At 36.1% G+C, this 144,179-nt stretch overlaps 6 protein-coding genes and 1 long non-coding RNA gene across 7 annotated transcripts; 4 read left to right on the top strand and 3 right to left on the bottom strand.

The window, feature by feature from the left end:
* Positions 1–657: 657 nt before the first annotated feature.
* On the bottom strand, positions 658–2,912 carry LOC148788627 (zinc finger BED domain-containing protein RICESLEEPER 2-like). The gene is made up of 2 exons (XM_088878064.1): positions 1,703–2,912; positions 658–908 (listed from the first exon to the last, which is right to left on the bottom strand). The coding sequence occupies exons 1-2, from the start codon at positions 2,910–2,912 to the stop codon at positions 658–660; spliced, it is 1,461 nt and encodes a 486-aa protein (XP_088734190.1).
* Positions 2,913–7,974: 5,062 nt separating this feature from the next.
* On the top strand, positions 7,975–12,326 carry LOC105157383 (alpha-galactosidase). Its single transcript, XM_011073794.3, has 15 exons — positions 7,975–8,537; positions 8,752–8,810; positions 8,904–8,960; positions 9,049–9,083; positions 9,558–9,661; positions 9,822–9,897; positions 9,979–10,037; positions 10,160–10,225; positions 10,546–10,629; positions 11,154–11,218; positions 11,443–11,525; positions 11,600–11,690; positions 11,769–11,818; positions 11,902–12,042; positions 12,152–12,326. Exons 1-15 carry the CDS (start codon positions 8,362–8,364, stop codon positions 12,236–12,238), a joined length of 1,233 nt encoding a protein of 410 aa, XP_011072096.1. The 5' UTR covers positions 7,975–8,361; the 3' UTR covers positions 12,239–12,326.
* Positions 12,327–16,451: 4,125 nt separating this feature from the next.
* LOC105157385 (uncharacterized) lies at positions 16,452–30,382 on the bottom strand. The gene is made up of 8 exons (XM_011073796.3): positions 30,206–30,382; positions 29,879–30,123; positions 26,319–26,554; positions 24,398–25,082; positions 22,801–23,158; positions 21,257–21,351; positions 19,583–19,777; positions 16,452–17,314 (listed from the first exon to the last, which is right to left on the bottom strand). The coding sequence occupies exons 2-8, from the start codon at positions 30,062–30,064 to the stop codon at positions 16,688–16,690; spliced, it is 2,382 nt and encodes a 793-aa protein (XP_011072098.1). The 5' UTR covers positions 30,065–30,123; positions 30,206–30,382; the 3' UTR covers positions 16,452–16,687.
* A 5,285-nt stretch (positions 30,383–35,667) lies between these two features.
* LOC105157500 (uncharacterized) lies at positions 35,668–38,851 on the top strand. The gene is made up of 5 exons (XM_011073905.2): positions 35,668–35,918; positions 36,790–37,185; positions 37,320–37,408; positions 37,553–37,644; positions 38,502–38,851. The coding sequence occupies exons 1-5, from the start codon at positions 35,790–35,792 to the stop codon at positions 38,777–38,779; spliced, it is 984 nt and encodes a 327-aa protein (XP_011072207.1). The 5' UTR covers positions 35,668–35,789; the 3' UTR covers positions 38,780–38,851.
* Positions 38,852–54,260: 15,409 nt separating this feature from the next.
* Positions 54,261–59,924, top strand: ABCG11 (white-brown complex-like protein). Its single transcript, XM_011073797.3, has 10 exons — positions 54,261–55,266; positions 55,881–56,170; positions 57,038–57,209; positions 57,309–57,431; positions 57,779–57,907; positions 57,999–58,193; positions 58,534–58,620; positions 58,721–58,993; positions 59,117–59,224; positions 59,338–59,924. Exons 1-10 carry the CDS (start codon positions 54,868–54,870, stop codon positions 59,689–59,691), a joined length of 2,130 nt encoding a protein of 709 aa, XP_011072099.1. The 5' UTR covers positions 54,261–54,867; the 3' UTR covers positions 59,692–59,924.
* A 17,845-nt stretch (positions 59,925–77,769) lies between these two features.
* Positions 77,770–81,003, top strand: LOC148788628 (uncharacterized). Its single transcript, XM_088878065.1, has 4 exons — positions 77,770–78,544; positions 78,704–78,834; positions 79,460–79,754; positions 80,438–81,003. Exons 1-4 carry the CDS (start codon positions 77,770–77,772, stop codon positions 81,001–81,003), a joined length of 1,767 nt encoding a protein of 588 aa, XP_088734191.1.
* A 5,269-nt stretch (positions 81,004–86,272) lies between these two features.
* LOC148788629 (uncharacterized) lies at positions 86,273–95,069 on the bottom strand. Its single transcript, XR_016064526.1, has 4 exons — positions 95,016–95,069; positions 91,547–92,969; positions 87,440–87,504; positions 86,273–86,552 (listed from the first exon to the last, which is right to left on the bottom strand). It is a non-coding gene; the product is annotated as an uncharacterized LOC148788629 (long non-coding RNA).
* Positions 95,070–144,179: the final 49,110 nt, after the last annotated feature.

Below are 144,179 nucleotides of genomic sequence, written 5' to 3' on the forward strand. Positions count from 1 at the left end.
TCCACTGCCGAAGCTGAATACCGCAGCCTCGCGACCACTGTTTGTGAGCTTCGCTGGTTGTCTTATATCCTTGCTGAATTTGACATTCCCTTGTCTCTTCCCATTGATTTGTTTTGTGACAATAAGGCGGCGCTGCACATTCTTGCCAATCCCGTGTTCCACAAACGTACTAAACATATCGAGTTGGATTGCCACTTGGTTCGTGATGCATACAAGCAGGGGTTTATTTCTCCTTCCTTTGTTTCCAACTCGCTTCAACTTGCCGACATCTTCACGAAGTCTCTGCCGTTGAAGTCTTTTGCTCTGATTCGGTCCAAGTTGGGTCTGGTTCTCTTCGACCCTAGTCCCACTTGTGGGGGGGATGATGGAATACCTGAACAGCAGCAACATCAACAGCAGCTGCAGCACTCAGAGTTTGAAGAAGATGGTGATCAGAATGAAGGCGAGATTGGCTTCATAGACGCAGGATAAATCGTTGTTTGCTTAACATGTTTTCTTCAGTTTTAAGTCTTGTATTTTAGCTGTACGCTGACTCATTTATTCGCCATTATATTGGGCCACGTCAGTGCCTAGTTAGCTGCCTAGTCAGTTATTCTGTTAAGTGGTAGTTACTTGGAAGTATCTGTATATATATCACGTCGTCATTCAACTCCTTCTTCAACACCTCTCATGTTTGAATCCTCTTTCAGTTAGCACTGGCGTCATCAGACAATCAAGAATGTCACCACAGCTTGGCGTCCTCGATGTACAAGAAACTTTTTCAACATTCGGCACTCCAGCAGCCAAAATATAGGTTTTCATGTCCCACAAGAAGCTGTTAAATTCCTTGGCACTTCGCTCCTTACCAAAGGGTTTGGGATACGGTACTCGAACTTTCGATGTAATCGCACTCCAGTCAGTGCCACTGCCTACAACAGCACGTTTTACCCCCAGTTCATGTCAACAACATCTGTAAGGCAACTCAGATCCTCCACCACCGACAGTATCCTTTTAGGGTTTCTTGGATTTGGGGGAATCTACTGACAATTAGAGAGAGAGAAGTTTACTGTTGAGTTTTTTACTTGGGGAATTTTCACCCGCCTTGCCACGTGAACATTTTACGCCACATCATCAGCCACGCAAGCTGCTAGGTGTTTAAATTGTGCTCACATGTAGGGGTGGGCGTCGGGTCGGGTTCCTCGGGTTCGGGTTCCTCGGGTCGGGTACCCGACTTGTCGGGTAGTGTATTTCACTACCCGACCCCGAACCCGAGTAGGGCGGGTACCCGGCTAGTCGGGTACCCGACGGGTTCGGGTACCCAACAGTCGGGTTCGGGTAGTTTTGCCCAAGTTTTTTTTTTTTTATTATTATAAAGTAATGAAATTTTATTCATACAATAAATTGCAATGGCAAAGAGTCACAAGAGACATTCAATTTTTGCAAATATCAACATGAACAAAATAATCCATCAAGTCATTACATTCTAATAATCAATTTACAATTAAATGTGAATTGTGAAGTACCACATCCAAAATATTCCAAAGTCCAAACTCCAAACTCCAAACTCCAAACTAGTCCAAGTCAAATATCAATTATGGTTGAATCGACTCCCAATTTTGTCAGCTCTACAAGAAAACAAAAAAAAAAAAAGAATTGATATTAATATAAATAAAAATATATAGAATTTAATATAAAACAAAGCAAAAAAAAAAATAAAAAGTACCTTGCTCAAACATTTCAATTTCACTTAAATCTTCTTCTATGCTTATTGGCTTGGAATCTTTACGGATCCAATCTTGAGCACAAATAATAGCTTGAACAATTTTAGGAGATAGTGAGCTCCTAAATGCATCAAGAACATGACCACCAGTGCTAAATGCAGCCTCTGAAGCAACAGTCGAGACAGGAACTGCCAATATATCTCGAGCCATCTTTGAGAGAATCGGAAACCTCTGAGTGTTCACTTTCCACCATTTTAATATATCAAACTTTTCCCTATACTCTTCAACATCCTCACCGAAATACTTCTCTAACTCTGATTTCACATGATCTTTTCCTCCTGTCATGTACATCATGTACTCTTGTTGTAAAGAAAACCTGCGAGTCTCGCTCTCTTCATCATGCATAAATATTTCTTTTGATGAGGAAGAAGATGAAGAAACACGACTAGACGATGAACCCGGGCTTTCTAAAGTTCCTTGAAGAGCGTGTCCATATCTTAACTTGTAATCATTGAACAACTCATGAAGACCATCTCGTACTCTCTCTTTCATTACATCACTTTGTCCAATACCACCATATAATTTATCAAAGGAAAATTCTACAAACCCCAATTTGTGACGTGGATCAAGTATCACACCATAATACAAAACCATATTCATCTTTTCAATTGATCCCCAATACTTGTCAAATTTTTCTTTCATTTTTCTTGCCATATCACTTAATTCAATATCATCACTATGCAACCATCTTCGGAGAAGCAAATCAACTTCACATATTTCATGAAACACAATATTAGATGTGACATATGAAGAACCGGAAATGCACAATGTGAGATTGTAAAAATGCTTCAAAAACTTCAATAGCATCTTTGCCCTATCCCAATCAGATTCAATAGGAACCCCATCAAATGGTTTCTTTGAAAGATCATTCTTATAAGCAAGATCAATATCTTCATAAGCATCAAATGCCCTTTTAAGACATGTCGCAGCTTCTAACATCAAATAGGTGGAGTTCCATCTGGTAGGTACATCAAGAGACAATAACTTCTTTGTTTCCATAAATTCAGCGCATTCTTGAAATTTTTTGTACCTAGCCGGAGAATTTCTCACATACCTAACTACCCCTCTAATACGAGATATTGCCTCATGCTCATCCTTCCCTTTCAAACCATCCTGAACTACAAGGTTGATTATATGTGCTATACACCTCATATGCACATATTTTCCACCTAAAATATTTTTACCCCAGTTTTCAAGTTTCTTTTTCAAGTAAACCATAGCTCCATCATTAGAAGATTCATTATCAACCGTAATCGTAAAAATCCTATCAATTCCCCATTCAAGCAAACATTTCTCAACACCTCTACTAACTTCTTCACTTTTGTGTCCGATAATTGGACAAAAATTCAAAATTCTCTTATGTAAAGTCCAATCATCATCAATAAAATGAGCAGTGAGACACATGTAATTGACTTTCTGAATAGATGTCCAAGTGTCTGTTGTAATGCAAACCCTTTGAGCATGATTTTTAATAAATGACTTCAATTTTGCTCTTTCATTGACATACATATGGAAAATGTCTTTTGTTATCGTCCTTCTGGATGGAATAGCAAACATTGGACAAGCCACCGACATGAAATGTCTAAATCCAGAATTCTCAACAGTTTTAAACGGGAGCTCATCTACAACCAACATATAAGACAAAGCCTCTCTAATTTTCTCTTGATCAAATCTCCAATTGACAAGAGGGGCCTCTTTTTCGCCTAAACGAATTGATTGAAAAGACAATCTCGTCTGATTGGTGGAAACATCATGAGGTTTATTTTTGCAAGATTCAAAGTGGGTCTTTAGAGGCCTAGTTCCATGTACTTTTGGATCGGCTTTGATTTCCCTACTATAATATTTGCATCTAGCTTTTTGGACTTTATCTTTTTCACAGTAAAATTTATGAAAATGATCCCACCAAGGTGATCTAGAAATCACTACCCTCTTTTTTCTTTTCTTAGAATCAAGTGGAATATCGTCCTCATCCTCTGACATATCCATACTCTTATCAAAATCAAAGTCAACACGATCACTACTGACCTGATTCTGAATCATGTTCATATTTATGCCTTGATCTTGAGCCTCTGATAAGTCTACAGTAGGTGAAGATTGAGATTGAGAATTTGACATCTGCAAGATTAAAACAAAAAGAAATTGGAATCTCACACCAAAAGAAATTACAACAAAGTAACAATTTTAAGTTGCAACAAAGGAAGTCCTTGCTTAATACAAATCACAAAGGAACTCCCCTCGTACAATGCCAAGGGGACAACAGAGTCCGGGGACATTCCCCATCTTATGCATTCCCACTATAAATATCAAATAACCAATAACACGATACAATAAAAGAAAATAATGCACACTAACAAGTGGATATAATGTGCTTCTAGGATAAAAATTAAACTCCAATTTCCACTTAATTATAGTAAATGCATGTGGCTCATAATTATACACAACTGCCCTTGTAGAGTTAAGGGCGCCAGAAATTTTGGTTCATTCGATTTAATAGAATCACAATAGTCCATCTTTGCATTAAGATTTATCAATGAACATTCAAATACAAGTTCAAACCTAAAGATGCTTCTTTCTGTACAGCTGGCCACAAACAACAGTAAACAAAATTCGAAGGCAAAGGCAAAGGGAGTGATTAAGATTAATATATAAAGTTTTATAGAGATAAAATTTATAGAAATTTCACCGGATGAAAAGCTCTTTCAACAATCTATTAAAGAATTTAAAGTTTTAGAAATAAAAAATATACCTACATTAGGTATATATAGAAATTAGAATAAAAAGTCCAAAAAAATTTCACAAAATATCTAGATAAACTCTTCAATAAAGCTCAAGAAATGTAAAAGAGAAAACATGTCCACAACCACAATCATTCAGAATTTTTTCATCAAAACTGATGAGACAGATAAACGGATTTAACAGTGAAAACTTAGAATTTAATACTAACTCATCAAGTATCAAATCAAAGACAAAACATATCCATTTTTCCATATAAAACCAGCAGCATTTCACCATAAAGATAATAACTTTATCACAAGAAATACATAACCAGCAGCAAGCACTTGAAAATCCATGAATCATGGGAATGATCCATCATCCACAATTCAAATATGCACAATTCAAGCACAAAACCAGATACAATAACACAACAATGGACGCGACCGCGATGGATATCATTCCCGCATTTGTTTACTGCAGCCTCACAACAGAAATTGGAATAATGACCTTTTTGAACCAAGTCAACAAATTCACTCAAAATGTTGAACAGACTTTACATACATATATATATACATATCAACTAAAAAGTACTCAACACAAATGAAGTAAGATACTAAACTCCAGCCAAATTTGAGACAATTCAAGCAAGGTACAAACTTTATTGCACATTGTACCACATGGTGAAAAACATAAACAGAAAAACTTACGGTTTGTGTTTCAAGTTTCAAGTTTCAAGGAAGCCCCAGTTCAGGCTGGAAGAAGTGTGCGACGGCGATGGGCGGCGAGTGGCGGAGATGACGCACAGTGAAAGAGAGGAGATGGGTTCAGAACTTCAGATTTCAGAAGTTTAGAGAAGAGAGGAGAGGAGAGCGACGGCGACTCGCGAGTGGTGAGTGGTGAGTCCGGTGAGCGGTGATTGAGAAAGGTACAGCGACGGCGACACTGAGAACTGAGAAGTGAGAAATCGGACGAAGGAAGAAGGAAGAAAACTGTGTGAGAGAAAGGGAAGAACGAGTTTTATTAAAACCCTCTCAATTTTGCCCCTTTTAATTCGGGTACCCGATCGGGTAAATCGGGTTGGTTTTTACAACCCGAACCCGATCCGATTAAAAATAGGCGGGTTTCGATTTATCCGAACCCGCCATAAAAACCCGACCAACCCGACCCGTTTTACCCGAACCCGATCGGGTCAGGTCGGGACCCGATCTACCCGAACCGACCGCCCACCCCTACTCACATGGATGCCGGAACCCTAAGCCCCAAATTCTCCACCATATTTTTGGACAATTTTGGTTAGAAGGACAACAATTGCCACAAAATCAATATTTATAGGATTAAAATTGACAATTCCGTAGTTATGGTCCTAATTTTGCCAACCCCTATAGTTATGGGATCAATTTTATAATTTTGCCTTTTTTTTTACCCACTCACACATACTTTCAATAAATTTTAAACCCAACATTCCTAAAATAAAATGTTGAGTCTCAAATTATTAGAGTGTCCCTTAAGGGACAAGTGACATATATTTGTTTCGACCATCAATATCTCTCTCCTAGTTCTTCCAACGAAGTCATTATATATATATATATATATATATATATATATATATATAAATAGATGATATGGGCAAAATCATGTAGTGGGAACGTGGGAGTTTCAGCTTTTTCCATTATTGGAGTTGTATTAAATTTGCAGCCGTGCGTGGGGATTAATTAATCTAATATTGGGAGACCCCAACCCCAAATAGCTCCTAAGTAAATCCGTGAACCCAACCCAACTGATGATTAATAGAATTAAGACGTACGTCCAGTGCATATAATCTTATTTTATTATCTAACACAATAATAATTTAGTAATTAATCAATAATGATAATTATTATTAAAATTTAATAATAATTTAAAAACTCCGATATCAACTTTAAATATAAAATTTTAAAAATAAATTGAAAGAGTAAAGTTGAATTAAAATTATTATAATAAAGGTAAAGTAATAAAAAATAAAGTTGAATTTATTTACAAAAAAGTCAAAGCAGCTAAAATCACTTCCAAGGTGCTTCTAGCTTTCGACTTAAATGCGTTTTTTTTAGCCGTTTCAGAAGTTGGTATACAAACACTTTAAAAGTATTTTTTTGGAACCAGAAATTGAAAATCGCTTTTGTGAAGCGCGCACAAACACTCCCTAAAAGATTTAAGGAATTGAAACTATTATCCTAAAGAATTTCCTTCAACAAGGAGAGTTTTCAACTGGCCGTACATCGCCTGATCAATCACAAATCCTTCCATAAATCACATTTTGGACCTTCCTTTTTCTATCACTTTCCGCAGATTTAAGCGTGGGCAACTAGTCATTCCAATCTGTCACAATGTTGATTGTGACTTCTTTCTTCTTTTTTCATTCCACCAATCTCTTATAAGCTAATTATGCAATATAGCACTTGATTAAGATATTTTAGTCTCAAAAGATATATAACAAGATATCACTAAAATTATAATATTAGCACTTGATTAAGAGTATTTTAGTCTCAAAAGATATATAGCAGAATATCACTAAAATTATAATAAAAATGCACTTCTCTCAGTATTTCAAAATTATAAATAAGTTTTATTTATGTGTTGCTTAACAATGAGGGATGGTGGTTCCAAAACATAAAATGTGCAAAAATTGAGATATGTACAAATTTGAGAGATTTTTTTAATAAATTTATCAAAAATATTAAAATTACTATTATAATTAAATTTTATTAAAATGATAGATGAATTAAAAGGGTAAATTTGATATGATAAATAAAGTTTTTTTTTTTTTTTGTAATAGTATATATTGTTCCTTAAACCATATATGGCCGTGTCGCATACACACTCATAAACAATAAAACATCATAATAATTGGGTTTTAACGTGGACAATAACATGGTCAATGACTCAAACACATTTTTGCTCTGTAATGGGCATTTCACAATTTCATTATCATATTTGTCAGCACAATACGTTTAACGGCGGCAAGGGCCATACTGACATGCTTGCATGATAAGAAATACATAGGTTTACAGTTGAGTGAAAAAACAGCAAGTTTGATGCAGACGATGAGAAAACAATGTTTAGCAGTGTCTTTATGGCAAACGGTGGTTGTATGTGAGTGGGATGAGCACAGAAAATATGGGGAAAGGGCGGCAGTTAAGAAGAAGATATGATGAATATGGAATAAGAGTCAGTAGCAGTGACGTACGTTGGGGGACCTGAAAATGAATTAATATACAATTGTCAATGCGGTGATGTTGGGGGGTTTGAAAAGGAAAGCAAGATTCATTCATTAAGAGAAAGAGAGAGAGAGAGAGAGATTGGGGGAGAAGTGAGGAGATCGAGGCGGAAGTGAAATCACGTGTGAGGTGTCGCAGTCAGCAATCATTCATGATTCATTTTGTATTATTAATTAGTCTTACTTGAGGAAGTGAAGAAGACAAAGATGGTGTGCGTAAGAGGGAAGACTTTGCAGTCCCAGTTCTAGTTGCAGTTGCACCCCACATCACAATACAATATACATCCCCCTCACCCTCACCCTCACCCTCACCCCTACCATTTCTTCATCTTTCTTCTCTATAACATCATCATCATTATCAACCCCACTCGACTGGACTGGACTAGAGGGGTTTATGATCATCATCATCATCATCATCATCATACATCACTCATTATCACTACGTTTATATCATCATACTCCTTTACCTAGTACTCTCTCTCTCTCTCTCTATATATATGTATTATTATATGCGTACAACCCCATCCATGTTTATTATTTCAAGTATAAGCAGTTTGCTTTGGTTAGGTATGCACATGCTCCAATAAATCCTTCATTCCTTTCGTCTCTCTCTCTCTCTCTTTCTCTCACAATATGGCTTCTGCAAATGCAAATAACAAATATTCCCTTAGCCGCCTCCTACTGATTTTAGCATTCTGCTGCTGCTGCTGCATCTGTTTCAATGCCATTCCCATCTCTGCTGCTCGACACATGAAACCCATCAAGAAGAAACTCTCCGCAAATGGGCTTGCTCTAACTCCTCAGATGGGGTAACATTACTACTGCTTGCCTTTTCATTTGTTCCCTCTAATCAGATCCCAAATATTAGTTTTCATTTATTAGTAATCAGATTTCAATACCAATACTACAAGTTAACTAACTCTTCTGCCAATCACATTATTTAATTCATTGGCAAACAAACACAGCCTAAAGCTATCGTTTTTCTTCAATTAAATGATAGTCTTTGCTGTCTGCACTATTCAGATGGAACAGCTGGAATCATTTCCAATGTAACATTGAAGAGAAATTGATTAGAGAAACAGGTGAGGAACATCCAATACTTGCAGACATTTTCAAGCATCGTCTATCTCTATTAGGATGTCCATATGATTGATCATTGTCTTCTGTGATGATAGCTGACGCAATGGTATCAACTGGGCTTGCTGCGCTTGGATATGAATATATAAATCTTGGTACCATCATCAACTCTGTATCCTCGGTTTCTGATATATACATATGCCTTTACTGTTCTAAGTATTTTCTTTTATTTGGCTTTCTCAGATGACTGTTGGGCAGAACTAAACAGAGACTCTCAGGTACCACACGAGTGCCCTTTCAGTTTCTTTCACGGTTTAATGGTAGGTTACTTCAACTTTAATTGCCTTGTGCATGTGTAAGAATCTAGAGGAGGTAAAGGAAAGATTAGACAGAGTAGGTTCATGATACAAATTTACTTTCTCATCTTTTTTTAAAGGTACACCTCTGGGTGGACAGCTGCTACTCTTTTCCTTTCATCAGAAGCTTGTTATACTCTTTTGGTCAAGTTCTATTTTACAATTTTTGTTTTTTCTAAAAATTTTCGGAGCACCCTTTTCTTTTTGTAGATGGTTACTGGCAAAGATTTATGTCATCAATGCAAAAAGCCTTTGAAGAGAACATAGTATTTAGTATCAGAATTATAAATAATATCGGATCATGTGATCGGAGGAGCAAAAAAAGGCACATCCAATCAACCGCCTATACCATGCACTACAGATTCTCTTACACGTTATGCTTGCTCTCTACTGCAGGGGAATCTTGTCCCAAAAGCCTCTACATTTCCTTCCGGAATCAAAGCGCTTGCGGATTATGTTCATGGAAAAGGATTAAAACTTGGAATTTACTCTGATGCTGGGTAACCACATCGACTTCAATTTACTTAGACTGTTGTATAATCCATATGGAAAAAGAAAGGAAAATGTATGCACATCAAGTGGTAATAGGTCATAAATGGGAGACATGTTCTAGTTTCATAAATGATTTTGATTGTTGTAAGTTCTATTGTTAATTTGCAGAACTCAGACATGTAGTAAGCAGATGCCTGGATCACTAGGATATGAAGAACAAGATGCAAAAACTTTTGCTTCCTGGGTACATTTTGATGATCCTGAAGCTTCTAGCTTTCACGTTTCAACAAATCTGCTCATGATTGGTTTTATTTTTACAAAACAGGGGATTGACTATTTGAAGTATGATAACTGTAACAACAATGGTATCAGCGCTAAGGAAAGGTATACCCTTTTGGCACTTTTGCATGTTTGTTAATTTATATTTTTAGTTTTTCTTAGAATGTCAAAGCGGGCAATCCTTTTGAATTGTATTGTTATAGTGATTTGTTTGGTTGATGAACAAGGTACCCTGTAATGGCAAAGGCTTTACTGAATTCTGGCCGGTCCATCTTTTTCTCAATGTGTGAATGGTGAGTTAATTCTTTAAGAGCAATCGAGGACAAGTATTCCTAGGGCATGCAGAATAATAATACTATGCCACAGCTAACACTATATCTTAGGAATCGAAACATTCTATCCTGTATTGATCAAGAGAAAAAACGAAAAAGAAAAAAGATACATTCTATCTTGTACTTATAAACGGCGAGTTGCATGTCTGAACTAATGCAAACATTTCAAAATGTTTTTTGGTCGAAGAGGCACGCTCTATTTGTTTTGCTACTCGTTACTTTCATAAAAATAGTGCTACAGATAATAAGAGTGCAATGTTCCTGTTCCAAAAATTTTACAGGGGCCAAGAAGATCCTGCAACTTGGGCCAAGTCTGTTGGGAACAGTTGGCGAACAACTGGAGACATTAGTGACAGCTGGGACAGGTGAAATCAAAAGGCTTCAAACTCTTTCAGAAATATTTCTTTTGTGGAACTTAATAATACAATTTTCCAAATGTTTATTTCATTAAAGTCCTGAACTTAGTATTCAGAAGCTGCGGTTTCATAGACATCCTTCCTTTGACATGATAGAAGGCCATGGCAAATAAAATGAAAAAGTTAGGTTCTGTATATGAATGAGAGAAGATTTATTTCCAGTCCTTTATAACAACTTTGATGTAGCTTTTGATATTATTCTGTATCGGGGAGTTATCTTAAACTGAAGCCTATGCCAGCATGTCCTTTGTTTGATGCTGTGAAATTTTAGTTCGAAGCAAACAAATTTCATTGCTAAATTAGTACTACTACAACTACTAAGCATATATTGCTTATTTACAAGACTGTTGTTGATTTAATCACCTGCCCTATGCGTAATTAATTATATGCGAAGGAAGTGCTTATATACTCATAAAACGATATTGTTCATGTACTCTGCATTTGATTTCTCTGACTTAATTCTACTTTGCTAGCATGACTTCTCGGGCAGATCTGAATGACAAATGGGCATCCTATGCTGGGCCAGGTGGATGGAATGGTAGGACTGTAGTAGATGACTATATTATGAGGCATAAGCTTTTCATCTTTATATTGTTTCATTCGAATGTGTCTATGGTCATGCACTGAAGTCAGCCTAAGGTTGTCCTTCATTTCTTGCCAACTTCAATTTTTAATTCCATAATGAATTTTTCTGCTGTTGTTCTCCATGAGTATCATAGCTCCACTTATGATCTCTTCGATTTACCCCCGAGTTTTTGGTAGATCCCGACATGTTGGAAGTTGGAAATGGTGGGATGAATGGCAATGAATATCGATCACATTTCAGCATATGGGCATTAGTGAAAGTAAGTGAGAATGTTTGTCAAGTAGAATATCAGGGACACTAGCTTAACATGCATGCATTGTGTTTGTGGGATAGGCGCCTCTGCTGATTGGGTGTGATATTCGGTCAGTGGACAAAGAAACACTCGGACTGCTGAGCAACAAGGAGGTTATTGCCATCAACCAGGGTGAGTGATCACTCACTGCTTTCTGCCACGAAAAAAAGGAGATTAGCTTTTCTGCCTAACATTTGCTTTTGAGAACAGATAAACTTGGGATTCAAGGGAAAAAGATTAAGAAAGATGGAGATTTAGAGGTAAGATTCTGTTTATGGGTTTGGCAGAAAATGAAATATATAAGAAACTCCATCTGCATTACTTATTATATATGTGGATACAGGTGTGGGGAGGACCCCTGAGTGGAAATAGAGTTGCTATCCTTTTGTTGAACAGAGGAGCTTCACAGGCTACAATTACTGCTTACTGGTCAGATTTAGGGCTTAATTCAACAACAGTAGTGGATGTCCGAGATGTATGGGCGGTAAGATGAAGAATAAGATTGATTGATGCATAATAATGTTGTAGTGATGATAATTTTTGATCCTTATGATATTTACTCAGCAACACTTATATTCTTCAATCCTCTGCAGCATTCAACCCAAACCTCAGTTGAAGGACAAATCTCGGCTGCTGTAGCTTCCCATGACTGCAAAATGTATGTTCTGTCTCCTAAGTGAGATTGTAACTGGCGGATGTCATGTCATGTCATAATGCTGCAATTATCATGACAACTTTATCAATTATATCATAATCCTTTCTCGTCAATTCCCCTATGAGTTTTAGTGTCTGCAATGCACTTCCCATTCTGGAGTTCACCTGTCGCTTCATTCATTCATTCATCGCACCCACATGCATACAAAAAGTATTTAAAAATAAGTAAATATCTTTTACTAAAATTTTTGTTGCATGTGTTTATTTGATTGAATTTTCCATAGGTGAAGAAAACTGAATTTGAAATAGAGAGAGAAAACAAACTAGTAATATAAAGAGGATTGATATAAAATAAAATCATTTTGAAAGGAAAAATGTGAAGGGAAATAGAGAATGAAAATAATTATTTTAAAAAGTAATTTTGCCACTTGAAGCTATTTATACCTTTAAGTTTTTATATTATTTAATATGTTGTTAATCAAATTAATATATCTTTAAAATAATAATTATTTTTTAAAAAAATTAAATTATTTTTTTTGAATGGTAAAATTTTTAAATTAACTTCTTTTAACAAAATAAATTTGTTGTTGCACATATATTTAAGTGTGTCATATATACTCATGTGAATAAAGGTGGAAGTTAGATCAAATACACAGAAAAAGTATCGACTAGTTTATACCTTTATACTATATTCAAGGTTAAGTAATTTTTATGTTTCCTTTTTCTGCTTGTCTTTTTTAAATATTTAATTTATTATTTTTATTTTTTCATCTAACTTTTCACGTCCTTGTTATCTTTTGATAATTTTTTTCATTTTTTCTTTTTATGCATCTTTTCTTGTCACTATTTTCTTTTTTTGGGTAAATGTAAGTTTCATTAATAAAACAAGATCGTACAGTATAACAGTGCTCAACTGGTGGTTTCTCTCTCGACAGGCCAAGGGATACGGCATAATCTATATAACGCACATGAACTAACAGAACGAAATAAATTAACACTGATAATCCTCTGTCTAATATATTCCATAATAATGGCGGCTATTATATTCGGTGGTTGTTCTGTATGCTCAAAGCGTCTCAAATTTCGTTCCCTCCAAATGTGGTAAATGTAAGCAGCCAGGAGTGCACAATGAGCCTAGTTAATCATATGTTTTTATCTCCATTTTCTTGCAGCCCACTCAACGTCCCGTGACCACTCTCTATTAGGCCATTCAAACCGAACAATCCGCCGAATCGCTGTCAGGCAGCTTCTGGCATAACGGCATCGAAAGAATAGATGAGTATGTGTCTCCATTGCACGCTCATCACATAATATACAGGCGCCAGGTATGATAGCCATGGTTTATCAGCTGTGGATAGTTTTCCTAAAATCGCAAGCCATAAGATGAAATTATGCCTGGGGATCTTCAGAGAATCTGAGAGTAGTGAAGATCAACCTACCTTAGGTCCCGGTGGGTCCAATAGCCTGTAAAGAGATGCAACTGTAGGTCGTCCCATCTCAAATCGCCAAATAATGCGATCTGTCTCGCCATGAATTATTGACAATGCATGCAAAATCTCCAAGCACTCAATGTCCATAACGAGAGGTCAATGTCATTGCCCCTCTATAATAACACTGTTGAGCTTGTCCGTCATCCGAAGCCCAATCATGCATGGACCTTGTAGGAATCTCTCAATAAGGGGACCAAGGTAATGCCATGGATCATGCCACAAATAAAATGAATTTCCATCACCAATCTGATAGTCTACCATCGATCGAAGCAAGGGGCATAGAGGAAGGAGTTTCCTCCAGCCCCACGAACCACCATTGTCAGTGACCGTCCATACAGATTTATCACGTAGTCGCTCGTTATATAACCATTCTACCCAGATTGATGTTCTATTACATTGAATAACATCACACAGATTCTTGCTCATTAAGGCACGGTTTAAAGTAGCGATGTCCGGTAGGCCCTGGCCCCCTTCCGACGCCGGCCTACAGACATCCCTCCATGCTATTTTGGCATATCCACTGGTTCCTGTGCCCTTCCACAGAAAAGCTCTCAAACGCTTCTCAGTCTCCCTTATAACACCTTTAGATAGGATGAATACAGAAACCCAATATATACTTAACGCCATAAGGACAGATTTAATAATCTGTACCTTCCCAGCATACGATAATCTCATTCCTTCTCAACCTTTAATGCGTCGATCAATTTTCAATAATAAAGGATGGCAGTCTGTTAACGATAATCTAGAGAAAAGTAGAGGAAGTCCCAAGTACCTCATCGGAAGATGCCCTTCCTGGAAGCCGAGCAATTCTAACAGCTGCTCCTATATCTCTTATGCAGATCGAGAGATGATAAGATGACTCTTATGCACATTAAGCCGGAGATCTGACCAGGAGGCGAATAGGTCCAACCCCTGCTTAAAAACCTCTATAGAGTCCATATCAGCTTTGCAGAGCAGCAACAGATCATCTGCAAATCCAAGCTGAAATAATCGAGAAGGCTCACATTTCCAATGAAAAGAAAAACGCATGTCCTAATCAATCATCTGCAGAAGAATCAAATGCAGAACCTCCATTACGAGAACGAACAGATATAGCGATAAAGGGTTCCCCTGTCGTAGCCCTTTCGATCCAGTAAAGAAACCATGAGGTTTTTCATTCAGCCCAACGAAAAATGAGGGTGTCGTGACACTCCTCTATCCACCTAATGAACGTAGTCGGGACAAGTGTAACACTGCAAGTAGAAAATTCCATTCAACCGTATCATAAGCTTTTCGGATATCCACTTTCAGTGCACATCTAAGAGGTAGGCGCGCCTGATTGTAGCCCGTAAATAGTTCTTGTGCTAACAGTATATTGTCTCCAATACTACGACCAGGAATAAAGGTAGCCTGACAAGGGCTTATCAACTTACCAACATCCTACTCAACTTTTGCACAATAAGTTTAGCAATAATCTTATATAAAACATTACAACACGAAATAGGGCGAAAATCTGTGACCATCATAAGGGCATATACCTTAGGGATAAGTGCCAGAAGTGTGGTGTTGATTTGCTTGAGCAGTTTTCCCGTGGTAAAGAACTCCAAGATTGCCTTCGTAACCTCCGGACCCACGATTGGCCAGGCAGCTTTATAAACCCCGATGAGAACCCATCCGGTCCAGGTGCTTTATCTTCAGCAATGTTAAACACTGCCTGTTTGACGTCAACTGCAGTGACGGGTGTAAGGAGCTGAAGTCGTTCCTCCTCATTGAGGACATGTCTAGCCCATGGCCTCAGATACCGGATATCTGTCACCTGCCTCCGTTTTTCTCCGCCTAACAGAGCCTGATAGAAGACAAGCTCATGAATAACCGCTCCTGGCTATGAGTAGGTGGTCCCATGTTCATCATTTATTTGCAAGATTCTCCGAGTGGCACGTCGCTGAGCTATCTTGCAAAAGAAGACTCGTGAGCATTGATCCCCATCCTTCATCCATTACATCTTTGCTCGCTGCTGTAACATGATTCGTTCCATTTTTACCGCCTTGGCGTATACCAAACGACGACAGTGTTCTAGGAGTAGAAAGATGTCATTTTGTCTATCCGAGCTAACCAAGATCTGTGCTTCCTCAAGGAACCCTTTAGCCAGTCGTACATTTTCCGAAAGATCTCCTTTATTGCAACTTTGCTGTCGGAATACTGGCTTTAAAGCTTTTAGTTTCCGCGTAATCACGTACATAGGCACTCCAATAATGTCGTGTTCCCATACTTCTGCACACTAGGAATAAAATCTGGTGAAAGAGTAAGGTAATTATCAAATCTGAACATACCTCCTAGTTGTTGTTGTCGATCCCCACAAAGCACCAGTGGTGAATGATCCGAGGTGCGTGGGGTAAGGCTTAAATAGTATGAGTCACTATTTTCTTATAAATGTAATATTAACTTATCATTTATTAAATAAATATTTTTTAAAATAATATTTATAGAATTGGTACACACTGGATGTTCCTTAAATTACTTGTGAAAATAACAGATTTTCCGCACACGAATCTGAATATTTTCTTCGAAATAAACACAGTTGCCATCAAAACATTACCCTCTGCAAAGTGAATGTAGCTTGATCCTTGGTTGCCATCCACGAGGCATCGTACTCCAACAATTGTTTCAGCTTGTTATTGACATGATTCACCATTTCTTTAAGTCCCTGCACCAAATTTCAATCATCCAAAGCTGGGAAAACCACAATTCTCACCAAAGACTGATATCTGTATGTACCAAATTTTTTAGTGTTATTTCTTTTCTGATGTTCACTATTTACGTTGATTTAATTTGTACAACTGGATCTCCCCTCGACCCAAAACGAATTCCCTATCCTAACATGCAAGAATAGATTCCTCAAAACAAATAATGCTGAGTTTTGTAGACACTTTACAGGGGAATTAAGGCCACTATAAGGATGGCAATGATGGTATTTACTGCAAATAAGTTCAGTCTTAAAATACATGCTCAGGGGCCCCTGATCCTCTCGACAAAACTTCTTCCCTTCTCTTCAAAGTGGCGCCTCTTCACCTCAAGCTTTTCTCCCATTTTCTTTCCCAATCCACGCATTCGTTCTCTCGTACCTATTCTCTTTGTTCTTATATCATCATCTTCTACATTCTGAATTTGTCCATCTCCAAAAAGCCGTGATGGAGACTGCAGGCGGGTATCTGCTTTCTCCTCTATGCTCCTTGAGCCAAAATCTTGCATTTTGTCCTTTTTTATTGAAGGGGCTCTAAGTTCTTGGGAAGAACTGTCATTCAATGTTGACTCACCCATGGAACTTGGTGAAGATGCACAGCGATCCAAGGACTCACATGTTACTTGTGGGACACTACCAACTTTTTTTAATTTCTCATGGTCGACCTCCAACCTTGGTGGATTACCATGACGCGGTTCAACCACATGTGTTACATCCCCTGGTTGGAAGCACGATCCTTCTTGTTTTATGGTACTACTAGCAGAGTCTTGATTATGTTTATACCACATAAAAGGAGCAATATTCCTAGGGACCCAGTCATCTTTCTCTGCTAACATCCAAGAAATTCCAACACTCTCACTATTTGGGAGCACCAAAGTTTCACGGATTGCCGCCTGTAAGAAATATCGAGTCAGTTCCAAACTTCTAAAAATGATGAACTAACAGCCTCATCCACAGCAAGTGAATCCCATGAAAGCAGAGATGTCAGCCTCATTTATTAACAAAGAAAGTTGAAAGTGCAGAAAAATGCCAAATTAATAGGAAAACAGGAGAGAGATGCTCCAAGTAATTGAAATTCATGAAAGTAGACATTCATAAACACAAATACTTCAGATAAATTTTCCTATAAATGGAACATTCCCTTTAACACTTTCGTTACAAGAAACAAGAGCAGCAGCAGCCAGTTAGCTGTTGTTATTAAAGTAATGGTATATGGAACATACTAGACAGCCAGAGAAAATGGACTTGAAAAGAAACATTGATGAGAATGTGTATACTAGCTCGAGGATCTGCACAATGGAATTTGGTGCATGAAAGAAAAAGCTTGTCAATATCAGTTACAGGTACCAGAGTCTCAAGGTCTTTATGATACAAAACAAACAATTCAATGGTATGGAGTATCATAACTCAGGTTCAATCCCTTCTCAACAGGTTATAATGATATCAGGGTTCCAATTGTTGCAGCATCAGATTATAATTCTAAGACTATACTTTCATTTCCTAATTCTTTCACATTGTTCTTATAAGGAAACTAACTAGTCTTAAGGGATTGGAAGACCTAAGTAACTGGTGACCAACTATTAGAAGAATGGCACACTTCATACACAACTAAAAGTATTATCTGTGATTGCTTGTGATTCATCCCTTGTTATCTCATCCCAGTGAGAAAAATTTGAGATAGAATGAGTTTAGTTGACATGAACTTTTTTTTGAAACATGTGATTGGATGTGACATAAAAGTGTAATGATTATAATGATTATAGTTGATGTGATGTGTGAAACGTGTTAACTAAGAAAGAAAATGTAATGATTATATGTGATTTGATATATTTTACTTGAAAGTAGTTAACTGTGTTTGAAATATTATTTTCCAATGAGAAAAATATTCGTACAACCAAACACCATGACTTCATCAGATGACGTGAGATGGAATACATCTCACAAGCAAGCACAAACACCGTGTCTCACTATATTCTTGGTTACACCATAAATTTTTGTTCTTCTCTATGTTTCTTCTAATGATCTTAAATCAGTGTTTTAAGATAATATAAATATATAATCTATCTCATTTATTTAGTCATTATCACATTGTAATTCAAGAATACACGGCTCATTATATCTCAAAATCAAGTTGTTCACCTGTTTTTCTAGTAAAGAAGTTCCCCAGGAATGTACAAACCATCAAGTCTTGTCCACTTATCATAAGACTACAGAGCAACCATGAATCTGATTTTCGAGAATTCAGATGCATATCAAGAAGCTAGACAACACAGGTCGACGGAGGATCAAATCAAATTAATGTGCTTGGGAATATTGAAGGATGGGGAAGGAAGGGGATCATTGGATCCTGAAAGAAATAGACACCAGCTGTATTTGTATTTGCACCCAGTATATATAAGACTTTAGCTCATAGGAAAACAGAGTTGCAGCTGCATGTACAGATAACTAGTGATTGCTTTTCACCCATATATTTTTCTCTCTTGCTGCAACTCCAATTTTCATATTCTGAACATTTCACCATGGCATTTAAAGCAATTAGGCTACAGTAGGCGTACTTTAGTACCATCAGGACTCTCTCCACCCTTTAGTACTGCTACTGCACAAACTAATCAACAAATTCACTGGATAGGTGTTCGAATTCAGGACCACAACTCTAGGGTTACCCCTTTCTTGTCTTTTCTTTCTTCCATTTCATCCTGTATTTTCTTTGATAAGATATGAATAACACAGAAGAAAAAACATGATTCTGACCTCTTTTAATTAACAGATCTCGTTTAGGTTCCCTACACAACAATAAAAAAGATTTAATTTCAAAATTAAACAAATCTTTGGCACACACAACTCCAGCCAAGAGACTTCTTTTCAACATTCATGTTCTTTTCCCCGCAAAACAAAATTTTTGAAAATCGATTAGAGACAGTCAATTACCATCTTAAACTGTAAATATGTTTTATAGTGTCAAACTTTCACTATGACTAAATTGCAAAATGTAATTAAGTAGTGTTAATTACATTCTGTTATATTTTAATCTATCTTTCAGCACTTTATATCCATATCAAACGTGACCGAATTGAAATAGTTTATACATTCAATGCAAGCATACTTTCAAGTAGCTATATATATGTGCAAATGAGTGCCTGTGATATAGGTAAGGATCTCACCTTGAATCGACTGATCAGGAACAAAGCAAGATGACCATTTGTAACTTTGTGGTCCCCAACGAAAGATTCCAAGTTAAATTGAATATCAGGCATAGAAGTAAATCCAAACCATATTTGATCTGAAGGTGGAGGCTTCATGCACAACCTTATTGTTCCACAAAGGGAAGAGACTTTTATACCCAATGAGAGAGGAACCTTCAATAAATGAATAACAATTAGGTCAGAAAGACAGGCTTTCTCCACATTTCTTTGCACTTCATATATGCTTTGAATATGAACTGCTATACAAGTTGGTGCACAATGCTTCAGTAAAACTATCAACTACTTTCACAAAGTGACGACGAACAAGATATTGCAAACAAAGCCCACAGCACCTGGTCTCGCTCAAGGACCCGCCCCATGGCATGGGCTCATCGTGACATCTATGTCCCTACTATCTAAATTTATTACAAGTAAATACAGACTGGACCACACATCACATACAAATTGCAACACCACTCTTCAAGCAGTATCCATCAAGTCCGTAGATTTCAGAACAAGACTAGTTATTCTGTGTATTAAACTGGCCTAGACTGGAAGAGATGGCATGGGGAAATAAGAAACACAAAACATAGAGCATATTTTTCCCTCCTACATTTTATGTTCAATGGAGTAGGGAAGAGGGGACGCGGGAACTTCATCTCTACACTGTGTAGGAGGAAGCTCCTTACAAGAGTGTGCTCAGATGGCTTTGAGAATACTGATCAACTAGAGAAATGCCTTAAGGTGAAATGTCAAAGAAAACTTGCTCTATCATATAGCATATGGATAAAGCAACAGGGCATACAATCTTGATTTGCCCTTCCCTATTTGTTGTTTTACACATAAGGTCCTCTGGATGGAACTTACAAAATACGTTGCTAATGTTGAACAATGATGCTAACACCATTGGAATAGTCACAATGTAATTAGGAAAAACAACCTAACAGTAAGCAAATAAAAAAAAAAAGGCAATCATGCGATGTTGCTATGTTATGATGTCCATTTTCAGTTAGTTTCATTGTTGTGACCTTTTATTTAAAAGCTTCAGAATGAATTTTCAACACTCACAATGGAAAACATGTCTGTTATGTTGTTTATTTGGTCATACAAGTTCTAAATACTTGAGTCACGTAATATTCATTTATAACCTTGTCAACCTTAAAATCTAAAACCTTATGAACTTGAGATGTTTTATCCATCTACTTGTAAACCATACTGGTGAAACTCAAGAACCAAAGAGGGGAAGTTTCTAACAGAATAACATCATTCAAGACTTCACAAGAGACTTTAGACGTTGATGATCTTCTTCCAGATTAAACTAGAAGAAATACTTGGCGTTCATTTCATAGAAGAAAGATATAAAAAGTCGCACAATGCTGGCAATGACTGAACAAAAGAGTGAATTTAGCAATATTGTTGAATAAAGCACCAGCTCTGTCGGCCACTTAACTGGTGCCTTTTGTGGCCTTCATTTGACTGGACAGTCTCCAAACCAATATATTATAAAAATCCTTTTGAAACAACATATAACCCACTTCAAGAGAAATTTGACAATCAGAAAACAAGCACAAGAGAAGAACCACCTCATGGAAACTACTTTACTGCAAACTTATGGGAGCAGTTGACTTAATACACTAGAAAGGCAGAACAAACCTGTGACACCTGTTTGGTGATAGAATGTAATATAGATTTCCATCTAGACCCTTGAGAGGATGCATGTGCAGTGCTTCGGGAGTTTTCAGTCTCATCTGCAATAGAATAAAGTTGGAATAAAGGGGAAAAGGATTCAGACAGTTTGATATACCTCTCCTGGTGAAAAGAAATATCTTAATATATGCAAATATCACTATAAAAAGTTGCACCACTAAAATAGTAAAGGTCAAAGATATGCATTAAATCCTGTCTCCCGCAAGGAAAGACATAGCATTCCCTAAACAAAGTCAAGACCAGAAAGCAAAAGGAGTAAATGGACAACCTTGGTGTAAATTGTTCATGTTTCTATTGAGACGCATGTCCTTCATACTTTCAACATGCTTTGACACATCTCAGAGCTGATATTCAGCCCAATTTCCTAATTTTGCTTCTTTTTTAATACAACAATACAATATTTATCACTTCCCAAAAGTACAAGGTTTTGCAAACACTCTCTTAATTTATAAAAAGTGTACAAACTGACAAGTTTCACTTTCGTTTTTGACAAATTCTTGGTTAGTAAGAAAGAAAAGGAAGTGCACAATATAAATGACATATTAGGAAGGAAATTGAAATTTACCACCCAATGGTTGCCGTTTAAACTAAACTTTTGAAACCTCACGAAAATATCATATTTAAAAAAATTAATTGAATTGCAGATTGCTGTATTAAAGATGCCAAATGCTATAGATACTCATAAATGGACTGCCCCAATACGTCCATGCATGATGGCGTAAAAATTATGATACTATGATGCTAGCGTGCACATTAACCTAGGAGACTAGAAAAACATAAAGATAAGTCATTTGATACAACAGCTAAGTCAACTCAGCAATAATTTCAGGTTCGTAAATTGCAGAAGAACCTAAACCAACAGATATCGTTTCAGAATCTCTGCTGCTGCCAAAACCACATTATTGTACTTCCAGCAGAAACTCAAACTACAGTACAGTTGTTAGCACTTAGCAATGGTGAATTGCAATCTAACATAAGTTTAACTTGATGCATGTCTATAACCTAAGCCACAAGCATCTATAAGAGATCTATGATATCTCTAAACCGGTTTCTAATCAAAATCATATACAACCTATACCTAGAGTCCATCGCATTTTTCAGAAACCTGTAAACTTGATCCAGAAATAACTTTTTTCAGATGGCTGAAAATTCTCTATTCCACAATCCATTGTCCAACTCCAAATCAACAATGTCATTGATAGAGGATAAGGCATATAACCATTCCATTAATGCCATCTATCTCATATAACTAACATTTGATGCAAAACCTTGAAATTGTCAGGCACCTAAAAATTTGTCTATCTCATTTCAGAGATCAACTAACCCACAGATCAAACTCCCAATAAAGACATTGTTAATTTTTTCAAAGTTTTAGAGAAACCAAGGACTCGAGCAAAATCAAGTGTCAAGTATGTATTCGGTAAACTACACATTTACTAGTACATTCAATAAAATAAGATGAGGAATTAAGTAATAGTTCAGTTCCATACCTTTGTCATGATATCCTTCATCTTTTTGTTTCATTTCATGAATAGTGCCTTCTGGAAGCTTCAATTGTTTCCCAAGATACTCAAAACCATCCAGCAGATCAGAGGTTACCTCACCAGCAGTGTTAGTGCCGAAGCGTGTTTCTTCTTCAGATTCTAATTCTCGAATTTCAAGCCTTGTCTCAATGTCCAGAACCGCACCACCTAGATATTCAACATCAATTTCCAGGGCCCACATCTCATTCATATCTGAGGGAAGGACCCTCATTGCGAGGATGTGAGGCGGCAAAGTACCAGGATCCACAGAGGTACAAGTGACTTCACCAATGTAACTTGGGATTCGCATATTTGATAATGCTCTCTAATGCATTATGAACGTACAGATTAGTTGATATGAACGAAAACATTATCCACACATCACATAGAATATCTCCATATAAACTGCATTTCAACATCATTTCAGATAGCCTGATGGAGACATATTTTCGGTACCATCTTTTAAGACTTCTGGTAAGGAAAAACAAAATAACAACTTATCAAATATAGGGTTGTACTGAGTCGAGACAGAAACATTACTCTTCAAACTTGTTTGAAACTTTTATCGAGCTTCAAAAATTGTATTTAACTAGATTGTCCGAATCAAGCTTGAAACTTTCAATCAAGCTGAACAGTAGGAAAACTTGAGTGGCTTGACTTTATCACAAATATTTTACCATTTTTTTAGTTCAGGTTGAAGCTTCAAGACTCATCGAGCAAAAGGTTATAGCTTGCTTTTTATGTTTAATGAACCAAGCTCAAAACAAGATTTTCGTGAGATCTTGAGTGGGCAAGTATTTTAGTTTGTTGGTCAGTTGTGCTGCTGACAAACGTTTTACTTCAGGCTATTGCAAATATGTCGGAAGGTATCTCGTTACATAGCGAAGTGGAAAGCTGAATGTTGTGGCTCGAAGTAGTGCTAAGGTTGAGTTCAGATCTCCTGCTCATGGAATTAGTGATTTATCTTCTTGTATAGTCATATACCTAGATAGAAGAAGATTAACATAATATTTCATACTATACATGTTCAGACTTGGTTTAGGAGAAAACAAGTGAGTCATCAAACAACAGCAATGGTTATTTCTTTCACTGAACAATACTTCATTTCTTGCTAGACAAGAGATAAAGTTTAGAATTCCAGAAAAGAAAGGGAGACAAAGGCTGGATAACTTAGATCTGCAGTGACCCTTAGATAACACATCATGCACTCACACATTTCATACAATGACCAAATAGGTACCCACGCATAGTTTCATCCCCATAAGTTGGTTATAATGTTTTCCAGATGAAACATAGGAACTCCCTTCATCTTTCATCTCTCTCACTATGTTTTATTACTAGGAACTATCATTTCTCAAGGTTTTTCTAATTCTCGAGTCCTACTAGATTACTTGAGGGAAATTTGCAACACGGATTTGCAAACAAAACTCAGGAGATATCAGCTGCAATTTTACATTCTAAAAACACAATTATTTCATTTTTGATTAGTAGAAAGTAACTAATGGCATATTATGCAACATCTAAATAAGTATATGGAAATGATAAACAAGTACATATCACAAACCTGAACCCGGTTTTGTATGGAACTCCTAATCTGAAGATTATTCTTGGCATCAAAGAAAAGCCGTGAAATTAAGACATTCAAGCACAATGTTCCTTCATCAAAATACTTGCAGCTAGAGTCTGCATCAGATATTCTAGATAAATCACTTCTAGCTCCTGGCTCAGAAGAGGTTGAAATTGATGACCCAAAGCTACTGTCATCATAAGAAATTTTAGGAGGTTTTCCTGTTGTGTCCATCTTCATTAAGCTATTGTCCAGGGTTAAGTCTTGGAATGAACGAGATTTTATACTCATTTTTCTTTCTTCATGGCGTGAAACAGAAGCCCCATTAGCTTTATAGTCTTGCGCACTTTTAGAAGCCTTTTTCGTAAGCTTCTTTAGGAATTGACGAACCTTCGACGAAGAATTGTCGATCTTAACTGACTTATCTACTAATTCAGCATTGGGACCTGCAGAGGGCTTCATAAATGAAGGATATCCTGCATTCAGTGATGCCAGGTAATAGTGGAACTCCATACTCAACTTGGAAACCCACGCAATTTTTTCATCATCACAGGAAGCAAGACGAAGTGCTTTGCACCAGGATTCCTTCTCCCAAGATGTCTCGAGATATATGTAAATGGTTTTGCATCCCTTATATATGGCTGAATCCCTGCTCTCCACTTTGATTGGGTACCTTTTGGCCCTGATATCAGGGAAAGAAAAATCATATTATGTCCAACCTTTCTATAATTGCACGATAACACATGTAAAGCAATCAAGTCCAGTAGTGCCAGGAAACTAACATTCGGCAATTGATTGAAAGTATTATGGATAAGAACAACCTGAAATGATTTTCTATATGGTCAGACCACCAAAAGTGGTATGTGCTTATTTGACTTGGATTTTGGTACATGGGACAACCTTATCAAAACCTGGTTGGGGTGGATGCTGGTGGTTGGGCCAGTTAAGGCAAAAAGAAGAAGAAAAAGGAAAAAGGAGCGAATAAAGAAAATGAGAAATATAAAGAAAAATTAGATGCTTCATCTTTTTTCCTTTTACTCTCTTTATTTCATTATTTTTATATTAAAAAAGGGCAAAATATGTTTAGTCCTCATTAATCATTAATTATCTTATAAATTGAAATACAATTTATATTAATTAAAAGTATTCGAAGCACCAAAAGATTAAGATAAAATGGATTGAGTATGATAATTACTAAACTGGGAAACAGAATAATTTTAGTAATCAATCTATTTTGCATGTAAGAAAATTAACATGGAAATTTTTACGTATAGAAAATTATTTACATTTGATCAGAAAATGAGACCAAGCATTTCATCTCTGTCACATTGGAGCAATCAAACTTCTCATGATTTGAAATTTGGATCATTTCACAAAACACTACCATGAAAAGAAATCAAATATAGACAACAAAAAATATCTTGAACAACTGTTAGCAAACACAAAATTCTAATTTACTAAGAAAAATAAGTATGGATTTTCAATTTCAGAGAATTAGAAAATATTAAAATCCCTCTCACATTGAAGAGTATTTTAATCAAACAATTGGACAAGCTAATAGAGTTTAGGATTAATATTAGAGTTAACTGTTCATCAGCTTTCTCCAGAACAAAATTTGCAAAGAGAGGAAATGAAATACTAACATGATAAATATGATGGATCAGTGGAATTATGCAAATAGTGGGGGGTCCTTTTAGTAACTTACAATACTTGATGAGGTGTCATGCAATTATCACTTATTTAAACTTAAACGAATAAAAGGATTCTGAAACCCGTTATGACTTCATTAATTCTTAACAAGGAATGAAAATGACATCAAGCACACCATCAACTAGCAAATGGTACATTAAGATACTTGATTCCAAGTCTTCTAAAAATTGAAATACCACAAACAGTGTCTAGGAAAAACTTAAATTACCATTTCTTGGACGCCAAGCTTGTGCCAGAAACAGTGACAATTGTGCAGCCATTGAGTAAGATTTGTACACAAGAGCCATCTGATTCTAACAGGATAAGATAATGATCCCTGATTCTTGCATATTTTCGGACAGGCGTAACCTCCAATATTTCTTTTCTCCTCCTCTGCTCGGTTGGCACTTTGTCCTCAAGCCCAGATTTTGGAACTTTATCTGGTTCTAGAACCCATAGAGCCCCCTGAACACAAAAATGGTACTCAAAATTAGATAGACTAAAGCTGGTTAAGAAATTATAGAAGTTTACATGATTAAATGTCTACCGAAAATGCAGACATGAAAGTACAAAAACCTGATAAACTTGGTGTGCTAGGAAAAAAACATTCCCACTTCCCAGCTGGCCACTTCCCCCATCACTAAAAACACAAAATGTAAAAGGACGAAGGGAAGCAGCAGAAGAAAAATGAAGAACAAAGAGAAGCAAAATAAGAAAATTAAAAAACTCTTACGTGATGGAAGTACTATTACGCCTCACTAGAAACATTAAAAGCAAAAACAATAGCGAAAAAGAGGAAGAGGAAGAAGAAGCAAGCAAACAAGGGCATACCATGGTTAGACAACCATGCCAACCAATGATGCATATTGTGACTCCTTGATTTTGACTAAGTTCAAAATACTTACTTCAACATAGAATCATAATATGGGCCATTTGCTTCTGTTACCTGTTGCCTTAAATTTTGCAATTCAATGTTTCAAATGTGTGATAACTAAGGAATCTTAAGAATGTTGAAGAGGAAAGTATTAGTTGCATAGTTTGACAAAAGAATCCAAAACATCGAAGCAATAACAGGGGAAATAGGGAAGAAAGCAGCTGCTATATATTTAAATATATAAACACAAGAACCAGAATGCTCAATTTAACATACTGTGAAGTTATACTTTTGTTAATTATACTCTGGTAAAATAGGCAGCCATATACTTAAGACGAAATTGGCAAACAGTGCAAGAAACTTGATACTACAGTGCTGTAGTATGAAAAGCATACTAGACTGCTGAGCGATCATAAAAGTCATGTCCATGCATAAAAATGAGAGTATAATGTCTTCGATATATAAAAGCTTATTAGAAAAAGGTTTAGTTAAATTCATCTGTGTTGTAATCATTACGAAATAATGAAGTGCATGCATCAAAAATAACAATAACTAGAAACGGGTTGCGGATAAGTATCATAGAGGTAAATGTAGTGAAACTTATTGAAGCGTTCTCTTCTATTAACACTTCCCCGGGGTTGCCAAAACACGCATTTCCTTGTTTTTTCCTTTCAAGCGTATGGAGTTTTAGTGGGCAACACCTACTCTAGAGAAGAAAAGGCCTATAGTGCTGAAAAGTTATGTACCAGCGTAACATAGACCTCTCATAAAGAAAGCTATCACTCCGTTCCTCGTATGGAGGTTTGGTGAGCAAAGTTAATCTAAAGAAGAAAACAGCCTATAGTGATGAAAAGTTCTAATATTAAAATGAAAAAAATAAATTCAAAAAGATCAAGTCAACAACAAGAGAAAATTCTGTGCCAGAATAAATTATCCCTAGATTTATCAAGGAAATGCCCATTCGATCTAACAAAGACAGTTATTGTCAAAACCCATACTCAATTACGTACTAGCACAACATAGAACTCTCATAAAGAAAGCTATCACTCCTTTCCTCCATAAAAAATAACTGATGGTTATTTATTTTCAAATCCTCTCAACAGTGCACATTGGAATTCCATAAATGTGTATGCTGTAGCCCCTAAAGCTTCATCAGAAGATAAAATTAACATCTTGTCTTTGAATTTCAGATATGTGACAGTATCAATTGTATAGAAGTTGAATTTTCAAAAACCTGCTCTTTATCCGCTCCAACATTTTTGCTTCTCAGTCATTAGTTTGTGCCTAACTTCACATTATGTCATTCACGGACAAACTTGAATGCGCTCTACATAAAGCACATCAGAAAATATCTTATACAATCTTCTTCAGCGAAACATAAAGCACACTGCAATTTGCTGAAAAATGCTATTATTTTTGGTACTTTTAAAAATGTTAGAAGGGTCTTTTTCTGCATTGTTTAGATTCTGTATTCTCAGTTTAGCACAGTACAAAAGAATAACAATTGAAATACCTGAAATTATTTAATTTCATCCAGCTATAGTAGTCCTAAATTCAAAAATTATGTGTTAAACACCATAACATGGCACGGAAGATAATTCCCCAAAAATCAGAAGCAATCTAAAGCCTCCTAAAGGATAAAAGCGCAAGGGAAAGAGGGGCATGCTTTGTTGGTATACAGAGATAAACCAAAAAATCTAAATGATATTGCACTTAAAGGATCTTCACATGAAAGGAAAGAAAAACCAGACCACAAGGGGTGAACGAATATTCAGCAGAACTGCGCAAGGAGGAAAAGGGGGAAAAGGCAATTCGGGTGGCTGATTAAGCCACTGTTCCTATACTTGAAGTCAGGGCAAGAGGCTAGTGTACGGGAAAGAGAAACTAAATTTTGTCTTACAAAACATGAAATTCTCATGGAGAGTTACATATACAATTCAACGTAAAATGAAGGGCGCAACAGTTTAACTTACATGTTTAAGTAGTCTAAACATAAACAACTTCTTCTGCCCTGAAGATGAGAAGGCTAGCTTCTCGCACAGTGTAATTTAGATAAAATAATCTCTTTCTTAGTTATATACCTAATTACATGTTTTACAAGTTCAAATTAAATGAAAGACTTTACTATTCAGATATCTTCTGCTTAATCTTGTCTCCTCTCAAATTACAACTACCTCACAGGTCAACTGGACAGCAAACAAAGCTTAGAAACAAACTGAGGAAAACCCACAGATCCTTTTAATTACTGCTTAACTCAATCCTCTCTGAACAATTTAAGTCATTTTAAGAGAGTGTAAAACGAACAAACTCACAGCACTATTAATAGAGCATAGAAAGTTCCCAAACCTCTTAATAAAGTTGAACTGTCACAAGAATGTTAATAGACAAGGGATTATCCTCCAGAAGTTTGTCTTATAGATTGACAGCACAATGAGACACAATAACATAACATTTTTGTGTTTCTCTTCTGTTGTGGGGCTTCACAGCCTGTATCCCAGTAATTATGCTAAATCTTGTGTGTTTAAGCCAATATGAATTAAAGGCATTACCAGATTTTCCCAGAATTACTAACCATCAAAAGTCACAGGAGTATTTATTTGATCCATGTCATTTTAAGATTGGCAATGATACTTATTCAACAGTTCAAGACTCATACATTTTTAGTCCGTCTACACTCAATTCCCAATTTCGTTCATTAAGTTTAATAAGTAGTTTGCAATGCACATTTCAACAAATGATTAAATTTTTCAGATATTGGAACCAAATAATAAAATCACGGCGTCATCACGAAAACACAGGCATAGATAGAAAAATAAGAATCTTATGAAAAGATAAGACAAGAGAGGAACTTTCCGATAATTCAAACACGATCAAGAAATTACATAAGCTGAAGGTAAAAACATAAAATGAATCACCTGCTTTTCGTATAAAGAGGAGTTGGGCTCGCCAGGAGAAGAGAATGACGTCGCGGCCTTGGATTTGATTTCTTCTCTCTCCACTTTTCGGGTTAGATGGCGAATCAAAATCCAAAGTCCCACCGCCTCCATAATAACAATAGTTAGCGCCCCAGTAATGAAGGCTGACACCAGAAGCAGGGCCATAGTCGCATCAACCGTCGCGGATTCGCTCCCTAGACTAGAACCCGTTACCCATTATTGATCTATCAAAGAAGAAAGTAAAAGTGTGAGTTTATTTCGTACTGAGTCAGACCAAGAAGAATAAAAAGAATAAACCCCCGCAACTGCAAGCAATGAAGTTGAGTGAATCAAATGACGATTAGAATTTTCCACCGCTGCAATTGATACGGAATTCCATTCAGAGACAAAGCGCGTCTCAGTTTTCATTCAGGTTGGAACGTTCTAGCTGTCAATTTGATGAGTATGTTAAATTTTGGTGGGTCTCCGTTTTCTTTTATTAAGCAATCAATAAAGATGAAAAATAAAAACTGCGGTTTTTGTGTGTTCTTTTTCTCCCTCTCATTTGTTTGCATCATTTTTTAATGAAAAATATTTATAACCAACATATACAAACTAAATGCTAAATATCCAAGTCAAGATCTATTACTAAAAAACTAAAATTCATTTAAGCTGCATCAACCATCAAACATAACTTGATAATAGTTTTTACTTCATAAGCATTTGAGGTTTAATTGAACAATTAAAAAAGAATTAAAACACGTGCAAAATTCTAAATTATTTGGACTAACTCATATTTGATGGCTTGGAAAATAATAATTCATAATTCATATATTATCTTATTAATAAATCTCGCATATATTAAATGATTATGTGCATACAGATGTTACTCATATGGATACATAATTGTGGATCGAATTAACCTTAAATAGTGGATCAGCCTCGTCTACAAGCCCCTGCTTATGGATCATGAACACATTGTCTTTCTTGTTGATTCGAGGTCACCCCATGAAAATCTTCAAGTCTACCCCACATTGAATCTTGCTCCAAATCTTGTGCACACTACGAATGTACCTTAATGGTTTTGGTGGATCATTACTAGAATAAACCACTCACTTATACATCTCAAATTCAAGGAGTCTATGTTGATGCTCCAAGGAAGAATGCAGAGAGAAAAAGGGGGAGAGAGAGAGAGAGGTAGAATTGGAAAGAGTATTATGATCAATTCATTTTGTATCACATTCGTATTTCTATGTTGTCATTTGATCACAACCATGTGCCCTATTTATAGGTGTACATAACTCTGTCCCTAAAATGAGTCCATATATTAATATATAATTGAAAGACTACAAACTCTATCCTAGATAAGATTTATACAATAGGAGCCCTTATTCCAACATGTATTTGGGAGACTCAAATATAGATGCATATTGGGTCACGGATCCACTAACCCGATCCAATATCCAACATCTCCCACTCATACGTATTTGACTCAATATCCATGATACTCATCATCTCAGCTTCTCAATCTCACGTTTATCCCTTCATACAGAAAATGAAGCGTGCGACCAAGAAATAAGGAATAATAAGGAGAGTTATATTAAGTCATCACTGAACTAACATAACCCTACAATTCAATAACTTGTTGTGTATCCCAAACTATATGGTCGCACTTAATCAAGCATCTCTAGATCCCTCAATAAATAGAGTATGCTTAACTCACTCAAATATGTATCTATTTTAATGATTGGTCGGACATTTTCCAATACAGTCGCTCGGGCTATGAACAATATAACACAAGTGTGTGTACAACTTAGTTCTTCCTCGGGCTCCCATACCAATCAGCTTGGTTTTGACAGCTTTCCTATACATGCTCCGACAAATTCCATTGGATATCATGCTAAAGTAGCGTCATCAAGCTTATACCTCATGACATGGTCCAAAGTACTAAAGGGTATAAGAAATAATATGGGCTCACATAGTGACGAAACAGGGACCATTCAGTCACTTTCTAAAGGAGGTCATCTTAAAACACATGTAGTATGAACACATATTATGATGGAGCTCCCACTTAATTTAGGCATGTTACTGCTCTTAACATCATATGAACCTAAGTCCAGTGGCTATCCAAGTGCTTAACTTGCGCACTATCAGACAGTCACTCTCTTACTGCCTTCTAGTAGTTTGCATGTTCAGCTCAATATTAGGCCTTTTATGAAGTGAAGGCATGCTTCATAATTCCTCAAATATATGATCTCATCTTAGCTCCTCTAGCTAAGCCGACTATTCATCATCTAATCCTTCCCCACTTCTCAGGTGCGAAGGTGATCAATTGCATGACTCATTTATACGAAAATCTTTTAAGTCTCATCCCACTAACTATCACAACTCCAGGGCCATTGCCCGTATCAGAGGCCAATCAGGGCCTAGTGATATTTCATGATTCAGTACCACTCACATATTCTCACAAGCCACAAGAATCAAGTTCTACATGATCCTTTACTACTAACATCCCTTCACACATAACAAGGCTAAGTGTAAGGAATAAGCGATCATAACTCTTCTAGAACATGTTGGAGAACAACTTAATTGTGCGCATGTCTCATAAAAAATATTTGGTATTTCTATACTAGGTCCTCCAACAATATTTGGCGCCTAAAGCATACATCGTCTCATATATGTGCATCACAATATGCATCATGACCAGATGATCTTCAGTTGATCCTAGATTTCATTCTCGGTATTTTGAAAATCGATAACATCCAGGTTAAGTATAGCGCCGTATGGATGCAAGGGTTGGAGCATGGTTCTCGCCTAAGGTGTATTTTCAAGCACTCTTCTTAATTTCTTCCTGAATTTTCTTTTAGTCTGGTTCCCACGAACGTTGGGTGGGCGTTGGTGCTCAAATCTGTATTGTCTCTCATTGGATGATCTTGTGAAGGATCATTGGAACATGTACTTTCCTCCGACGGTGGTAGTGCTGGAGTGATTTCATTAGTTTGGATGTTGACTAAATCCACAATCCCGAGTTGGGAAAAGGATTATGTCAATTCTTGGTAAATCTAAAAGATCTACTCTCATTATCTCAATTACTTTGTAGATCTAATGGATGTGATGATCAAGTCGTCTCTGGTCTTCGACTTTGGAATCTCCGTGGCCTTCCCCTTCTGATGTAGAAGAGGTATTGTTCCAAGAGCATCCCAAATTCACTCCTGTCTGGATTTTGATGTCTCAGAGCTCTCCCTTTGATTTCTTTAGATCTCCAGTTGTTGACTTCATATCTATAAGGTCCTTGTGTAGATCGAGAAGGATTTTAAGGATATCATCTACTTTACTTAAGGTTTCTATTTTCATAGGTATATGAATTAACATCTGTCTATAATCTTGAATTGTCGTTTGTATTTCTCTCAGATTTTGGGAGATCTTCGAGGTATTTGGCTCGAGTTCTTTTCAATCAGTTTCTTTAATCATAACTTTTAGAACTGTAACTACGTAGAAATTTACCCGTTATGCTCCTCTTGATTGGGATTTTACCATGGACTTCAATGGAGTGTAAACGTCTCATCGTGTTTCCTAGTAGTATCTGTTGAACTTGAAAACTCCTCAGTTATTCTTGTTCTTCTTCTACCTTGAGAAGTTTTGTGTCAATCCTCTTGGAACTTCTGTAACATATTTCAAGAAATTTCATAAGAAATTCCCTTCTTTGTATTTTCAAAATTTGAAAATATTCTTTGTTTTCATCGTAACTCGAACTTTCATTCGGTTCCATTTTCTCTCAAAAAGTCTCTTCCATTAGTGGATAAATAGTATCTAAATATAATATAAACAAATATTTCTTCAATAAACCTTGGCTCTGATACCATTTTAGGCGAGCATGTGCAAGATTATGCATTAGGATGCAAAATAATTGAAAATAGACTAAACTGCTCATTTTAAAGTTTGAAAAGGGTAAAATTGTTCAATATTCCATTTCGTGGACCAAATTTGAGCGTTTTGGAAGTTATTGGACTAAATTTGAAAATGCACCATCTTTATTGACTAAAATTAAATGTGGACAAACTTAATGGACCAAAAGGATATTTTTTCCGATTAAGTAATAACATTTTTAAAATAAAATTAGGTATTTTAATTTTAAAAACTTGTAATATATTTAATAATCTTAAAAATTTGATATTTTCATATTAAATTTTGTATAGTAATTCAATTTGATGAACTAATTTTTTTTATACATGAATACTGATGAATAATATTTTAAAGTATTTATCATACTTTTTCTCAATAAAATATAAAAAATATAAAGAATTAATTAAAAACAATGTTGATAGGGACTTTTGTCTATTCAAAGAGGATAATCGCTAAAAATGCATAAAAAAAATTATCCTATGTGAATGTTCAACGCGTATAGAGCACTCTCCATTTTTTCTGACGAATAGGGTTTTTTGGTTATTCTATTAATACATATAAATACTTAGCAATTTTTCTAAAACACAGGGAGTGATATGCAATTTTTCCAAAATATTTTGATAAAATAAAATTATAGAGTTTATAAAATATTATTAATAACAATTTTGTAACTAGTATAATTAAAATTGAACATTTTTTTTAAAAAAAAATTAAAAAAAGTTAAGAGTTCCTTCTTTTTAAAGGAACTTATCAACTCATATTATCTTTTTTTTAAAGCATATAAGCCCATTTCTATCAAACAATTTCTAACATTATAACAAGTTTTATAAGTATATATTAGCTCATCCAAACACCCATTTTCAATAAATACATATGTTTTTTTTCGCGGCTCAAAAGCTGTTAGCAAAATTACCCCTTTTCATTTACTTTTTGTTTGGTCAGTTTTCAGAATTCTATTCCACAGTGTTCCTACTTTTGCCGTTTCAATTCTCTTCTCTACGCACCAACCATTTGAGTTTCTAATTCCTAAAATTAAAAATACTGAAACCATTAATTGGTGATTTTGAAGGTGCCACTGCCAACATTAATATAACTGCAGTAAATAATAAAACTCTCATATTAAGGACATGAACTATTGAACGATGAAAGTTAATCGAGAGAAATGACTTATTTATCCCGGAAAAGTATTATTTTAGTCCGCTAAGCATGTCTAATTTTAATTTTAGTCCGATAACTATGTCCATTTTGTTTTAAATCTAATAATTTACGAAATTTCTTATTTTTAGTCCTTTCTCAGATTTTCGGACAATTTTACCCCTATGAGTGCATATGGACTAAAACTGTCTGCCTTTCAAAAGTTGCATAGGGATAAAATTGTTCAAAAAGCTGCCAGAGGACTAAAAGTAAGTAATTTCGTAAGTTACTGAATCTAAACAAAAATGAACATAGTTATTGGACTAAAATTAAAATTAGGCATACTTAGCGGACGAAAATAATACTTTTCCCTATTTCTCCCCTATATCTCTTTATTTATCTTTGTTCCTGTTTTCTTTTTTTTCTTTTTCTTTTTCTTTTCTTTATTCACTAAGTAGTCATATAGTTTTCAGTTTCCTTCTTGCTCATTGGGATAAAAAGTATTAAATCTGATTCCTTTAACGTAAGGATATAGTAGGTACTAGGATTACTATTATATGAGGAAATCTAAAATGTTGTTAGTGCAATATATTATATCAAATTTGACTTTTGAATTTTGAACAATCTTATTAACTATATATTCCTGTTCAATAAAAAGGATTATAGTAATAATATTAGTTTGGTAGGTAGGTCAGATTTTGAGAATTTGAGATAGTGATAATTATTATTGGCATGGGTGTGTGTACGTTACATAAAAGAAGGAGGGTAGTGTTGGGTTTGTAAGAATCATAAGAAGAAGAAGGAGGAGGAGGAAGAGGGTAGTGTTGGGTTTGGAAGAATCATTGATCATTAATCTTAATTGCATTTCATTAGAATGCCATCGTGGTCGGGGTGGGGGTCGTGGTCGTCATCAGCTTCCTCTTCTCCAGCGCCGGTTCAGTCAAATCTCGAAAGTTTTCTTCATTCTGTGACTCCCCTTGTCCCTACCAAACCACTTTCGCTGGTATGTACAACACTTAACTTCATATATATATATATATAAGAAATAATTAATAATCACAATCTTTTAATTTCTGTGCGCTCTCATCATGATCATGATGATGTCTATACGTGATAAATTAACATTAATCCACACACATATCTCAATTAATATGTATCATGTAGGCTTTTCTGTTTTCCGGGAAAGGTAAGTTGCATTAAGTAAAAAGAAAGAAAGAAAATTATAATAATTCGATCTTCCGGCGGTGTCTCCCTTGACAGGCCAAGGGATACGTCACAGTCTAAATAAAGCTCGTGTACCGATCGATCTAGACAAGGTGATGCTATGAATTCGCTTTCTAATATCCTTGATTATTACTAACGCCATGGTGGTGGGTGTTCGTTCCGTGTGTTTAATCATCTGAGATTGCTCTTCTTCCAAATGAGGTTAACACATGATGTAATGTCTGTATTCCAGTCTCCGGACTCGGTATATGACCCTGAGGTGTATCTTCTGCATCATCTAGCAATTGTAGAGTAGCTTTTCTGTTTTATGAAACATATATATATGCTTTTGTTTTATGCACGAGCGCCTACACCATTCTCTTAATTATATAATTTGATAAAACTGATGAAAATCCCCGTTTCAACTTTTATTTTTTATTTATCTATCAACAAATTAATTAATTAATCCAGTATGCATCCTACATATTAATTAATATATCTAATTAGGATTTAATTGGTAGCTTATGCATTAATTAATGTATTAGGAAATTATAAGTCGGATATATAAAAATATAAATTAGTATAATCTCAAGTTACAAAAACAAAAAAGTGAACCCAAGAAGTACAACAGAAACTAATCAATTTATTTGTTTGAAATGCGACGTCGTCAGAAATCATCAGAGGAAGCAAGTGGGAATGATGAGAGTAGTGTGGAATACTTTGTTCTTGAAGATGTTTGGCGATGTTACGATGAGTGGAGCGCATATGGTGCAGGAACTCCTGTGCTACTTAACAATAACAGGAGTACTACTAGTAGTGATGGAGGTAAGAGTACTACCCGGGTTGTCCAATACTACGCTCCATTTCTATCTGCTATCCAGCTCTACACGAACGTCAGCTGTCATGAGACCACACCAATAGATTCTTCAAGTAATAATATGGATGACGTTGACGTCCACCTCCACGAACCAGCTGCAGCGGCAAGGGAACGGAATCCTGTCGCCTACCCTTACTTCCAGTACTGCGAGACTATTTCTCCTTACTGGAGACTTCCTCTGGTGGATAAGGTATATATATCTATATCTATATACATCATCATCAGTTAAGTAACATTCTCATCAACTCTACGGATCAATGTCTATATATATATATATATATTTACTTTGTAATTAATATTATATTATTATATAACTTATAATAGATTGCTGAATTGGCTGCTGACGGCTTTCCGGGACTTATTTCACTGAAAAGCATTGATTTATCTCCAGCAAGTTGGATGTCTGTTGCATGGTAATTAAGAATTAATTAGTTATTTATTTTTGTATCGAATATTTATAAATGTTATTTGGAATCATTAATGGTGTTGGTTTTAATTATTAAATAATAATGTGTAGTTTACTACTAATTTCGGGAATTTAATTAATTAATTGGTAGGTGTCCTATATATCACATTCCTTTTAAAGGGAAGGTGGAAGACTTGTCAACATATTTCCTTACATTTCACACATTATCCTCCAGTTTTCACGGTACGTATCCATTTCATGATTTTTCCCTTTATTCTAATTATTGGATTGTTTCCACATAATATATATGGTTTTGTTCTCCTTCTTTTGAATGAAATGAATTCACCCTTAACTATGGAGGTAGTATTACAAACACCTTTTCCATTATTAAAATCTTCAAACATATATAAAAAAAAAAAAAAGTAAATGTATTTTAATTACCCTTCTTATAATATGTATATCATGTTTCCCCTTTCAAGTCAAAATATCAAATAAATATGAAACCAAATTCTTTTCATCAACAATTTTAGTCACGATGTCATGTTTGGGAAAAGTATTATTTTAGTCTAGCTAAGTATGCCTAATTTTAATTTTAGTCCGATAACTATGTCCATTTTTGTTTAGGTCCAGTAACTTACGAAATTGCTTACTTTTAGTCCTCTGAGAGATTTTCGGATAAGTTTACGCCTATGCAACTTTGAAAGGCAGTTTTAGTCCATATGCACTCATAGGGGTAAAATTGTTCGAAAATCTGTTAGAGGACTAAAAGTAAGCAATTTCGTAAGTTACTGGACCTAAACAAAAATAGACATAGTTATCGGACTAAAAATTAAAATTAAGCGTACTTAACGGACTAAAATAATACTTTTCCCGTCATGTCATGCAAGTGTTTTTTCACTTTTTTCCCTCTATATTATATCATTATTTTTATAGTCATTTTTTTATAAATCTAATATGAACTTATTATTATCTATACTTTATTAAATAATAAAAGAAATTATAAATATTATATTTTTAAATAATATTAAAAAATTATGCACACATATAAAAATGTGCCAAGCATATATGATTAATTTTATTGTTCTTATCTAATTATGTAGATTATACTCAAGGAAATTACAATCATGTTTCTTTTCCATTTGTGGTGGAAGAAGCAGTACATGCCAAATCTGAAAATAAAATTTCACTCCCTCCTTTTGGACTATCTACTTTGAGGATGCAAGGAGATATTTGGATCAATCACGTTGCAGGTGATTATGAAAAGCTCATCAATCTTTATTGTGCAGCTGACTCTTGGTTGAAGCAACTGAAATTTCACCATCGCGATTTTGATTATTACCAGAAAATCAATCATGAGGTGGCTAGTATATATAATTAAGTGATTGTGATAAATACTACCGTTGCTTTTTTTTTTTTTTTTTTTTTTTTTATATGGTTAAACAACTAATTACATGCTTTTCTGTATACATGAACTTGATGAATCTTCTTTTGCAACTTTATAAATAGTGAACATAGGGTTGTCACTATTTGCTATAGAATTTTGCTAATAATGATAGTTGTAGTTAGCACCTAAGTGTTTTCTTCTTTTTCTTTCTTTCTTTTTTTTTTTTTTTACTCACACGAGCTATACTTTTATACAAACTTAATTGTATTTGCTGTCATATATATATATAAAAAGAGCGATAAAATAAAGACCATAAAGATAGGGATGGCAAATCGTAACCCGAACCATCAAACGTTTTAAAAGTGATCAAAATTTGCTTATAATCTAGAAATTTTTAATTTTTTTTTTAAAAAAAACTAACTAGGCATGTTTTAAACCTGCCACATAAGCATAACATGGAAAAAAATTGTATGATAAAATTTTGACTTTATATTATGTAAAATAATAATTTTACTTCTTTATAATTTAATATTATCTATAAAATACTAATTCTATTTTTTATAATTTTATGTACTTTTTCTTGCGGTGATAATACATTTAAATTGATTTTCGTTTCAGTACTCTTTCTTTCTGTTTATGAAACTAATATTGGGTTATATATGTTATATTAATTTATAATATATTTTAAAGTGTATAAGATTATGTTGAAAAAATAATTGGTTTCAAGCAATCGAAATGACGTTTTGAAATATTACAATCGGATTTAAGAAATCAAAAGCAAATAAAGCCACGTTGGAACAAGTAATATAAAGCAATTAGAAACGCTATTTACGACAAGAAATTTAAATCGAAAACTTACAACGAGAATTGTATCGTAACAATTCTCAGTCCAATTTGAAGTCGTTAATTTTTAACCGAATCGCAGAATTACTGCTTGCCTTGAAGAAAATATACGCCCCGTATCAATAGTGCACCGGGTTCAACGTAATTTCTCCCAGGATAAGACGGTTACAGTTCTTTCGATTTTAACACTATACCGAAGAAAACCTCGAACAACACTCAGAAGCTTGTCGAAACAAGAGACTCAAATACCAAAATTTGAAAGAAATACGAATGCCAAGTGAAAAGGGCAATCGAGAGTGTTTAGGGAGAAGTGAGAATGTTGTATATATTCTCAAATGAAAGAATGCAAGCCTTTATATAGGCTTCCAAAAATCAGCAATTAAACACGACAATGAAGACAAATTGATGGCCATGAATTTCCATCCAAAAACCGAAATCTGATTTTGAACAAAATTGTTGTTTCATCTCATATTGAATTGCAAATTGAAAGCAGCAATTCAATTTCTTTTTCAAGCAGCAAAATGGGTTTTGCTGTTTTTTTTTTATCCTCAATCAAGCACATTCAATAGCAAATGAAATGAAGAAAATTGAAGGTGAATTCAATTGCTGCTGCTGTTACAAAACTGTGGGTTTTAGCTTTTGAAAATTCAAATTCAACAATCCCCCACAAACTCATAGATTTGAACTCAAGTTTCCATAACTTGCTTTCAACAATGGTACCTTCCGGTTTGAACCACTATCTAAGTGATCTAACGTCAGTTGTCACCAGGTTAAATAGAACTAAGCCTTGAATTTAAGCCTGTGAGTGTGACAACGTCTGTCAGTAACAACAAGCCACCAACTTTGTGTTGATCTTTAGGGTTGACACTTAGGCCATGTGTCCTGATCCTGTTCATGAATGCTTTCAGGAATATCCCAATTCCTTAGTTGCGGCCAAACAACTACATTCACTTAGTTGGGCGTCTCTAGGGATCCACTCCTAGCATCTCGTCTTATAAGACTTGACCCCATTCAGAGATAAACTCTTACTATACTTGCAGTAGCAGCACCTTCCAGAGTTTCAGGGGATAGACTCTAGATACAAAGTATCAGTCTATTTGGTGCTCCGACATACCCTTACGACTTGTTGATACCACATTGAACCTTCTTTGTGGGATCTTCACTCAAAGGTTGGGTTGCCGTCGTAGATATATCACTCATGGGTTTTCAGTCCCATCCCCAATCTGGACTTATGAACTTGCGACAGATTCAATCCTTTCGTCAAGGATCAGTCACATTGTCCTTTGTTCCCACAAAGTCAATGCCCATTAATCTGTCTGACACTAATGCCCTTATAGACTTCAGTCTAACTTGGATGTGTCGTTTAGTCTTTTGATTGTATTTACGACTCCTCACCTTTGCTATTGTGGTTTGGCTATCACAATGTACAGCAATTGGTGAAAGAGGCTGACTTACAACGGGAAGTTGTGATAACAACCCAAATAGCCATTCTGCCTCGGTACCAGTCGTATTTAACGCACATAACTCGGCTTCAAACATTGACCGGGTTATCAAAGTCTGTTTTGCAGACTTCCAGGAGACTGCACCCTCACCTAAGGTAAAAACATATCCTGAGCACCCATTACTCCCGGAGTTTTTGGCTATCCAGCTAGCATCACTATATCCCTCAAGAACAACAGGGAATATGCCATAATATATGGCTAGTGACACCGAGCCCTTTAAGTACCTTAGTACTCTATCCAAAGCACCCCAATGGGTTTTGTCAGGACAACTAGTGTATCTAGCCAGCTTAGAGACAGAAAAGGATATATTTGGTCTCGTGCCTTTTGCCAGATACTGTAAGCTCCCAATAATTTGGGAATACCTTAGCTGTGCAACCGAAACACCACTTTCATTTTTGAATAAAGCTACAGAAGGATCATATGGTGTTTTAGCAATTCTACTGTTTTGATAACCAAATTTCTCAATTATCTTCTCAACATAATGAGACTGAGAAATGGCTATTCTATCAGTTGACCGAGTCAACTTGATACCAAGAATCACATTAGCCTCACCCATATCCTTCATTTCAAACTTATTTTTCAAAAATAACTTGGTTTCGGTAATAATATCTAGACATGATCCTATTAACAGAATATCATCCACATACAGGCATAGAATTATCATTTTATCTCCTTTAACCTTGCAGTATATACACTTATCATTCTCATTTACAGTGAAGCCAAATGCAAGAATAGTTTTATCAAACTTTTCATGCCACTGTTTGGGTGCTTGTTTAAGTCCATATAGAGACTTAACAAGTTTACAAACTTTATGCTCGTTACCATGAGCTACAAACCCCTCAGGTTGATCCATGTAAATCTCTTCTTCGAGTTCACCATATAAGAAGACTGTTTTCACATCCATCTGATGAATCGGGAGATTATACACCAAAGTAAGTGCTATAAGCACCTGGATTGTAATCAATCGAGCTACCGGAGAATAGGTATTGAAATAGTTTATTCACTCCTTTTGTTTAAACCCTTTAGCCACCAATCTGACTTTAAACTTATCTATGGTCCCATCAGGTTTCAGTTCCTTTTAAAAATCCACTTACATCCAATAGTAGTACACCTCGGAGGGAGATCGACTAGCACCCATGTTCCATTGGAAACAATGGAGTCCATCTCACTTTTGACAGCTTCTTTCCACTGCTTGGCTTCTGAAGAAGCCATAGCATCTTTGAAAGTTATCGGATCATCCTCGATGTTGTAAGTGACAAAGTCACTTCCAAAATCCTGGACGATCCTAGCTCTCTTACTCTGTCTAGGCTCATCTGACTCCTCATAAGTCTGATTAGAACTACTAGGACCAACCCCCACATTTGACATCTTTTCCACATGTTCAGGAATAGATGTGGAGGCAAGTGAATCATCAAGCGAAAAATTAGAAGGTATTCCTGTTTTTAAAGGAAATACAGCTTCTAGGAATACAGCATCACGAAATTCGACTATTGTGTTGACCTCAATGCCTGGAATTTTTGATTTAATAACCAGAAATCTTAAGGCAAAACTTGTCTCCACATAGCCCAAGAACACAACATTGACAGTCTTAGGACCCAATTTCTTTCGTTTGTGGTCTGGGACTAGCACTTTTGCTAGGCACCCCCACACTCGAAAGTATTTCAGGCTTGGTTTCCTACCTTTCCACAACTCGAAAGGAGTACTCGTATTGTGTTTCAGAGGGACTCTATTCAGAATATGGCAAGCCGTATTCAAAGCTTCTCCCCGCAAATACTTTGGTAACCCGGAGGTTAGTAGGAGACTGTTAACATATCTTTGAATGTTCTATTCAGCCATTCCATTAGACGAAGGGGAATACGGGGGAGTCTCTTCATGAATAATGCCAAAAGTCTGACAATATTCATTGAACTTACTCGACTCATACTCTCCTCCTCTATCGGACCTTAGTCTTTTAAGTTTCTTACCAGTTTGGGTTTCTGCTTCATTTTTAAACAAAATAAATTTATCTAAGGCTTCATCCTTATTTTTCATGAGAAACACATAACAGTATCTACTGCAATCATCTATAAAGGTTATAAAATATCGTTTGTGGTCCCTGGTAAAAAATCCATTGAACTCACAAATATCAGTGTGAACTAAATCAAGTATTTCCGAATCCCTTTCAATTGACTGATAGGGTTTCCTAACTTGTTTCGCTTCTATACAAACTTGGCATTTGTGATTTCGTTCAATATTTTGACTAGGAATTAAATTCAAATTCATCATTCGTTTGATCGAATTGAAATTTAAATGACCTAACCTACTATGCCACAAAGTAGAAGATTCAACATTCAATATAATAGAATCAGAAACATCAATTTTATTATTATCAACTCGAACTTTGAACAAACCATCGTCTAAGTAGCCTTTACCAACAAAAATACCAAATTGTTGAATTAAAACTTTATTAAATTTGAAAATCAATTCATATCCTTCCCTAACTATTACAAAACCACTAATGATGTTTCTTCTGACAGTGGGTACATGATGAACTCTTTTAAGGACAGAATGCGCCCTGAAGGAAACTTCAAGTCCACGCTTCCTATCCCAAGTACATCAGCTGTGCTGGAGTTCCCCATACTTACTGTCCTTCCACTGATGGCCTGATAAGACACAAAGAGAGATTTATCAGCACAAATATGCACATTCGCTCCAGTGTCAATCAACCAATCATACGGTTCGTAAATAGTCAAGAGTTCGGGTTGTACAAATACATACCCATCAGTTGCTCCTGAGGTGCTAGCACTACTAGAACCTCCCACAACCATGTTGACAACTGCCTGCCCAGTCTTGGCCTTTTTATTAGGACAAAGCTTGGCCCAGTGTCCAACCTGCCCACAGTTCCAGCATGGTTTGTTTGCTTTTGGTTTCTTATTTTTGGAGGCCTTGCTCTTATTGATGGTTTCGAATTCGAGTTGATCTTATTCACTTTCTGTTTGCCCACTATAAGATTGGCCCTTGGTTGATGTTCAACAGGCATCTTGTGCGTTTGATTTATATGTTCTTCCTCAATGCTGATAGCAATTATAAGATCATCCAGAGACAATCTCCCTTTCTGATGCTTGAGTGTCATGCCAAAATTTTCCCAAGATTTGGGAAATTTGTCCACTATGGACATGACCAGAAACTTCTCAGGAAGCTTCATCTCAGCATCAGTTAGAGCATGCTCAAGATTGATAATCTCATGAGTCTGTTCAGCTACAGACCGGTCCTCAACCATTTGATACCTCATGAACTTAGAAACAGAATACTTTTCGAGCCCTTGCTCTTCAGTATTATATTTCCGGTTCAACTCATCCCATAGAGACTTAGCAGTGTAAGAATCGGAACAATAGACATCGAAGAGCGTATTTGACAAGGCTGACAAAATCGCTCCTCTGCCTGATCCCTTTCTGTCCACTGCGCTATCTCAGCAGTTTTGGGATCGGTATCAGTAGGTTTAGGTCTGATCACCTGAATCACTGACAAAAGTCCTTTCATCGTCAACCAAATTTTCATTCGCTGTTGCCAGCGTTTAAAAAATTGGCCCAAAAACTTGTCCGGTAAACCGGTCAAGTCGACCTTTTGTGTGATTGGAATTGCAATAGAAATCGGCTCGGCCATCTTTAGTATTTTAGGAAACTAAAGTAACGTTTCAAATAAAGAGTTTGAAAATAGCGTTTTCCAAAACAGTTCCAACGACAAAATCCGTTTTTTTTCAAAACTGTATATTTTCGTCAAGATTGTTGGAAAAATAATTGGTTTCAAGCAATCGAAACGACGTTTTGAAATATTACAATCGGATTTAAGAAATCAAAAGCAAATAAAGCCACGTTGGAACAAGTAATATAAAGCAATTAGAAATGCTATTTACGACAAGAAATTTAAATCGAAAACTTACAACGAGAATTGTATCGTAACAATTCTCAGTCCAATTTGAAGTCGTTAATTTTTAACCGAAACGCAGAATTACTGCTTGCCTTGAAGAAAATATACGCCCCGTATCAGTAGTGCACCGAGTTCAACGTAATTTCTCCCAGGATAAGACGGCTACAGTTCTTTCAGTTTTAGCACTATACCGAAGAAAACCTCGAACAACACTCAGAAGCTTGTCGAAACAAGAGACTCAAATACCAAAATTTAAAAACAATATGAATGCCAAGTGAAAAGGGCAATCGAGAGTGTTTAGGGAGAAGTGAGAATGTTGTATATATTCTCAAATGAAAGAATGCAAGCCTTTATATAAGCTTCCAAAAATCAGCAATTAAACACGACAATGAAGACAAATTGATGGCCATGAATTCCCATCCAAAAACCGAAATCTGATTTTGAACAAAATTGTTGTTTCATCTCATATTAAATTGCAAATTGAAAGCAGCAATTCAATTTCTTTTTCAAGCAGCAAAATGGGTTTTGCTGTTTTTTTTTATCCTCAATCAAGCACATTCAATAGCTGTTAAAATTATGGCCCAAATATCTTACAGCCCAAATCACCCGGAGGCCTACCACCCGGATCCAATCCACTACCCGAACCCGACCTGGTTGTTGACTACTACTTAACTCACTTTCTAAACCCTAATCGGTCATTCCTCTCTTTCACTCCCTCTCTCATTCGCCGCGTCCCCTCTCTCTCTCTCTGTTCCTCTCATGGTTTTCTCACTGCCATACCTCTTCATATTTCCGACGGTTTCCCGAGCTAATCCGATGGCTTTAGGGAAACCGCCTAACGGCCTAACCACTTGACGGTTTTAGGACTCTTATAAAGGAACCCTTCTCCTCCTCTCTCGGGTACGGATGAAAACCTGTTCTTCTATCTTCTCTCTTCTCTGATAAGTCGTTCTCTGTGAACTAGAGTGTTGTGAGTTACTGTTGACCGGTCAGTTTATGAGATCTTCGTGATCTGTGGTCTGTCGGGTGAAGAAGTGGTGGTGTAACCGTGATTTGTGGTTGTGGTGTTCGGGTCCGGTATTTGTGTGACCGCGTCCCTAATCGATTGGATCTGGCTTTATACCCTAAGCCATTTTCAAACAGAGGTTTTTCATTCTTTTCGGTTTTTGTTATTTTCGTATTCTGTACTGTAATTTTCTGTATATCTTGGCCTGTAATCTTAAGGAGTTTTGTACTCCAAGTTTTGTTGTAATAGTTGAGTAGGTCTGTTATTGAAGAGATACCACTGAGGGGACACTCCCTACAGTGGTATCAGAGCTTGCGTTCTGATTCGTGCTGATCCTGGTGGCGGTAATCTCTGATAAACCCCTCCTTTTCCTTTATCGCTTTATCTTTCCTTTCTGTTGAATATTTCTGTTATATCCCCGTACCCCTGTTATTTCTGTTTGCCGTGGTAAACCCTCTAATATCCCCCTTGGCCGGACCCGTGAGGTCGTCGGGTATCTAGGCGGGACTTAGGCTGGTAAGCCCCGGTCTCGGCTACAACTGTTATATTTTGTGATTTCTTGTTTCTGTTATCGAGTATATTTGTGTTCTCTTTGTAGTTCTGTTATTGGCTATACCTGTTTGTGTTTTCTTGTTATTTCTGCAAATCGACTATATCGACTATATCTCTTGTGATTTTCTGCTATACTCTGCTATCTGCATTATCATCTGTAATTTCCGTGTTACTTCTACAATCCCCTGCTATCTACGTGTATCTGTTCTTAGTGCTTGTCTGTTGGAATATAGTTCTCTTGGTACATTGACGTGTTGACTGTTTTTTATAATTACCCTATTTTTTGCAACTTTAAACACCAAGTTTTTTTTTTAAAACCTGTGTTTCTGAAACTTGTCACCTGTTTTATAAAAACCGTACTATCCCCTTAAATTTTATTTTTTAATGGCCGGTTACAGCCTTCAACCTTTCGATGGTAAAAGTAATTTTGCTATTTGGCAACAAAAAATGAAAGGTGTTCTCATTCAACAAAAGGTTTTCAAAGCCATTGATGACAATTATGTTGAAACTATTTCGGAAGAAAAGAAACAAGAAAATGATGAATTTGCTTACTCCTCTATCATTTTAAACCTATCTAACACTGTTTTGAGAAAAGTTGGTAAACAAGAATCTTCAAAGGCTTTGTGGTATAAACTAGAGGAAATTTACACTGAAACTTCTTTGCCAAATAAGTTGTTTTTATTAGAAAAGTTTTTTAGATATAAACTCGGTTTGTCAAAAAATATTGATGAGAACCTTGATGATTTTACTAAACTGATCCAGGATATTAAACTTACAGGAGATAAAAATATTGATGAATATTCTCCAATTGTACTTTTGAATGCCATTCCTGAATCTTATTCTAATGTAAAGGCTGCCATTAAATACGGTAGGGATAGTGTTAATATAGAAACTGTTGTTAATGGCCTGAAGAGTAAAGAATTAGATATTAAAACCAATAAACCTAGTCAGAACCAACATGAAGTCAACCTTGTTAGGGGTAGAATGAAGACTAGGAATTTTAACTCTAGATATAACAGTAGAAGCAGAAGCCGAAACAAAAACAGTAGAAGCAAATCCAGGACTAGAGAAAACAACTTTAGAAATGATAAAATAAAAGATAGACGCTGTTACAATTGTGGGATAAAAGGTCACTACATAAAGGACTGTAGAAAACCTAGACGAGAACATAGAGATAAAAGCTATGATGAGAAAGAAATTGTTAACAATGTGTCTATTGAATCAAATGGTGAAGTCTTTGTTGTGTACGAAGCTAATTCTGTGAATCCTTTTGACATGCATGAATGGCTAATTGACTCTGGCTGCACATTTTATATGAGTCCTTTCAAAGACATTTTTTCTAACTTGAAGTATGAGCATATTGGTTTTGTGTCCATGGCAAATGAGAAAAAATGTGATATTAAGGGTCTAGGTGATATTTCATTATGTTTTGAAGGAGGTCATAAAATGATTTTGAAAAATGTTAGATACGTACTTGATTTAAGTCATAACCTAATATCATGTGTTGCATTAGAGGAAGATGGGCTAGAAGGTAGATGGGGAAAAGGGATTATGAAAATTATGAAAAGATCTTTGGTTGTTTTTAAAGCTGAACGAAAACGGAACCTTTATATTTGCATTGCTACTTATGAAAACACTACTGCATCTGTTTTTGAAAACAATAAGACCACTCTTTGGCATAAAAGACTTGGGCACATTAGCATGAAAGGACTTGAATTCTTAAAGAAAGATGGTATTTTGAATGATAAGAATGACAAATTAGATTTCTGTGATGAATGTGTCATGGGAAAGCATCATAGAGTTCATTTTCCTGCATCCCCCTCCCCAAATCCATCTATGTCCACTTGCATTTTAGATTATGTTCATGCCGATGTTTGGGGTCCTTCTAATGTGACTACTCATGGTGGTAATAGATATTTCTTGTCTATCATTGATAACTATTCTCGTAAAGTGTTTGTTTTCTTAATGAAGCATAAATCAGAAGTCTTTGACAAATTTGAAAAATGGAAAATTTTTCTTGAAAACCAAACTAGTAAGAAGCTGAAATCCCTTAGAACTGATAATGGCTTAGAATTTTGTAACCAACAGTTTTCTGAAATGTGTGACAAATTTGGTATAAGAAGGCATAAGACTAATCCTTATCCTCCTCAACAAAATGGAGTAGCTGAACACATGAATCGAACATTACTTGATAAAGTGAGATGTCTATTGATCAGTTCTGGTTTGCCTAAAACGTTTTGGGGAGAAGCTGTTTTAACTGCTGCACATCTAATAAATATGTCTCCCTCTGTGCCATTATCTGGAAAAACCCCAAAATTTATGTGGAATGGAAAAGTGCCTGATCTATCCTGCTTACGTGTGTTTGGATGTTCTGCTTTTGTTCATCAAAGTGTCGATAAACTTGAACCTAGATCTCTCAAATGCATTTTTATTGGTTATCCTGAAGGGGTAAAAGGGTATAGATTATGGGTTAGGAGTCAACCTGGCTATAAAGTCCTAATTAGTAGAGACGTTACTTTTAATGAAAATGAGATGCCATGCTTAGAAAAGACTCAACCCATAGAAAAGGAAACCACTTTCAATAAAGTAGATATCGAGGATAACCAAGAAGGGGAGGGATTAGGGCATAGTGAAGAACAAAATGCAGAAAATTTTGAGGAAACACAAACCCGGAAACCAATCCCCTAGACAACTACCAACTTGCTATAGATAGGGATAGGAGACAAACTAGGATACCCTCAAAACTTAGAGATTTTCATACGAGTCTTAATACTGAATTAGGAGAACCTTCTAGTGTTGAAGAAGCGTTAAAATCAGAAAAATGGCTTAGTGCTATGAAAGAAGAAATGAAATCACTGAAAGATAACAAAACTTGGATCCTTGTCCCTAAACCTAAAGATGCTTCTATTGTTGACTGTAAATGGTTATTCAAGATAAAACAAGAAAATCCCATAAAGTACAAAGCTAGACTAGTTGCTAAGGGATTCACACAAAAAGAAGGCATAGATTATAATGAAATCTTTTCTCCAGTTGTGAAATACACTACAGTTCGTATCATACTTGCTCTTACTGCACACTATAACTGGGAATTAAAATAAATGGATGTCAAAACTGCCTTCTTACATGGTGGCTTAGATGAAAAGATTTACATGTCTCAACCCTTTGGTTTTTCTGATACGTCTAAACCTGATTATGTATGTTTGTTGAAAAAATCTTTATATGGACCGAAACAATCCCCTCGTCAATGGAACAAAAAATTTGATGAATTCATGTTGTCTTTAAATTTCATTAGGAGTAACTATGATCATTGTCTTTACTTCAAATATGTGGATAATACTCCTATTTCTTAGTTCTATATGTGGATGACATGTTGATTGCTAGTCCTAGTTTACAACTCATTCATACTCTTCAAAAAGATTTATGTGAAGTTTTTGAAATAAAAGACCTTGGTAATGCAAAACAAATCCTTGGGATGAGCATTGTTAGGAACAGAAATTCATTTTCAATTCTTTTAAATCAAAAAACATATCTTTTGACTGTTCTCAAAAAGTTTTCCATGGAAAATGCAAAACCTACTGCTGTTCCTTTAGCCGCCCATTTTCAGTTAAGCAAGAACCAATGCCCCAAAACTGAAAGTGAAACACAGAAGATGAGTAAAATCCCCTATTCCAATGTGATTTGTTCAATTATGTTCTTAATGGTATGCACTAGACCTGATGTTGCTTATGCTATTAGCTGTTTGAGTAGATATATGTCAAACCCAGGTTCCCCTCATTGGGAAGCCTTGAAATGGTTACTCCGATATTTACGTGGATCTGAAAATATTGGTATCAAATTTTCTAAGTATACTGCACATGCACACCTTGTTGGATATGTAGATTCAAATTATGTTAATGATAGAGATAGTCGTAAATCCACCACTTCTTATATGTTTACTTTTTGCGGATCTTGTATTAGTTGGAAATCCCAGCTTCAACATATTGTTGCTTTATCTACTACTGAAGCTGAATACATTGCCACTACTGAAGCATTTAAAGAAGCATTATGGCTTAGTAGCCTTTGAAAAGAAATTGGGTTCTTAAAAGAAAAACCTGTGATATTTTCTGATAGCCAATCTTCTATTCAATTGTGTAAAAATCCTGTTTTTCATGATAGAACAAAACATATAGATGTTAGGTATCACTTTATTCGTGATATTGTGGGAAAGAATGAAATAACTTTGGAAAAGATCAACTTTGATGAAAACCCTGCAGATATGGGCACTAAGTGTCTGCCCTTAGAAAAGTTTAGTAAGTGTTTAAAAATACTCCTGTTAAATCCTGACTAACATTAGTTGTTTTATTTCAGTATTTTAGCTGCAGGTACATCCATGGAGTATTTTATGGCGATGATGAAAATAAACCAGATTCTAAAACCCCTGACCTACCTTATCGGGTATTTGGTCCAAGGTGGGGTATGTTAAAATTATGGCCAAAATATCTTACAGCCCAAATCACACGGAGGCCCACCACCCGGATCCAATCCACTACCCGAACCCGACCCGATTGTTGACTACTACTTAACTCACTTTCTAAATCCTAATCGGTCATTCCTCTCTTTCACTCCCTCTCTCATCCGCCGCGTCCCCTCTCTCTCTCTCTGTTCCTCTCATGGCTTTCTCACCGTCATACCTCTTCATATTTCCGACGGTTTCCCGAGCTAATCCGATGGCTTTAGGGAAACCGCCTAACGGCCTACCCACTTGACGATTTTAGGACTCTTATAAAGGAACCCTTCTCCTCCTCTCTCGGGTACGGATGAAAACCTGTTCTTCTATCTTCTCTCTTCTCTGATAAGTCGTTCTCTGTGAACTAGAGTGTTGTGAGTTACTGTTGACCAGTCAGTTTCTGAGATCTTCGTGATCTGTAGTCTTTCGGGTGAAGAAGTGGTGGTGCAACCGTGATTTGTGGTTGTGGTGTTCGGGTCCGGTATTTGTGTGACCGCGTCCCTAATCGATTGGATCTGGCTTTATACCCTGAGCCATTTTCAAATAGAGGTTTTTCATTCTTTTCGATTTTTGTTATTTTCGTATTCTGTACTGTAATTTTCTGTATATCTTGGCCTGTAATCTTAAGGAGTTTTGTACTCCAAGTTTTGTTGTAATAGTTGAGTAGGTCTGTTATTGAAGAGATACCACTGAGGGGACACTCCCTACAATAGCAAATGAAATGAAGAAAATTGAAGGTGAATTCAATTGCTGCTGCTGTTACAAATCTGTGGGTTTCAACTTTTGAAAATTCAAATTCAACAGATTATTTACTATATATACGTAGAAACATCGAACCACGACGGCTAGTATAATATATAAAATCAAAGTTTATTTTTGTGGTTGAAGGGAGACAAAAGATAAATATGTTGTCAGTGAAAAACCCACATAAAAAGCTCTAATTTTTGTTCAAGTAATCAATCTCCGGCCAGTTTTAAACATTTGGTGGATGAGGTCCTGTAATTGCTAGAAGAAAAAAAAAGTTTTTTTCAGAGTACTACTTACCACCTCTATATTTAAAATTTTTATTTTGCCACTCATGGGACAGTAAATTCAATTAAATCGCTTTATATATATAGTACGAATATTAACTTTAAAGTAATAGTCTGGTTAGTTGCATGTTCGAAACTAAGGACACGAGTACTATAATAACTTAGTTTTAATTAATAGATTAATAGCTTAGTTTTAATTAATAGATTGGTTGGGAAGTTTTCTTTTATTAATCTAAATTCATACATAATAGATCGATGCCTAACTTCGACAAAGTTGTTAAGTCCGTGTTCCCTATTAGTTAATAGATCTATTATTGGTTAAAGGGTAAATTATATTTTTAGTCCTATAAATGAATTTATTTCAAATTTTAATTCCACATTCAAATTAATTTGTACATTGAGTTCTATATGTGGGTTTTTTTTTATTTTTAATTTGAGGACCATTGAGGGATTTTCGTTCAATTGATAACGGCAGTTGCTCTGTATGTTAATCAATACAATCAAAATAAGGGTAAATTATATTTTTGGTCCAATAAGTGGACATGTTTTCAATTTTGGTCCCGTAAGTGGACCTGTTTCTAATTTTGGTCCCACACGTAAATGTGCGAATTGGCCTGAGTGTGGGACTAAAATTGAAAATAGGTCCACTTATGAGACAAAAAATGTAATTTACCCTTATTTTGATTGTATTGACTAATGAAGAGAGTAGATGACGTTATCAATTGAACGAAAATTCCTCAATGGTCCTCAAATTGAAAAAAAAAACTCAATGTGCAAATTGACGTGAGCGTCCGACCAAAATTAAAAATAGATCCAGTTATGAGACCAAAAATATAATTTAGCCATTGATTCAATTCTCATGGGAAAAGCTAGATACCTGCTTAAAATATGTTGGATCGCGTTAAGGGGCTTTTTTAGGTCGAGAAATAAAAACAGATAAAAAAATGTGTTCACCTCCACGCCCCACCCCACCCCACCCCACCCCACCCCACCCCACACCAACCAAAAAAAAAAAAAAGAAAGAAAAAGAAAGACCCGCTAAAAATTAATAACCCTTGAAAGGATCTTATAATCTTCTTCCAGTTTAGCTTTTGTAAAATTCTAAGACATAATCCTACATCTCTAATATACACTAAAGCAAAGTGACCAAGTGAAATTGGACTTATATAGGTGATATTATAGGGTTATAAGTCAAAATGGGTCTAAAACAGACAAATAATTGAAAATTTTAATTTTCCAAGAATAAATCTTATATTGTTTTTTCCTACTTATACGAAATAAAATGAAATTGTTGGCACATTCCTAAATGACAAAAATAAATAGGATGCATGTAAAATGAGTCAAATGCACCATAGAGATCCAAATTGATTTCTTCCGGTAATAATTTAATTTGTTGAACATATATATAGGTAAATATTTTTCAATGAATTAACAAAATTAGGCCATATATATATATATATATATATATATAGTCAATAGCTGGGATTGGCAAATTACTGATATGTTGTTTTCCTTTTGGCCCCAAATGAACAACTTTGTTATAAGATTAATGTATAGAGAAATGCAAGCAACCCCTTGTGGTATCATATATGAGTAAATTACATCCTTATGAAAAAATAAGTACCGGTTACTTTCTTGTATTTTTTAAAATATAATAATTTATCGTTTATAATTTTTAAAATGAAGTAATTTACCTCCCTGTATAAGTAGGTCAATTGCTATATTTTAAAAAGTATAGGGGGTAAATTGCTATATTTTTTTCATAGGGGAATAATGTGCTCATATTCAATATCACAGGGGATTAAATTGCTATTCGCCTGATTAATATATATATATATATTAAATATAATATGTAAATATTTGGTCAAAGATAATAAAATTAAGTTTGTTGGGGCGGGGAAGGGGAGGGGCGAGAAGTGTGAATCATCAACTCACTCGTTCACATGTTGGGCGCGCGCACAAAGGTTTGACAATAGACGACGTATGCGGGTTTTGCGCATGATATGAAATTAAAGATGAGTCGTAACAATTATGTGCCAACCTCCTACCATATAAGTTTTAATTGGGGGTCGGTTTGCATTAAATGCTTCTACCTACATCTAACTGTACACATTAATAAGCCAGCGCGCATAACAATGGAGATCCATTCCAATATCCAGGCCGACCGAGGAGGATTTTAGTCCTTGTCCTTCTACCTTCTTCTTTATATAATCACTATTCACATTAAAATTTAAGTCCAAGATCGTGCAGCTGGAGGTTGGCAAGAAACTCCATAATTCTGATATATAAGAGCGTGATGTTCGGTGGTTAGCTTTTAATTTGTGTGATTCACAACCAGCGACTTCCGTGAAGAGCAAATTAGTATATGTATACGTGTTTGGCTCCTTAATTTTGTGTGGGTTTAAACTTAATTTATAGTGACATGCATTATTCCTATGCTCATGCTCATGCTCATCCTCATCCTCATCATCAACATTACCTCCTGATCCCACTCATCAAGTCAAATTCACAACATCTGTGTTTCTCATCATACCCAACTTATTCTTTCTCATCTAATTCCTAATTAAGTTGATAGTTTTTGGCTGTTAGATTTCTTGTTTCATCCCCTATAATTACTCCTTCAAATACCAAACACGCTACTGTTCAAGTACTAGTAGTAGTGGCTGCAGCATTAATATAATTAATTCAATCTTCAAGAAAACAACCTCTTCTTGTCAAGACTTTAGCTAGCTAGTGTCCCGAAGAGATCCATCGGTATGACCATGAAGAGCTCATCAGCTGCAGATGATGTTATGATGGAGATTGAGGCTAACAAACCACAAGGCAATGGGCTTGTAGTAGGAGGGCTGAGCCCTTTGAGTGAGAGCCTGTGGAAGGAGAAAACCAATACGGAATTTGTGGGCGATGTTTCCGCCAGGCTCGCCTGGAAAGATTTAACCGTGGTGGTCACTCTGAGCAACGGAGACACGCAGAATGTTTTGGAGAAACTCTCTGGTTATGCGGAGCCTGGATCCTTTACTGCACTAATGGGTCCTTCCGGATCCGGCAAATCTACACTGCTTGACGCCCTGTCTGGCCGACTCGCTGCCAATGCATTCCTTTCTGGAACCATTCTGCTTAACGGTCGCAAGGCCAAGTTATCTTTTGGGACTGCTGTGAGTACATATTTACCTGACACGATTTTTCATTACATTTAATTTTTGGCCACCTGATTATTAGTTTGCTAGATAAGTTCTCCAGCTCTCCAGGGCCAGGCTGCGCCTAAAGTTTCGTGGTTTTCCTGCCACTCCTTTTAGTTTCATGCTCTGTTGTGTCCATATAACTTCCTATGATGAGTCCTGGTTTTCCTTTTCAAGTTCTACGCCTAAAGTTTCGTGGGTTTCTTCCCCTTCAGCTTTTCCATCCATGCTTTCGATAACTTCCTATGATGAGTCCTGGTTTTCCTTTTCAATTTGTGCGCCTAAGTTTTGTGGGTTTCTTGTCCTCCAGCTTTTCCATTAGTGCTTTCTTGTGTCCAGATAACTTCCTATGATGAATGGTTTCCCTTTTAATTTGTTGAAATACAACTTACGTACGTTGGGTCAGTACTTTCAAGTTCCAGCCCATCATTAGTTTCGTCAAGTTTTACTTCTCCTAATCAACTTGTGCACACTTTTCTTTTCTTTCCACTTATCTAACTCGCGGTGGGCGTATTAAGCCCCTTTCTATCCCAATTAAGCAGGAGGCGAAACTGACACCAAATGCTGCTTCTTTGCTATAATTAATGCAGGCATATGTAACACAAGATGACAACTTGATCGGGACTCTGACGGTTCGTGAAACAATATCATATTCAGCTCGATTGCGGCTTCCTGATAGAATGCGATGGTCGGACAAACGGGCACTGGTGGAGAGCACAATTATTGAAATGGGACTTCAAGATTGTGCCGACACCGTCATTGGAAATTGGCACTTGAGGGGCATCAGTGGGGGAGAAAGAAGAAGGGTTAGCATTGCACTTGAAATCCTGACAAGGCCCAGGTTACTTTTCCTAGATGAGCCAACCAGTGGTCTGGACAGGTTAGGCCATTTCAAATCCGGCCCTTCTATTCTTCCATAAGTATCATGCCTGCTCAGTGCTCCAAGTCCCTTTTTTTGGACCCCTGGACGCTCCTTATATAGATACTGATTCAGACTTTTAATTGATAATAATAATAATACTGATAATGATGATGATGTGTTTTTTTATTATAAATTGGTAGTGAATTTTATATATTATATCCTATATATATATATATAGAGAGAGAGATTATATATATCTAATATATTTTTTTAAGTATACAATTGGTGACATGAAAATGTGTGAGCATAACTTTATAATATTCTAATCTAACAGTTTTGGAAAATGAGTCTCGGGCATATGCCTACTCACTTGGGTAGTTGGATGGGCATCACATCCCCTATTTTATTTTGCATTTGGTTTTTCCCCTTATCCTTTGCTTTCAAGATTTTGAAAGATAAGAATATATTTTAATGAATGAAAAATAAAACTAACAGAGCACTTGCAGACCGGCTATCATGTTTAAACTTTTATCACTCTTCAAGTAGGCGAATGTTCCTGCCAGCCCCAATATATAGTTTGTATCATAACATGTTCAAACTTAATTATATAATGCTGAAAGAAATTCCACTCTTCAAATAGGTAACATAATTAGAGCTAAGTACTTGTTGATGGCGGGTATACTTTAAGGTGTTCGGCCCTACAAAAATAGGGCGTTTGTGAATCAGAACAAATCAGCATATGCTATGCGTTTGTGAACATGCAGAATTAGCTTGGTTATCGATGCAATGTGTGTGTACGTCATGCATGCCACATATATAGAACTGATAATTCAATGGATTTAATCTCACATAGAGCTGTTGGTGGAATGGTATTGCTTTTGGCAGTGCATCAGCATTCTTTGTGACCCAGACATTACGCGGGTTGTCCAGAGATGGAAGGACAGTCATAGCCTCGATTCACCAGCCTAGCAGTGAAGTCTTTGAGCTGTTTGACCGATTGTACCTACTTTCCGGTGGAAAAACAGTTTACTTTGGTCAAGCCTCAGAAGCATATGAGGCAAGAAAGTAACTTTATAGTTTCTCTCCTTATTTACTCAAACACATTTGCTTCCTCAGGAATGGAGATCTAATTATGTAATGAGTCTGGTGCATGCAGTTTTTTGCACAAGCTGGCTTTCCTTGTCCTGCTCTCAGGAACCCCTCTGATCATTTTCTACGGTGCATCAATTCTGATTTTGACAAAGTTAAAGCAACTCTGAAAGGATCTATGAAGATGCGGGTATCAATTTCTTCCCCTGTTCTCGCTTCCTCTCAGAGTTCCAGACAACATTTATTTATTTGATTGATTTCTCTTGTGAATCTTCGTGGAGAACAAATCAGACAAGTGTTCATAAGGAGATGCATACAATTTTAACTTTCAAAATACAGGAAAACAAGAGGCCTTACATATATCAGTTGATCCCAATACCATATTCACTATATACATAATAATTGGACCAATTTATCGTTCTTGTATGCACCACTGCTTAGTTCATGTCTTTGGCTACGTGCATTTAGGACAATATCTTTTACTAGAACAAGACTTGTCCCCTTATTCACTTCAAATCATTGTATTGATGTAATCAGTTTGAGACAAATGATGATCCTCTAGACAAAGTAACCACAGCAGAAGCCATTCGGACGCTTGTTGACTCTTATCGTACTTCTCAGTATTGTTACTCAGCAAAAGAAAAGATTGAGGAGATTTCCAAAATTGTAAGTGTAGATTTTTCTTTTTGAAAGTTAATATTTTGTTGGCTCATCAGATTTATTTTCTGATCTAGATGACTCATGTTTGATATTGCAGAAAGGAACTGTGCTAGATTCTGGAGGGAGTCAGGCTAGTTTCTTCATGCAGGCTTTTACCTTAACTACACGGTCATTTGTTAATATGTCGAGGGACTTTGGGTATTACTGGCTGAGGCTTGTCATCTATATCGTGGTCACTATTTGCATCGGAACCATTTACTTGAATGTCGGAACAAGCTACAACTCCATCCTGGTAATGCTCTTATTCAGTGCACAGCAGTTGAAGTAGTTAGTAGCGCTAAGCTCCTGAGAATGCAACCTAGTGTGAGTGATACAGGATCATTTCGAGGATCTTCAGGGTTGCTTTGTGGATGTCACATTGTTATTTCTAGATGATTCAACCCAGACGAAATGACTAACATTTCTTTTAGTTTCCAACATACAGAAAAAATAAATAAGTATTCAGGGTGTTTTCAACAGAGAATATTCAAATCGAATACTGAGAAGATATCACTGCCTTCAAATTTTTCGTAGCATAACAGCTATAATTGCCTGGATCTCATTCTATTTGTTGTTACCTGGTTTATTTACAGGCAAGAGGTGCATGCGCGTCTTTTGTCTTTGGTTTTGTAACCTTTATGTCCATTGGTGGATTTCCTTCATTTGTGGAAGATATGAAGGTACAACAATGCAACTACTTGGACTGACTCAACGTATTTCGAAAAACAGAAAATGAAAAGAAAGAAATTAAACTGCTTCTTGTGCTATGTTTTGCTTCAGGTTTTCCAAAGGGAAAGGCTTAATGGGCACTATGGCGTGAGTGCCTTTGTGATCAGCAACACCTTATCTGCAATGCCATTTCTGATATTAATCACCTTTATTTCTGGTACTGTGTGCTACTTCATGGTCCGACTCCACCCAGGCTTTTCACATTACTTATTCTTCGTATTGTGCCTTTACGCGAGTGTCACGGTGGTTGAGAGCCTGATGATGGCTATAGCCAGTGTTGTTCCAAATTTCCTTATGGGTATCATCATAGGTGCTGGAATTCAGGTCCGTAATTATTTACAAAATTTACAGGTTCTGACAGTATTGCCTCAATCTCTGCCAATTTCTATCTAGTTAATTCTCACTCTTCTTAATTATTTCACGTCCTTCTTGTCAAATTTGTTGCAGGGAATTTTTATGCTGGTCTCAGGTTATTTCCGGCTACCAAATGACATCCCAAAGCCGGTGTGGCGTTACCCAATGTCTTATATAAGTTTCCACTTCTGGGCTCTACAGGTAAAATTCACATATTTGTTGCTCTTTTTCTTACCACGTTAATATACCATAACTTTGTTTGACAAACCAAAAAAAGAAGCAAACTAATTGATAAATAAACTATATGTCCTCAGGGACAATACCAAAATGATCTGAAGGGCTTGATCTTCGACAACCAGTCGCCTGATCTTCCCAAGATTCCAGGAGAATATATCTTGGAAAATGTTTTCCAGATTGATGTGCATCGATCAAAGTGGATCGACCTCAGTGTTCTATTCAGCATGATTATCATTTACCGCATCATCTTCTTCATCATGATCAAAGTTAATGAGGATGTGACCCCTTGGGTTCGTGGCTATATTGCAAGACGGAGAATACAGCGAAAAAGTGCCAATCAGAATACCACAATTACTCCTTTTGCTCTTACTCAATCACCTTCCCTGAGGACTTACGTCCAGAATCGAGCTTCCGGCAGTGGCAGGCGGTAGAATAGCTTATAAGATTGTCAACTCCCACTTTCTATTGGACGCAGCTTATTAAAACTAGGTACCATGGACTCTTGTCTGAGAATGGGGAACTACTGGTGTAACTGCTAAGCTACCTTTCACTTTTCAACTTTTTGTTGGAATCTTCCAGAAATATGAATTGTATAAACCAAGATCTGTACGTGAAGAAAGACAGATAAGAAAATGCCAATGGCTGGTTTGTATTGTGGAGTTAATTGCGTGTGAAATTGGCAACTGAGAGAATTTAATATCTACATCTTCTGAATGTTGGGCTACTCTTAACAGGAGTAAAATATAAGTTATCTTGGAGAAGTCGGATTTAAGGATACCTTTCCTTGCTAGTAGGATTAGGAGAAATCTCCAGAAACATATACCAATGTAAGTTCAATGCTCGCCCTAAACATTAGCAGCAGCCATCAGGAACCCTTTCTCGCCTCATGCCTGCTCATAACAATGCCCTTGGGAATGAATTGTGAATAAAATCTTGGCTGGTATAGCCACACATACTGTAAAGAATGAATTACCAATCAAACTTGGCCGGTAGAAACACATGCTACCCATAGAGACCAAAATAACTGAACAAGAACACTTGTACATGAGATTTAATATACGTATTACCCATTCATTTGAACACTTAGTGATTACAACTCATTTTCCTGCAGAGAAAAGAAGTTGACATTTTTTTATTTTCCTTATAAAAACTGCACATTGTAAGAATCTTATATTGGGAAGGTAATATTGTAAGAGTAATTAATGGAAATGTCAATGGTTGTTGCACAATACTATTTCATCACTGCTAGTAACATAAGCAAAATATTCACATATAATACAATCAGGCAATAAGGAAGCAATCCCAAATAGCAAGTCCGAACAAACCAACTCTACGAAGATATCACAATAGAGCACTTGAGAAATGATTCCAAATTCCAGAAAAAATCATAATTTCCACTTCCTGCATAACCAAAAATGAGTACGTGATCTTCGATGAAATTTGATGGGAGTAGTCTACATCTAACCAAATCAATGATTTTTTCAAAGTGATTCTGGACCAATATAAATATTTTTGAAGTATCTCCACTGTCTTCAATGCTAAATGCAACAAGCAGAAGCTCCAAATAACACTCTAACTATAAAATCTTGGAGGCTATTTGTGCCAGAAAAAGTCTCTATCCACACAGTTTGATCTCAAAACGCATCTTGCACGATTAAGCAATAAGAACTTGTAGATTCTTGCCATTGGACACCACGATTAAGTAATAAGAACTTGTAGATTTCTGAAAGTAAGTGGGCATGGCAGAAACAAGTTTTCAGAATCCTTAAAATGGTTGATTACTAGGGTTCATGTGTTTATAAACGAGAGGATTTAAATAACAAGGAAATATGCTTTTATAACATTAGAATTCGAAGGAAATCTATACAAGAGATTTAAGAAATCTGAATATTTGTCACAAACTAGAACATACATTGAAAGGAAAATACAGTATGTACAGAAAAAAATATCCTTCTACTCCGGACAGGGAAAAATTAGGAGTTCTTTACTTATTGAAGAACAGACTTCTTTTCTTCCCCTTCTTTTTTTCACTAGCCTGCATGATTGTGTTAAAACATCAAGACAGGAGAAGGTATGAGTTTGCAACGTGTAGATATTTATGTTCCAACATCTTTAACTCATCAACCCTCATTATCATGCGTACTCACAAACCTTTATCAGAATCAGCAGTTCAAGCAAGATATTTCAAACTTAACCTGCCATGCCCTTCAAAATACACATAAAGCTTCTATGAGATGATATTTTCCTATTGTGTGCACTACGACCGACCTGAAGAAAAAACCTTCGTATGTGAAGTAGAGAAACTTTCTGAAGAAAATGGTGCATATTATGCTACATTTTATTAGTTGACATTGGGTTAAAGGCAAAATTCGTCCCCTAATTTTGACTATTTTTTATTTTAGTCCTTTAACTTTTGAGATTTCATTTTAGTCCCGTAACTTTTCAAAAACTCTCGATTTTGGTCCTCTGACAGAATCTAATCAGATCTGGGTTAAATTCTGGACTATTTTACCCCTCTATTACTTTAAAGTGCGAAGTTTAGTCCATTTTCATTATTCTTGCATTTTTATGAATATTTACCCATACTCGCCTAGAATGCTATCAAAGCCTAGGTTTATTGAAAAAATATATGATTATATTACATTTTGATATTATTTTATCCACTAATAGAGGAGACTCTTTCAGAGAAAATGAAACCGAACGAAAGTTCGAGTTACAATGATAATAGGGAATATTTCCAGATTCTGGAAATACAAAGGAGGGAATTTCTTATGGAAAGTTTTGACAAATGTTACAATGGTCCCAAGAGGATTGATCCGAACCTTCTCACGCCAAAAGAAGAATGTGAATGGCTGAGAGATTTTGAAGTTCGACAAGTACTACCAGGAGATGCAGTGAGGCGTTTACACTCCACTGAAGTCCATGGTAGAATTCCTGCCAAAAGAAGTGGAACGGGTAAATTCGTACATAATTACTATTTAAAAAATTATGATTAAAGGAGCTGATTGGAAAGAATTCGAGATCTCCCATGATTTGAGGGAGATACAAAAGACAATCCAAGACTATGAACATAGGTTAATTCCTATACCTATGAAAATAGAAACCTTGGATCAAAAGGTGGAAGAGATCCTCAAGATCTTTTCGGATCTACACAAGGATCTTACAGATCTGAAGACAGAAACCACAGATTTAAAGAGAAACCAAAGAAAAAATCCTGAGACATCAAAATTCAGACAAGAGCGAATCAAGGACGCCCTTGGAACAGTACCTCTTCTACATCAGAAGGGGAAGGCCATGAAGATTCCAAAGTCAAAGTCCAGAGAAGATTTGATTATCGCATTCATCAAATCTATAACATAAAGGAGGTAACAAGAACGAATCTATCAGATCTACAAGAATTGGCAGAATCCTTTTCCCAACTCGGGATTGTGGATTTAGTCAATATCCAAACAAATGAGATCACTCCAGCATTACCACCGTTGGAGGAAAGTACATGTTTTAATAATCCTCCACAGAATCAACCGAATGAGACACCGGATTTCCACACTAATGCCACTCCAAAAAAGCATACTTAGGCAGTTATTTCGATGAGCACAAGAGAATGAAGAGGAATTTGTATCATTTCAAATCCCTATTCTTATCGAAGAGAAGGAACGAGAAAAATCGAAATATTCCTACTCAAATAAGAAATCCTATAGTTTATTGCTCTTCTTTATATAGTATTTCTCCCCCGTGAATACTCTGCCGATATGAAAAGTTCTTAATGTTAATTGAGTACCCAGTTCTCTAATCGATTGGCCTGCAATAATACCTGCCCCTTTCGTCACAAGGCGTGGTCTGACTCTGAGAAAAACCATTCCTGTGTTTAGGTCCCTACTAATATGCAAAGGCTATTTTCATACTTTTGAAAAAGTTTATAGTAATAAAAGCAAAAACAATTCTCAACGCCCTTACGAGGTAGTGTTGAGAACCAAGCTAAAGGAAAATCTAGGAAGAAATCCAAAGAGAGTGCCTGAAAATACACCTTGGGTAAGGACTATGCTCTAGCCCTTACATCCATAAGGCGCTATACTTAATATGGATATTATCGATTTTTGAAATACTGAGAAGTTGATAGACGAATGGGTTGCAACCATCAAGACAGTAGCAACTACCCTAGAGCTCGACAAGAAAAACTTCATAAAACTTGTTGAGTTGAGCTTGGAGGGATCCGTGAAGATTGGATGAGATAATACCCCAAAAGATACTAAAGCCAGCATCCTTACCGAAGATTCGAAGGGCGCGATAGTGGACCGGCTAGGAAGGCTTATCAAAATACACTTCATCGGAGATGGATACTTCGAGGGAAGTAGAGCAAAAAAAGCTAGAGAATATGCATAGGCTCTTTTTAGCCTTGAATTAAGGAGTATTTGCGCAGTAAATAAATACATCTATTGGTTTCACAAGTATTTCTTCCAGAATGGAGTAGCAACGGAAGTAGCAGCTCCAATGTTCTTCGCAAAGATATTGAATTCATGGAGGAAAATATTGATCCAGTCATATAAAGTACCTGAAGAACAACTAAATTCAGTGGTGCGAAGAATGTCTTTCCTCAAAGACAAACTGAAGGATTGGTGCTATCAAGCATCCATCCCAAAGAACATGAAAAGACTGAGAGGTCAAATCAAACGGACTCCTCTCTGTTGTGATAGTAATAATTTTCCAACTATTATAGGAGAATCAAGCAAGCCAAAGAAAAGGATGAAGCAAAATAGTGACTCCTACCCCAGGAGTTTCAGAAGAATATTTTCCCCATGGAGATCATGGTGGTCCAAGTCCAAAGTCAGAACATACAAATCTGGACAGAAAATAGGACCAACAAGGGCTTCATCCAAGGATCTAGACGAATAGATGCAAGATCCACCGGAAGAACCCCTACAAGAGAACTTTCAAACGAGCCCATACCTGAGCCAATGAAAGTTTCAAAGACTGCAATCGCTGGACCTGTGGAGCAAGAGGACATATATCTCCTGAATGCCCGTAGAAACGTGGTGAATTACAAAAATTTGAAGCCACGGATGACATCTTGGATGCAGTATACTATGACGTTTTGGTACCCATTTACCAATTCGAAAACCTTCCATCAGACGAAAGTGTATGTGAGGAAGAAGTAGAAACAGATTCAGATGGATCTTCAACCAAGTCAGAATAATTACAACAAGGGCGATAGGCTTCAAACCTTCGAAAGCCTGTTAGGATTCTTTTCTAGAATGACAGTGTCTAACAAAATTATGGAAAGAATCATCCGACAAGATTCCAACCTCAGCCCATACGATGGAGTTAGGATTGGAGGAATTGGAAAAGTCCTGAACCAGATAGGACTGAACCAAAGAAAGCATCACATAATTTACAAAGTCATGAGTTTGCTATACCTATGGAACTTACTGGTTATGTGATGGAGATGCAATTAATTCCTAAAGAAGAAATTCTTGAAGAATTAAGTAAGCTTAGAGAAGAAGTAGTGGTTACTAAGAAATGGATCTACATAGGGATTATTGAAGTAGTACTAAAAGCAACTTTTAAGGAAAGAATTGATTCAGAAATACATTTATTAATAATGGATAGAAGAATCAATATCTTAAGAAATTGTTGTCTTGGAACAATGATAGGTAATCTGTATGTAGGAAAATTGATGTTTGACATTCATCCTAGGATTGCATACAACCTAGCAAACCAAGATTTCAGTAGAGTCTTAACCTTTCATCAAGATTTTAACAGAAAAGATCTAATAAAAGAAGGTAACGGACCATATTCTATAACTTATAGAATTGCTTATGCCCTTTCAATACGCATCATTCAGATTTGTTTCTTAGGAAAGAGTATATTGAGATTTCTAGAATTTTCAAGGAATTCACCAAGGTAATGACACCAGATCCTATTAGGATACCTAGAATAGGTGGTGTTGATATCATTATAAAAGATCACACAATTTTAGATAGAACACTTAGCTCTAGGACTGAATTTAGTAGTCGGATGTCCTTTTGGAAAGATATGATTACAGGCTACAAAGAAAAGGAGAAAGAGTTATTAAAGTCTTTAACTCCTCAAGAGATTCAGGTAGATAACGTAAAACATAGATGCCCTAAAGGATGAAAAGAAATATAAGTTATATTTGACATCACTAAGAAAGAAATTTTTTTCCCTTGTGATGACTTATATCATTAGCAGCAACCTATTATTGGAAAATATGAAGGCATGTTAGAAATAACAAGCTGTGAAAATTTTAGTCGTAGGTGTTGCAGGACGAGAAAAAGGGAGTATGGCTTTGGGGTTAAGTTTCCTTGAAGATCATAAACCATGGGGAATGAAAGGTAACTAAATGGAATTCAGTCTTGATGGTGTTACCATAAAGATTGAATGACAAGTCCCTTTTATATATACATATCCATAGGTATGTTGCATGATCAATATAAGATAGAACATTTCGCAGCTTATTGACAGGATCGCATTTTATACTTATTTCATATAATATTTTAGCCTATTTTGTGACCAAATGCTCCTAATTAAATATTATTTTGCAGCATTATGACAAAAGAATTGGAAAATGAAGAAAATCACCAAAATGGAAATTCAAACAAGACTCAAACTCAATTTTTGGCAAGAGTTTGGAGCTGCTTGGACTCCCTCTGATGAAGGAAGAGTTTAACTAGGATTATAATTTTATCTCTATAAGTCTTTTAGTTCAACTAGGAATCTACTTCTAATCCTGGTAGAGCTAGGTATCTAGCTATTATAAATAGGTGATGTAATTCACTTAAAGAGACAACTTTTGAACTCTTTTATTTCTCTACGTTTTTATGATATTTTCTTATTTTACTTTCATGCGTTCTTCCATGAGCATGTCTAGCTAGCTCTCTCATTCCGGTTGAAGACTTTGTGAACGCTTAAATCCAACGAGTTGCGAGATCTAGTTTATGCTTTCTACTTTTATTTATATTGGTATTTGTGTTGTTCTCTGTGCTTTTATTACAAATAATCTAATTTATTTTCAAGAATATTTGCCTAGCCAATTGAACTTGCAAATCCGTAATTGTTTGTTTAGTTCAATAACTAGTGGTAACACAACATAATTGATTATGTAGAAGTTTTTGATTATGTTGTGGGGAATGCACAATCTAACTTAAATAAATCCTCGTAGGAATTTATTGGTTAGAATTGGGCCTTTCTAATTCTTAATGCTGTTGGTAAATTAAATCTTGAGGACATTCCCAAGGTTGTTTACTGATTAGGAATTTAGTCAACGGACGTTCTTTGACTATCCACAAAGTAAGAAAAGGTGAGGTCATTAGGTCGTACCAATGGCCATAACCAATTTATCAATTATGAATAATTGTTATCTTTGTATCTATGATCAACCGTGGAATTAAGCGTGATCCTATCTTTAACTGGAATACCCTTCTCTTATATTTATCTCTTCTAATTTTATTAGCTTTTTAGTTTTATTCTTCTTCACAATCAAAACTCCCCCTAATTATTTTTATTTTTGAAGGAATTAATTTAAAACCAATCTCTATGGATTCGACCCTACTCACACATCTACAAAAGTGTTCGTAGGAATTATTTTTGGTGGATTCGACACCCATCAAATTTTGGCGCCGTTGCCGGGGATTGGTGTCTTTAAATTAATTTCTTTTTCTTGTTACTTGGTTTTATGCCGCGTTCTTCTCGTACAAGTGAACTTGAATTTGACCCAGAGATCGAGAAAACTGCTCGTAGACTCTGAAAAGAAACCAAACAAAACAAGGAAGAGGTTTCTACTTCTTCCAAACCAGCAACAGATTCTGAGTTAGATGTGTCGACGTCTAATGACTCTAAAGACGAAGTCATGGCCCATAATCCCGAATGAACAGTCAAAGAGAGGACTTCGCTTGAATTAAATCAACAACCACTCTGCATTGAATATCCTAATTTAACTGTTGATTTTGAACTTAAATCCGGTCTCATCCACTTACTTCCCATTTTTCGTGGCCTTGCAGGTGAAGACCCACACAAACACCTCAAGGAATTCCATGTGGTGTGTTCTGGCATGAGACCTCAAGGAGTCACCGAAGAACAAGTCAAGCTAAGAGCTTTTCCATTCTCATTGGGCGATAAAGCAAAAGATTGGCTCTACTCTTTACCTTTGGGATCTATTGTTAGTTGGAACGAGCTCAAGAAACTATTTCTTGAGAACTACTTCCCCGCTTCAAGGACTACAAACATCCAAAAGGAAATAAGTGGAATACGCCGATTCTCCAGTGAAAGTTTCTATGAATATTGGGGGAGATTCAAGCAATTAGTAGAAAGTTGCCCTCATCACCAAATTCTCGATCATCTTCTAATCCAATATTTTTATGAAGGATTGTCTGAGGCAAATAGAAGCTTGGTGGATGCAGCTAGTGGAGGTGCTTTGTATGACAAAACTCCTACCGAAGCACGCAAACTAATCACAACCATGGCGGCTAATAATCAACAATTCGGTAGTAGAAACGACAACCCCCAACGATGTGACGTCCGTAGAATTTTTCACGTAATTGGGAGACTAATTGGTAATTATTAGAAATTTAGATTTAATTAGTAAATAAATTATAGATTGAATTTGAGATATAATAAAACTCGAACGGATTAAATTGGATTTTGTTATAATATTTGAGGACAAATTATATTAATTAAGAAATTTAAGAAGGACGTAATGAGTATTTTGAGAAAAATTTAAATTAAATTAAAAAAAAATAATAGAAAAAGACGAAAGAAAAGGAATAGAAAAGAAAAAGAAAGAAAAATGAATTGGGGGAGGGGTGGGCCATCACCCACCGCCCCACCCCCATGATAAGCACATATTATATATATACATATAATATTGTCAAACCATTTCACTGCATATTCTGCAATTTTTCTGTTCTTCTTCAGTTGGCGCGGGAGGTAAGAATTTTAGTTTTAATTCTTATTAATTTATATAATTATATTATTTAATTAGTCCGTTTATTAAATGTTGTTTATACTAAGCGATGTACCATTTAATCGGAATATTTTACGGGTTTGGCTATGTAAAATAGTGTCGAATTAAATATCAAATTGGATATAAAAATGATATTGTTGGTCGATTAGATTGTTAAATTTATTAGATTTGAATATTACTATAGTTAATTTATATAATTCCATCGGAATTATTAATCAAATACGCAATTATATATATTATTGTTCAATTAAAGTGTATAATAACGAGAAATTGATAGAAAATTCATAAAAATATTCTGAAAATTATATTTAATAAATGGTATGTTAATAAAGAGGAAAAATGAAGATTTGTATTTCGATAGAAATGAAATATTAAAGAATTATTAGAAATTGTACAAATGATATTCAATATTATATTTTAAAGAAATTACGATATTCTGGATATATTAATTGTGTATGGTATAACTCATTATAGGATACGGGGGTGAGGTGAAAGGACTGACAATTAGCGATTGAGTAGAAAGAAACGTTGTGAGGTTGAGGTAAGTAAATAATTAGTATTATCTATATATGTTCCATTTATTTGTGATATTACTGTTATATAAATTTGTGGTTCATGCTGACGTTGGTTTATCTGAAAATATATGAGTGGTGAATGATTTAATTTGAATGACAATATTGTGTACGTGGAATGCGAAGACACGTTGAAATATTATGTTTGTTGTTTGATGTGTTGTGGATGTCTGAAAATGAGAATATGTTGATATATTATTTTACGTTACTAATTGCTTATAAGAATGGTGATATGTGGATATGAGGGAGTGGTGGAAATTGAATATAATTGTGGTGTGAATACCCCTTGATGTGTTGAAAAGCCTATAAGGCGAAATGATATGAAAAAGATGTGAAATGAAAAGACCGATGCTGCGAAATCAAAGAGCTATGATGCGAAATGAGATTGATGAGTCGGTTGTCAAGGGGATTCACTTAAATTTATATAAAGTGAGACTGAGTTGACGGGAAAAAACACGATATCACCTTCTGGTAACCAAATTAGGAAAAAGAAAGTTTAATTGATTATTTTATTGTGAGATAGCTATGTGGTGTACTACAATTATGTTGGAGTTAAATTGACTGTAATCCATGTATGTTGCCTACTTGTCCTGTTTGGGCTGTGTTTGATATACATATATAGATAGGGCTAATTATTTACTTACTGAGTGGCAGGCTCATCCCTCTGTTGACATTTTCTTTCAGGAGTAGACTTTGAGGTATCTGACTGTTTAAGAATAGGTCTACGCACTATACTCAGTCAGGTCGGGCCAGTATGCTGTTTTCTTCTCTTGTCAGCTAGAGTACAAATCTTATTTTGTTTGCATAGAGAGAACATAGGCGTTACGATCATCTGTGGTGGATCACCTGTGGTGTTTGATTTGTATATATGTGATTTTGTGGGTTGACTATGTCGTTATGACGTTGTGATTACATATGTATATTGATTAGATGATTATGTGCAAATGTATATATATGAACACAGGGATTACTATAACTATAACGTTTAGGGTCGATATAGCTCTTATAGCAAAGGGGGTGCTACATTAGGTAGTATCAGAGCAGGGATTAGATTTCCTTGGGATAGTAGTTGAAATGTAATATTATATGTAAGGTGTATATGTTAGGAATCTACTCACATGTGTGTATTTCATATAGGATGGAAGCGTCAAGAGAAAACGCTGCTGGCCCAGCTGAGTCAATAGAGTCTGTGCAGGGTCATGATTCAGGATCAGAACATCAGGGGTTAGAATCCCAAAATAGAAATGCCCCACCACAAGAAATAAACCCTTTTATGCAACAGTTTATGGAAATGATGCAGAGGATGGCTCCATCACCACAATCACAACTACATGATGCAGTTATTGATAAAAATTATGAAATAGTAAGGAGACAGGGGGCAAAGGTATTTGCCGGTACAATTGACCCTACTGAAGCAGAAGAATGGCTGAGAAATACGGAAAGGGTGTTAGACAGAATCGAGTGTACTTCTGAGCAAAAATTGAGGTATGCAGTGTCCTTACTGGAGAAAGATGCCTTAGATTGGTGGGAAACAGTCCCAAGGAGCAGGAACCGTCCAGCCACTTTGACGTGGAATGACTTTTTGAAAGAATTTGCTGACAAATATACTCCACCAATCTACAGAAACCGTAAAAAAGTTGAATTCCTGGAATTAAAGTAGAATGAGTTATCTGTTGCTGAATATGAACTGCAATTTGTGAGATTGTCAAAATATGCCCCAGAAGAAGTGAGTACCGATGAATTGAGAAGAGACAGATTTGAAAGGGGGTTGAGACTTGAGATTCGGGAGAAAATAGCAATCAAACCTCCAAGTTATGGTGCACTGCTGGAAGCGGTATTGAGGGCAGAAGAGACGTCAATTGAAAGGAGTTCTACTGAAGCTAAACGAAAGAAATTAACAGGTAACCTGAATCCTACAGTGGGACAGAGTGGTGCATTTTCCTTTAAGGGCTTTGGTCCGCAGAGAGGTTGGTTCAGAGGCAGAGGAGTGGGTCAAACTAGCAGGTCTCCTTCAATGTTCTCGAGTAGAGGTGGGCCTACTTCGATTGGATCTGGAACAAGATAGGGTCCAGCCAGATCGTTCAGTGGAAGATCTATTCCCTCTTGTGCTAATTGTGGTAGGAGACACACTGGTGACTGTTGGGGAGCCCGACCAGTTGTATGTTACCGTTGCCATCAACCAGGACACATTGTTAGAGACTGTCCCACATGGGGAGATGATACCAGAGGACCCCAGACTTCAAAGGTGAGCAGTGTGGGGGAGAACTCACAACGGGCAGGTACGAGTAGAGGACGAGGCAGAGGTGGTCGAGGTAGCGGGAATCTTTCCATGACATCAACAGGACAAAGTAGTCAGCCTCAGCCACAAGCCAGGGTGTATGCAATCACAAAAGAACAAGCTCCTACGGCACCCGAGGTTATTACTGGTTCCTTCTCTATTTGCTATTCTAGTGCACATGTATTGATTGATCCAGGATCTACTTGTTCATTTATATCACGTGATTTTGCATCTCATGTACATGCTAAAATAGAACCATTTGGACATGATTTACATATTTGTATGCCTGCTGGTGGGTTTGTATTAGTGAATACGGTGGTGAGATCTTGTCCAATAGTGGTGGAGGGTGTTACTTTATATGCAGATCTGGTTGTAATAGACCTTAGGGAATTTGATGTTATCCTGGGGATGGACTGGTTAGCTAGTAATCATACTCTAGTGGATTGTCAAACAAAAGAGGTGATGGTTGAAGTCAATGGGCAGATGAAGACGGTTATAGTGGGGGAAAGAAAAGTGATACCTAACTGCTTAATTTCTACTGTAACCGCTTTTAATCTAATTAAAGAAGGGTGTGAGCCGTACCTAGCTAGTGTGCACGATACCATGAAAGTTAGTCCGGGTGTATTAGACGTTCCAGTGGTGAGGGAATTTTCTGATGTTTTTCCTGATGAATTACCTGAACTACCACCTCATCGAGAAGTAGACTTTGAAATAGATACTATTCCTAGGGCGGCACCTATTTCAATTGCACCATATGGAATGACTCCGTCAGAATTGAAAGAATTGAAGAAGCAGTTAGAAGAGCTATTGGATAAAGGGTTCATCCGACCTAGTATTTCACCATGGGGAGCACCAGTATTATTTGTAAAGAAGAAGGATGGGAGTATGAGATTATGTGTCGATTATAGACAGCTGAACCGAATCACAATCAAGAACAAGTATCCTCTGCCACGGATTGACGATCTGCTTGATCAGCTAAAGGGTGCCACTGTGTTCTCTAAAATTGATTTGAGGTCAGGATATTGGCAACTACGAATTGAGGAAGAGTCGATCCCAAAGACAGCTTTTAGGACCAGGTATGGCCACTATGAATTTGTCATTATGCCATTTGGACTGACAAATGCCCCTGCAGCTTTCATGGCTCTGATGAACAAGACGTTACAACCATTCCTTGATCAATTTGGGATTGTGTTTATTGATGATATTTTGATATATTCAAGTAGTCCCAAGGAACATGAACAACATTCACGGACAATTTTACAGATCCTGAGAGAAAAACAGTTGTATGGTAAATTCAGCAAATGTGAGTTTTGGATGGAGGAAATTGCTTTTTTGGGCCATATCGTTTCAAAAGAAGGGGTACAACCTGATCCAGCAAAAGTTAAGGCTATTTTAGAATGGGAACCACCTAAAAATGTGTCGGAGATCCGGAGTTTTCTGGGATTAGCTGGTTATTATAGAAGATTTGTAAAGGACTTCTCTATAATCGCAAAACCTCTGACGAACTTGTTGAAGAAAAATGCACCATTTAATTGGAATGAAAAATGTGCTTAGAGTTTTGAGGAGTTGAAGAAGAGACTCATTTCAGCACCTATCCTTGCTTTGCCGTCTGGGGATGGAGGATATGTGGTATTTACTGACGCTTTACGACAAGGAGTTGGGTGTGTTTTGATGCAGCATGGGAGAATTATAGCTTATGCTTCGAGGCAGTTGAGGCCACACGAGATGAACTATCTGACCCATGATCTGGAGTTAGCAGCCATAGTACATGTATTGAAGATCTGGAGGCATTACTTATACGGGGAGACGTTTCAAATATTTATAGATCACAAAAGTCTAAGGTATATCCCAACACAGAAAGAATTGAATTTGAGGCAAAGAAGGTGGATGGAGCTTTTGTAAGATTATGACTGCACCATTGACTATCATTCCGGGAAGGCAAACATTGTAGCAGATGCTTTGAGTAGAAAGACGATGGACCAACTTGCGGGTATGATCTGCTATAACATGGAGTATTTGACTGCTCTTAGAGCTATGGATGTACACTTTAGCATTGGTGGTGATACTCTACTGGCTACGATACAAGTGAAGCCCTCCCTCAAGGATAAAATTAAAGATGCATAGGCTAAAGATCCATATCTACAGAGGATGAAAGCTAAGGTGTAAAAAGGAAAGAGCGATCAATTTATAATTCAAGAAGATGGTACATTGTTCAATGGAAAACGTATATGCGTGCCGAACGTAGAGGAGTTGAGAATGGAAATTATGCACGAGGCGCACTACGCACCATATGCTATGCATCCTGGCAGTACCAAGATGTATCGGGATTTGAGACCTTATTACTGGTGGCCAACAATAAAGAAAAATGTGGCAGAGTTTGTAGCAAAATGTTTAACTTGTCAGCAGGTAAAAGCAAAACACCAAGCACCAGCTGGTAAACTTCATCCTTTGACTATACCTGAATGGAAGTGGGAAAAGATTACTATGGATTTTGTCATTGGGTTACCACGTACGTTCAGAAGACATGATGCTATTTGGGTGATTGTTGACAGATTGACTAAATCTGCACATTTCTTGCCAATCCGTCAAAATGATTCCTTGGATAAACTCGCCGAATTATATGTTTCAGAGATTGTGAGATTACATGGCATTCCTACCTCTATAGTTTCTGATAGAGATCCTCGATTTACTTCTCATTTCTGGGGAAGCTTGCAAACGGCTCTAGGTACAAAATTGCATTTCAATACAGCGTTTCACCCTCAGACCGACGGACAGTCAGAAAGAACGATTCAGACATTGGAAGATATGATGAGAGCCTGCGTAATTGAATTCAGAGGAAACTGGGATGATCATCTACCACTGATGGAATTTGCTTATAATAATAGTTTTCATTCCAGTATTGGTATGGTTCCATATGAAGCTTTGTATGGAAGAAAGTGCCGAAGCCCGATCTGTTGGGATATTGAGTATTGAGACAGCTTGAAGGGCCAGAGTTAGTTCAAAAAACAGTGGACAAGATAAAAACAATTAAAAAGTGTTTGAAAGCAGCACAGGATCGGCAGAAGAGTTACGTCGATAATCATCGCAGAGAGATGGAATACGAAGTGGGGGAAAAAGTCTTTCTAAAAGTATCACCATGGAGAGGAATCTTGAGATTTGGAAAGCAGGGAAAGCTGAGTCCGCGATATATTGGGCCATATGAAATTCTGGAGCGAGTTGGACCACTAGCCTATCGGTTAGCATTACCGACAGAATTATCGCAGATACACGACGTGTTTCACGTTTCTATGCTACGGCGATGCCGATCCGATCCTAGTCATATTTTGCATGAGCCAGAGATAGAGATATCAGAGGGATTGACATATGTAGAAGAGCCAACAGAAATTCTGGATCGGAGTATAAAGAAGTTAAGAAATAAAGAAATACCAATGGTGAAGGTCAAATGGAGTCACCACTCTCCAAGGGAAGCCACTTGGGAAGTTGAAGAGAGCATGAGAGAAAAATACCCATATTTATTCCCTGAGCCGGTAAGTTAGTTAAATTTCAAGGACGAAATTTTTATTAGGAGGGAAGAATTGTGACATCCATAGAATTTTTCACGTAATTGGGAGACTAATTGATAATTATTAGAAATTTAGAATTAGTAAATAAATTATAGATTGAATTTGAGATATAATAAAACTCGGACGAATTAAATTGGAGTTCGTTATAATATTTGGGGACAAATTATATTAATTAAAAAATTTAAAAAGGACGTAATGGGTATTTTGAGAAAAGTTTAAATTATATTAAAAAAAATAATAGAAAAAGACGAAAGAAAAGGAATAGAAAAGAAAAAGAAAGAAAAATGAATTGGGGGAGGGGTGGGCCATCACCCACCGCCCCACCCCCATGATAAGCACATATTATATATATACATATAATATTGTCAAACCATTTCACTGCATATTCTGCAATTTTTCTATTCTTCTTCAATTGGCGCGGGAGGTAAGAATTTTAATTTTAATTCTTATTAATTTATATAATTATATTATTTAATTAGTCTGTTTATTAAATGTTGTTTATACTAAGCGATGTACCATTTAATCGGAATATTTTACGGGTTTGGCTATTTAAAATAGTGTCGAATTAAATATCAAATTGGATATAAAAATGATATTGTTGGTCGATTAGATTGTTAAATTTATTAGATTTGAATATTACTATAGTTAATTTATATAATTCCATCGAAATTATTAATCAAATACGCAATTATATATATTATTGTTCAATTAAAGTGTATAATAACGAGAAATTGATAGAAAATTCATAAAAATATTCCGAAAATTATATTTAATAAATGGTATGTTAATGAAGAGGAAAAATGAAGATTTGTATTTCGATAGAAATGAAATATTAAAGAATTATTAGAAATTGTACAAATGATATTCAATATTATATTTTAAAGAAATTACGATATTCTGGATATATTAATTTTGTATGGTATAACTCATTATAGGATACGGGGGTGAGGTGAAAGGACTGACAATTAGCGATTGAGTAGAAAGAAACGTTGTGAGGTTGAGGTAAGTAAATAATTAGTATTATCTATATATGTTCCAATTATTTGTGATATTACTGTTATATAAATTTGTGGTTCATGCTGACGTTGGTTTATATGAAAATATATGAGTGGTGAATGATTTAATTTAATTGACGATATTGTGTATTTGGAATGCGAAGACACGTTGAAATATTATGTTTGTTGTTTGATGTGTTGTGGATGTCTGAAAATGAGAATATGCTGATATATTATTTTACGTTACTAATTGCTTATAAGAATGGTGATATGTGGATATCAGAGAGTGGTGGAAATTGAATATAATTGTGGTGTGAATACCCCTTGATGTGTTGAAAAGCCTATAAGGCGAAATGATATGAAAAAGATGTGAAATGAAAAGAGCGATGCTGCGATATGAAAAAGATGTGAAATGAAAAGAGTGATGTTGTGATATGAAAAAAAAATATATGATATGAAAAGAGCGATGCTGCGAAATGAAAGAGCTATGATGCGAAATAAGATTGATGAGCCGGCTGTCAGGGGATTCACTTAAATTTATATAACGGTGAGACTGAGTTGACGGAAAAAACACGATATCACCTTCTAGTACCAAATTAGGAAAAAGAAAGTTTAATTGATTATTTTATTGTAAGATAGCTATGTGGTGTACTATAATTATGTTGGAGTTAAATTGACTGTAATCCATGCATGTTGCCTACTTGTCCTGTTTGTGCTGTGTTTGATATACATATATAGATAGGGCTGATTATTTACTTACTGAGTGGCAGACTCATCCCTCTGTTGACATTTCTTTCAGGAGTAGACTTTGAGGTATCTGACTGTTGAAGAATAGGTCTACGCACTATACTCAGTCAGGTCGGACCAGTATGCTGTTTTCTCCTCTTGTCAGCTAGAGTACAAATCTTATTTTGTTTGTATAAAGAGAACATATGCGTAGCGATCAACTGTGGTGGATCACCTGTGGTGTTTGATTTGTATATATATGATGTTGTGGGTTGATTATGTTGTTATGACGTTGTGATTACATATGCATAACGATTAGATGATTATGTGAAAATGTATATATATGAACACAGGGATTACTATAACTATGACGTTTAGGGTAGATATAGCTCTTGTAGCGAAGGGGGTGCTACAGACGAAGGGTAAACGAGGTAAGTACTTCTATTGATGAACGTTTAGATAAACTTACTTCTCTTGTTGAAATGTTTATAGGGGGAAACATTCAATAAGTCAAGACTTGTGGGATATGTACATATTCGGGACATTACACCGACGCTTGTCCTACACTTCACGAAGAATCAACCGAACATGATGACGCCGATGATAGATTTTTTTGGCAACAAGAAAGGAGATATGACCCATTTTCCAATACCTATAACCCCGGATGGAGAGATAACCCAAATTTGAGGTATGACAATCAACCTCAAAACTTTCAAAGGGTTCCACACCAACAACCACCACCACTACCTCAAGCCAATCCTAATAATGGTATGCCTCTGGAGGATATCGTGAAGACACTCGCCTTGAGCATCCAACAATTCCAACAAGAAACCCGCTCGAGTATACAAAATTTGGAATCCCAAATGAGCTAACTGGCCTCTTCCGTTAGCCGTTTGGAGTCTCAAGGTAAGTTTCCTTCCCAAACTATTATTAATCCTAATTTGTTTACGCAGTGGAAAAGAGCTACAGTCTGAAATCAGCATTAAGCATGGAGATGCACAACAAAGCACAACAGAGGAAGAGCTCGAAATTCCCACCAAACAAGCTAAAAAACCTAAACAAGTCAGGAATGACATTCCTATGGCATTGGTGACAAAACCACCATTCCCGGAAAGGTTTTCTAAGGGTAAAAAAGAAGAAGAAGAGAGTAAAATCTTCGAAACTTTCCGTAAGGTGAAGGTAAACATTCCATTACTTGACGCAATCAAACAAATACCTCGCTATGCCAAATTTCTCAAAGAATTGTGCACCAACAAAGGAAAATTGAAAGGCAATGAAAGGGTAAGTATGGGGGAGAATGTTTCCACAATTCTCCAACAAAAATTACCCCCCAAATGCAAAGACCCCGGTATGTTTTCTATCCCTTGTAAAATTGGTTTAATAGGTATTAAGAGAGCCATGTGTGATTTGGGTGCTTCTATAAATGTTATGCCTCTTACTATTTTTAAATCTTTGAATGTTGGTCTATTAAAAAAAACGGGTGTTGTGATTCAACTTGCTGATCGTTCTATTGTTTACCATGAAGGAGTCCTTGAAGATGTTTTAGTAGAAGTTAATGAATTGGTTTTTCCTACTGATTTCTTTGTGATAGATATGAGGGAAGATAACTCCCCCAATTCTATATCTATTTTGTTAGGAAGACCATTTCTTAAAACCGCTAGAACAAAAATTGACGTCCACAATAGTACTCTCACTATGGAGTTTGATGGTGAAATTATAAGATTTAATATATATGAATCCATGCGATATCCTAGTAATGTACCTACTGCTTTTTTTTTGGATGCGCTTGACCCTGTTGTGCAGGAATTGACAAATTATGATAATGAAGACCACGCCAAGTTAGTGCTAGAAAGGAGCCTGACACCCACACAACTGAAACTTTTGGAGGACTTTATAGCACTCGATCCAAACATAGGAGAAAGCGTCTTCGAATTCGAAGCCCTTCCACTTTTACCCTCCAATCTTGCTTTCATTGCGTTGCCACAATCTCATACTAAACTTGTCCCTTCTATCTTGCAGGCACCTACTTTGGAGTTGAAGGAATTGTCCAAGCATCTAAAGTATGCCTTCTTAGGAGAAAATGACACTCTACCGGTGATCATCTCTAGCAAACTTTCCGCCTTAGAAGAGGAGAAGTTAATCCGTGTGCTTCGAGAGTTTCGAGAGGCCATTGGTTAGACCATAGCCGACATCAAGGGGCTAAGCCCTTCTACGTGCACGCATAGGATTCTACTTGAAGAAGGAGCCAAACCATCACGAGAGGCACAACATCGATTGAACCCGCCTATGATGGAAGTGGTAAAGAAAGAAATCTTAAAACTTCTTGATGCAGGTATAATCTTTCCTATTTCTGACAGTGAATGGATAAGTCCCACTCAAGTTGTGCCTAAGAAAATGGGTATCACTGTGGTTAAAAATTCTCTTGGAAATTTGATGCCCACTGGTGTTCAAAATGGTTGGCGTGTATGTATAAATTATAGGAAACTCAATGCATCCACTAGAAAAGATCATTTTTCACTTTCTTTTATTGATCAAATGCTAGAAAGGTTAGCTGGGCGTTCTCATTATTGTTGTCTTGATGGCTACTCAGGTTTTCATCAAATACCCGTGGCGCCAGCCGACCAAAACAAAACAACCTTCATGTGCCCCTTTGGCACATTTGCCTACCGACGAATGCCCTTCGGTTTAGCAATGCACCCGACACATTCCAAAGATGTATTGTAAGCATTTTTTCTAACTATGTGGAACAATTCATAGAGGTATTCATGGATGATTTAACTGTTTATGGAAATTCTTTCAATGACTGTTTGGAAAATTGGCTAAAGTTCTTGAAAGGTGCATAGAGAAGAACCTTGTGCTTAATTATGAAAAATGTCATTTTATGGTTGATCAAGGTTTGATTTTGGGGCATATCGTATCTTCTAAGGGAATAGAAGTCGATCCAGCTAAAATTGATGTTATAAAATCCCTACCTTACCCCGCTAGTGTGCGGGAGATTCGCTCTTTTCTTGGTCATGCAGGATTTTATAGACGGTTCATTAAGGGTTTCTCCAAGATAACTTAACCCCTGTGCAAGTTGTTGCAAAAGGATGAGACCTTCGTGTTTGATGAAGCATGCAAACTGGCATTCGACAAGTTGAAAGATTCTTTGACCTTCGCACCAATAATTCAACCTCCAAATTGGAAATTACCGTTTGAGGTCATGTGTGATGCAAGCAACCATGCTATTGGCGCCGTTCTAGGCCAACGAGTTGGAAAGGACCCTCATGTCATCTACTACGCTTCAAGGATGTTAAAAAACACTCAAAGCAATTACACCACCACGGAAAAAGAACTATTAGCTGTTGTTTTTGCTTTAGAAAAGTTTCGCTCTTATTTGCTTGGTACTAAAGTGATTGTTTATTCTGATCATGCAGAACTTAGGTATCTCTTGTTAAAAAAAGACGCAAAGCCAAGGCTCATACGGTGGATACTCTTACTACAAGAGTTTGACTTAACCATTAGGGACAAAAAGGGGGTAGAAAATCTCGTTCCCGACCATCTCAGTCGATGAATAATCGAAGGATTTCACCCCCTTTAAAAGATGAATTCCCGGATGAACAACTCCTCGTTGATCTAGTAAATTTCCTCGCTACTAATACTTTGCCTAATGATTTGTCTAGAGCAAAAAGATAAAAAATTAGAAGTGATGCAAAGTACTATGTTTGGGATGATCCATATTTGTGGAAGTATTGCTCAGATCAAATCATAAGGAGGTGCGTACCCGAATCCGAAGTTACATCTATTCTTGAATTCTGTCACTCTCATGCTTGTGGGGGTCATTTTGGGCCTAAACGAACAGCATTGAAAGTGTTAGAATGTGGTTTATTTTGGCCAAATTTGTTTAAAGATTCTTATCTATTTTGCAAATCTGGTAAGAATTGCCAAATGACGGGAAATCTCGGTCCCCGTGATCAAATGCCCCTAACCTCCATACTTGTGTGTGAAATTTTTTATGTATGGGGAATTGATTTCATGGGACCATTTCCCTCATCTTTTGGTAAATCTTACATCATTGTTGGGTTAGATTATGTTTCTAAGTGGATTGAAGCAAAAGCCACACGTACGGATGATGCTAAAACTGTCATAGATTTTGTGAAGACTAACATCTTTTCTCGGTATGGAATGCCTAGAGCCATCATTAGTGATCGAGGGACTCACTTTTGCAATAAAATGGTAAGTGCTTTGTTCAAAAAGTACAATATAACTCATCGAGTCTCCATTGCCTGCCACCCTCAAACAAATGGTCAAGCCGAAGTCTCCAATCGTGAGATCAAGTCCATACTTAAAAAGACGGTTAATCCCAATCGCAAGGATTGGAGCATTCGCTTGGATGATGCGTTATGGGCCTACCGCACTGTATACAAGACTCCAATAGGTATGTCCCCATACCGTCTAGTTTTTGGTAAACCTTGTCATCTTCCTGTTGAGCTTGAACATAGGGCTTTTTGGACAATCAAACAACTCAACATGACGATGGATGAAACGGGGTGTCAAAGAAACTTGCAACTCCAAGAGCTTGAGGAAATTCAAAATGATGCTGATGAGAACTCAAGGATCTATAAAGACAAGACTAAAGTTTTCCATGATTAAGCCATCTCAAGAAAGGTCTTTGTTGTTGGACAAAAAGTGCTGCTTTTTCATTCCAAACTTAAACTTTTTCCGGGTAAGTTGCGTTCTCGTTGGATTGGACCTTTTATTGTGACTCATATTTTTCCTCATGGTTCAGTTGAAATCAAAAGTCCAACCACTCAAAAAGTGTTCAAGGTGAACGACCATAGGCTTAAACCGTTCTAAGAAGGTTTTCAATCAACCTTAGTGGACAAAATACAACTTATGGAACCCACCTAAGAAACACCATCCCGTCTAGCCAAAGACGTTAAAGAAAGGAGCTTCTTGGGAGGCAACCCATGTCTTTTTATTTTTCTCAATTGTTTATTTCTCTCTTCTTGTGAATGTTGTTATACCACTAAAATCGATTTTCGCAGGTAAAAAGGTATGAGCATCCACAAGGAACTCTTCCTCTCATCCAAGTTCTCACAATCTCGAGCTCCTACAGTTCCACCCGAATCACTAAGGGACGTTCTCTTTATCCCTTTCTCTTATTTTATCATCCTAGATATGCATGCTTACCATATTGAGGACAATGTGGAATTAAGTGGGGGGAGGGTGTTTTGATTGCTTTGATAGAAAATGAGTCGTAGTGGATTAATTGTTTTGATTGATGCTTACCACATATTTGTTGAAGCAAATATTACTTTATCTTGTCCTCACACTAGCTTTATGATCAAAGACTTAGGCTAATCAAGCAATAATTTGGTAATGTGTGATAAGGATGTGCATCTAATGACTCCCGACAACTTACGGTTAAGAATTTTTTTTTGCAAATGGTGATTTGATTTGAAAATTGAATGTGGAAAATTGGTGGACATAACCTACCTAGAGAGGAATTTTGAGCCTATACACTCATGAAAATCTACAATTTTTCTTTTCTTGAGAGATAATGCTTCATGATTTTGACTTCCTAGAACTTGCTTTGAACCATATCGAGGCCACATCTTTATGCATACACTTGAAAATGATAAAGACACTAGGACAAAAACCCCTTTAGCTTAAAAAGATCACCTACATACAATTCCCCTTAGTAAGCCCATTTGAGCCTTATAAGCCTTAATTCCTTGTTATGCAACCACCCCAAGTATAAACAAACTCTACAGTCTTTTTATTATCCTTGTTTGGCCCTTCCAAGGACTAGTAAAGCGTGAAGGAAATAAAGATGTATTTTAAGTATGTGTTCTGACATTAAGTGTGGGGATATCTCAATTATTGTAAAGGACTTTTATGATCTAACATGTTACATGAAAATCTTGTTCTATGCCTTAATTAAAAAAAAAGAGAAAATTCCTTAAAAAAAAGAGAAAAAGAAAAAAAAGAAAGGCAAGAAAAAAAAAGAAGAAAAAAAAATATTTTCTCTTTTTGAAAGAAAGGCATAGCTCAAGTCGAGGAAAGTGGGACATGAAAGAGCATGAGATAAATCAATTTTGAAAAGCTTGAATTCCTACATCCATTACTTGGTGCTCTAATTTAGTTCCTTGGATTTTCACCTCATTTTTCCTTATTCTTCCTACCCCTAAATCAAAGCCCCATTATAACCAAAATATAAGACCTCTTGATTCATGTGTGTGCATATTTATAAGTGGTGGAGACTTTGGTGTATAATCAAGCCTATGGTGAAGTATTTTTCATAACAAGCATTTGAGCGAAACACTCAACCAAAAACACTTGAGATATTGGGAGATATGAGAGCGCAGTCCACTTGTTTCCCATGTTTAGTTTTTGATCAAAATCATCTTGCGAAAACTTGTTTGAAGCTTGCTGAGTTGTCTTTTATCATATGATGTACCATTCTTTGAACACTTAACTAGATTCTTGCTTGTTACTTTCGTCTGCGATCCATAAAATTTGGAATGAACTTTTTCAACTATTTTATCTCTATTTATTTGCATCGAGGACGAGCAAAGGGTTAAGTGGGGGGATATTTGATGGGATCGCATTTTGTGCTTATTTCATATAATAATTTAGCCTATTTTGTGAACCAAATGCTCCTAATTAAATATTATTTTGCAGCATTAGGACAAAAGAATTGGAAAATGAAGAAAAGCACCAAAATAGAAATTCAAACAAGACTCAAACTCAATTTTTGGCAAGACTTTGGAGCTGCTCGGACTACCTCTGATGAAGGAAGAGTTTAACTAGGATTATAATTTTATCTCTATAAGTCTTTTAGTTCAACTAGGAATCTACTTCTAATCCTAGTAGAGCTATCTAGCTATTATAAATAGGTGATGTAATTCACTTTAAGAGACAACTTTTGAACTCTTTTATTTCTCTACGTTTTTATGATATTTTCTTATTTTACCTTTCATGCGTTCTTCCATGAGTATGTCGAGCTAGCTCTCTCATTCCGGTTGAAGACTTGGTGAACGCTTAAATCCAACGAGTTGTGAAATCTAATTTATGCTTTCTACTTTTATTCATATTGGTAGTTGTGTTGTTCTCTGTGTTTTTATTACAAATAATCTGATTTATTGTCAAGAATATTTGCCTAGCCAATTGAACTTGCAAATCCGTAATTGTTTATTTAGTTCAATAACTAGTGGTAACACAACATAATTGATTATGTAGAAGTTTTTGATTATGTTGTGGGGAATGTACAATCTAACTTAAATAAATCCTCGTAGGAATTTATTGGTTAGAATTGGGCCTTTCTAATTCTTAATGCTGTTGGTAAATTAAATCTGGAGGACGTTCCCAAGGTTGTTTACTGATTAGCAATTTAGTCAACGGACGTTTCTTGACTATCCACAAGGTAAGAAAAGGTGAGGTCGTTAGTCGTACCAATGGCCATAACCAATTTATCAATTATGAATAATTGTTATCTTTGCATCTATGATCAACCGTGGAATTAAGCTTGATCCTATCTTTAACTGGAATACTCTTCTCTTATGTTTATCTCTTCTAATTATATTAGCTTTTTAGTTTTATTCTTCTTCACAGTCAAAACTCCCCCTAATTATTTTTATTTTTAAAGGAATTAATTTAAAACCAATATCTGTGGATTCGACCCTACTCGCACATCTACAAAAGTGTTCGTAGGAATTATTTTTGGTGGATTCGATACTCATCACTTATATTGATTCAGGATCAGGAATTTGCACGAAAAAGCTTGGAGTATTCCCTAAAGAAGTAGGGGAAACCTTACCCGTTATTGCCGGAAGGGATTTTTCACAAAAAATCTTGATACTCAATAAGAGAATACGAGAAGCCAAGATCATGATCAGAGGAGCATTCGGATCGCTCTGGTTTAGGGTAGAAACACCTTCAATTTACTTTCATGATATATGTACCGATATATTGCTAGGTAATAATTTCATTCAAATATTTGTATTATATATGCAAGATAACCAAAGGAATCTATTAATCTTTATTACTAATTGTGGTAGTGAGATACAAGTGTTGCGAAGGTAAAAAATATTTAACAGGATAATGCCAATCAATTTTCACAGCAAACATGGTGATTTTGATGCCAGATCAACTCATCAAAAAATGCAGGATAAGAGGAAATTTGGTAAAGTCTTTTTGTCTTTCAGGCAACAGGGACTCTAAACAGCGATCACTTCTATAAGGAATCCGATGAGGAAATTAGGAACCTTAAAGAAGCACTACTGAAAATGAAATCGCTAGATATCAGCGAGGAAAGTAGACTTTCTCTTGAGAATGTCAAGAGGCTCATCCAGAGGAACTTTAGTGAAAACCCTCTCCCACGGTAGGATAGGAACAATATGGAAGCTACTTTAAAGCTCAAGGAAGAATGAAAGTTCGAGTGTGTTCGATACAAACCCATCCAAATGAACATGGAAGATAAGAAAGATATGCACATGATTATCAAAGTGCATATCACTCTTAGACTCATCGAGACTGGAATCTCTACCTATAACAACCCTGAATTTCTAGTAAGAAACCATGGTGAGATAAAATGAGGTAAACCTAGGTTGGTAATTAACTATCAAGGCATTAATGAAATATTAAAGTTTGATGGTTATTACATTCCTAGTAGAGAACACTTAATTGATTGCATTAAAGGGGCAAAAGTATTTTCTAAATTTGATTGCAAATCTAGATTTTATGAAATTAAGATGGAGAGTGAGTCTAAAAAAGTTGATGCATTCTCCACACTACAGGGACAATATATCTGGAATGTGCTTCTGATGTGTTTAGCTAATGCACTCGAGATATTCCAAAGAAAGATGGATAATCTTTTTAAAGATTATTTTGAATTCATGTTTGTCTATATTGACGACATACTGATTGCATCTAAAAATATGAAAGAACATATTAAACATTTTGAAATATTTTCTAAAGCAAGCTAAAGAAGGTTTAGTACTTTCTGAGGAGAAAGCTATTATTACTGTCAATAAAATCGAATTTCTAGAAATTCTTATTGACGAAAAGTGATTGAGTCACAGGATCATATTATGGAAAATATCCGTAATTTTCCAGACGTACTCAAGGACAAGAAGCATTTATAAACCTTCTTGGGTGTTGTTAATTTTGCAGGTATGTTCATTAAGGATCTTGCAAGATACAAGAAGGATTTTCAACAACTTTTGAAAGAAACAGAAAGTTCAAAGTGAAAATGGGAGGAAATCCACACAAAAAGGGTTCGTGAGCTGAAACTGGTTTGCAGTAACCTGCCAAAGCTTGCTTACCATAAGACGACGAGGACTTGGTAGTCTACATAGACGCCAATGACTACAGATGGGCAGCAGTGCTCATGAAGAAGACAACTACAAGGGAAGAACCTTGTAGATACACAAAAGGGTTGTTCTCAAAACAACAAGCCAAAGTTTGACATATTAATGAGAAAAAATTCTTTACGGTTTCAGAGGCTTAAAGAAATGGCCTTAATTTTACTTGTTAAAGAATTTAGTTTAAAGGTTGATAATACTAATGTCAAGACTTTCTTAAAAAATAAATTAGAATAAAAAATAGAGAAAACTCGTTAGTTTAAAGGTTGATAATACTAATATTATTGTTACAATATTGTCGTTATAAAATCGCATGAAAATGTCCTTGCAGATTTCCTAATGAGAAATGAAGGCATCTGAAGCCAACTCCATCGACTCAGGCACATCCAGGAAAACCTCGAGGACCTTGACATAAAGTTCAGACAGCTAGAAGTTAATGTCCAAGTTGTCGGACAAATCCAAAGAGCTGATGTAGCACCCCCTACTCGCTACATCTAATTATCACTATTTCACTTTTTTTTAAATAGAACTCATTCTATAAGTAATTCCCTTTCAACCCGTAAAATAATTTCTGTTTTATCAATATGATATATATATACAACAAAAGGTAATAGATACCTCCGAAAGTTTATATTCACCCTCACTAGATGTCCTCATGTACATAACCTCAAGAAAAATCATACTACAACTTAAAACACAAATTCCGATAAAAGACCAGAATATTTAAAAACCCAACAATCAAAAACTCTGGCTTTAGATGTCACGGCTGACCCACATAATAAAGACGACGGCACTGCTCAAAGTCCAATGTGGCTAATCAGTGTGACCTATCTCCTGAAAAGTACGTGGCAAGGAATGAGCTGCCTACTCAATAAGTATAGCCAATCAGTCTATATATATATATATTGGCAACAATTCACGTATAAGCAGTCATACCAACTAGTGGTCATTCGTCATATAGTAGCATCAGATATAAGCAGTAATATATACTCACAACTGTAAATCAATCCACAACATAATATTCGACATTATCGTTTATTAGTTAAGGGCCCCACCACTTACTCTAATTGGAGTACATGAGTGGTTTCGCCGGCCATCATTATATCATATACAGCACAGGATACCCATTGTATGTGAGATCTCCACACTCTTTTACTTCAGCTGTGTGACAATATCAGCACAGGATATCACAACAAACATGGTATCCTCACACCACCCCAGTGTGTAGCTAACAGCACAGGATATTCCCCACTGTCCGGAATACCCCGGTACCCTACGCGCCATGGTACCTAGCTTAATTCATATATTTTTCATATCACATCATCATCAATCACATTATCATAAACCATTGACTGTGTTTCCAACTAGGTAAGGATCATCTTTTATTTCAATTCACAATCATCATTATGTTCTTTATAATAATTATTTCCTCAATAATAACTCCCAATTCGATTTCATACAACGATCAATTATACAATCACGTCATCATACCATTCTCAGATCCAACTATTAGAAACACATATGACACGTAGTAGCAATTCCACCGATTTTAAGGTAATCTAACAAATAATCCACAATTAATTATATAACCAATCAATATACGAAAGCCACGCATAATAATAAAATGTCAAGTCCACATTCACATCCAAGAAATCAATATATATAATATATACAATACCACACATATGGATATATATATAAATCCAATTAGCTATACTTACCTTAAATTCCCAAAATGCTTCAATTTCAGGAGGGACTGCTCAACCCTCTATTTTGTCGTCACGTCCTATAATAAAATATTATACGTATGATCAATATATTTAGAATATTATAACTCTAAATAAAATATTATATAATGTTCATACATTTCCTACCAATCTTTTAGTATTCCATTTATATTAAAGTCCAACCCCTGTTCCATTTTATTTTAGATAACTACACTTTCTAAACTTCTTAATCATATAATTGATTTATCAATTAATTCATAAGAATTCATTTAATCAAACACCTTTTATATTTATAACCATCATTTTAATAACATCCACAAATTATATTACCAGTAAAACCTCATTTTCTCTCTTTAATAACATAATATTTCTTAAATATAACTTTTCGAGGCATTTCTATGAATTTTCTATCAATTTATCGTTGCTATACAATTTAACTAAGCAATAATATATAAAATTACATATTTGGTTAATCATTCCGATGGAATTGTGTAAATTAGCTGTAATAATAATAATTAAATCTAACAAATTCGATAATTTAATTAAACAACCGTATCATTTTTGTATCAAATGTGATATTTAATACGATACTAATTTAAATAGCTAAAATCATAAAGTACTCCGGTTAAATAGTACATCGGTCAATATAAACTATATTTAATAAAAGAACTAATTAAATAATATAATTATATAAATTATTAAAAAATTAAATCTAAAATCCGCACCTCTATTTCCTCCGCAATTGTGTGCGTCGCTGTGTGTAAATGTTAGTGTGTGTGTGTTAATGTGTAAAATAATTAACATATATATATATATATATATATATATATATGTTTAATAATTGGTGAAGCGGTGGCAGCACATGCCACTGCCCACCCTTTTTTTTTCTTTTTTTTAAAATTCTTTTTAATAATTACTATTACGTCCTTCCTAATTTTTGTAATTAATATAATTTTCTCCCAAATATTATAACAAACTCCAATTTAATCTGTTCAAGTTTTATTATATTCCAAATTCAGTTTATAATTTATTTACTAATTAAATCTAAATTTTAATAATTATCAATTAGTCTCCCAATTACGTGAAAAATTCTACGGACGTCACAATTCTCCCCTCCTAATAAAAATTTCATCCCCAATATTTAAGTAACTTACCCGCTCAATGGAATAAATAGGGATACTTATCTTTCATATGCTCCTCAACCTCCCAAGTCGCCTCCCTCGGGGAATAATGACTCCATCTCACTTTTACCATCGGTATATCTTTATTTCTAATCTCTGCTGGCTCCTCCACATATGTCAACTCCTCAAAAATCTCTATCTTCGGCTCACGAATAATGTGGCTAGGATTAGATCGATAACGTCGCAGCATCGAAACATGAAAAACATCATGTATTTGTGACAACTCTGCTGGTAATGCTAGTTGATACGCCAGTGGTCCAACTCTTTCAATAATTTCATACGGTCCAATATATCTCGGACTCAGCTTTCCTTGCCTGCCAAACCTTAGGATTCCCCTCCAAGGAGATATCTTCAAGAAAACTTTATCACCTACTTCATACTCCATTTCCTTCGGTGTTAATCAACGTAACTTTTTTGTCGATCTTGTGCTGCCTTCAAGCACTTCTTAATTACTTGTATCTTTTCCACTGTCTCCTACACCAATTCAGGACTTTCTAGTTGTCTTAATCCTTCTATATCCCAACAAATCGGACTACGACACCTTCTTCCATATAAAACTTCATATGGAGCCATACGGATACTAGAGTGGAAACTGTTATTATATGCAAACTCCATTAGAGGTAGATGATCATCCCAGTTGCCCTTAAACTCCATTGTACAAGCTCTCATCATATCTTCTAGGGTTTGAATCGTTCTTTCTGACTGCCCATTTGTTTGAGGATGAAATGTGGTACTGAAATGTAACTTTGTGCCCAATGACCTTTGTAAACTTTCCCAAAAGCGTGAAGTAAATCGGGGATCTCTATCTGGCACAATCGATACAGGCACTCCATGTAATCTGACTATCTCAGAAATGTACAATCCAGCTAACTTATCCAGTGAGTCAGTTATTTGTACTAGCAAGAAATGAGCGATTTTGTCAATCTATCCATAATTACCCAAATAGCGTCGTGCTTTCTGAATGTACGTGGCAACCCCACGACAAAATCCATAGTGATTTTCTTCCACTTCCATTCTGGTATTGATAGAGGTCGCAGTTTACTTGCTGGTGCCTGATGTTCTGCTTTTACTTGTTGACATATCATACATTTAGCCACAAATTCAGCCACATCCTTCTTCATTGTCTGCCATCAGTAATAAGGTCTTAAATTTTGGTACATTTTTGAAGTACCAGGGTGCATCGGATATGGTGCATTATGAGCTTCCTGCAAAATCGCTTCGCGTAACCCATCCATATCAGGCACACAAACTCGTCCCCCATTCACTATTACTCCATCAACTCTTATCGAAAAATTTGTTTTCTTACCAAGTCTTATTCTTTCCAGCATGTGTGGGATAATTTAACTCATGGTTCCTTAATTGGCGGGACGCATAAGCTATTACCTTTCCATTTTGCATCAACACACATCCCAAACCCTGTTTAGAAGCATTCATATACACTATATATCCACTACTACTAGACGGAAACATCAAAATCGGATTGGAGGTCAGTCTCTTCTTCAACTCATCAAAACTTTGTTGGCACTGTTCCATCACTGAAATTTTACCCCCTTTCTCAACAACTTGGTCAGAGGACCAGCAATTATAGAAAAACTCTCAACAAATCTCCTGTAATATCCAGCCAACCCGAAGAAGCTTCGGACTTCAGTAGCATTCTTTGGCACTCTCCATTACACAATAACCTTTATTTTTGAAGGGTCAGACATAACCCCATCACCAGATACTACATGCCCAAGGAAAACCACTTGACTTACCCAAAATTCACATTTGCTTAACTTAGCATATAACTCCTTCTCTTTCAAAATCTATAACACTATCTTCTAATGTTGCTCATGCTCTTCTATATCCCTCGAGTATACCAAAATGTCATCTATAAAAACAATAACGAAGTGATCTAGATATTTCTGAAATGTACGGTTCATCAATGCCATGAATGCTGCTAGTGCATTTGTTAACCCAAAGGGCATCAACAGAAACTCATAATGACCATAACAAGTATGGAAAGCTGTTTTCGGCATATCATTCTCTGCTATCCTCAACTGCCAATAACTAGACCTCAAATCGATCTTTGAAAATGTTGTAGCTCCCTTTAACTGGTCTAGCAGGTCATCAATCCTCGGCAATAGATATTTATTCTTCACTGGTACTCTGTTTAATTGGCGGTAATTGACACATAACCTCATAATCCCATCTTTCTTCTTCACAAACAGCACTGATGCTCCCCACGTTGAAGTACTCGGCCTGATAAACCCTTTCCCCAACAATTCTTCGATCTTCTTTTTGAGCTCTTGTAATTTCACTAGGGCCATTTCGTACGGCGCGATAGAAATTAGGGCAACTCCTGGGAGAGTTTCTATGGCAAAGTCTACTTCTCTATGCTGTGGCAAACCTGGTATGTCATCAGAGAATACTTTTGGGAAGTCTCTTACTACCAGAATGTCCTCCAATGTGGGATTAACCTTTTCGGTATCTACCACATGGGCTAGATATGCTTCACAACCCTCTAACATCAATCATCTTGCCTCCATGGCTGATAGTACACAAATTGGTACTACTTGATGATCCCCCACAAATATTACTTTTGATTCACCAGAACATTCGATCATCACTTCTTTTTTACAACAGTCAACTATTGCTTTATGTTGCGCTAACCAATCCATCCCCAAAATCACATCAAACTCCTTCAAATCCAGCACTATAAGGTCTACAGGTAAATTTACATCTCCGATTCTCACTAAGCTCTCTTTCCTAACACTGTTGACTACCACACCCCCTCCGACGGGCAAATAAACCATCAAATTACATTCCAATGGACTATTCTCTCCCGGTAGTTTAGATGCAAGTTCGGATGAAATACATGAATATGGAGAGCCAGGATCAATCAAAACATAAGTTGCAATGTCAAATAACAATACCGTACCTGAAATCACATCATTCGATGCTGGGGCTTCCTCTCTGGTAATGTTATACATCCTTGCCTGGGTCTGTCCCTGAGTAACTTGTGCTCCAGCCCCCCTCATTCCGCTACCAATAGTGTGGCCACTATCTCTGTTGCCAGTGCCTCTATCTCTGCTAGCTCCCCTATCGCTACTCCTAACACTACTTTGGCTTTAAGTCCCGCTAACAACACTTTCAACCATGCCTATAGTCTGACTGGAACAATTCTTGGCTATGTGTCCTCTACCTCCACAGTGATAACAAGTCTTTGGTATATCATCCCGTCTCCAACATGACCCTTGATATTGTCTTCCACAGGTAGAACAATTCGGAGGAAGAACTGGTCCTTGACCATAACTCGGTCTAGCTCCCCATCCTGATCCAGTAGAAGATGTAGCAAATGAGCTGCGTTCGAATTAACCTCTGCTAAAGCCCGTGGATCCCCCGAACCTCTGTCCACTACTTCCTCAAAAAATGGGACCACCACGTGTAAAACTCCCACTTCCCGCTGAGAATGAGTGATCGGTTCTCCTCTTGGTCAACCTACTCGATTCCCCTATTACGTACGTTGATTTCCTCTTCTCTTCCCCCTTCTTCTTGTCCTCCATTACTACTTTTTCCATCCAGACTGCTGATTCAATAAGAGTTTTAAAGTTTGTAATTCTGACTGCGAGGCCTCTTCTGATCTCCGGTCGTAGCCCCTACTCAAAACGATAATAACGATCCTGCTGCATCGCTATTGCTTCGGTGCATATTTAGCTAGTGCCGCAAAAGGGAATTCATATTCTGCCACCGTCTAATCATCCCTTTGCATTAAATTTTGGAACTCCATCCTCTTCTTGTCTCGGTACATCTTGGGTCTGTATTTATCATCAAACTCTTTTTGAAACTCAGCCCAAGTTATTTCTCTTGGCTCATATCCCCTCTTTACAGACCACCAAATCAGGGCATTACCCACAAACAAAGAAACAATATACTTAAGTCGATTCTCTAGAGTGCAATTTACCAAGTTCATCACATCTTCGACTTTTTCCCACCATCTCTCAACAATCTTTGGGTCTAGGTTACCTTCAAATTTTGAAGCCCCCATCTTCCTGATTCTTTCATAATTACGATCAATTGTAGGGACTACTGGTGCTGGCACTGACGTGGATGCGTGCGCCTGTGCAAGTAACTGCGCTTGGGCTTGGGCTTGGGCTTGAACGACCATTTGAAATATCTGTGCATACTCTGGTCGTAATCCTGCCACTGGAGCACCACCAGGAGGAATAAGAGCCTCAGCACCAATACCCTCTCAACCTACCGCCACCCCACCAGCACTTGCAGGTGCCACTGAGCCCTCTACGGACTACGTTGACTCTTCCCTACTAGCTACTGGGTCAGCACGTCCACCTTTAGAAGTCATCCTACATTAAACAATTCAATCATTAGGGACATCTCGCAATCATTACCCTCGAAATGTAGACCTGCTCTGAAACCACCCAATGTAACACCCCCTACTCGCTACATCTAATTATCACTATTTCACATTTTTTTTAATTAGAACTCATTCTATAAATAATTCCTTTTCAACTCGTAAAATAATTTCTATTTTATCAATATGATATATATATATATACCACAAAAGATAATAGATACCTCCGAAAGTTTATATTCACCCTCACTAGATGTCCTCATGTACATAACCTCAAGGAAAATCATACCAAAACTTAAAACACAAATCCCGATAAACGATCAAAATATTTAACAGCCCAACAATAAAAAACTCTAGCTTCAGATGTCACGGCTGACCCACCTAATAAAGATGACGGCATCGCTCAAAGTCTAATGTGGCTAATCAGTGTGACCTATCTCCTGAAAAGTATGTGGCAAAGAATGATCTGCCTACTCAATAAGTATAGCCAATCAGTCTATATATATATACAGGCAACAATTCACATACAAGTAGTCACACCAACTAACGGTCATTCGTCATATAGCAACATTAGATATAAGCAGTAATATATACTCACAACTATAAATCAATCCACGATATAATATTTGACATTATTGTTTATTAGTTAAGGGCCCCACTTACTCTAATTAGAGTACATCAGTCAATGGTTTCGCCGGCCATCATCATATCATATACAACATAGGATACCCGTTGTATGAGATCCCCACACACTTTTACTTCAGCTGTGTAGCAATATCAGCACAGGACATCACAACAAACTTGGTATCCCCTTACCACCCCAGTGTGTAGCTAATAACACATGATATTCCCTACTGCCCGGAATACCCCGGTACCCTACGCGCCATTGTACCTAGCTTAATTCATATATTTTTCATATCACATCATCATCAATCACATTATCATAAACCATTGACTATGTTTCCAACTAGGTAAGCATCATCTTTTATTTCAATTCACAATCATCAATATGTTCTTTATAATAATTACTTCCTCAATAATAACTCCCAATTCGATTTCATACAACAATCAATTATACGATTCTCACATCCAACTATTACAAACACATATAACGCGTAGAAGCAATTCCACCGATTTTAAGGTAATCTAACAAATAATCCACAACTAATTATATAAACAATCAATATACAAAAGCCACGCAATAATATAAAGCCAAGTCCACGTTCGCATCCATGAAATCAATATATATAATATATACAATACTACATATATAGATATATATATATATAAATCCAATTAGCCATAGTTACCTTAAATTCCCAAAATGTTTCGATTTCACGAGGGACTGCTCAACCCTCTATTTTGTCGTTACGTCCTATAATAAAATATTATACGCATAATCAATATATTTTGAATATTATAACTCTAAATAAAATATTATATAATGTTCGTACATTTTCTATCAATATTTTAATATTCTATTTATATTAAAGTCCAACCCCTGTTTCATTTTATTTTCGATAACTACACTTTCTAAGCTTCTCAATCATATAATTGATTTATCAATTAATTCATAAGAATTCATTTAATTAAACACCTTACATATTTATAACTATCATTTTAATAACATCCGCAAATTATATTACAACTGAAACCTTATTTTCTCTCTTTAGTAACATAATATTTCTTAAATATAACTTTTCGAGGCATTTCTATGAATTTTCTGTCAATTTATCGTTGCTATATAATTTAATTAAGCAATAATACATAGAATTACATATTTGGTTAATCATTCCAATGGAATTGTGTAAATTAGCTATAATAATAATTAAATCTAACAAATCTAATAATTTAATTAACTAATCATATCATTTTTATATCAAATGTGATATTTAGTACGACACTAATTTAAATAGCTAAAATCATAAAGTACTCCGGTTAAATAGTAGATCGCTCAATATAAACTATATTTAATAAAAGGACTAATTAAATAATATAATTATATAAATTATTAAAGAATAAAATCTAAAATCCGCACCTCTGTTTCCTCCGCAATTGTGTGCGTCGCTGTGTGTGTAAATGTGAGTGTGTGTGTTAATGTGTAAAACAATTAACATACATATACATATATATATATATATGTTTAATAATTGGTGAGGCGGTGGCATCACATGCCACTGCCCACCCTTTTTTTTTTCTTTTTTTTTTAATTTTTTTTAATAATTACTATTATGTCCTTCCTAATTTTTTTAATTAATATAATTTGCTCCCAAATATTATAACGAACTCTAATTTAATCCGTTCAAATTTTATTATATCCCAAAGTCGGTCTATAATTTATTTACTAATTAAATTTAAATTTTAATAATTACAAATTAGTCTCCCAATTACGTGAAAAATTCTACGGACGTCATAGCTAATCTAGACATAGTCCAAGTCGCAATATTAAGTTCCTTATTAGCATCCACATCGCTATGGAACGACTTACCAGAACCATTTCGGAAGGCATCACCTTCAGGAATGACCCTAAACATGCCTTTAGAGTATGGGGCTCTAGACTTGTAGCGTCGGATTCGAGTACCGCTTGCACAAGGCTATCACCAGACTCTGGTGAAACGACAACAATTGAATCACAGAAAGTGCAAACTCCTGTAGGTTCAAGTCAATACAGCACCTCTAGGGTTAAAGAGGGAGAGATTAACCTTAGGCCAATGACAGACACTTCTAGGGTTAATAGTAATGAATTGATAACTTCTTTTGATTGCCAGGAATATTGCCGTATGTGGAAAAAAATAATTTTCCAGAAAGGAGTAAATCCAGGCAAGACCATTATCAAAACGTCCGAAAAATATAATAGGGGCTGGATGTTAGAAGGGTCTAACTAGAAGATGTCCGAGAATGGTATGATTTTGGAGCTCTTGCTTCAGTTCATATTATCTCACCAAGTTTTTCGAAAATTTCAAAACTTCCCGAATGGATTAGTGCGGCGATCTTTGATTCATGGCAAAATAACCCTCACCTAAAAAGAGGCGATGTTCTTGAGATAAAATTGGTATACACACTAGTTATTGATAAAGGGTCTCATCTAGCATTTTATTTTATGAAGTTGCAGAGCCTAGACATGGTGACTTTTAATAAAATCAAAGCTGCCTCAGGAGAAGCTCCCTTGGTATTAGCCATCAGTAAAGATAGTATCTCTACCAGAATAGCTTGGGGATTATGGGTCTGTCTCACTGAGATGGACAAAGTTGAGTATCCATTCAAAATCTTCTCCAACAAATTGAATGGATCGTTCCTGTTAAATTCCATGACAGGAAAAAGCACTGAGTTCGCAGAGAGCTTATTCGAGAAGAGTTGCATATTGGGCAATGGCATAACCATTTATGCCCTTGCTGTGAAAAAAAGAGAAGCCCTTGTTTGGGACAAAAATTCGGGTCACACAAAATAAATCCGAACCAGATCAGGACAAGGGAAAAAGAAAAAAAATTACAAAAATAAGTAAAAATTAAAGAATATAAAAGATCGAGGATAAGACTGTCGGCAGAAAACGACAAAGGCCAACAGTCAGCAAAGCAGGAAAGCCAGCTGGAGTTGGAAATCACATGGCCGACAAGCCATTATAACCAACAGCTGGAAAAGACGAGGCAGTAATGAACACAGTGACGTCATTTGAAAGAGACAAGAGGATGATGAATGCAATGACATCATCAAAAAGCAAGTTTGGAGTCCGAGTTTGAAGTCCTCGTGGACACATATAAATGAAATGAAGCAGATGGAAAAGATTGGAAAACCTTCTCCAACTCTTCAAAGCATAATATTTCGAATACAGAGTCTTTGTATTTTCAATTTTCTTAGTTTATGGGGTTTCCTCGACAAGCCAAGCCCTCTATCTTATGAGAGGCTAAACAGTTGTCTCCTCCAACAGAGCAATAATATCTATGTAATATTCCCTAAATTTCTTCAATAAAAAAAGGCTTCTGTTCCACTTGTTTGTCCAAAATATTATTTAGTCTCTATTTTGTAATACCTTCTATGCCCTAAGGTAGGAAATGAAATAGGGCTGTGCTGTTTTGTGGAGCCAAGTACCTGCGAATCATCAGCTGCGGTTGTGTGGTTGAAAGAAGTCCGTAAAACTGAGGATTTGGAATGCCCAGAAGCAAGACAGTCAAACAAAGGTATGAATTTATGGAGACTTAATTTTATTTCATAAGCATGATCGGCCAAACTAGGGCATGCATATGAACTATATTCAATTTTATATAGAAGTGCAAAATGGTCACTAGTTTGGCTGAAGGACAAAAAATGAACAGATTTAAAAGATATAGGACCAAAATGAGAATAAGAACATTAAAGGACCAAATCGAGAAATCTCTAAAGCTACCATACCAAAATTGCTTTGAAGCCGCCATTATTTCTTAACAAGCTGGTTTGTACAGGGAAAAGAATAAATAAAGTAATTTGGGATGATAAGGGCACATTCAGTAATACGCCTGTAAAACATTTGCCTAAATAACAAGAAGCTGGTTTATACAGAGAAAAGAATAAATAAAATAATTTGGGATGATAAGGGCACATCTGTTTGAGATAGAACCACACCTTTATGATGAGTAACTGCAAGGTCAAGACAATTGTATCTCTAGAACTGCAAGATAAAAGGAAAGACATATGTCACATGCAGCAATACTGAGAAAGCAACAAAAAGTTGGCTAGGTATTAGAAGTAAATGCATACCATTGTACAGCTGCATTGGTTGTTCATATAAAGAGACAGAAAATACCCTTAAAATTTTGAAGGACACAATTCATTAATGATGCCTTCTAGTCTAAGAAGAAACGCATGAAGCATTTATCATCACGAAGCAAGGGAAACACCAAAATTCATTAGGATGTATATTTAGAGTGTTTTGTTTTGTAGGAACTCAGAAAGGACAACAGAGATAAATAGGTGTGTTTTGTAGTGTACATGTTTGGATTTATTTTTGAAAATACTTTTAGTTTGAAATGTGTTCTATGTTTGATTTTGTTTTCTGAAAAAATAAAAATCAGTATTCATTGTTAAATTATGTCTCTTTTATACATATTTATGTATGCATAAGATTTTGTTGATTGCAAGTTTGTTGAAGCGTATATATTATTGTATTTTATAAAGGATAATCATTTACTTAAATTTTTTTTGTTACATTTAATTATAATTATTAATGTTGAAATTAATAAAATGATGAATTATATAGAGTCCAAAATTTTAAACTAAAATTTTCAGAGGACTCCCCGCCTACATGCATGTGGGTCTCAACCACAATGCCAAAAAACACAATATGACCCCAAACACATTAATAATCCCTAAAATAGAAATAACACAATGGAAGACGGGCCAAAAGAATTTGACCCAAACATTGGGTCCGTTTAGGCCGTCTGGGAGGTGGCTTGGAAAAGGATTCTAGATATGCAAAGACATGGTTACAATTTACCCACTTCTAGGGTTTAGGGTTTAGGGTTTAGGTTCTTTTTTCTTTTAGTTGTTTTTTGATCTACAAACCAGTGGAGAGCTTAGTGATAATGGAACAAAAGGAATAAGAAATTCGAGAACTACAAATTCCTTGAAGAAATCCCAGCAGAAATAGAGTAGCAACAGTGTCCGAGGATCCTTCTTTCTCTGTTTTACTGCTGTTGTATGTTGCAGCCAATGAGGAGGAGTATCAGCGTGATGAATCATTAGCAGCAGTAGAAATTTGCAGGAATCATGAGCAGCAACAGTCTTCTTGGGCGAGGTGTAGCAGCAGCAGCAAAACAACACGAATAGTGGTCTCATCACGTGGTTTTCAGCAGCAGTGACATACAGAGTGTTGTAGTAGGAGCAGAGGATCGCTGCAGCACTAAAGTTCCAATAAAAACAGCAGTAACGGAACAGATAAGTCCAAGGAAAATGTAACCAAGGGACTTGAAATGACGGGGGTTGAGAGAACTCCATGAAAGAAAAGTGAGGTGGTCTCAATGTCATTCTGTCCGGATATATGGGATTTCAAGGTTGTCGCATTTGATAATGTACGTAATATGACTATGTAGCTCATCACCCCAAAAAATTCTGGAAGATTTGGTTGAGCATGCAAGATTGGCCAGGTTATTAGCCGCCTTGTTCCCTTCCCGATAAATGTGAGCTATCCAAAATTCCATATGCTTTAGAAAGAGGTTGATGTGGGATAGCATGTGTTGGAGAGTCCAGTGGCCTTTAGATTGTTCCTTGATCAGCTGAATCAAGTTGGTGGCATCCACCTTGATCCAAATGCGATTGAAATTTTTTGTTTGGCAAACTTGGAGGGCTTTAAAAAATCCATACACCTCTACATACATGTTAGTTGCTTCTCCGATGAACTCATATAATGCGAAAATTACCACTCCTTTATCATCCCTAGCAATTGTTCCCCCGCCAGTTAGGCTCGGATTACCTTTGCTTGCACCATCTGTGTTAATTTCGATCCAACCCCTATTAGGTTTGTTCCATTTGACTTTCATTAATGCGATCCTCCTTTTAGCACATGTTTGATATCCCATGCTAATGGCAATGTTGGAATCTCCTCTCCAGTTGATCAGCAGAGCCAGTTTCGTCTTGCTGATGGTAGTGATGAATTCGAGAACCTTCCAGATGATGCGATACAAGTTGAATTTCTATCCTTGATGTTTACAGTCATTTCTCTCGAGCCAACAGAACCACAAAAAATGAACATTAGAATAATTGTCCTGATACGGTTTTTGCTAATTGAAGAGAAATGCCAGTAACTTAAAAACAGGGTGATGTTGTTTGTCGACGGGAGGATGACATTAAATTTCCTTGCAAAGAATTTCCATACTTTTAGAATTTCAGGGCCGTCCAAGAAGACATGATTGATGGTCTCAACGTTATTACGATATCTGCATTCGGACGCAAGCTGAATGCATTTTAATTTTTTTCGTTGGTCCACTAGGATTTTTTGTCGTTTAAGATTCTCTAAAGAAAGATAGACATGATTGGTGTGATGAAGGGACACCAAACTTCCTTGAAAAATTACAGGGTTGTACGTGCCTCTCGGATGGTATTCCATGTGGATTCGATAGTGAAAGTGCCGTCTCCACTAAGTTTCCAGTGAGGTAGGTCTATTCGTTCATCATTCAGAGGCACTTGGCTGATTTCATGGACCAGTTGGATTGGAATAAATTCCTTTAGTTTATCCGTGTCCCAGGTTTTGTCTTTCCAAAAAAATTTGACCGGTAGTGTGGTATGGTCTTGTTCATCGAGACGGAAGCAAAGAGATTTCTCTCCTATCCAATTATCGAACCAGAAAGAGATCTTCCCCTTTGCTATACTCCAAAAGATATGAGGTTTTGCTTTTCTGCGGGTGTGATAGAGCCGTTTCCAGTGGGCTGAGGCAATGTAGGATGGCTTGGCTATCACCAGGTGGGTCCCTTTGCAATATTTGTCGAGAAGGAATTGGGACCAAACAGATTGTTGATTTCGGAATCTCCACCAAAGCTTATGTTGGAATGCTTCAATCACATCATCTAGTTTCCTAACACCAAAGCCACCTTCCTTCGTGGGGTAGCAAACATATTCCTAAGTGGACCAGATCATTCCCTTCTGATTACCAATGCTGCCCCAAAAGAATTTGTTGAAAATTCTTTTGATCCGTTCAATGATGTATTTCGGGGGTTTAAGCATTCGAAGTAAGTATGTCGGCATAGCACTCAAAACACTCTTGATTAGCTGCAGTTGACCCCCATGAGACAAAAGTGTTTTTTTTCCCACCCCAATATTCGGTTTCTGATTTTCTAAATGAGGTTGTCAAATAGTACACCTTTCTCATTTCCTTTGAAGAGAGGGGCTCCTAGATAGGTGATGGCAAGATTTTTTAGATGGAATCCTGTGACTTGTTGAATGCATTGGATTCAGAGGTTTGACGTCCGTTGGTCCATTGTGAAAGCCCTCTTATCTTTGTTGATACGATGTCTCGAGATTGCCTCATACCGATGAAGGAATTCCATGAGTATTTTGAGCTCTTTACGGGTCCCATTGGAAAAGATGATAACATCATATGCGAATGCAAGGTGGGAGATAGTGAGGCTGCATTTGGAGAAGTAATTGAGTCTGGGGTGCTGTTGGAAGAGATTATCAAGTCCCCTTGAGAGGCATTTTGTTGCAAGGACAAAGAGGGTCAACAAAAGGGGGTCCCCTTGGCGAAGTCCTCTTGTTGATTTGAAGAACCCCACACCTTCCCAATTAATGAGAATGTTAAACCAACAGTTCTCGATCAGATCCCGAACCTTAGTAACCCACTGAACCGGGAAACCCATATGGTTGAGTATTCTATAGAAGAAGGTCCGATTGAGCCGATCATATGCTTCTGCCATATCAAGTTTGAAGATTGTGTGCTGTTTTTGCTCCCATTGGTGCCAAGGCAGTGAACTAATTCCTATGCGAGGTGGATATTATCAGCAATCATTCGTCCTTGCTTGAATTCATTTTGTGAAGGGGAGATAACTTTGGGTAAGACAGCTGTGACTTGGTGATTCATGATCTTAGAGAGAATTTTCCTCGAGGCGTTACATAGGCTGATTGGTCTGAAGTCCTTTGAGGTAGTTGGGTTCTCTATTTTGGGAATGAGAATGATCGTAGCTGTGGTGAATTTCTTAGGTGGGGGGGTCCCATGAAGAATTCTAAGATTGCTTGAAAAAGATCCTCTACGATGATGTCCCAACAATTCTGGTAAAAATGAGCAGTGAAGTCGTCTGGTCCAGACATGCTGTCAGGACACATATCAAAGAGTACGCCTTTCACCTCTTCCATCGTGGGGATGTTGCCAAGATATTGGATGTCCTCCTCGAAAAGGAGGTTTGGAACCCAATAAAGTGGGTCGTATGTGACCTCCTCGTCTTCAGTGACAACTTGTTTAAAGTAGTCCACGATTGATTTCATGATCTCCTCCTGTTTTGTGAGAGTGATTCCCTTGTGTTGAATGGTATGGATATAAGATTGCTTCCTCTTTTTCTTAACCAGAGTGTGGAAGTATTTGGTGTTCTTTTCTCCTTGGATAAGCCATCTACAAGCCGCTTTTTATTTCCAATAGCATTCCTCCACTGATAGTGCAAAAGTAAGTTCGGCTGTAGCTTTGTTCATGGCTATCAGATTCCCATTTGTTGGCTCATTATCATAGAATGTTTTGGATTCCTTGGCCTTTTGTTTAGGTTTTTCAATATTTTGGAAGATGTTCCCGAAGACCTCAACATTACAGGTTTTCAGGGCTGCTTTCAGACGAAAGAGTTTTCATTGGAATTTAAACATCCGTTGACCGTGAATTGGGTATTGCCATGATGCAGATACACAGTTTTTGAAATCATGGTGCTTGGTCCACATATTCTGAAATCGAAATGTTGCTGGACCTTTTTTAGTATCATCAGAGGCTGTCAGCAGCAAAGGGCAGTGGTCTGAAACATATTTGATGAGGTGTTGAACACGGGTGACAGGGGATGCGTGGATTCATGTATGTGGGTAGAGGAATCTATTGAGTCGTTGCCAAAGTCGGTTTCTAGAACAAGTGAATTATGCCCCTTCGAATCTGGCATCTTGGAGACCACAATCAAGTAACATGTAGCGGAAATCTTCCATAGTCTTCAGTTTAGGAGCAACACCTCCTTTTCTTTTCGTTTGCTTCAAAAATAATGTTGAAGGCCCCTCCCAATAACCATGGTGTATTATCGGGGTCAATATTTCTGATGTCATTCCAAAGCTCCCTTCTTTCACCTCGCGTGTGTTTGGCATATACCCAAGTGCAGAGAAAGTCATGAGGTTTTGATTCTGTTGATAACCGAAGGTGGAGGAATTGTTCTCTAGAGATCAATGTGTAGCAGTTCAACAAATTATTCATAAAGCACCAGATTTTCGAGTTAGAGTTGCCGACACTTTTTGGTATCCAAACCTTCTACAAAATAATGATTCATCCAAAAAAACTTTTGGTTCTATGATGACAAGGATTTGCGGTTTATGTTTTTGGCACAACTAGTGGACGTGCTTTGGTTTCTATGGTTCCCCGAGTCTACGGGTGTTCCATAGTAGGATCTTGATCATTATTGGAGGTGGGGTGGACACCATCTTTGACTTTGCTTCTAGTCAAAATTTGGTATCCGTGTGTATTTTTCATACATTGAGATCTTTTAGGTCTCCCTCTCACTGCTGCATCTTCCCAAGAGGATTGTTGAGACAGGATTTGTTCCCCACTAGGTTGTTCGCTGTTATGTTGGTTGAGGTCATCTTCTTGGTTCCCGTAAAATTCATCAGGGTCAGGTTCATTTTTGGACAGAGGGTAGTGTTCCATAGGGCTTGATTAAGGGAACATTGATGAAGGTGCTCCTGTTCCTGTTCACAAATCTCAACAAGGGGGCTAGGGGCATATGGTATAATAGCAGCACATCGAGGGGAGCCTCCATTGCTACCCCCTCACAATGTTCAACAACATTCACATCTTCCTCCATATTAAAATTGAAAGTACTGACAACAAATGATCGTTCGATAGTGAAATTCTCATCAGGGATATTAGTAAGAGGGGGGCACGGGGGTTGAGGGGATGTCTGTTCCTTAGCGCAGGGTTTAGGGTTTTAGGGTTTAGGGGTTTAGGGTTTAGGGTTTAGGGTTTAGGATTTTTTTTTAGGATATATAATGTCATGTCCAGAATTCATTCATAGCTGGTCCTCAGCACAAATTTCCTGGTTTTCCATTGAGTACATCAAGTTCAAGTAGTTTATTGCAAATTTCGGGTATAAGTAGCTGCATAAAGACAGCCGCCCCTCAAAGCGAGGACTAGGTGAAGAACAGAACAACCCTCAATGTTGTAGTCTTTTGCAGTTTTGTCAACTGCAAGCTGCTTGCCAGCATAAATAAGCCTAATATCCTGGTTTCTACAATACCAAAACCACATTACTAGGAAATTGTTACCACTCAAATATGTATGAAACTACCCATAAGTAACTGAAGGCAGAAAAATAACAGAAATTTGGGCAGGTGAATGATTAGTTCTTTACCTGATAAACAGTAAGCCACATGTAAGCACAAGCATGAGTCAAGCATCAGCTACAACTTATATAACTGATTAATTGTTCCTGAGCAAAAAGACCATTCTCCCTCTTCCATGCGAGTACCAAAAAATCAAGCTGATGCTATAGAAACTATCATGTGATTCAAGAGTGAAAATTATAGAGACCGCTATTAGCAGGAAGGAAATCAAAATGGCCAAACACACTAAAGTCAGGGTTTAAAACTACAACATTTTGTAGTGGTCTTGGCAACCAATACAATAATTGGTTAGCAGATTATAACCACCCAAGGCATTTATCAGATTTTATAAATCCTCCACTCATTTTCTCTAACTATATCCCCTCTAGTAAAGTAAATCAATCCAAGACCACTCTTGCTAATGAGGAAGAAAAAGAGGGACAATGCACTCTCTCCTGTCCTGTTATTGCTCTTCATTTCAATAAATACTATTTTATATCAGGTAAATAAAAATGAGAATACACATCTATGCAAGCACATAAAAACGTTAGAAAGGACATAAATAAACCATAAAGAAACACAATACTCGTAATGAGTATAAAATATTGCGGAACTATGGTGACATCTTTCACAAGAAAAAGGATTGTGGGGATAGAAATGAAGACTTAGAAATTGAAGGAGAATGACAAATGTAACAAGACGCAGATGGCATTCGATGGGGCAGAAGATAAAAGCAACACGCACTTCTTCTAAGTTCAAAATAGAAGTAAAAAATGTTCTACCGTGACACACACCCCACACACACACACACACACCGCACACACACACCCCAAGACCCCCCCCAACACACCCACACACCCACACACCCCCCCACACTCACACACACACACACACGCACACACCCCCCCACACACCACACAAACACAAAAAAAAAAGATGCACAGACAAGGAAATGGAAAAGTCTGAACAAGGAGGGGGCATCATTAGCAAAACTTTTCAAATTTTTGTGGTCGATAAAATTTAAAAAGAAATGCAGTAGCTGATTAGAACATATAAAAATATATTCATGGATATCATGATCCCAACAGAAACCTGTTACACCAGATCATGATTTTCAGAGTGGTTGATCCAGAAACAAGATACTATTAATCACAAAATCATTGCCCTAAAACAAAACTATGGTGACATCCAGCACGAGAAAAAGGGTTGTGTAGATAGAAATAAAGACTTAGAAATTGAAGGAGAATGGCAAATATAACAGGACGCAGATGGCAATCGTTGGCGCAGAAGATAAAAGCAACACCTCACTTCTTCTTTGTTCAAAATGGAAGTAAAAAATATTCTACCGTAACACACTCCCCCCCCACACTCCCGCACACCCCCCCCACACACACATACCTCCACACCCACACACCCCACACCCCCCCACACACCCCACACACACACACGCACACATACCCCACACGCACACGCACACACACACACACAAAAAGATGCATAGACAAGGAAATGAAGAAGTCGGAACAAGGAGGGGATATTATTAAGCAAAACTGCTCAAGTTTGTGGTCGATAAAATTGAAAAACAAATGCAGTAGCTGATTAGAACATATAAAAATATATTCCTGGACATCATGATCTCTATAGAAACCTGTTACACCAGATCATGATTTTCAGAGGTTGATCCCGAAACTAGATAATATTAATCAAAAAATTATTTTCCTAATACAATTACATAAATAAAACACATTGAGAAATGCTGTAACGTTCTTTGCTCCATTAATAGCACTGGGTTCAAAAGAGCAGCAATAGTTAAACTCTTCTTGATGCCTACAGGCAGGCTTCTCCCAAAGCATCGAATAGCAACCAACAAGTAAAACAACTTTAAACTCAATAGAATTTCGAAGCATTACTGCAATATTTCAACTAACAAGACCGATCACATGTTGGAATCACACATAGCATACTTAGTAAATATCAGAATTATTACAATCAGAAGAACAAAGCAATTAAAATGATACGTTATATCAAACTGAAATACAACAAATGCACCAAACTAATGCATTGTCCACTAAGCTAAAGTGGTTTTCATCAAGAAGCTCATCAACCACCAGGTTAAAGATTGAATAGGGAACACTTAGCAGTAGTTTAGAGGAACCTTAAAAGCATAAGACATATCACCCACTGTAGAAGCTAGTCCTCTTCATGGCGATGTTTTCTGCTCTTCTTCTCAGACCACTTCTTGCCCCTACCTACTCGCGAATCATCTGAATCACTGACGTAGGAATCAGAGTCTGAATATGCCTTCCTGCTCCTCCTTTTATGCCGTAGATCACCAGAATCATCAGAAGAATTATCATGTGAATGATGGTGGCTCCTCCTCCTCCTCTTCTCCTTCGTACTATTCCTCTTTCTTCGCCTACACTTCAATTCCCGCAATTTATACATGCAAGTTACCTAATTCAGAAAAGTACCTTCAATTCCTTAAAAAGAAAAACAAAAAATAAATAGAAAAGTACCTTCAAGGTAATCAACTACCCATACTGCTTAAAAGCAACATGAGATCATAAAGTAAATCAAAATCCAAAATGCTATGAATACAAGGGATGATTAACAGAAAGCAATTAGGACTGGGTTAGCTTTGTATTTACTAAGGCATTTCAACAAAAGCCCAAGCGACAAGAAACATAAATCACAGAAGACGCCTCAACCTTTAACAAAGTTAGCATAAAAACTTGTAATGGATTTTAATTACTTCATGAAACTTACATGTTTTCCAAAAAGTTAAAGCTATTGTCTCCTTCCAGTAAAGGAATCATTCACTTTCTAAAGAAGAGCCACAGAAACAACTGTGCCATTTATCAAGCAACACCACAGATACACCAACTTATAGACCTAATATCTTGGTTTCTTTAATACCAAAACCATATTAATAGGAAACTGTTACCACTCAAATATGTATGTAACTGCCCATAAGTAACTGAAGACAGAAAAATAATAGAAGCTTGGGCAACTGAATGATTAGTTCTTTACCTAATAAATAGTAAGCCACATGTAAGCACAAGCATGAGTCAAGCATCAGGTATGGCATATACAACTGATTAATTGTCCTGAGCAAAAGGACCATTCTCCCTCTTCCATGCGAGCACCCAAAAATCAAGGTGATGCTATAAAAACTACCATGTGATTCAACAGTGAAAGTTATAGAGACGGCTATTAGCAGGAAGAAAATCAAAATGGCTAAACACACCAAAGTCAGGGTTCAAAACTACAATATTTTGTAGTGCTCGTTGGCAACCAATTCATGAATTGGTTAGCAGATCATAACCACCCAAGGCATTTATTAGATTTTATTAATCCTCCACTCATTTTCTCTCACTACATCCCCTCTAGTAAAGTAAATCAATCCAAGACCACTCTTGTTAACGAGATATATTGAAAGGAAAAAAGAAGAGGGACAATGCACTCTCTTCTGTTCAGTTATTGCTCTTCATTTCAATAAATAGACTTTCATATCAGGTAAACCAAAACGAGAATACACATTTAAACAAGCACACAAAAATGTTACAATTGACATAAATAGACCACAAAGACACACAATACCCGTAATGAGCATAAAATGTTGCAAAACAATGATGACATCCAGCATGAGAAAAATGTTCGTGTCGATAGAAATGAAGGAGAATGGCAAATGTAACATGACGCAGATGGCATGCGTTGGCGCAAAATATAAAAGCAACACCTCACTTCTTTTATGTTCAAAATGGAAGTAAAAATGCTCTACCGTGACACACGCCAGACATACACGCACACGCACACACACACCACACACACACACACACCTCGCACACGCACACACACACACACATACACACCCCACACACACAAACACACATACACACCGCACACGCACACACACACACATAGCCCCACACACCCCCCACACCTCCCCCCCTCCCACACACACACCACACACGCACACACACATGCACACACACATATAAAAAAAAAGATGCACAGACAAGGAAATGGAAAAGCCGAAAAAAGAAGGGGATATCATTCAACAAAACTTCTCAAGTTTGTGGTCCATAAAATTGAAAAAGAAATGCACTAGCTGATTAGAACATATAAAAATATATTCTTGGACATCATGATCTCAATAGAAACCTGTTACACCAGATCATGATTTTCAGAGAGGTTGATCCAGAAACTAGATAATATTAATCACAATATCAATGCCCTAATAGAATTACATAAATAAAACACACTGGGAAATGCTGCAACCTTCTTTGCTCCATTAAAATCACTGGGTTCAAAAGAGCAGCAATAGTTAAGCTCTTCTTGATTAGTTCTTTACCTGATAAATAGTAAGCCACATGTAAGCACAAGTATGAGTCAAGCATCAGCTAAAACATATATAACTAATTAATTATTCTTGAGCAAAATGACCATTCTCCCTCTTCCATGCGAGCACCCAAAAATCAAGGTGATGCTATAGAATCTACCATGTGATTCAAGAGTGAAAATTATAGAGACCGCTATTTGCAGGAAGGAAATCAAAATGGCTAAACGCACCAAAGTCAGGGTTCAAAACTACAATATTTTTTAGTGGTCGCTGGCAACCAATTCAAAAATTGGTTAGCAGATCATAACCACCCAACAAATTTATCAGATTTTATCAATCCTCCACTCATTTTCTCTCACTATATCCCCTCTAGTAAAGTAAATCAATCTAAGACCACTCTTGTTAACGAGATATATTGAAAGGAAAAAAGAAGACGGACAATTCACTCTCTCCTGTCCTGTTATTGCTTTTCATTTCAATAAATAGTCTTTCATATCAGGTAAACAAAAATAAGAATACACATCTATGCAAACACACAAAAATATTATAAAGGACATAAATAGACCACAAAGACAAACAATACCCGTAATGAGCATAAAATGTTGCAAAACTATGGTGACATCCAGCACAAGAAAAAGGATTGTGTAGATAGAAATGAAGACTTAGAAATTGAAGAAGATTGGTAAATGTAACATGACGCAGATGGCATTCGTTGGTGCAGAAGATAAAAGCAACACCTCACTTCTTCTATGTTCAAAATGAAAGTAAAAAATATTCTACCGTGATACCCTCCCCCCCCCCCCCGCCTCACACACACCCCACACACACACACCGCACACACCCCCCCCCCCACACACACACAGCTACACAACCCCAACACACATACCCTATACACACACACACCCCCCCACACACAGCTACACCACCCCCCCACACATGCCCTATACACACACACACCAACACACCCCACACACGCCCCACACACACACACATACACAAACACCGTCGGATGATCGAATTGTTATAAGTTTGTTTCCCTTTTCTATACAAACTTGAGTTATTATTATATTTAGCAAATTTATCACATAAATTCTTGGGTCTAAACCAATGCTTGTGTCAAGTTTCGTCAAATTCTGAGAACGTAAAAAATTTTAGCTGTTTTGCGCGGTTTTATTAAAGCAAGTTTGTTTTCATTTTACACAAACTTGTAGTTGTTAATACACTTAGAAAATTTACCACACAAATTCTTGGGTCTAGGCCAACATTTGGGTCAAGTTTCATCGAATTCTGAGAACGTTCAAAATTTAGCTTCTTTACACGGTTTTAGTAAGGCAAATTTATTTTCCTTCTATACATGCTTGTAGTTATTATTACGCTTAAAAAATTTACCACACAAATTCTTGGGTCTATACCAACGTTTGGGTCAAGTTTCGTCAAATTATGAGAATGTTCAAAATTTAGTTGTTTTGCACGGTTTATTAAAGCAAGTTTGCTTCCATTTTATACAAATTTGTAGCTATTATTACGCTTAGCAAATTTACCACACAAATCCTTGGGTCTAGACCAACGTTTGGGTCAAGTTTTGTTGAATTCTGAGAATGTTCAAAATTTAGCTGTTTTGCGCGGTTTATTAAATCAAGTTTGTTTCCCTTTTATACTAACTTGTTGTCATTATTACGCTTAGAAAATTTACCGCACAAATTCTTGGATCTAGGCCAACGTTTGGGTCAAGTTTCGTCGAATTCTGAGAACGTTCAAAATTTAGCTGTTTTGCGCGGTTTTATTAAAGCAAGTTTGTTTCCCTTTTACACAAACTTGTAGTTATTATTACGCTAGCAAATTTACCATACAAATTCTTGGGTTTAGACCAACGTTTGGGTCAAGTTTCGTTGAATTCTGAGAACGTTCAAAATTTCGCTGTTTTGCGCGATTTTATTAAAGCAAGTTTGTTTCCCTTTTATACATAATTGTAGTTATTATTATGCTTAGCAAATTTACCACACAAATTCTTGGTTCTAGACCAATGTTTGGGTCAAGTTTCGTCGAATTTTGAGAACGTTCAAAATTTAGCTATTTTGCGCGGTTTTGTTAAAGCAAGTTTGTTTGCCTTTTATACAAACTTGTAGTTATTTATTACGGTTAGCAAATTTAACACACAAATTCTTGGGTCTAGACCAACGTTTGGGTCAAGTTACTTCGAATTCTGATAACATTCAAACTTAGCTATTTTGCACGATTTTATTAACTCAAGTTTGTTTCTCTTTTGTACAAACTTGTAGTTATTATTGTGGTTATCAAACAACCACACAAATTCTTGGGTCCAGACCAGCGTTTGTGTGAAGTTTCGCGAATTCTGATAACGTTCAAAATTTAGCTATTTTGCGCGATTTTATTAAACCAAGTTTGTTTCCCTTTTATACAAACTTGTAGTTATTATTACGCTTAGCAAATTTATCACATAAATTCTCGGGTCTAGACCAACGTTTGTGTCAAGATTATTCGAATTCTGAGAACGTTCAAAATTTAGCTGTTTTGCATGGTTTTATTAAAGCAAGTTTGTTTACCTTTGATACAAATTTGTAATTATTATTACGTTTAGCAAATTTACCAAACAAATTCTCGGGTCTAGACCAACGTTTGGGGTGAAGTTTCATCGAATTCTGAAAACGTTCAAAATTTAGCTATTTTGCGTGGTTTTGGGGAAAGGTAATTTTTTCGTAAATAGAAGATAAAGAAGTACACCAAATTAATCCTCAATTTGTTTCACCCTCGACAGCCCAAGTGATACGCTATACTCTAAATAATGCTCGTGTGCTAATCGATTCAGGCAATGTAATACTATGGATACGTTGTCTAATATCCTCAACTATAATTACTGCTATTGCGATAGGAGTCCTGTCCGCGCACTGGAACCGTCTGATGTTCCTTTCCTTCCAAATGTGATAAACACATGCAGCTAGTAATGCTCGATAAAACATGTTAATAATGTGCTTACCCCTATAGCTTTGTGCAGCCCAATTGACGTCAGTATTCCAGTTTCTGTTAAGGCAATGGAATTGAACCATTATTCGTATTGCTGTGAGGCGGCACTGTCGGCTGAATCTGCATCGAAATAAGTGATTATGTGTCTCCGTCGCTTCCTATGTGCATAGGATACAACGGCCAACATGAGACAACCATGGTTTATCTATTGTACCCAATAAACCAAGAATAGCAAGCTTTAAAATAAATGAATGACATGGGATCTTAAGTGGTCCCGAAAGTAGTGATGACCAGCCTAATTTCGATCCTGGTGGATCAAAAGTATGTAGATATCATGAGCGGTTGGTTGCACTGTATTGGTTTTCCAAATTATACAGTCTTCCCCTCCATGAATTGTAGGTAGTGCATTCGTGATCTCCAAACATTCAGGGTCTGTGATAGGAGGCCACTGCCATTCTTATTCGCTAATCACCTAATCAAGTTTAGCCCCTTTCTCTAATCCAAGAAGCATAGGTCCTCTCAGAAATCTCGTGAGAAGAGGTCCAAGGAAATGCCACGGATCTTGCCATAAGTAGAATGTTCCGTCGTCCCCTATCCGATAATCCACCAAGGTCCGGATGAAATCCCGCAGCTGTAGGACTTTCCGCCAGCTGCATGAGCCTCCATGTTCCCTGATTATCCAAATAGAGGTGTCTTATAGTCGTCCTTGGTAAAGCCAGTCTACCCAAAGTTATGTCAAATCTAATGATATCACATAGCATTTTAGTCATTAGTGCTCGATTCAAGATATAAATATCCTCGAATCCTAGTCCTCCTTCATCCTTCGGTCGGCATAGATCTTTTCAGGCTACATTGGCGTAGCCACTGGTTGTTGTCCCCTTCAATAACAAAGTACGCAGCTTCTTCTCAATTTCGTTAATAACCTTCTTTGGTAGGATAAATGCCGATGCCCAGTGCAAGCTCAGTGATGTGACTACAAGTTTGATAATTTGTACTCTGCCTGCATATGAAATGTTCATACCTTCCCAACTAGCTATACGTTTGTCAATGTTCAACAATAGAGGCTGACAGTCAGCAATCTTAAGTCTAGAGGATAAGAGGGGAAGCCCTAAATACCTCATTAGTAAGACCCCTTCTTGAAATCATAGCATGACGAGCATCTCCTCACGTAATCCTTGTGTTGCACGTGAGATTATGAGGTGGCTCTTCTGCACGTTCAGCCTCAGTCTCGACCAATCTCCGAATCGATCCAACCCTGTATTGAATACTTTAATGGAGTCCATGTCCGCATGGCAGAATAGAAGTAAATAGTCGGAGAATCCTAGCTGGAAGATTTTGGTTGTATCGCATTTCCAATGGAACGTGATGATTCTTCTTGTCAATCAATTGTAGAATGCCTACATGTAGGACTTCCATCACTAGCACAAAATAAGTAGGGTGAGAGGGAGTCACCTTGCCGAAGTCTTCTGGCCCCTTGAAAGAACCCATGGGATTTTCCGTTAATCCCAATAGAAAAAGAGGGTGTAGTAATACAAGCCTCGATCCACATGATGAATGTAGGTGGGAAGCTGAATAGCCTCAATGTTGCAATCAACAAATCCCTTCAACCATGTCATATGCCTTCCGGATGTCTACTATCAACGCACACTGGGGAGGGAGACGTGCTTGGTTATATCCCATGAATAGTTCTTGTGCTAGCATAATATTGTCTCCAATATTCCGTCCGGGCACAAACTCCGCTTGGCATGGGCTTATAAGTTTATCCAGCAGCATACTTAATCGTTGGACAATGAGTTTAGCGATAATCTTGTACAACACAATACAACAAGATATAGGCCGAAAATCAACAACAGTCATAGGGGACTTTACCTTTGGTATAAGCGCCAAAAGTGTAGTATTAGTCTGTTTCAGGAGACGACCCGTTCGAAAGAACTCGAATATAACTGCTGACACCTCATGCCCCACTATGGGCCATGCAGCTTTGAAGAAGTCTGATGAGTACCCGTCCGATCCTGGCGCTTTATCCTCAGTAATATCAAATAATGCTTGCTTCACAGCTGCTGTTGTGAATGGTACAAGTAACAAATTGGCCCCCTTATCACTCAATAAATGGCGTGCCCAGTGTCTAAGGAAGTTAAGGTTGATCACTTCCTGTCGCCTATCTCCTCCAAGAAGATTATGATAATAACCAACAAACTCGTTGTTGATAGCATCTCGGTCGGTGTTCATTGTTCCATGATCATCGTTGATCTATAGAACTCTTCTCACCGATCTCCTTTGTGTAATCTTGTGAAAGAACACCTGGGAGCACTGGTCACCTTCTTTCATCCACTGCATTTTTGCTCGTTGCTGCAGCATCACCTGCTCAAGTTTGGCTGCTTTGGCTAATACTAATTGGCAACAATGTTCTATTTGTAATAATGGCTCATCCTGCCTATTAGCGCTAGAGCTGTTGTGCCATGTCAAGGAACCCTTTAGCCAAATGGACATTATGCGATAAATCTTCCTTCTTCCTCCTCATTTCTCGAAAAACCATCTTTAGTGCTTTGAGTTTCCTCGTTATCGCATACATCGGGGTTCCAATAATGCTGTGCTGCCAAATCTGCTGGACCCGGGGGATAAATTCTGGAGATAGCGTGATGTAATTATCAAATCGAAACATACCTCCGTACCTTTGGTGATTGTCCCCATTCAACACCAATGGAGAGTGATCCGATGTTCGTGCTGTGAGGCACGTATAAAACATCATCGGGAATCGAGCCATCCACCTCTCATTGGTCGACATTCGGTCTAATTTTTTCCACAGATTCTGTGGGTTAGCACTGCAGTTGTGCCACGTATACCATTCTCCTTGCATAGGTAAAGGTAGTAGTCCTGTATTATCAATGCAGCTACTGAATTCCTCCATAGCCACTCGAATGTCACCCGAAGCTCCACAATTTGCTCATATCGCGTACTGCATTAAAGTCTCTATAAGCCATGGAATATCAGTGCTCTGTACCGCAATAGTTCCCAGAGCATCCCACTACTCCCTTCTTTCCGCCACCCCTGTTGCACCATATATAACCGTAATGGCGATTGGCTCATTCAGTGCTCGTACATGAACTCGACAATGGATGAATTGAGTACCGCATTTGACCACATGAACATCCATAACGTTTTCATCCCATGCAATCCAAACACGATTACCGACCAGCCCATAATCCACAAACGATTTCCAATGAGGTAATAAGAAAGTTTGAATAGTGGTAGGATGTACACGAGTTTCAAGAAGATCAATGAACTGTAACCTGAACTCAGCAATAATGTCCTTGACAACTAGCTGATGGTCTCGTTTGTTTAGGCCACATACATTCCAAATAGCTGCATTCAACATAAGTCAGGTACTATAGGGTTGCTTTGATTAGGACCCCTAGGTGTCTCAATTTCTTCATCAAGTATGTGTAAAGCCTCAAAAGTATTGTGTACAGCTATATTGTCTTTCCTTTTTCCTCGCGGCTCAGCTTTCGTACGCGAGGAAGTTCGCTTTCCTCTCTCTGACTTTCCATCGCTCGAGTTGACGACTCTTGCTCTTACATAGGTGGAGAGTTTTAAGGGCCTGCTTTCGGAATGTAAATAAAGACCGACGGTTTGGCTGGCTTGGATGGCTTATTGAACGTACATGTCCAAGCCGCGTGGCCTAACGTCATACAACTGGTGCATTTCGGGAGTATCTATTCGTATTCAACATCAATTTTGTATGGTGTTTCTCTTCCTTCCTTGTTTGGCATCATGATAATAATTTGCTCTGGTAATTTGGAGTCAGATCTAGCATTACGCATACTCTAGCAAAGTTCAATCTCGTGCATGCTCTCGTGATTGCGTCCGGATATAGGGGTCTACCTATTCCACTCGCCACCGTGCTAAGACCTTCAACCATCCACAATTTAACCGGCAATTCTCAAGTTTATCTAAGCTGGTACTTGTGTATGCTTTAGTTTTCACATTGCTATTCTCGGTTCCCACTTTTGGAGTACAATCGGTTGCCCTTAGAACAACCACGGTCCCCCTTCAATTGCTTCTTCAATATATGCGATTGTCTTGAATTAGAAGATGTAAAATCCATTCGAGGTGGCCTTAACCTCTCGTAAACCAGGCAAAGCTGATAAGGCGAATTCTTGGACATAATAAAAATATGATTGCTTTCTCAGAAAGTAACCAACCACAGTGGTTTCCCAACGACTAGCTCCATTACGTATAGATTCCATCATAGGTCGGACAACAATTTCACCCTTTTGTATTGTAGGAGGGACGACTAAGAGAGTCTTATAGGATGAATTGTTGAATGCATCAGCAATCTTGTCATCCACGACTGGCTCTGAGCAGGTTTGCAATGGGATGTTCCCTATAAATAAGCCGATAGAAGCAGAGTTTGTCTCAAGTGTTGTTCCTACTCCGAGTCCACCTCTATGAACAACGTTGACCGTGTCTACCAACATCTCCTTTGCCCCATCCATATTGACATCGTCAGTGTCCATGTCTACATTGACTACGTTGTTGACCAAGTCAACCTTGATCTCATCATTGTTGGCCAAGTCTCCTTGACCACTTCAACACAAGTCTCCTTCTCCCTATTTGCGTCACCTTTGACCACATCGTAAGTGCCTAGGTCAACATTGACCAAGTCAATCCCCAACTCATTAACAGTTACCACAGGCGCAGAGTTTGACACGAATTCAATGTTGATCTCGTCATTATTGGCTAAGTCTCCTTTGACCACTTCAACACAAGTTTTCTTCTTCCCATCTGCGTCACCTTTGACCACATCGTTGCTGACTAGGTCAACATTGACCAAGTCAATCCCCATCTCATCAACAGTTTCCATGTGAGCAGAGTTTGGCACGAAGTCATCCACGTTCCCTTCTCCGACCGGCGAGCCATGTCCATTCAAATCGGATCCGGAATGTTTGATGGTGTTTTTGTAACCTTTCCTTGTCTAGGCAGCGACAGCACGTTCCTCATAGCTGGGCGCAAAATCCTTGGTAGATACGGCGTGTTTCTTGCCTCCATGGAAGGTGGAAAGCATCGTGTCGTTCCTTCTTCCCCAAATTATTTCGTCCATTTTTTTTCCAAGTCACGCAATGCTTCCAAGGCTTGTTTATCGCAAGAATCAATAACCTTATGTGCAAGTTTTAAGAATTCAGACAGGTTAAAGGATATCGAACCATGTTTGTCATGAATAGTTTTTGCGCCAAAGTATGGACGACGTCTCACATGCTTAACCGTGTTCGCCATGAAATGTTCAACCCTCATGCTCAATGTACAACCATCCTCCAACATCGGCGTGATGCGAACCTCTTCCTCCTCCGCTTGAACCCGCGCTCCAACCTCATGGTTTATGGTTTCTCCCGCTATCTCCTCTGCCCGTGTTTCATCCAATCCATGTCCGCTCGCTTCATCGCATCCGCCATTCTCTCCAATATCATCATCGGCCGTTGAACCCTCATCCGCCATCGAAGTAGAGCCTAGGATTTGTATATGTGTAAAAGATGGTGTGCTAGTGTGTGAAGGAGGCGAGAGAGGATTGTAGGAATCCATCTCATGAGAGAGTGTTTTTTGTTTTGCACTATTTTGCATTTTGTGCGGTTTTATTAAAGCAAGTTTGTTTCTATTTTATACAAACTTGTAGTTATTATTATTCTTAGCAAATTTACCACACAAATTCTTGGGTCTAGACCAACGTTTGGGTCAAGTTTCGTCGAATTCTGAGGACGTTCAATATTTAGCTGTTTTGCGGGGTTTTATTAAAGCAAGTTTGTCTCCCTTTTAGAAAAACTTGTCGTTATTATTACGCTTAGCAAATTTACCATATATTCTTAGGTCTAGACCAACGTTTGGGGCAAGTCTCGTCGAATTCTGAGAATGTTCAAAATTTAGCTGTTTTGCGCAATTTCACTAAAGTAAGTTTGTTTCCCTTAAGGGCTTATTGCAATTAGGCGGGAACGAGAGAATAGAAGGCCAAACTTGCACCTTGCCGGAAAATTCCATCGGCGAGTGATGCCACACGCACACCACCACTCGATGCGTCGGTGAACACATGTCACAATGATGCTGATTTTGCACTGAACGGCCACTGGACGCGCCCCTGAAAGTTGCCTGAATCGCTGCTTTTTCGCCCCCATTTCGCCGTTCACTTCTCTCTAAAAATCAGGCCGTTCTGCGGCGAGTTGCCGGCCGTGCCATACACAGATCAACTCGCCTTGATGAGTAGAAGCTTTCCCCTCTATCAATTTGAAGTTTCATCCATCATAGACGATGGGCTAAGCCCACGACCGCAAACTCACTTTTCCCTCGATTCGCCGCCAGTGAGCTGACCCACGGTCACGGACCAGTATCGTCGGCTTCCTCTCTTCATGGCGAATCGTTTGGGACCAATCTTGTCCAATTTCATTGCCTGTACGCGTAGATCTTCTCCTTCCTCCATTCGCGCCGTCGCCGCCAATGGGGCCGTCGTCAGACCGCCGTTCGCAGGCGGACCACCACCACTCGACTCGCGCTGTGATGACAAAGCGAACCATATGTTCAAATCTTGGCTCCGATCAGTCGCTAGGATCTCCAACTCCGACCATTGATGGCGGTTTACCGGGTTTGACCGAGTTGACTCGGTCAACTCAACCGGTCAAACCCCCGGAACTGAGTCAGCAGCTATTTTCGGCTCAGAATCCTCCAAAAAGATCGTTCGCTGAAGTCGTTGCACCCTCACATTCCTCAAAAGTGCCGCAAACGGCTTCACATAAACTTTTCCTTGCAGATTCGCCACCGCCCTCCATCGGTGTTGTCTTGACTGATGAGAAGGGTCCTCCATTGGTGTTCACGAATGTGGAGACCGAAGCCCTTGCAGTTCCCTTCCAATTGGCACTAGTCGAAAAATTCTCGCATGGAAAACCTCAATTTCGGTACCTGCATCGCCTTATTGTCGGACTTGGAGTCAAAGGTGCATTTACTGTCAGTATGATCAATGCCAAGCATGTGCTTATTTGTCTCTCCAACGAATCCGACTTCTCCTATATGTGGCTAAAAAGAATTTGGTACATTCAAGGATTTCCAATGCAGATTTTCAAATGGTCACCGACATTCACACCGGCTCAAGAATCCTCTCTTATTCCAGTTTGGATATGTTTTCCTGAACTCCCAGCTCATTTGTTTCATAAGGATGCTCTGTTTGCGGTAGCAAACATGATAGGAACACCACTTCAAATCGATGACTGCACGTTCAATCAATCCAAGCTCTCTAAAGCTAGAATTGGCATTGAGATTGATCTTACCAAGCCACTTGTGGAGGGTTTCAACATACAAATCAATGGAGTCACAATTCATCAAAAAGTGGAATATGAGCAGCTTCCAAAATATTGCAACCTTTGTAAACACGTCGGCCACGACGACTTGGAGTGCTACACAATGGACAATTGCCCCAGCCCCCCTCCACGAGCCAAGAAGTCAAAAGGAAAGGAGACAATGGGAACGGAGGAACAGGTAGTGACTGGGAAAGCCAAGGCATTTGAGAGGGGTGATTGCTCCAAAAACAGGTACTCTACTAACCTCTCTAATGACAATGTTGATAGTGGTAAACATGGTAAGCATGATGAGCATGATGATAACATAATGGCGAATGATGAGCTTGTTGATAACATTGTGGAAAATATTATTTCTATTGATGTTGCTAACACCACATGTGAGGATGGAAAAATGGGTGAGGATAATTCGGAAAACAAAATGACCGAAGGAAATTGGACCCAAGTGGGAAATGCTACAATGCTTCTCCAATAGAGTCCAGATGAGGATGAGAGTTTGGTTACTAATGCCATGCCATTGAAGATCTCTGACTCGACTTGCTCGACCAACCACAACCCTGCCGATATAGACTCGGCGGAGCAACTGTTACAAGAGCTGGCCTCCCTGGACAGACTGCCCAGAAATCAATTCGTCGTAGATGGGATACCGGAGTACTTGATTAAGACTACGCAGGTGGAAATCCGTGTGATGAAACAGAGGAGTACCTCATGTGGTCCAAGGATAAAGACAAATCGAATCAACAAGAAGAAAGGGAATATACAGAATAGTTGAGGTCGTGCAAAAATGTAAAGGAGTAGTACTCCTACTTCCTTGTTTGTTGATTTTGTTGTAATGTGTATTGTATTTTATTTTCAATGAAGAAGGGATGGGGATCCCGAAAAGCCTCCCCTACCTTCGAGTGTTTATTAAAAAAAAAAAAGTTTGTTTCCATTTTTACACAAACTTGTAGTTATTATCACGCTTAGCATATTTACCACACAAATTCTTGGGTGTAGACTAAAGTTTCGTCTAATTCTGAGAACGTTCAAAATTTAGCTGTTTTGCGCGGTTTTATTAAAGCAAGTTTATTTTCCTTTTATCCAAACTTGTAGTTATTATTACGCTTAGCAAAATTACCACATAAATTCTTAGGTCTAGACCAACGTCAGGGGCAAGTTTCGTCGAACTCTGAGAATGTACAAAATTTAGCTGTTTTGTGCGGTTTATTCAAGCAAGTTTGTTTCCCTTTTATACAAACTTGTAGTTATTATTACGCTTAACAAATTTACCACACAAATTCTCGGGTCTAGACCAACGTTTGTGTCAAGTTTCATCGAATTCTGAAAACGTTCAAAATTTAGTTGTTTTGCACGGTTTTATTAAAGCAAGTTTGTTTCCCTTTTATACGAACTTGTAGTTATTATTACGCTTAACAAATTTACCACTCAAATTCTCAGGTCTAGACCCGTTTGGGTCAAGTTTCGTCAAATTCTGAGAACGTTCAAAATTTAACTATTTTGCGAGGTTTTATTAAAGTAAGTTTGGTTACCTTTTATACAAACATTTAGTCATTATTACGCTTAGCAAATTTACCACGCAAATTCTTGGATCTAGACCATTGCATGGGTCAAGTTTTGTCGAATTTTGAGAACGCTCAAAATATAGCTGTTTTGTGCGGTTTTATTAAAGCAAATTTATTTTTCTTTTATACAAACATATAGTTATTATTATGCTTAGCAAACTTACCACACAAATTCTCGAGTCTAGACCAACATTTGGGTTAAGTTTCGTCGTATTCTAAGGACGTTCAAAATTTAGCTGTTTTGCACGATTTTATTAAAGCAAGTTTGTTTTCCTTTTATACAAACTTGTAGTTATTATTACGCTTAGCAAATTTACCACACAAATTCTCGGGTCTAGACCTTAGTTTGGGTCAAGTTTCGTCGAATTATGAGAACGTTCAAAATTTAGTTCTTTTGCGCGGTTTTATTAAAGCAAGTTTTTTTTTTCTTATATAAATACTGGGAGTTATTATTACGCTAGACAAATTTACCACACAAATTCTTGGGTCTAGACCAACGTTTGGGTCAAGTTTCATCGAATTATGAGAACATTCAAAATTTAACTGTTTTTCGAGTTTTTAATAAAGGAAGTTTGTTTCCTTTTCATACAAACTTGTAGTTATTATTACGCTTAGGCAATTTACCACACAAATTCTTGGGACTAGACCAATGTTTGGGTCATGTTTTGTCGAATTCTGATAACATTCAATATATATCTGTTTTGCGCGGTTTTATTAAAGCAAGTTTGTTTCCTTTTTACACAAAGTTGTACATATTATTAATGCTTAGCAAATTTACCACGCAAATTCTTGGGTCTAGACCAACGTTTGGGTCAAGTTTCGCCGAATTCTGAGAATGTTCAAAATTAAGCTGTTTTGCGCGATTTTATTAAAGCGAGTTTATTTCCCTATTACACAAGCTTGTAGGTATTATTACGCTTAGCAAATTTACCACACAAATTCTTGGGTCTAGACTCAAGTTTTGTCGAATTCTGAGAACGTTCAATATTTAGCTGTTTTGCGCGATATTCTTAAAGCAAGTTTCTTTTCCTTTTACATAAACTTGTTGTTATTATTATGCTTAGCAAATTTACCACACATATTCTTAGGTCTAGACCAACGTTTGGGTCAAGTTTGTTTAGCTATTTTGTGAGTTTTTAATAAAGGAAGTTTGTTTCCCTTTTATACAAACTTGTAGTTATTATTACGTTTAGCAAATTTATCAAATAAATTCTTAGGACTAGACCAACGTTTGGGTCATGTTTCGTCAAATTCTGAGAACGTTCCAAATTGGCAGTTTTGCGCGGTTTATTAAATCAAGTTTGTTTTCCTTTTACACAAACTTGTACTTATTATTATGCTTAGCAAATTCACCAAACAAATTCTTGGGTCTAGACCAACGTTTGGTTCAAGTTTCGTCGAATTCTAAGAACGTTCAAAATTAAGCTGTTTTGCGCGGTTTTAATAAAGCAAGTTGTTTCCCTATTACACAAACTTGTAGGATTACGTTAGCAAATTTACCACACAATTTCATGAGTTTAGACTCAAGTTTCGTTGAATTCTGAGAACGTTCAACATTTAGCTGTTTTGCGCGATTTTATTCAAGCAAGTTTATTTCCTTTTTGCACAAACTTATTGTTATTATTACGCTTAACAAATTTACCACACATATTCTTAGGTCTAGACCAATGTTTGGGTCATGTTTGTTTACCTGTTTTGCGAGTTTTTAATAATGGAATTTTATTTTCCTTTTATACAAACTTGTAATTATTATTATGCTTAGCAAATTTACCACACAAATTCTTGGGACTGGACCAACGTTTGGGTCATGTTTCGTCGAATTCTGATAACGTTCAAAATTTAGCTCTTTTGCGGGATTTTATTAAAGCAAGTTTGTTTCTCTTTTACACAACTTTTACTTATTATTATGCTTAGCAAATTTACCACACAAATTCTTGAGACTAGAACAATGTTTGGGTCATGTCCGTCGAATTCTGAGAATGTTCAAAATTTAGTTGTTTTGCGCGATTTTATTAAAGCAAGTTTGTTTTCCTTTTACACAAAATTATTGTTATTATTACGCTTAGAAAATTTATCACACATATTCTTAGGTCTAGACCAACGTTTGGGTCAAGTTTGTTTACCTATTTTGCGAGTTTTAAATAATGAAAGTTTATTTTTCCTTTTATATAAACTTGTAGTTATTGTTATGCTTAGCAAATTTACCACACAAATTCTTGGGACTAGACCAACGTTTGGGTCATGTTTCGTCGAATTCTTAGAATGTTCAAAATTTAGTTGTTTTGCGCGGTTTTATTAAAGCAAGTTTGTTTCCCTTTTACACAACTTGTACTTATTATTATGCTTAGCAAATTTACAACACAAATTCTTTGGTCTAGACCAACGTTTGGGTCAAGTTTCGTCAAATTCTGAGAACGTTCAAAATTAATCTGTTTTGCGCGGTTTTATTAAAGCGAGTTTGTTTCCCTATTACACAAACTAGTAGGTATTATTATTACGCTTACCAAGTTTACCACACAAATTCTTGGGTCTAGACTCAAGTTTCGTCGAATTCTGAGAACGTTCAACATTTAGCTGTTTTGCGCGATTTTCTTAAAGCAAGTTTCTTTTCCTTTTACATAAACTTGTTGTTATTATTATGCTTAGCAAATTTACCACACATATTCTTAGGTCTAGACCAACGTTTGGGTCCAATTTGTTTAGCTATTTTGCGAGTTTTTAATAAAGGAATTTTGTATCCCTTTTATACAAACTTGTAGTTATTATTACGTTTAGCAAATTTACCAAATAAATTCTTAGGACTAGACCAACGTTTGGGTCATGTTTCGTCAAATTCTGAGAACGTTCCAAAATGGCAGTTTTGCGCGGTTTATTAAATCAAGTTTGTTTTCCTTTTACACAAACTTGTACTTATTATTATGCTTAACAAATTTACCACACAAATTCTTGGGTCTTGACCAACGTTTGGTTCAAGTTTCGTCGAATTCTAAGAACGTTCAAAATTAAGCTGTTTTGCGCGGTTTTATTAAAGCAAGTTGTTTTCCTATTACACAAACTTTTAGGTATTATTACGCTTAGCAAATTTACCACACAATTTCATGAGTTTAGACTCATGTTTCATTGAATTCTGGGAACGTTCAACATTTAGCTGTTTTGTGCGATTTTATTAAAGCAAGTTTATTTCCTTTTTACACAAACTTATTGTTATTATTACGCTTAGCAAATTTACCACACATATTCTTAGGTCTAGACCAACGTTTGGGTCATGTATGTTTACCTGTTTTGTGAGTTTTTAATAATGGAAGTTTATTTTCCTTTTATACAAACTTGTAATTATTATTATGCTTAGCAAATTTACCACACAAATTCTTGGGACTGGACCAACGTTTGGGTCATGTTTCGTCGAATTCTGATAACGTTCAAAATTTAGCTCTTTTGCGGGATTTTATTAAAGCAAGTTTGTTTCTCTTTTACACAACTTTTACTTATTATTATGCTTAGCAAATTTACCACACAAATTCTTGAGACTAGAACAATGTTTGGGTCACGTCCGTCGAATTCTGAGAATGTTCAAAATTTAGTTGTTTTGTGCGATTTTATTAAAGCAAGTTTGTTTTCCTTTTACACAAAATTATTGTTATTATTACGTTTAGAAAATTTATCACACATATTCTTAGGTCTAGACCAACGTTTGGGTCAAGTTTGTTTACCTATTTTGCGAGTTTTTAATAATGAAAGTTTATTTTCCTTTTATATAAACTTGTAGTTATTGTTATGCTTAGCAAATTTACCACACAAATTCTTGGGACTAGACCAACGTTTGGGTCATGTTTCGTCGAATTCTTAGAATGTTCAAAATTTAGTTGTTTTGCGCGGTTTTATTAAAGTAATTTTGTTTCCCTTTTACACAACTTGTACTTATTATTATGCTTAGCAAATTTACAACACAAATTCTTTGGTCTAGACCAACGTTTGGGTCAAGTTTCGTCAAATTCTGAGAACGTTCAAAATTAATCTGTTTTGCGCGGTTTTATTAAAGCGAGTTTGTTTCCCTATTACACAAACTAGTAGGTATTATTACGCTTACCAAGTTTACCACACAAATTCTTGGGTCTAGACCCAAGTTTCGTCGAATTCTGAGAACGTTCAACATTTAGCTGTTTTGCGCGATTTTCTTAAAGCAAGTTTCTTTTCCTTTTACATAAACTTGTTGTTATTATTATGCTTAGCAAATTTACCAAACATATTCTTAGGTCTAGACCAACGTTTGGGTCCAATTTGTTTAGCTTTTTTGTGAGTTTTTAATAAAGGAATTTTGTTTCCCTTTTATACAAACTTGTAGTTATTATTACGTTTAGCAAATTTACCAAATAAATTCTTAGGACTAGACCAACGTTTGGGTCATGTTTCGTCAAATTCTGAGAACGTTCCAAATTGGCAGTTTTGCGCGGTTTATTAAATCAAGTTTGTTTTCCTTTTACACAAACTTGTACTTATTATTATGCTTTGCAAATTTACCACACAAATTCTTGGGTCTTGACCAACGTTTGGTTCAAGTTTCGTCGAATTCTAAGCACGTTCAAAATTAAGCTGTTTTGCGCGGTTTTATTAAAGCAAGTTGTTTCCCTATTACACAAACTTTTAGGTATTATTACGCTTAGCAAATTTACCATACAATTTCATGAGTTTAGACTCATGTTTCATTGAATTCTGGGAACGTTCAACATTTAGCTGTTTTGTGCGATTTTATTAAAGCAAGTTTATTTCCTTTTTACACAAACTTATTGTTATTATTACGCTTAGCAAATTTACCACACATATTCTTAGGTCTAGACCAACGTTTGGGTCATGTATGTTTACCTGTTTTGTGAGTTTTTAATAATGGAAGTTTATTTTCCTTTTATACAAACTTGTAATTATTATTATGCTTAGCAAATTTACCACACAAATTCTTGGGACTGGACCAACGTTTGGGTCATGTTTCGTCGAATTCTGATAACGTTCAAAATTTAGCTCTTTTGCGGGATTTTATTACAGCAAGTTTGTTTCTCTTTTACACAACTTTTACTTATTATTATGCTTAGCAAATTTACCACACAAATTCTTGAGACTAGAATAATGTTTGGGTCATGTCCGTCGAATTCTGAGAATGTTCAAAATTTAGTTGTTTTGCGCGATTTTATTAAAGCAAGTTTGTTTTCCTCTTACACAAAATTATTGTTATTATTATGCTTAGAAAATTTATCACACATATTCTTAGGTCTAGACCAACGTTTGGGTCAAGTTTGTTTACCTGTTTTGCGAGTTTTTAATAATGAAAGTTTATTTTCCTTTTATATAAACTTGTAGATATTGTTATGCTTAGCAAATTTACCACACAAATTCTTGGGACTAGACCAACGTTTGGGTCATGTTTCGTCGAATTCTGAGAATGTTCATAATTTAGTTGTTTTGCGCGGTTTTATTGAAGCAAGTTTGTTTCCCTTTTACACAAACTTGTACTTATTATTATGCTTAGCAAATTTACAACACGAATTCTTTGGACTATACCAACGTTTGGGTAAAGTTTCATCAAATTTTGAGAACGTTCAAAATTAATCTGTTTTGCGTGGTTTTATTAAAGCGAGTTTGTTTCCCTATTACACAAACTAGTAGGTATTATTACGCTTAGCAAGTTTACCACACAAATTCTTGGGTCTAGACTCAAGTTTCGTCGAATTCTAAGAACGTTCAACATTTAGCTATTTTGCGCGATTTTGTTAAAGCAAGTTTGTTTCCCTTTTAGACAAACTTGTTGTTATTATTACGCTTAGCAAATTTACCACATATATTCTTAGGTCTATACCAACGTTTGGGTCAAGTTTGTTTAGCTGTTTTGCGAGTTTTTAATAATCGATGTTTGTTTTCCTTTAATACAAACTTGTTGTTATTATTACGCTTAGCAAATTTACCACACAAATTCTTGGGACTAGACCAACGTTTGGGTCATGTTTCGTCGAATTCTTAGAACATTCAAAATTTAGTTGTTTTGCGCGGTTTTATTAAAGCAAGTTTGTTTCCCTTTTACATAAACTTGTACTTATTATTATGCTTAGCAAATTTACCACATAAATTCTTTGGTCCAGACCAACATTTGGGTCATGTTTCGTCGAATTCTTAGAATGTTCAAAATTAAGCTGTTTTGCGCGGTTTTATTAAAGCGAGTTTGTTTCCCTATTACACAAACTAGGAGGTATTATTACACATAGCAAGTTTACCCCACAAATTCTTGGGACTAGACTCGTGTTCCGTCCAATTCTGAGAACGTTCAACATTTAGTTGTTTTGCGCGATTTTGTTAAAGATAGTTTGTTTTCCTTTTACACAAATTTGTTGTTATTATTACGCTTAGCAAATTTTCCCCACATATTCTTAGGTCTAAACCAACGTTTGGGTCATGTTTGTTTTCCTGTTTTGCGAGTTTTTAATAATGGAAGTTTATTTCTCTTTTATACAAACTTGTAATTATTATTATGAATAGCAAATTTACCACACAAATTATTGGGACTAGACCAACGTTTGGGACATGTTTCGTCAAATTCTGAGAACGTTCAAAATTGGCTATTTTGCGCTGTTTAATATATCAAATTTGTTTTCCTTTTACACAAACTTGTACTTATTATTACGCTTAGCAAATTTACCACACAAATTCTTACGTCTAGACCAACGTTTGGTTCAAGTTTCGTCGAATTCTAACAACATTCAAAATTAAGCTGTTTTGCGCGGTTTTATTAAAGCAAGTTGTTTTCCTATTACACAAACTTGTAGGTCTTATTACGCTTAGCAAATTTACCACACAAATTCATGAGTTTAGACTCAAGTTTCGTTGAATTATGAGAACGTTCAACATTTAGCTGTTTTGCTTGATTTTATTAAAGCAAGTTTATTTCCATTTTACACAAACTTATTGTTATTATTTCGCTTAGCAAACTTACCACACATATTCTTAGGTCTAGACCAACGTTTGGGTCATGTTTGTTTACCTATTTTGTGAGTTTTTGCTTAGCAAATTACCACACAAATTCTTGAGACTAGACCAACGTTTGGATCAAGTTTCGTCGAATTCTGAAAACATTCAAAATTAAGCTGTTTTGCGCGGTTTTATTAAAGCGAGTTTGTTTCTCTTTTACACAACTTTTACTTATGATTATGCTTAGTAACAACACAAATTCTTGAGACTAGACCAATGTTTCGGTTATCTCTCGTAGAACTCTGAGAATGTTCAAAATTTAACTGTTTTGCGCGATTTTATTAAAGCAAGTTGGTTTTCCTATATAAACTTATTGTTACTATTATGCTTAGAAACTTTACCACATATTCTCAGGTCTAGACCAACGTTTGGGTCAAGTTTGTTTACCTGTTTTGCGAGTTTTTAATAATGAAAGTTTATTTTCCTTTTATATAAACTTGTAGTTATTGTTATGCTTATCAAATTTGCCACACAAATTCTTGGGACTAGACCTACGTTTAGGTCATGTTTCGTCGAATTCTGATAACGTTCAAAATTTAGCTCATTTGCGGGATTTTATTAAAGCAAGTTTGTGTTTCTTTTACACAACTTTTACTTATTATTATGCTTAGCAAATTTACCACACAAATTCTTGAGACTAGACCAATGTTTAGGTCATGTCTCATCGAATTCTGAGGAATGTTCAAAATTTAGCTGTTTTGTGCGATTGTATTAAAACAAGTTGGTTTTCCTTTTACACAAACTTATTGTTACTATTACGCTTAGAAAATTTACCACACATATTCTTAGGTCTAGACCAACGTTTGGGTCAAGTTTGTTTACCTGTTTTGCGAGTTTTTAATAATGAAAGTTTATTTTTCTTTTATATAAACTTGTAGTTATTGTTATGCTTATCAAATTTACCACACAAATTCTTGGGACTAGACCTACGTTTAGGTCATGTTTCGTCGAATTCTAATAACGTTCAAAATTTAACTCTTTTGCGGGATTTTATTATAGTAAGTTTGTTTCTCATTTACACAACTTTTACTTTTAATGATGCTTAACAAATTTACCACACAAATTCTTGGGATTATACCAATGTTTGGGTCATCTTTCGTCGAATTCTGAGAACGTTCAAAATTTAGCTGTTTTGCGCGATTTTATTAAAGCAAGTTTGTTTTTCTTTTACACAAACTTATTGTTATTATTACGCTTAAAGAATTTACCACACATACTCTTAGGTCTAGACCAACGTTTGGGTCAAGTTTGTTTACCTGTTTTGCGAGTTTTTAATAATGATAGTTTATTTTCCTTTTATATAAACTTGTAGTTATTGTTATGCTTAGCAAATTTACCACACAAATTCTTGGGAGTAGACCAACGTTTGGGTCATGTTTCGTCGAATTCTGAGAATGTTCAAAATTTAGTTGTTTTGCGCGGTATTATTAAAGCAAGTTTGTTTCCGTTTTACACAAACTTGTACTTATTATTATTCTTAGCAAATTTACCACACAAATTCTTTGGTCTCGACCAACCTTTGGGTCAAGTTTCATCAAATTCTGAGAACGTTCAAAATTAATCTGTTTTGCGCGGTTTTATTAAAGCGAGTTTGTTTCCCTCTTACACAAACTAGTAGGTATTATTACGCTTAGCAAGTTTACCACACAAATTCTTGGGTCTAGATTCAAGTTTCGTCGAATTCTGAGAACGTTCAATATTTAGCTGTTTTGCGCGTTTTTGTTAAAGCAAGTTTGTTTCGCTTTTACACAAACTTGTTGTTATTATTACGCTTAGCAAATTACCACATATATTCTTAGGTCTAGACCAACGTTTGGGTCAACTTTATTTAGCTGTTTTGCGAGTTTTTAATAATCGAAGTTTGTTTTCCTTTTATACAAACTTGTCGTTATTATTACGCTTAGCAAATTTACCACACAAATTCTTGAGACTAGACCAACGTTTGGGTCATGTTTCGTCGAATTATGAGAACGTTCAAACTTTAGTTGTTTTGCACGGTTTTATTAAAGCAAGTTTGTTTTCCTTTTACACAAACTTGTACTTATTACTATGCTTAGAAAATTTACCACACAAATTCTTTGGTCTAGACCAACGTTTGGGTCATGTTTCGTCGAATTCTAAGAACGTTCAAAATTAATCTGTTTTCCGCGGTTTTATTAAAGCGAGTTTGTTTCTCTTTTACACAAATTTTACATATTATTATGCTTAGCAAATTTACCACACAAATTCTTGAGACTAGACCAATGTTTAGGTCATGTCTCGTCGAATTCTGAGAATGTTCAAAATTTAGCTGTTTTGTGCGATTGTATTAAAACAAGTTGGTTTTCCTTTTACACAAACTTATTGTTACTATTACGCTTAGAAAATTTACCACACATATTCTTAGGTCTAGACCAACGTTTGGGTCAAGTTTGTTTACCTGTTTTGCGAGTTTTTAATAATGAAAGTTTATTTTTCTTTTATATAAACTTGTAGTTATTGTTATGCTTATCAAATTTACCACACAAATTCTTGGGACTAGACCTACGTTTAGGTCATGTTTCGTCGAATTCTGATAACGTTCAAAATTTAGCTCTTTTGCGGGATTTTATTATAGTAAGTTTGTTTCTCATTTACACAACTTTTACTTTTAATGATGCTTAACAAATTTACCACACAAATTCTTGGGATTATACCAATGTTTGGGTCATCTTTCGTCGAATTCTGAGAACGTTCAAAATTTAGCTGTTTTGCGCGATTTTATTAAAGCAAGTTTGTTTTTCTTTTACACAAACTTATTGTTATTATTACGCTTAAAGAATTTACCACACATACTCTTAGGTCTAGACCAACGTTTGGGTCAAGTTTGTTTACCTGTTTTGCGAGTTTTTAATAATGATAGTTTATTTTCCTTTTATATAAACTTGTAGTTATTGTTATGCTTAGTAAATTTACCATACAAATTCTTGGGAGTAGACCAACGTTTGGGTCATGTTTCGTCGAATTCTGAGAATGTTCAAAATTTAGTTGTTTTGCGCGGTATTATTAAAGCAAGTTTGTTTCCGTTTTACACAAACTTGTACTTATTATTATTCTTAGCAAATTTACCACACAAATTCTTTGGTCTCGACCAACGTTTGGGTCAAGTTTCATCAAATTCTGAGAACGTTCAAAATTAATCTGTTTTGCTCGGTTTTATTAAAGCGAGTTTGTTTCCCTCTTACACAAACTAGTAGGTATTATTACGCTTAGCAAGTTTACCACACAAATTCTTGGGTCTAGATTCAAGTTTCGTCGAATTCTGAGAACGTTCAATATTTAGCTGTTTTGCGCGTTTTTGTTAAAGCAAGTTTGTTTCGCTTTTACACAAACTTGTTGTTATTATTATGCTTAGCAAATTACCACATATATTTTTAGGTCTAGACCAACGTTTGGGTCAAGTTTATTTAGCTGTTTTGCGAGTTTTTAATAATCGAAGTTTGTTTTCCTTTTATACAAACTTGTCGTTATTATTACGCTTAGCAAATTTACCACACAAATTCTTGAGACTAGACCAACGTTTGGGTCATGTTTCGTCGAATTATGAGAACGTTCAAACTTTAGTTGTTTTGCACGGTTTTATTAAAGCAAGTTTGTTTTCCTTTTACACAAACTTGTACTTATTACTATGCTTAGCAAATTTACCACACAAATTCTTTGGTCTAGACCAACGTTTGGGTCATGTTTCGTCGAATTCTAAGAACGTTCAAAATTAATCTGTTTTCCGCGGTTTTATTAAAGCGAGTTTGTTTCTCTTTTACACAAATTTTACATATTATTATGCTTAGCAAATTTACCACACAAATTCTTGAGACTAGACCAATGTTTAGGTCATGTCTCGTCGAATTCTGAGAATGTTCAAAATTTAGCTGTTTTGTGCGATTGTATTAAAACAAGTTGGTTTTCCTTTTACACAAACTTATTGTTACTATTACGCTTAGAAAATTTACCACACATATTCTTAGGTCTAGACCAACGTTTGGGTCAAGTTTGTTTACCTGTTTTGCGAGTTTTTAATAATGAAAGTTTATTTTTCTTTTATATAAACTTGTAGTTATTGTTATGCTTATCAAATTTACCACACAAATTCTTGGGACTAGATCTACGTTTAGGTCATGTTTCGTCGAATTCTGATAACGTTCAAAATTTAGCTCTTTTGCGGGATTTTATTATAGTAAGTTTGTTTCTCATTTACACAACTTTTACTTTTAATGATGCTTAACAAATTTACCACACAAATTCTTGGGATTATACCAATGTTTGGGTCATCTTTCGTCGAATTCTGAGAACGTTCAAAATTTAGCTGTTTTGCGCGATTTTATTAAAGCAAGTTTGTTTTTCTTTTACACAAACTTATTGTTATTATTACGCTTAAAGAATTTACCACACATACTCTTAGGTCTAGACCAACGTTTGGGTCAAGTTTGTTTACCTGTTTTGCGAGTTTTTAATAATGATAGTTTATTTTCCTTTTATATAAACTTGTAGTTATTGTTATGCTTAGCAAATTTACCACACAAATTCTTGGGAGTAGACCAACGTTTGGGTCATGTTTCGTCGAATTCTGAGAATGTTCAAAATTTAGTTGTTTTGCGCGGTATTATTAAAGCAAGTTTGTTTCCGTTTTACACAAACTTGTACTTATTATTATTCTTAGCAAATTTACCACACAAATTCTTTGGTCTCGACCAACGTTTGGGTCAAGTTTCATCAAATTCTGAGAACGTTCAAAATTAATCTGTTTTGCGCGGTTTTATTAAAGCGAGTTTGTTTCCCTCTTACACAAACTAGTAGGTATTATTACGCTTAGCAAGTTTACCACACAAATTCTTGGGTCTAGATTCAAGTTTCGTCGAATTCTGAGAACGTTCAATATTTAGCTGTTTTGCGCGTTTTTGTTAAAGCAAGTTTGTTTCGCTTTTACACAAACTTGTTGTTATTATTACGCTTAGCAAATTACCACATATATTCTTAGGTCTAGACCAACGTTTGGGTCAAGTTTATTTAGCTGTTTTGCGAGTTTTTAATAATCGAAGTTTGTTTTCCTTTTATACAAACTTGTCGTTATTATTACGCTTAGCAAATTTACCACACAAATTCTTGAGACTAGACCAACGTTTGGGTCATGTTTCGTCGAATTATGAGAACGTTCAAACTTTAGTTGTTTTGCACGGTTTTATTAAAGCAAGTTTGTTTTCCTTTTACACAAACTTGTACTTATTACTATGCTTAGCAAATTTACCACACAAATTCTTTGGTCTAGACCAACGTTTGGGTCATGTTTCGTCGAATTCTAAGAACGTTCAAAATTAAGCTGTTTTCCGCGGTTTTATTAAAGCGAGTTTGTTTCTCTTTTACACAAATTTTACATATTATTATGCTTAGCAAATTTACCACACAAATTCTTGAGACTAGACCAATGTTTAGGTCATGTCTCGTCGAATTCTGAGAATGTTCAAAATTTAGCTGTTTTGTGCGATTGTATTAAAACAAGTTGGTTTTCCTTTTACACAAACTTATTGTTACTATTACGCTTAGAAAATTTACCACACATATTCTTAGGTCTAGACCAACGTTTGGGTCAAGTTTGTTTACCTGTTTTGCGAGTTTTTAATAATGAAAGTTTATTTTTCTTTTATATAAACTTGTAGTTATTGTTATGCTTATCAAATTTACCACACAAATTCTTGGGACTAGACCTACGTTTAGGTCATGTTTCGTCGAATTCTGATAACGTTCAAAATTTAGCTCTTTTGCGGGATTTTATTATAGTAAGTTTGTTTCTCATTTACACAACTTTTACTTTTAATGATGCTTAACAAATTTACCACACAAATTCTTGGGATTATACCAATGTTTGGGTCATCTTTCGTCGAATTCTGAGAACGTTCAAAATTTAGCTGTTTTGCGCGATTTTATTAAAGCAAGTTTGTTTTTCTTTTACACAAACTTATTGTTATTATTACGCTTAAAGAATTTACCACACATACTCTTAGGTCTAGACCAACGTTTGGGTCAAGTTTGTTTACCTGTTTTGCGAGTTTTTAATAATGATAGTTTATTTTCCTTTTATATAAACTTGTAGTTATTGTTATGCTTAGCAAATTTACCACACAAATTCTTGGGAGTAGACCAACGTTTGGGTCATGTTTCGTCGAATTCTGAGAATGTTCAAAATTTAGTTGTTTTGCGCGGTATTATTAAAGCAAGTTTGTTTCCGTTTTACACAAACTTGTACTTATTATTATTCTTAGCAAATTTACCACACAAATTCTTTGGTCTCGACCAACGTTTGGGTCAAGTTTCATCAAATTCTGAGAACGTTCAAAATTAATCTGTTTTGCGCGGTTTTATTAAAGCGAGTTTGTTTCCCTCTTACACAAACTAGTAGGTATTATTACGCTTAGCAAGTTTACCACACAAATTCTTGGGTCTAGATTCAAGTTTCGTCGAATTCTGAGAACGTTCAATATTTAGCTGTTTTGCGCGTTTTTGTTAAAGCAAGTTTGTTTCGCTTTTACACAAACTTGTTGTTATTATTACGCTTAGCAAATTACCACATATATTCTTAGGTCTAGACCAACGTTTGGGTCAAGTTTATTTAGCTGTTTTGCGAGTTTTTAATAATCGAAGTTTGTTTTCCTTTTATACAAACTTGTCGTTATTATTACGCTTAGCAAATTTACCACACAAATTCTTGAGACTAGACCAACGTTTGGGTCATGTTTCGTCGAATTATGAGAACGTTCAAACTTTAGTTGTTTTGCACGGTTTTATTAAAGCAAGTTTGTTTTCCTTTTACACAAACTTGTACTTATTACTATGCTTAGAAAATTTACCATACAAATTCTTGGGTCTAGACCAACGTTTGGGTCATGTTTCGTCGAATTCTAAGAACGTTCAAAATTAAGCTGTTTTCCGCGGTTTTATTAAAGCGAGTTTGTTTCTCTTTTACACAAATTTTACATATTATTATGCTTAGCAAATTTACCACACAAATTCTTGAGACTAGACCAATGTTTAGGTCATGTCTCGTCGAATTCTGAGAATGTTCAAAATTTAGCTGTTTTGTGCGATTGTATTAAAACAAGTTGGTTTTCCTTTTACACAAACTTATTGTTACTATTACGCTTAGAAAATTTACCACACATATTCTTAGGTCTAGACCAACGTTTGGGTCAAGTTTGTTTACCTGTTTTGCGAGTTTTTAATAATGAAAGTTTATTTTTCTTTTATATAAACTTGTAGTTATTGTTATGCTTATCAAATTTACCACACAAATTCTTGGGACTAGACCTACGTTTAGGTCATGTTTCGTCGAATTCTGATAACGTTCAAAATTTAGCTCTTTTGCGGGATTTTATTATAGTAAGTTTGTTTCTCATTTACACAACTTTTACTTTTAATGATGCTTAACAAATTTACCACACAAATTCTTGGGATTATACCAATGTTTGGGTCATCTTTCGTCGAATTCTGAGAACGTTCAAAATTTAGCTGTTTTGCGCGATTTTATTAAAGCAAGTTTGTTTTTCTTTTACACAAACTTATTGTTATTATTACGCTTAAAGAATTTACCACACATACTCTTAGGTCTAGACCAACGTTTGGGTCAAGTTTGTTTACCTGTTTTGCGAGTTTTTAATAATGATAGTTTATTTTCCTTTTATATAAACTTGTAGTTATTGTTATGCTTAGCAAATTTACCACACAAATTCTTGGGAGTAGACCAACGTTTGGGTCATGTTTCGTCGAATTCTGAGAATGTTCAAAATTTAGTTGTTTTGCGCGGTATTATTAAAGCAAGTTTGTTTCCGTTTTACACAAACTTGTACTTATTATTATTCTTAGCAAATTTACCACACAAATTCTTTGGTCTCGACCAACCTTTGGGTCAAGTTTCATCAAATTCTGAGAACGTTCAAAATTAATCTGTTTTGCGCGGTTTTATTAAAGCGAGTTTGTTTCCCTCTTACACAAACTAGTAGGTATTATTACGCTTAGCAAGTTTACCACACAAATTCTTGGGTCTAGATTCAAGTTTCGTCGAATTCTGAGAACGTTCAATATTTAGCTGTTTTGCGCGTTTTTGTTAAAGCAAGTTTGTTTCGCTTTTACACAAAGTTGTTGTTATTATTACGCTTAGCAAATTACCACATATATTCTTAGGTCTAGACCAACGTTTGGGTCAAGTTTATTTAGCTGTTTTGCGAGTTTTTAATAATCGAAGTTTGTTTTCCTTTTATACAAACTTGTCGTTATTATTACGCTTAGCAAATTTACCACACAAATTCTTGAGACTAGACCAACGTTTGGGTCATGTTTCGTCGAATTATGAGAACGTTCAAACTTTAGTTGTTTTGCACGGTTTTATTAAAGCAAGTTTGTTTTCCTTTTACACAAACTTGTACTTATTACTATGCTTAGAAAATTTACCATACAAATTCTTGGGTCTAGACCAACGTTTGGGTCATGTTTCGTCGAATTCTAAGAACGTTCAAAATTAAGCTGTTTTCCGCGGTTTTATTAAAGCGAGTTTGTTTCTCTTTTACACAAATTTTACATATTATTATGCTTAGCAAATTTACCACACAAATTCTTGAGACTAGACCAATGTTTAGGTCATGTCTCGTCGAATTCTGAGAATGTTCAAAATTTAGCTGTTTTGTGCGATTGTATTAAAACAAGTTGGTTTTCCTTTTACACAAACTTATTGTTACTATTACGCTTAGAAAATTTACCACACATATTCTTAGGTCTAGACCAACGTTTGGGTCAAGTTTGTTTACCTGTTTTGCGAGTTTTTAATAATGAAAGTTTATTTTTCTTTTATATAAACTTGTAGTTATTGTTATGCTTATCAAATTTACCACACAAATTCTTGGGACTAGACCTACGTTTAGGTCATGTTTCGTCGAATTCTGATAACGTTCAAAATTTAGCTCTTTTGCGGGATTTTATTATAGTAAGTTTGTTTCTCATTTACACAACTTTTACTTTTAATGATGCTTAACAAATTTACCACACAAATTCTTGGGATTATACCAATGTTTGGGTCATCTTTCGTCGAATTCTGAGAACGTTCAAAATTTAGCTGTTTTGCGCGATTTTATTAAAGCAAGTTTGTTTTTCTTTTACACAAACTTATTGTTATTATTACGCTTAAAGAATTTACCACACATACTCTTAGGTCTAGACCAACGTTTGGGTCAAGTTTGTTTACCTGTTTTGCGAGTTTTTAATAATGATAGTTTATTTTCCTTTTATATAAACTTGTAGTTATTGTTATGCTTAGCAAATTTACCACACAAATTCTTGGGAGTAGACCAACGTTTGGGTGATGTTTCGTCGAATTCTGAGAATGTTCAAAATTTAGTTGTTTTGCGCGGTATTATTAAAGCAAGTTTGTTTCCGTTTTACACAAACTTGTACTTATTATTATTCTTAGCAAATTTACCACACAAATTCTTTGGTCTCGACCAACGTTTGGGTCAAGTTTCATCAAATTCTGAGAACGTTCAAAATTAATCTGTTTTGCGCGGTTTTATTAAAGCGAGTTTGTTTCCCTCTTACACAAACTAGTAGGTATTATTACGCTTAGCAAGTTTACCACACAAATTCTTGGGTCTAGATTCAAGTTTCGTCGAATTCTGAGAACGTTCAATATTTAGCTGTTTTGCGCGTTTTTGTTAAAGCAAGTTTGTTTCGCTTTTACACAAACTTGTTGTTATTATTACGCTTAGCAAATTACCACATATATTCTTAGGTCTAGACCAACGTTTAGGTCAAGTTTATTTAGCTGTTTTGCGAGTTTTTAATAATCGAAGTTTGTTTTCCTTTTATACAAACTTGTCGTTATTATTACGCTTAGCAAATTTACCACACAAATTCTTGAGACTAGACCAACGTTTGGGTCATGTTTCGTCGAATTATGAGAACGTTCAAACTTTAGTTGTTTTGCACGGTTTTATTAAAGCAAGTTTGTTTTCCTTTTACACAAACTTGTTCTTATTACTATGCTTAGAAAATTTACCATACAAATTCTTGGGTCTAGACCAACGTTTGGGTCATGTTTCGTCGAATTCTAAGAACGTTCAAAATTAAGCTGTTTTCCGCGGTTTTATTAAAGCGAGTTTGTTTCTCTTTTACACAAATTTTACATATTATTATGCTTAGCAAATTTACCACACAAATTCTTGAGACTAGACCAATGTTTAGGTCATGTCTCGTCGAATTCTGAGAATGTTCAAAATTTAGCTGTTTTGTGCGATTGTATTAAAACAAGTTGGTTTTCCTTTTACACAAACTTATTGTTACTATTACGCTTAGAAAATTTACCACACATATTCTTAGGTCTAGACCAACGTTTGGGTCAAGTTTGTTTACCTGTTTTGCGAGTTTTTAATAATGAAAGTTTATTTTTCTTTTATATAAACTTGTAGTTATTGTTATGCTTATCAAATTTACCACACAAATTCTTGGGACTAGACCTACGTTTAGGTCATGTTTCGTCGAATTCTGATAACGTTCAAAATTTAGCTCTTTTGCGGGATTTTATTATAGTAAGTTTGTTTCTCATTTACACAACTTTTACTTTTAATGATGCTTAACAAATTTACCACACAAATTCTTGGGATTATACCAATGTTTGGGTCATCTTTCGTCGAATTCTGAGAACGTTCAAAATTTAGCTGTTTTGCGCGATTTTATTAAAGCAAGTTTGTTTTTCTTTTACACAAACTTATTGTTATTATTACGCTTAAAGAATTTACCACACATACTCTTAGGTCTAGACCAACGTTTGGGTCAAGTTTGTTTACCTGTTTTGCGAGTTTTTAATAATGATAGTTTATTTTCCTTTTATATAAACTTGTAGTTATTGTTATGCTTAGCAAATTTACCACACAAATTCTTGGGAGTAGACCAACGTTTGGGTCATGTTTCGTCGAATTCTGAGAATGTTCAAAATTTAGTTGTTTTGCGCGGTATTATTAAAGCAAGTTTGTTTCCGTTTTACACAAACTTGTACTTATTATTATTCTTAGCAAATTTACCACACAAATTCTTTGGTCTCGACCAACCTTTGGGTCAAGTTTCATCAAATTCTGAGAACGTTCAAAATTAATCTGTTTTGCGCGGTTTTATTAAAGCGAGTTTGTTTCCCTCTTACACAAACTAGTAGGTATTATTACGCTTAGCAAGTTTACCACACAAATTCTTGGGTCTAGATTCAAGTTTCGTCGAATTCTGAGAACGTTCAATATTTAGCTGTTTTGCGCGTTTTTGTTAAAGCAAGTTTGTTTCGCTTTTACACAAACTTGTTGTTATTATTACGCTTAGCAAATTACCACATATATTCTTAGGTCTAGACCAACGTTTGGGTCAAGTTTATTTAGCTGTTTTGCGAGTTTTTAATAATCGAAGTTTGTTTTCCTTTTATACAAACTTGTCGTTATTATTACGCTTAGCAAATTTACCACACAAATTCTTGAGACTAGACCAACGTTTGGGTCATGTTTCGTCGAATTATGAGAACGTTCAAACTTTAGTTGTTTTGCACGGTTTTATTAAAGCAAGTTTGTTTTCCTTTTACACAAACTTGTACTTATTACTATGCTTAGCAAATTTACCACACAAATTCTTTGGTCTAGACCAACGTTTGGGTCATGTTTCGTCGAATTCTAAGAACGTTCAAAATTAAGCTGTTTTCCGCGGTTTTATTAAAGCGAGTTTGTTTCTCTTTTACACAAATTTTACATATTATTATGCTTAGCAAATTTACCACACAAATTCTTGAGACTAGACCAATGTTTAGGTCATGTCTCGTCGAATTCTGAGAATGTTCAAAATTTAGCTGTTTTGTGCGATTGTATTAAAACAAGTTGGTTTTCCTTTTACACAAACTTATTGTTACTATTACGCTTAGAAAATTTACCACACATATTCTTAGATCTAGACCAACGTTTGGGTCAAGTTTGTTTACCTGTTTTGCGAGTTTTTAATAATGAAAGTTTATTTTTCTTTTATATAAACTTGTAGTTATTGTTATGCTTATCAAATTTACCACACAAATTCTTGGGACTAGACCTACGTTTAGGTCATGTTTCGTCGAATTCTGATAACGTTCAAAATTTAGCTCTTTTGCGGGATTTTATTATAGTAAGTTTGTTTCTCATTTACACAACTTTTACTTTTAATGATGCTTAACAAATTTACCACACAAATTCTTGGGATTATACCAATGTTTGGGTCATCTTTCGTCGAATTCTGAGAACGTTCAATATTTAGCTGTTTTGCCCGTTTTTGTTAAAGCAAGTTTGTTTCGCTTTTACACAAACTTGTTGTTATTATTACGCTTAGCAAATTACCACATATATTCTTAGGTCTAGACCAACGTTTGGGTCAAGTTTATTTAGCTGTTTTGCGAGTTTTTAATAATCGAAGTTTGTTTTCCTTTTATACAAACTTGTCGTTATTATTACGCTTAGCAAATTTACCACACAAATTCTTGAGACTAGACCAACGTTTGGGTCATGTTTCGTCGAATTATGAGAATGTTCAAACTTTAGTTGTTTTGCACGGTTTTATTAAAGCAAGTTTGTTTTCCTTTTACACAAACTTGTACTTATTACTATGCTTAGCAAATTTACCACACAAATTCTTTGGTCTAGACCAACGTTTGGGTCATGTTTCGTCGAATTCTAAGAACGTTCAAAATTAAGCTGTTTTCCGCGGTTTTATTAAAGCGAGTTTGTTTCTCTTTTACACAAATTTTACATATTATTATGCTTAGCAAATTTACCACACAAATTCTTGAGACTAGACCAATGTTTAGGTCATGTCTCGTCGAATTCTGAGAATGTTCAAAATTTAGCTGTTTTGTGCGATTGTATTAAAACAAGTTGGTTTTCCTTTTACACAAACTTATTGTTACTATTACGCTTAGAAAATTTACCACACATATTCTTAGGTCTAGACCAACGTTTGGGTCAAGTTTGTTTACCTGTTTTGCGAGTTTTTAATAATGAAAGTTTATTTTTCTTTTATATAAACTTGTAGTTATTGTTATGCTTATCAAATTTACCACACAAATTCTTGGGACTAGACCTACGTTTAGGTCATGTTTCGTCGAATTCTGATAACGTTCAAAATTTAGCTCTTTTGCGGGATTTTATTATAGTAAGTTTGTTTCTCATTTACACAACTTTTACTTTTAATGATGCTTAACAAATTTACCACACAAATTCTTGGGATTATACCAATGTTTGGGTCATCTTTCGTCGAATTCTGAGAACGTTCAAAATTTAGCTGTTTTGCGCGATTTTATTAAAGCAAGTTTGTTTTTCTTTTACACAAACTTATTGTTATTATTACGCTTAAAGAATTTACCACACATACTCTTAGGTCTAGACCAACGTTTGGGTCAAGTTTGTTTACCTGTTTTGCGAGTTTTTAATAATGATAGTTTATTTTTCTTTTATATAAACTTGTAGTTATTGTTATGCTTAGCATATTTACCACACAAATTCTTGGGAGTAGACCAACGTTTGGGTCATGTTTCGTCGAATTCTGAGAATGTTCAAAATTTAGTTGTTTTGCGCGGTATTATTAAAGCAAGTTTGTTTCCGTTTTACACAAACTTGTACTTATTATTATTCTTAGCAAATTTACCACACAAATTCTTTGGTCTCGACCAACATTTGGGTCAAGTTTCATCAAATTCTGAGAACGTTCAAAATTAATCTGTTTTGCTCGGTTTTATTAAAGCGAGTTTGTTTCCCTCTTACACAAACTAGTAGGTATTATTACGCTTAGCAAGTTTACCACACAAATTCTTGGGTCTAGATTCAAGTTTCGTCGAATTCTGAGAACGTTCAATATTTAGCTGTTTTGCGCGTTTTTGTTAAAGCAAGTTTGTTTCGCTTTTACACAAACTTGTTGTTATTATTACGCTTAGCAAATTACCACATATATTCTTAGGTCTAGACCAACGTTTGGGTCAAGTTTATTTAGCTGTTTTGCGAGTTTTTAATAATCGAAGTTTGTTTTCCTTTTATACAAACTTGTCGTTATTATTACGCTTAGCAAATTTACCACACAAATTCTTGAGACTAGACCAACGTTTGGGTCATGTTTCGTCGAATTATGAGAACGTTCAAACTTTAGTTGTTTTGCACGGTTTTATTAAAGCAAGTTTGTTTTCCTTTTACACAAACTTGTACTTATTACTATGCTTAGCAAATTTACCACACAAATTCTTTGGTCTAGACCAACGTTTGGGTCATGTTTCGTCGAATTCTAAGAACGTTCAAAATTAAGCTGTTTTCCGCGGTTTTATTAAAGCGAGTTTGTTTCTCTTTTACACAAATTTTACATATTATTATGCTTAGCAAATTTACCACACAAATTCTTGAGACTAGACCAATGTTTAGGTCATGTCTCGTCGAATTCTGAGAATGTTCAAAATTTAGCTGTTTTGTGCGATTGTATTAAAACAAGTTGGTTTTCCTTTTACACAAACTTATTGTTACTATTACGCTTAGAAAATTTACAACACATATTCTTAGGTCTAGACCAACGTTTGGGTCAAGTTTGTTTACCTGTTTTGCGAGTTTTTAATAATGAAAGTTTATTTTTCTTTTATATAAACTTGTAGTTATTGTTATGCTTATCAAATTTACCACACAAATTCTTGGGACTAGACCTACGTTTAGGTCATGTTTCGTCGAATTCTGATAACGTTCAAAATTTAGCTCTTTTGCGGGATTTTATTATAGTAAGTTTGTTTCTCATTTACACAACTCTTACTTTTAATGATGCTTAACAAATTTACCACACAAATTCTTGGGATTATACCAATGTTTGGGTCATCTTTCGTCGAATTCTGAGAACGTTCAAAATTTAGCTGTTTTGCGCGGTTTTATTAAAGCGAGTTTGTTTCCCTATTACACAAACTAGTAGGTATTATTACTCTTAGCAAGTTTACCACACAAATTCTTGGGACTAGAATCATGTTCCGTCGAATTCTGAGAACTTTCAATATTTAGCTGTTTTGCGCGATTTTGTTAAAGCAAGTTTGTTTCTCTTTTACACAAACTTGTTGTTATTATTACGCTTAGCAAATTTACCACACATATTCTTAGGTCTAGACCAATGTTTGGGTCATGTTTGTTTACCTGTTTTGCGAGTTTTTAATAATGGAAGTTTATTTCCCTTTTATACAAACTTGTAATTATTATTATGCTTAGCAAATTTACCACACAAATTCTTGGGACTAAACCAACGTTGGGGTCATGTTTCGTTGAATTTTGAGAACGTTCAAAATTTAGTTGTTTTGCGTGGTTTTATTAAAGCAAGTTTGTTTCCCTTTTACACAAACTTGTACTTATTATTATGCTTAGCAAATTTACTACACAAATTGTTTGGTCTAGACCAACGTTTGGGTCAAGTTTCGTCGAATTCTAAGAACGTTCAAAATTAAGCTGTTTTGCGCGGTTTATTAAAGCGAGTTTGTTTCCCTATTACACAAACTTGTTGTTATTATTACGCTTAGCAACTTTACCACACAAATTCTTGGGTTTAGACTCAAGTTTCGTTGAATTCTGAGAAAGTCCAACATTTACCTTTTTTTCGCGATTTCATTAAAGCAAGTTTCTTTCCCTTTTACACAAACTTGTTGTTATTATTACGATTAGCAAATTTACAACACATATTCTTAGGTCTAGAACAATGTTTGGGTCAGGTTAGTTTAGTTGTTTTGTGAGTTTTTAGTAAAGAAAGCTTGTTTCCCTTTTATACGAACTTGTAGTTATTATTACCCTTAGCAAATTTACCACCCAAATTCTTAGGACTAGACAAACGTTTGGGTCGTGTTTCGTCGAACTCTAAAAACGTTCAAAATTGACTGTTTTGCGCCTTTTTATTTTAGCAAGTTTGTTTTTCTTTTACACAAACATGTACTTATTATTATGATTAGCAAATTTACCTCACAAATTCTTGGGTCTAGAACAACGTTTGGGTCAAGTTTCGTCGAATTCTAAGAACGTTTAAAATTAAGTTGTTTTGCGCAGTTTTATTATAGCAAGTTTGTTTCCCTATTATACAAACTTGTAGGTATTATTACGCTTAGAAAATTTACCACACAAATTCTTGGGTCTAGACTCAAGTTTCAGCGAATTCTGAGAACATTCAACATTTAGCTGTTTTGCGTGATTTTATTAAAGCAAGTTTGTTTCGCTTCTACACAAAGTTGTTGTTATTATTACACTTAGCAAATTTACCACACATATTCTTAGGTCTAGACCAATGTTTGGGTCAAGTTTGTTTAGCTGTTTTGCGAGTTTTTAATAATGGAAGTTTGTTTCCCTCTTATACACACTTGTAGTTATTATTAGGCTTAGCAAATTTACTACACAAATTGTTGGGACTAGAGCAATGTTTGGGTCATATTTCGTCGAATTCTGAGAATGTCAAAATTTAGCTGTTTTGCACGGTTTTATTAAAGCAAGTTTTTTTCCCTTTTATACATATTGGCAGTTATTATTATGCTTAGCAAATTTACCACAAAAATTTTTATGTCTAGACCAACGTTTGAGTCAAGTTTTATCGAATTATGAGAACGTTCAAAGTTTAGCTGTTTTGCGAGTTTTTAATAAAGGAAGTTTGTTTTCCTTATATATAAACTTGTAGTTATTGTTACGTTTAGCAAATTTACGACACAAATTCTTCGGACTAGACCAATTTTTGGGTCATGTTTCGTCGAATACTGAGAACGTTCAAAATTTATCTGTTTTGCGTGGTTTTATTAAAGCAAATTTATTTCCCTTTTACACAAACTTGTACTTATTATTATGCTTAGAAAATTTACCACACAAATTCTTGGGTCTAGACCAACGTTTGGGTCATGTTTCGTCGACTTCTGAGAACGTTCAAAATTAAGCTGTTTT

The sequence above is a fragment of the Sesamum indicum genome, linkage group LG3 (assembly GCF_026168435.1).
Source record: "Sesamum indicum cultivar Baizhima isolate 11 linkage group LG3, ASM2616843v1, whole genome shotgun sequence".
NCBI lineage: Eukaryota > Viridiplantae > Streptophyta > Magnoliopsida > Lamiales > Pedaliaceae > Sesamum > Sesamum indicum.

Bases quoted from the DNA above. Each gene is read 5' to 3' on its own strand.
- LOC148788627 (XM_088878064.1), bottom strand. From the start codon at position 2,912: ATGAGGTGTATAGCACATATAATCAACCTTGTAGTTCAGGATGGTTTG. The intron at 909-1,702 runs GTACTTTTTATT...GTGCTGTTGTAG, and splicing joins AATTGAAATGTTTGAGCAAG to GCAGTGGCACTGACTGGAGT.
- LOC105157383 (XM_011073794.3), top strand. From the start codon at position 8,362: ATGGCTTCTGCAAATGCAAATAACAAATATTCCCTTAGCCGCCTCCTA. The intron at 11,219-11,442 runs GTAGGACTGTAG...AGTTTTTGGTAG, and splicing joins TGGGCCAGGTGGATGGAATG to ATCCCGACATGTTGGAAGTT. The intron at 11,526-11,599 runs GTAAGTGAGAAT...TTTGTGGGATAG, and splicing joins GCATATGGGCATTAGTGAAA to GCGCCTCTGCTGATTGGGTG.
- LOC105157385 (XM_011073796.3), bottom strand. From the start codon at position 30,064: ATGGCCCTGCTTCTGGTGTCAGCCTTCATTACTGGGGCGCTAACTATT. The intron at 23,159-24,397 runs GTTTGTGATATG...ATAATGCATTAG, and splicing joins CCATACAAAACCGGGTTCAG to AGAGCATTATCAAATATGCG. The intron at 21,352-22,800 runs GTATGGAACTGA...ATTCTATTGCAG, and splicing joins TGAAGGATATCATGACAAAG to ATGAGACTGAAAACTCCCGA.
- LOC105157500 (XM_011073905.2), top strand. From the start codon at position 35,790: ATGCCATCGTGGTCGGGGTGGGGGTCGTGGTCGTCATCAGCTTCCTCT. The intron at 37,186-37,319 runs GTATATATATCT...AACTTATAATAG, and splicing joins GACTTCCTCTGGTGGATAAG to ATTGCTGAATTGGCTGCTGA. The intron at 37,409-37,552 runs GTAATTAAGAAT...ATTAATTGGTAG, and splicing joins AGTTGGATGTCTGTTGCATG to GTGTCCTATATATCACATTC.
- ABCG11 (XM_011073797.3), top strand. From the start codon at position 54,868: ATGACCATGAAGAGCTCATCAGCTGCAGATGATGTTATGATGGAGATT. The intron at 57,210-57,308 runs GCAAGAAAGTAA...TGGTGCATGCAG, and splicing joins AAGCCTCAGAAGCATATGAG to TTTTTTGCACAAGCTGGCTT. The intron at 59,225-59,337 runs GTAAAATTCACA...ATATGTCCTCAG, and splicing joins TCCACTTCTGGGCTCTACAG to GGACAATACCAAAATGATCT.
- LOC148788628 (XM_088878065.1), top strand. From the start codon at position 77,770: ATGTGTGATTTGGGTGCTTCTATAAATGTTATGCCTCTTACTATTTTT. The intron at 78,835-79,459 runs GTATGTATAAAT...TTGTTGCAAAAG, and splicing joins GTGTTCAAAATGGTTGGCGT to GATGAGACCTTCGTGTTTGA. The intron at 79,755-80,437 runs GTACTAAAGTGA...TTGTTGGGTTAG, and splicing joins GTTTCGCTCTTATTTGCTTG to ATTATGTTTCTAAGTGGATT.